The 138,962-nt window shown below is 55.1% G+C and overlaps 4 protein-coding genes and 1 long non-coding RNA gene across 6 annotated transcripts in view; 3 read left to right on the plus strand and 2 right to left on the minus strand.

The window, feature by feature from the left end:
• The first annotated feature begins 15,225 nt into the window (after nt 1-15,225).
• ARSI (arylsulfatase family member I) lies at nt 15,226-21,995 on the plus strand. Its single transcript, XM_023617435.2, has 2 exons — nt 15,226-16,606; nt 19,703-21,995. Exons 1-2 carry the CDS (start codon nt 16,290-16,292, stop codon nt 21,108-21,110), a joined length of 1,725 nt encoding a protein of 574 aa, XP_023473203.1. The 5' UTR covers nt 15,226-16,289; the 3' UTR covers nt 21,111-21,995.
• Nucleotides 21,996-28,103: 6,108 nt separating this feature from the next.
• Nucleotides 28,104-90,036, plus strand: CAMK2A (calcium/calmodulin dependent protein kinase II alpha). 2 transcript variants are annotated; one of them, XM_005599297.4, is made up of 19 exons: nt 28,104-28,642; nt 43,464-43,558; nt 50,152-50,211; nt 56,115-56,169; nt 56,994-57,059; nt 57,169-57,241; nt 60,141-60,243; nt 61,532-61,615; nt 61,748-61,842; nt 62,866-62,988; nt 63,356-63,439; nt 64,960-65,002; nt 67,532-67,572; nt 72,353-72,385; nt 73,364-73,412; nt 79,737-79,812; nt 82,443-82,537; nt 86,286-86,514; nt 86,815-90,036. In XM_005599297.4, exons 1-19 carry the CDS (start codon nt 28,581-28,583, stop codon nt 86,816-86,818), a joined length of 1,470 nt encoding a protein of 489 aa, XP_005599354.1. In that variant the 5' UTR covers nt 28,104-28,580; the 3' UTR covers nt 86,819-90,036. The 2 variants fall into 2 exon arrangements, with proteins under 2 accessions (XP_005599354.1, XP_005599356.1); XM_005599299.4 differs by lacking the exon at nt 72,353-72,385 and having other exon boundaries at nt 28,114-28,642.
• A 7,305-nt stretch (nt 90,037-97,341) lies between these two features.
• Nucleotides 97,342-117,861, minus strand: SLC6A7 (solute carrier family 6 member 7). The gene is made up of 14 exons (XM_001917708.6): nt 117,498-117,861; nt 112,563-112,746; nt 110,749-110,880; nt 110,423-110,657; nt 108,559-108,697; nt 107,005-107,139; nt 105,964-106,067; nt 105,711-105,835; nt 104,900-105,012; nt 104,509-104,640; nt 103,933-104,032; nt 103,638-103,738; nt 102,957-103,124; nt 97,342-99,136 (listed from the first exon to the last, which is right to left on the minus strand). The coding sequence occupies exons 1-14, from the start codon at nt 117,528-117,530 to the stop codon at nt 98,927-98,929; spliced, it is 1,911 nt and encodes a 636-aa protein (XP_001917743.5). The 5' UTR covers nt 117,531-117,861; the 3' UTR covers nt 97,342-98,926.
• Nucleotides 114,376-120,397, plus strand: LOC111767764 (uncharacterized). Its single transcript, XR_011425506.1, has 3 exons — nt 114,376-114,685; nt 119,279-119,440; nt 120,265-120,397. It is a non-coding gene; the product is annotated as an uncharacterized lncRNA (long non-coding RNA).
• Nucleotides 120,398-123,277: 2,880 nt separating this feature from the next.
• The window catches only part of CDX1 (caudal type homeobox 1), a 16,746-nt gene continuing 1,061 nt past the window's right edge, over nt 123,278-138,962 (minus strand). The window contains exons 2-3 of the mRNA XM_023617440.2: nt 124,851-124,996; nt 123,278-124,281 (exon numbers count right to left, since the gene is read on the minus strand). Of these exons, the coding sequence (XP_023473208.1) occupies nt 124,069-124,281; nt 124,851-124,996 (359 nt within the window). The 3' untranslated portion in view covers nt 123,278-124,068. The remainder of the gene's footprint in view (nt 124,282-124,850; nt 124,997-138,962) is intronic.

The following is a 138,962-nucleotide window of genomic DNA, read 5'->3' on the forward strand; positions in this document are numbered from 1 at the left end:
CACCGCCAAGGGTCCTGCTGTGCTGGAGGGGCTGAGGGTCGGCGGCCTGGACGGGCCACAGACTGCCCCCTTGGGAAAATGGTCAAGCTCTTCCCAGCTTAATTCTGATTCAGGCGTTCAGGGACCTTGCCCTGGAACCCCAGCGTTTAGAAAGAAATGACCATGTTTTAACATGGCTTGAGAGGTCTTGCCACTCCCTGTCCTCCTCCGTGGTGGCTCCTCTTGTCACTGCAGTCCCTGTGCTCGTGGCAGCCCATCCACCTCCTCGCCGTTCCTTCACAGTACACCTTCTCCTGGCACCCGGCTCGCCCCGCCCTTGCCCGGGCAGAAGCCCTCCTCCTCCCGCCTCTTCACAAGGCTGGCTCCTCACGTCTCAGCGGAAACATCGCCCCCTTAGGGGGGCCACCCTGACCGCTCCGCCTAAATAGTGCCCCCCCGTCACCCTCAGCCACATCTGCAATTTTCTTGCTTGTTATCCTGTTTATGGATCTCACTTTTCCCCATTATAATGTAAGTCCCATGATGGCAGAGACCGTGACTGTCAACATCCGTGTTTTCTCTGCTCAGCAAAGTCCTTAACTGTGAATGTCAGCAATCAGGTGACCTGCATTCCCTGGAAAGCCCTGTTCCGAGCTCTGTCCCCAACTGGTAAGCACTCAATAAATATTGGTTAAATGAATGAAGGAGTGATTGGGTGAATGAATAAAAGGAGAATGCCAGAAGAGACCCTGGATAACATTTACTCTGATCTTAGTAATAGGTACCGATTCTTGAGAGCTTTCTCTGTGCTAAATGTGTTAGGTACATTATCTCGTTCGGTCCTGCCATGGCCCCGTGAGGAGGAACAGGTTTTCTTCTTTTCAGAGGCCCAGAGAGGTTAGGTAACTTGCCAAGGTCACATGTGAGGAAGAGGCAGAGTTGGGACTCCAACCCCAACACACGTTTGTCTTGTGGCAAAGCCTGCGCTCTTACATGTGCTCTTAACATCCCTCCTGCACCCAGAGGTAGGGGGTGACTTGCCCAAAGAGAGGTGGAGGTGATGTCAGAGAACTGTCAACTGCCCCCACCGGTATTCTCCCAGCCAAGGCAATTGCTGGTGCTTTCCCCATGAGCTCCTTCACAGAGAGCATGTGGGGTGAGCGTCCAGCTTCCAGGCAGCACAGAGGCAGGGTTTCTCTGAGTCATCTGAATCCCTTAGGCCCCCACAGGTCAGCTCCCAGGCTGTCGGGCCATGACCCGAGGCCACTCATCCGGTTGATTCTGTTACGTCTAGCCTAGCTGAGGATGCGCCAGGCTCACCAAGGTACAGGGGAGGGCCTGTGGTTGCACTGCGGTGAACACTCTCAGCCCCGAAGAATGCTGCTGACTCATAGCGGCAGGCAGGCTGACGGTGACTCAGGGGTGGTGCAGGCCCAGCCCCCAGGAGAGGAGAAGGTCTTGGGGTGGTATGCGGGCCAGGCCCCAGCTTGAGGCCTGACGTGGGTGAGGGCTCTCTCCATGCAACTGATTATTTTCTAGCTCAGTGCCCGCAGGCAGCCCTTCCCTCCGTTCCTCGATTTCCCTGCCTGTGCATGAATCGGATGTAGAGCATGATCCACGATGGGCTGTCATCTGCAACTAAGATAATGGAAGTGGCTGAGAACCAGGTGACGTAGGGCCTCGAGTGCTCGTTTGAAGACTCCAGACTGGACTTTGTGGAGGCCAAAGCCCTGGACTGGAAGTTGGGAGTCCTAGATTCAAGTCTCACCCTTAACACCGACTCATTGCACGACCTTCGTAAAATTACCTCCCCTCTGTGGGAGCCAGTTCCCTCATCTATCAAAGGCCAGATCCAGTAGGCAGAGTGGATTGTCACTGACTTGACTTTTGTCCACACTGTCCCCACTGCTGAGAATGCCCTGGCCACTGTCTCTGCCTCCTGATCCTTCAAGGGTCTGTTCAAATGCCACTTCGTCAAAGGAGCCTTTCAGAACCTTCCATTCAAAATTCATCTCTCACAGATATTAAAACGATGGCATGAATCTACATTTGATGACATAATAAAATGTACAAAATATATTCAGCGAAAAAAGCAGGAGACAGAACAAAATGCATAACATGCATTTTTATTCATATATGTATGTCTAATTGGAACCGCATAGAAAAAAAAGACCTAGTAGGATATATATAAAAATGTTAACCATGACAGTCTGAGTCAGAAAAATTATGGTGATGCTGATTTTTTTCTTAATATTTTTCAAGGTTTTCTAAATTGCATGCAACCAGCGTGTTGCTTTTATAAGCAGAAAGACATTAGAGCTTTTTTCCAATTAAAAATCTCATCTCCACTTCTCCCACCTTTTGCCAGTCACCCTCTCTGTCTGTGGCGTGCTTTTCCTGGCATGATTGGGTCCTTGGCCCACCACAGGCTCTCAGCAATTTTTTCGAATGGAATTGAAGGGGCTGCCCTGTCATTCTTGTGGGCATGTTTCCTCTTCTGTGAAACCGAGAGCTCCCTGAATAGAGTTAGCACCCTATACACTATGTTAATACAGGCAAAGAATATCGAAGAAATAGGAGTCAAGAGGCCTGAGTGCTGGTTCTGCAGCGGCTCTAAGTTGTTGTGTGTGTTGTGTAAGCCCTTTCCTCTCTCTAGGCTTCGTTTTCCTCACCTATCAAATGAAGGGGTTGGATTCTACAATCTCTGAATTAGTGCTCTCCAGTAGAGAGCAATTTCTCCAATCTCTGCAATGATGGAAAAGTTCTGTATCTATGCTGTCCAATATGGTAGTCACTAGCTCTTGAAAGGAGCTAGTTCTATTTAGAAACTGAATTAATTTAAGTCTAAACATACGTACTTAACTAGTGGCCTCCAGATTGATGATGTGGTTCTAAATTCTCTTTTAGCTCTGATGTTTGGTGGTTCTTCTACTTATTAAACTAAAGTTTCCTTTTCTCGGAAGAGCACCCTGGCTCCCACCTCTTCAGGAAACGTAATTTCCCTTGACTGAGCCTCGGGACTCCAGTGGGAGCTGCCATCTCTTTGCAGATCCTTCCCTAGTCCCTGTTGACTGGCCAAGGTGGGCACCTGACCCAAGTGAGGCCAATCAGAGCTCTTCTCTGGGACTTTGAAATTTTGGTGGGTAAAATTCACACAATCTAAAATTAACCTTTTTAAAATGAGCCAACAATTCAATTCAATGCTGTGCAACCACCACCTCTATCTAATTCCAAAACCTTTTCATCACCTCCAAAGGAAACCTCACATCAATTAAGCAGTTGCTCTCCATTTCCCCTTTCCAGTTGCCCTGGCAACCACCAATCTGCATTCTGTCTCTATGGATTTATTTATTCTAGATATTTCACATAGATGGAATCACACAGGATGAAAACTTTTGTGTCTGGCTTCTTTTACTTAGCGTAATAGTTTTGAGGTTCATCCATACTGTGGCATGTATCCATTCCTCCTTTAGTGGAGCAAAATTCCATTGTAAGTATTTACTACACACACTTACGTAGTACGGATAAATGGGTAAATTTATCCATTTATCTGTTGAAGGACATTTGGGCTGTTTCTCCCGTTTGGCTATTGTGAAGAGTGCTGCTGTGAACATGCATGTACAAGTGTGTGTTTGAGCCTCTGTTTTCAATTCTGTTGGGTATACAGCGAGGAGTGGAATTGTGGGTCATATGGCAACTCTATGTTTAACGTTTTGTTTTCTGCAGTGGCCACATCATTTTACACCCCCATCAGCAGTCTATGAGTTCCCTGGGACTTTTTAACTTGGATCAAGAAAGACTGGGTTCTGAGTCTATGGGCACTACTCATCTAGAAGAATGGAAATGATACCCAAGTTCATCGGGGAAAATGTGAAAGAAGGAAAGAGTTGAAGTCATTACTGAAACTCTGCTCTATCCCATCTTCTTCTTCTTTTGGTGAGGAAGGTTAGCCCTGAGCTAACATCTGTGCCAGTCTTCCTCTATTTTGTATGTGGGTCACTGCCACAGCATGGCTGATGAGTGGTGTAGGTCTATGCCTGGGATCCCAACCCACAAACCAGGGCTGCTGAAGCAGAGTGCGCCCAACTTAATCACTACACCACTGAGCCGGCCTCTGTCCCATCTTCTTCCTTGCGGTTACACAAGTCAGAAAATTCCCCCTTCTTGCCTAAGCTGTGAGTTGGGTTTCTGTCACCCCAAGTGTCCTGACTGATACCATCTTCTCAGCGCTGAATTCAGAATCTTGATGGCTCAAATTGTGTTTGAGAGTGCTCCAGGTAGAACCCTCCACAGGTGAGCCACCACGTCCCAACCTGAACCATCTTTACTTCCTTCTGCTTCTCCCCAGGTCCTTAGCCAAGAGCCTCAGACAGACCCAAAGAAAAACTTGACTCCGGCTGGTCATCTGATGAGAGTCAGCTGAGGAGGCTGGTGGGAAGGGTAGGCGGGAGGTGGGTTGCATGGGAGAAGAGGGCTTGGGTTCCCCTGAGGACACTGTGGAGCAGGGGAAACTGAAGGGAGGCTGGAGGCCAGACCGGGGGAGGAGAGGAAAAGGTGGAAAGAAAAACCCAGCAGAATCGCCAATGTTTAGATGGCCTTTCACAGGGCGATTGAGACGGCTCGTCTGTGGCCAAGCATGAAGCAACGCTCCTTCAGGTTCTGAGAGGAAAAACCTCCAATTTTGTAAAGATTTTATTTTTCCTTTTTCTCCCTAAAGCCCCCAGTACATAGTTGTATATTCTTAGTTGTGGGTCCTTCTAGTTGTGGCATGTGGGACGCCGCCTCAGCATGGCCTGACAGGCAGTGCCATGTCCGCGCCCAGGATCCAAACCGAGGAAACCCTGGGCTGCCAAAGCAGAGGTTGTAAACTTAACCACTCAGCCACAGGGCCAGCCCCTCCAATTTTGTTTCCTTGGTGGAGGAAACGAATGGAAACTGATGGGGAGGGTGGTTTTGGAGATAAGGTCCAGACCACTCTGACCTCTTAATTCTCTAGGATCTCAAATCTGGCATCTGGGCCCACAGGAGCAGAGCCAGGCCAGTTGTTCTAAGTAGGATCTGGGGAGCACACATAGGCAGTGGGATGAGAGCCCTGGGGGTGGAGGTAAGGAGGGCCTAGTTGCGGACAATGGGAGAAAGTTCTGGATAGCAGGAGCAGTGCAGCCTTTGGAGGGTGAGGGCAGGCCACTGGTGTCATCTTACGTATACTCTTGGTAGGAAAATGATTTTGTAATAATTTTCTACAAAGAAAATAGAAAAATAATCCACTTTTCCCTCTTGCGGTGGTAATTCAATAGTTCATTGAACTTTTTTAAAATTTCTGATAGTTGGAATGCACAAAACACGGGACTTCATGCACGGATGTTTGTAGTATTGCTCCAAGTTTGCGGCCTGCATACACAGGTCTTCTGATCAATTCTCTTTCACGTATCTACGAGTTTACCAGGGCTGCCATAACCAATACCACAAACTGGGCGGCCTAAACAGTAGAGATGGATCGCCTCCCATTTCTAGAGGATACAAGTCTGAAATCGAGGTGTCGGCAGGGTTGGTTCCTTCTGGGGGCTGAGAGGGAGAATCTGTTCCAGGCCCCTCCCCCAGCTTCTGGTGCTTTGCTGACAACCTTTAGTGTTCCCTGGCTTGTGATTCATCACCCCAATCTCTGCCTTCATCTTTACGTGGGGTTTCCCCCGTATACGTGTCTCTGTGTCCAAACTTCCCCTTTTTATAAGGACACTAGTCGTATTGGATTAGATGACCTCATTTTAACGTGGTTACTTCCGTAAAGACCCTGTTCCGCAATAAGCTGTCAGTCTGAGCTACTCGGGGTTAGGGCTTCAACATATCTTTTTGGAATGATACGATTCCACCCATTAGCAACACGATACCCATCAAAAAGGAAAAAAAAAAGAAGGTTATGGTGCGTTTATAATTGTATCCATTGTATTATAGAGACTATTGCTGACAGGAAATAACTTCCATTTTGTCTAAGCATCTCTGAGCACCAAGTCCTCTCCTTACAATTGTACGGGTCTGATAATTGGGAGAATTTTCCACAACTTAGCCTCTGACTCCCTAGATTTCAAACTGTCTCTCCTTTCCAACACACACATACTTCTGTGGCCAGGTACTGTAGGACATGTTCATGTCACCATGCAAGCTCTGAGTCTGCACTTTTGTGTCATTATGCCAGGTGAGTCAGCTCAGCAGACAGAGGGTCCTGTGAGACCTTTCTATACCAAGACAGACGACCTACCTGTATGTGGAGCCTAGACAGCCACCAAATGCAAACTGATGTATCCCCAATTCAATTTCCCCTTAATAAGACTCCAAAAATGCCACAGCCATTCCAAAGCCATATGACAGCAAGAAGGTCAGAGTGGAAAGAGTCAGCGATCTCAACCGATTGCAGTTAGAACGACTTGTGTAAGAAGCACATGACCATGTGAACACACTGCTAGGGCCTCTCCCAGGACTTAGCGAGGGCCCCGTGCCAGGGAGGGGTTCTGAAGCTTAAACCGGACTAGCTTCATGGTCAATCTGCCTCACAATGGACACCTCTCCCATCTTCAAAAACCCCGCAAACGTTCATTCAAGAAAAACTTCTCCATCTTCACATGCCGGACCCTGTGCTGGGGACAGATGAGGCAGGAGCGAACAAAGCAAGCTGAGTGCAAATCTGACTTCTAGGCATCACAGCCTCCCCGAGGGGCCTGGCCCAGGAAGGCTGGGCTCTCCCGGGATGAGTCATCAGGTGAAGGAGGAAAACCAGCCTCAGCTTAGGCTGGAGAGTACGGCCTTCCTCTTGGAGGAGCGTAGTGAAACCTCCTGGGAGACGAAGCCTCCTCCCCGGGTTATTCTCCCAGGATGATCCTGATGCTGGAGAGCCTTTAACAATGGGAGTTTGAGCCCAGTGCACGGGAGTCAAATCCCCCACATCAGACCTTGGAGTCACGCTTCTCCCAGGAAACTTGCCCTGCCCGGAGTCCTGGACCTGGGGGACTAGAACCTCAGCCTCCACGTCCAATCTCCCGCCTTGGCTCACAATCTTCCTGCTTTTGCCTGGGATGAGCAGAAGCTCACAAATGCCTAAACCAGTCCTTCCTGCCAGGGACAAACCAGTCTCAGCTGCCGGCCTCAGCTCCGGCCCAGCCTCGTTCAGGACTATGGTGCTGTAAATTGTTTGAAGGACACATACCTCTGGGTGTTCCCCTCTCTGAGCCTCACTCTCTTCACATGTCAAGTGGGATGACAATGGACTACCAACTAACTCCAGGAGGGCTGTGCAGCATGTCTTGTCCGCCCCTGTAGTCTCAGCCCAGTTGAGTGGATGGCACACAGTAGGTGCTCAATAAGTGTTTGTTAAGTGAATGGATGGAATAAAGAGATCCCTGACTTCTGTGTGGAGGGGGAGTATACTTGCAATAGTTGGTACTTAATCAGTTGCAGGTGACAGACACCAACGCAAACTGGCATGAGAAGGAGAGACTGTATCGGTTCACACCACTGAAGTGCAGGGTAGTTCCAGCTTCAGGATTTATGGCTCCACTGACATTACCATGAATTGATCTGTCTCCACCTCTGCACTTGGCTTTCCTCTCTGTTGGAGTTAGCCTCAGGTAGGTCCAGGCGTATAGTCCAGCAGAAAGAGACAAGTTTGTTCTCAAAAATTCAAACAAAAGTCTCAGAATTTAGTCTCATTAGACTGACTTGGGTCCCTTGAACGTCCTTGAATCAATCACTGTGTCCAGGGACATTTGATGCTCCGATCGTCCAAGGCTGCCCCTGGAGGTGACCCAGCAGTGGGCAGGAGAGGTTTTGTAAAGGAAAATCTAGGTTCTGTCACCAGGAAAGGGCAGATGGCCCCAAGGCAGACAACAGGTGCCCACTGCCGCATTCGGCTAAAGTGTGAACAGTGGGGCAAACCTTCCCCTCTCTGAGTGTCAGTCTCTTCACGTGTCATTAATGACAGTGATGACACTGACAAAAGCCCTGCCTTTCTTCACATGCTAGAGTTTTTGTGAGGTCCAAATGATACTGTGAGTTATAATAGCTAACATTTATGGAGGCATCACCAGGCATCTGGCCCTGTGCTAAGTAAACCCTTTACACATTTATTTTTATGTTTACAACAATGCATTTTCCTGATGAGAAGTAGGTTGAGACCAGTTACAAGCCTTGTACACTGTCACACAGCTAGCAAGGGTGGAGCTGGGGTTTACAGCAGTGCCCTCAAGCATGAAGCTATATATAAACTGTAAATAATTTTACAGGCGTAAGGGATTATTAGTAATGGCCTGTACTGTTAATAATAGTAATTTTTTAAAACCCTGAAAGGGAAATTCAAATAAATTCAAACAAATGTTTGTTTTGCACCTACTATGGGCTGATCACTCACCAGGGGCTTGGAAGGAGACACATAAATAACTGTGAAACAGGCCGACTGTGATCTAACAGGGCCATAAATACGCCCCAGGGGAGTGTGGGAACAAGAGATTGACTCCACATGGGGAGAGGAGGAGAGGGGATCTGGAAACGTCTGTTAGAAGAGGTGGGGTTTGAGCTGAGCTTTAAAGATGAAAGGACCTCGACAAAGGGAGGAAAGAGAAAATCAACTTTATAAGGGACCTGAAGGATCTAAAGATCCAGAGCAGAGTTCCCGGATAAGAGTTAAGCACGTCTATGCAAAATAACTTTCACACCAGCAGGAGCTTCAAAAAGTGATTGACTAAGTGGAGCGCAGCAGTTGCCATGGGAACACAGGCAAGCCTCATCCCTGTGATTAGTGAGCATCCCTGACTTCGAGCTGTCTAGCCAAGGCCAGGAGGCAGTGGGGGCTGGGTTGTGCTGTCCCCTAGAAGAAAAGCCCGGCAAGATTACTGCCCCAGGAGACTGACTCTTGTTTCACAGGGAGGCAGAGCTGACAGGTGACATCTGGGTCTGAGAAGATAAACAGCCAGGGAAAGCCTCTGTCTGGAAGGGCTTTGGGACATCCCGAAGCCACTGAAGCATGCACTGGGGCCTCAAGGAGGGGGATTTGAAGGCAGGGAACAGGCTTGAGAGTAGGCATATAAGGTAGCTCACTTCCCAATCGATGCCCGACGGGTAGAGCAGTGCAGAAGGCAGCTCCACCCAGGATGTCACTGGGCAAGGGGACCACCAGGTATTGCAAGACAGTGGGAGAGCAGGCATGTAACCACTTGAGTGCAGACGGGAATCTGCAAGTGAAGGCCCCATCGACAGGCAGGGGTCTCTCACAGGGGAACAAACGGTGGGGTACTTAATATAGCAGGCATGAGATTCGAGACCCAGGTTCAAATCCCGGCTCTGACACTGCCTAGCTTTGTGACCTTGGGCAAACTCCTCATCCTTCCTTTGTTTCTCTGTTTGTCCATCTGTGAGATGCAAATGATGATGATAATGTTACACACGTCACAGGACTGCGTGAGAATTAAGTGAGATAATGGATATAAAAAGTTGTGCATGGTACCTGGCATACAGTAGACGTCTAATAAATGCAAGCTATTATATTGTTATTATTACTTCCAAATGTCAATTTGGTATTGGTTCAGGGTTCCTTTTTTTTTACCCTAGGGAGGGTTTCCTTACGGTTTGTGCTAAAAGCCAGTTTCTCCGAGTACAGTAGATGATGGCAATGGCAATCATAATACGTAGTAGAGATGGGACCCATTTACCCTCCATGTTTCCAGTGACTATTACGAAGGAGAAAGCAGAAGTTCTGTCCCTGAGTGGCAAGCCAAGGAGCTCTAAGTTTTTACTGCAGGCAGTTGGTAGCCATTGAAAATTTTGGAGGAGAGGAATGACTTGACCAAGGGAATGCAGCTTTTTGTCCCTAAGGCTATGCACTCGTAGGAATAGACTCTAAGTGTAATGACAATAGACGGTAAGTGTAGTAGCAATAATAACAATAGCTTTCACTTCATGAGAGCTTATTAGGCAGCAGGCCCTGTGCTGAGAGCTTCCCACGCCATCGCTGTAACCCTCAACACAGCCTTCTGAGCTGGGTACTATTATTATTCCTGTTTTACAAATAAGAAAACTTGGGCACGGAGAGGTTAACTCAGATAGCTCAGTCACACAGCTAGCAAACGGCAGAGCCGAGCTGGAACACAGGCAGGCTGGCTGCAGGGGTCTCGCATTTAACCAGGACACTCTCTTGCCTTCCCTGAAACTGGAAGGAACTTAGAGTCCTCAGGGGGAGCTGGCGGGAAGCCCACCATCCTCACTTTTAGGAGCCCCTCTGTTTATCTGGATCTCAGTGCCCCCCATGCTCTGTCTGATTCTCTGAGACTTCACCTCTTTGTTTGAAAGTCCTGTCTGGGGTGTGTGTTGGTGTGTGTGTGTGTGTCTGCACGTGTGTGTATATAAGAGAGAGAAACTTCAGCTGACCAGTGAGGACGGAAGCCTCTGGACATCAAAGTGGGCAGAGCCCCAGATGGACGGGCTGGAGGCAGGCCTGGGTCCCGTTAGTCTAATTCCCCCCGAGCCTGGCAGAGGCCAGGGCGGGAACTTCTGAGAAGGCGGAGAACAAGTCCTTTCATACGGCCTCCCTTTGAGCTGGCCTCGAGGTGGGGCCGGGGTCGGGTGGATGGAGGGTGGAGAGTGTGCGGAGAGGCGAGGCCGCAGTCAGCCTGGGCAAACAGATTGGGCAGCGGCCGAGAGCACAGAGCGCCCATTGTGTACCCAGAGCTCTGCTTTCAATAATCTACTCGGAAGAATGTTTCATTGAGCGCCAGAGAAAGGAGCCATTGAAATGCCCAGGGCTGGGGCCCCATGAAGGGTTAAAGGCAGGGGCCGCGGGTGCCCAGGCTCTTGCCACTCCTGGCTCAGATGTCTGACGTGGGGATCCCAACACTAAGACAAGGGTGCTCAGCAAGACCACCAAGAGGGCCGGAAGCAAGGGTCGGCAGGAGGGATGTGCATCTCTCCGGAAATGCTAAAGAGGGTGCCCCAGCATCAAGGAAGAAAACTCTTTTCTTCCCAGAACCATTTTGCCCAAATAATATCCAGCAAGAACTGGGCCCCAGATGCCCCTCAGCCTGCCCACTGCGGAGAACAGCTCATCTGGGCAGGTGGGTCTCCACCTGGACTTCTTACATGGACCCTGGACCGAGACCCTTGAAACACATTCTCCATAACGCAGCCGGCATGGCTTTCTTAAACACCTCCGTCCTCACCATTAGTCATTAATTAATTATAATTAATGATGCACTAGTTGAGAGCGTGGGAGTTAAAGGGAGAATCAGGGGCCACCAGACTAGGCGACCAAGGGAACCTGTGGAATTTTCTCTTGAAAGGGCTTTTTTTCAAAAGAGAAGCTGCTCATTAGGAGAATATGGCCTAACTGTTGAAAAGGGCACCAGAACTGGAATTCTGTGCTCCCACTCAGTGTGCTTCTGTCCCGAGTGCCACTTACGCTTTCAAGCTACAGACGCACATGGGGCTTGAAGTACAGGGAACTTAATGCCGGCATCCGTGGGCTGTGAAGAGGAGGCAGGAGGCAGACAAGTGGGGTCTGCCTCTGAGTTGCATGCTCACAGGTTGCTGAGTCTGACCTCCACATCCCAGCAGTGCAGCAGCCTCATCACCATGGGACCCACTGCCTCTTGAGCCTGCATCGCCAGGGAGGATGTTCTACAGCTGAAGCTTACACCACGAACTTGCTGTAGTAACCGCTTTGGATGAAAACCTTAAAAAATAGCCGATGCCTTCCCCAGCTTTCTTAAAGAGAGGATCTTGAACAGAATTGAAACTCAGGAAGGCGACTCATCATGCACTCCTCTCCTGGGCTGTGATTTGGTGATGCCCTCAGGTTTGTTCAGGTGGATATAGCTCTTTGCTCCTACATCAAATGTCCCCAAACTTCCAGGCTTTTGAAATTCATCAGTCTGATTTTTATGTTTATTCTTTTATTTCTCCTTAATGTTTTCACTGTGAACCTGTATTACTATAAAATGGGTAATTGCCTCAAACCACCTTCTTACATGTTCCCTCTGAGCTGCTTCCAATATTCTTGGGCTGGGAAACCAAATCCTTAGCCTGGCAAGAACTGTGTATGAAGTCAGAGTCGGTAGGTCTGGAGTGAGGAAGGCCTGAGGAGCTCTCCTCTGAGTTAAGGTATTGAACTCTGCGACATTTCGACTGTGCAGAGCCCTTCTATGTTTTCTTTTATGTCCTTGATTAGGTCCAGCCTAGAAAAATCGTCCTCTAGAGGATGACAGCATGCATAATCTGCACATCTTTGCCAAGGTCAATTAAGTCAGAAGGAAATAATATCTGTACTAAGATAATTTTAGTTCAAAGATGGCCAAACATACGTACACACCTGCACACACACATGCACACACACACCACACATAGCAATGAAAGACAAAGCCACAAAACAGACTTACCCAGTTTTCTACTTTTTTATCTCCACATCCTAAAAAGTTTTCTGGGGATATATAATTAGAATCATAACATTTTCAATTTGGAAGAACTTTCAAAGTCCTTTAGCTTTTCTCCCCATTTTAGTTCAAGAATATCTCCCATAGGAGGCCGACCCTGTGGCTGAGTGGCTAAGTTTGTGTGCTCCGTTAGGCGGCCTGGAGTTTGGCAGTTTAGATCCTGGGTGCAAACCTACACATTATCCATCAGACCATGCTGTGGCGGCATCCCACATAGAAGAATTAGAATGACTTACAACTAGGATATACAACTGTGTACTGGGACTTTGGGGAGGAAAAAAAAAGAATCTCTCCTATTCCCTCCTGGACGATGGGCACTTTATTATCTTCTTGCATAGTTCCAGTAATGAGGAGCTCAGTGCTTTTTGAAGTCTGATTTCATCAATGGAAATCTCCGACAGGAAGTAAAAACCCTACACCCCTGATCTGCACCTGATACACATCTGATGTGCATTCTGTGTGCAGGTGTTAGGTTTCCTGTAGTGTTTTAAAGAAGCTGTCCTTTGGGCATTATGGGGTAAGCATGCACCTATGTGAACGGGGTTGGGGGGGGGGGGGCCCGTACGCAGACCTTCCCTGTATGGGATGGATATTCCTGCTGTCAATCATCTCAGAAAGAGGTAGGTCCTGAGACAGACACTGCAAAGGCCAGCTTAGCTGGAGAGGGAACTTCTGTTTCTCTGAGTCTGACTTCTTGGGCCTGAACTTGAGACGTCTTGGAGTTCTTGAGAGTCTACCTGGGTAGGGGTAGGGCTGATGGACATTGTCCCAGGAAAGAAGGCAGGCGGGCATCCTGCAGAGAACACAAAGGGAGGATGAATGAGCCACATCTTGAAAGCGATATGACCTGGATTCACATTTTGTGTTTATTTCCCCCTTGACATCCCTGAGCCTTTGGAAATGTCTGGCTTAAATGTTCCAGCCTGGCCCAGTAATGGCATTAAAGGAAGAGCGGAGGATCAGTGTTTATTTCCCTAGAACATGAGAGGAGGAATGGTGCCCTCTGAGGCCACTGTGGGTTTTGGTGATTACTGAGGGACTCTTAAAAGAAATGTGAATATTGGGGAATAAGAGTTGGACCCAAGAGGTCCACCCACTCCTCTCCACATGGTGATTCACATGTCACTGCCATCCTTTTATTAAGTAAGCTGCCAGATTTCCCACACAGCTAATCCCTTCAAGTGGCCTGAAATCTGTCTTCCAGTAGCTTTCACCCACAGGACTTAGTCTTTTCTCTCAGAACCACAGAGAATAATCATCATCACCGTTCACATTCCCTGAGTGCTGAATACGTGCTGGGCACGTTCCTGAGACTGTACTGCATCTCATTTATGTTATTATCCCATTTCACAGATGAAGACATTAAGGGTGAGAGAGGCAAAATAGTTTGCCCAAGGCCTGACCCCAAACAAATGGCTGGATGTGAACTCAAGCAGTCTGACGTCAGAGTGCGTAGTGTCGAACGCTCAGAAATTCTGCTTGTCTTGTCCCTGTGACAGCCCCACAGAGATGTGCAGCCCGGGAGCTTGCCTCCCAGGACCTTTTTTCTTCCAGGCTGAATCCCCATCTCCAACCTCCTTGCCCTTTCTCCAGTTCCTCCTGACCGAGATCTGGGACAGCGCAAAGATTGCAAACTCCCAGTCCATCTGACCTCCTGTGACTTGCCCCACTCTGCCCCCCAGGACAGCCTCAGGCCAAAGCCTCTGGAAACACCGTTTTAGCAGCATTCCTCTCGGGAGGCTGTATTTTTCCTGTCTGTCCTCAACATTTCTTTTGCTAGAACAACAGGCTCAGTTTTCCCTTCTGATAAATCTGGTCACCCTAAATATGGGGCTTTGAGCAAACAGGAGCGGCGGCCCCACGCAGTCCTCATTTCAAAATGCAGATTCACTCGGGCTGCTATTTTGGAGGTCTGGTTTCTTTCCCAGCACACAGTGGTTTTAAGGAAGAGGGAAGGGATCAGGACAGAACACTGGCAGGGGAAGGATGCTAGCACAGAAGACTCACCTGGGCAGCCTTTGTTTCCCAAAGTTCACAAAACATCAGCTCTTTGAGAAGCTCTGAGAAAAAGAAGGTCCTTGGGCACATAAAATTGGGAAATACAGGTTTACCAACCTCCCTCCTGGAGATCAGCATACTAAACATTGGAAGGCCTGGTAGGAAAGGAGCCTAACTGGTTTTGTTGAACTCAGTTTTCCCATCTAAAAATGTAGGCTAGTAAAAATTTGAAAAACGATGCAGAGCAGAAATTGCAAACAGGCACCCAATGGCCTAAAATATTCTTCAGATAGATTTGATTTGGCCCCCACAGTACTTAAGTTTTTTTTTTTAAATAGTTGCTAGCACATAATAATGGAAATATTTCTCATAATAATCTGGATTTGGGTGTTCTTGGAAAGTCAGAATATCAGGAAACAACATCCACATTCTTGCACGACAGTGGTCAGCTGGACACAAGCCTGTGGTCTTTCGCTCAGCTCCCTGCAGCCCTCCTTCTTCTGGCAATACAGCTGTCCCCTGGCTTTGCTCATTTATGATACCTCCCTGGCCTGGGAGTCCCCCAGGTTCTCTGCTGTGGAGATTTCCTTGGGTGGGAGATGGTCTGGGTTCATCCATTCATTCGTTCAACAGATACTGACAGAGCTGCTGGACCCTGTGGATACAAGATGTATACCACAGTGTCTGTCGTCTGCATTCCAGCGCTGGCATTCTAAGATTCTAGCTGTGAATTGCAGAATGAGGAGGGGGAGGGGTTGGGAGAGGGAAGCTGGCAAGGCCAGAACCTAACTAAGTTTCCTGATTTCCAGCCCCGGTGCTGGCCAAAGTCGTCCCCATTCTCCACTGCCCACAGAGGGGAGCTGCCACCGAAACAGCCACAGTGAGCCCCAGGGAAGAAGGCACTAACTTGCTCTGTGACTCAGACCAGCTCCTGCCCATCTCAGGGCGGGAACTCGTCTGTTTCCCGCCTCAGTTTCTCCAACTGTAGAATGACCTGGTTGGAACAGAAAATTACGCGCGTCCTTTCCAGGTCTGGCACTCAGAGATGCTAAGACTCCAAGATAAAGGAATGTCTGATCAGGCCATTCCCGAGCTGTTCCATCGAATTCCAAGCAGCCCCGCTCCCTCCTTTCCCCCGTCCGGGCCAGGGCGGAGGCTGGAGCCAGAGGGCCGGGCCGGCCCGGCCGGGCTTCCCGCCCGGGGGCGGAGTCCGCTCGCCGTCCCGCCCCTCCACCTGGGGCTCAGCCCCGGCAGATGTTACAACTTTTTCTCATTCTCTCCCGCGGTGTCCCCCCACCAGGCCCGCCCAACCCGTGCCTCCCTCCCCTTCCCCACTGGGGTCCTGCCCACTTTCCTGCGGGGAGCCCGACTGTTCTCAGGGCTCCGGGTGGGGCGAGAGGCCGGGCCAGGGGCTGGAGGGTCGAGGGGAGGAGAAAAGGAAAGCAGAGGCGAGAGAAATTAGGAGGCGGGAGAAATCGAGGACTAGAAGGAAGAGGAGAGTCAGAGGATGGTGGAGAGCAGTTTTTGGAAGCCGCCACGCCGAGTCTCAGGCTGGCCCGGCTAAGCTGGGGGAGAGGGAGCGAGGGCGGCGCAGGGCGGGCGCTCAGGCGGCGGGAGGCCCCTCGGCTCCGGCCTGACCTCCCCAGAGCGCCCCGCTGCGGCCGCGCAGGACCGGCCTCGCTGTCGGGCCGCCAGTCTCGGACCAGCCTCTGGGCCATTCCCTGGGGCGCTGAGCCCTCTCGCAGAGTCCGGGCCAGCCGGCCGGCGTGCGTGCGGGCCGTGCGCCCTGGGCGCGCGAGGCGGTGAGGGCCTGGGAGCTCTGCGCGCCGGGACGCGCAGGCCGGCATGGCGATGCACGCTCTCACCGGCGTCTCTCTCATCAGCCTGCTCAGCTTGGGCTACCTGTCCTGGGACTGGGCCAAGCCGAGCCTGCTGGCTGACGGGCCCGGGGAGGCGAGCGAGCAGCCCTCGGCCGCTCCACCCCAGCCTCCCCACATCATCTTTATCCTCACCGACGACCAGGGCTACCACGACGTGGGCTACCATGGCTCAGATATCGAGACCCCTACGCTGGACCGGCTGGCGGCCGAGGGTGTCAAGTTGGAGAATTATTACATCCAGCCCATCTGCACGCCTTCGCGGAGCCAACTTCTTACCGGCAGGTAGGCATGGCCCAGGCCACTGGAGCTGGCCGTCCAAGCCCCCAATAAACCCAGTCGGGAGATTTCCCCTGCACTTACAATCCTCCATTGGGACCTGGTAAACCAGGGCTCGGGGCCAATTCTGTCACCAATTGGCTGTGTGATGATTAGTAAGTCCTTTGTCCTTTCTGGGCCTCAGTTTCCCTACCTGCACACTGAATCGTTTGGCTCATCTTTGAGATCTTCTCCCTCTGATGTTCTAGGACACTCACAGTGCACACCATGGGGTCACCCCTTTGTTAGAGGAACACGCAGCCTCTGACGCTTAGGTGTGAATGCTGCTCCTACTTACACACCCTGAGGCCCTGAGCAAATCACTTAACTTCTCTAAGCCTCAGTTTTCTTGTCCATAAAATGGGGTGAAAAACAGTTTTTGATCTTGAAACGGAAGTGGTGAGGGTGAAATGAGTTGCATGTGACCTGCTTGGCTGTCAATAAATGGCAGCCTCTATGTCATTGGAGGGATTAGGGTCACCAAACTGTTTGATGACTACATTGGGAAGATCCAAGGAATTGGTGGAGGAGAAAGGCGCACACAGGATGCTGTGACCTGTGTAGACTGAGGCTAGTTACTTCATTTCTCCAAGCCTCTGTTTTTTCATCTTCCAAACTCCTGCCAAGTTGGCTGGCAGCCCGAGGGAGACATGCTTCTTTCTCCGTAAGTTGTCCACAGGCAAGGCGGCAGGATTACAGGATTAAAAGGGCAAGGAAACAGGAGGTGGGGGTGTGGAAGGCAAACTCTGGCCACTTAGGAGAAAATCCTTTGGCAAGACTGAAGCTAATCCTTCTTGGATGGGGTCCAAGGCATGCTTTCTCCCAGGTTCCACCCAAAAGCTCCTAGCGTGACCTCAGGAACCAGAGCCTTAGTCTCCCTGTTTCCTGTATCAGAGAAACTGAGGCATGGAGTCAGGAAGGGTCCAAATCATCCTGGACCCAATTCAGGGTCTGTAGGAGAGGGAGCTGGGAGGCCGGTGCTTGGCAGGGGTCCTGGAGCTGGGAGTCAAATAGGTGCCTTTTCTTCCTCCAATCTCGTGCTCAGTGTTTAGATCCAGGAACAGAGAGAGAACAGGAGAGAGAGGAAGAGGGGCCCGATATGTGTTGTGGGCGGGGGGCAGTGGTAGTGTGGTACAGACCGGGGTTGACTAACCTCCAGAAGAGGGAGGAGGAATCTGCATTCCTGAGGGTTGTGCACGAGTTAGCATTTCTCTCCCGAGAGGTGACTTTTGGTTTAAGCAGGGCAATGAGCAGCCAGCAGGGCAGCCTTCCAGCCCCCTGATCCGCAGAGTTAGCTGAGCGTGGCTGGGCAGCGTCTGCCCTCCGCCCCCTGCAGCTGGCTGCATCTGACTGATGCTGACTGCTCTCATTAGTGTTTGTTAATGCATCCAGCCGTGTTTGGTGAAGCTGGAGAGGGCCAAAGTTTCTCATGTTACTCACTTGCAGACAGGCTTCGCTGACTCTTAGCTGGCCCACCCACTTTACAAACCAGCGTTCCATGGCGCCCAGCCCCTACGAAGAGAGGCTCTGCTGCAGCTCAGGGCCCTAGGGTACTTCTTGTATTGAATCTAATCCTTCATTAGCTCGACTGAGGTCTGCAGAGGCCACAAAAGGGAGATTCTGAGTTGCGTAGACCAGGGTTCAAAGCTCAGCTCTGCCAGCTGTCTGAACTTGGGCTAGTTGCTGCCCTTTTGGGAGCCTCAGTTTCATCATCTGTAGAATGGGGATAATAATAGCCTTTCCCGTAGATTTCTTATGAGGAGTAAATGAAATAATATGTGGCATACTGTATTACAAATGGCAGTAGTAGCTAATGGTAGCTAACAACCATACAGATTTATGATAAGGAATCCAAAGCAGAAAAACCCCATGCCTGGGTTAAAGGTGTCAGGTATTCAGGGCTTGGCTTCACTTGAAAGCCCGGGGTTGGGGGGGGGGCGGGGCGGGTGTGAGTAAAGATGCGGGGCTCTAATACACTTGTGAAGTTCCACACTTCCTGTTTACTCTGGGGCTTTTGAGACTCCAGTAAAGGCAAGACACCATAAGCAGATCACAGAGCGCCCTGACCACAGAGGGGAAGGGGATATGAGTGGGTAAGTGAGGAAGGCAGGACTCTGCTGACCATTTGCTTCGGCCTCGGGCGTTAGCCTGTGTGACTGACCCGGATCCAGTGGCCACATGAATTTATGGGCAGGCACATGAGAATCAGTCTCATAAAATTTGGGAACTGGAAGCTTTTTAGCGATCTCCCATCCCAACCAACTCACTGCTACACACCCACAAACTGAGCCCACAACCCCTCGCCCCGCCGCCTGACCTGGGAAGAGAAGTGGAGCCTAGTTTGCCAGAAAAGGGTCTGTGCTTGGAATCGTGTTCGAGTCCTGGCCCTGCCCCTCAGCCCTGAGTGACCCTGGGCAAGTGACCCTTCCCCTTCTCTGGACACTAGTTTCTTTTTAGGATGAGGTGAATAAACTAGGTGTTGACTTGGGTCTCCTCCAGCTCTAAAATCCTTGGAGTGTCATTCTTTATTCATTCATTCCATAAGGGATTGAGTGTCCTTTAAACATCACCTGAGTGCTGGGAATACAGGGTTGAGTAAGGGACGGTCCCATTACATATCAATGGGCCCAAGAGCATGTACAACTGAGTCGAATCCCATGGCTAAGTGGGACAGTGATGGTGTGTCCTAAATGCTGGTGGTACCCAGAAACGAAAGTGACTCACTCTTTGAGAGAGTAATGAGAGACTTTACAGTGGGGGTAACATTTGGGCTGGGCTTTGAAGAGTGAGTAGGAGTTTGCCCGGAAGAGCAGGACTTGCTCCAGGCACCATAGCAAGTTAGTTGCTTAGAGCTGAGGGACTTTGAAGTCTGGAGCCCGACTGCCTGGGATACAAATCCCAACTCTAGTCACTAATTGCATGACTCCCTAGGCAAGTGATTTAATTTACTGAGCCTCAGTTTCCTTACTGGGAAAGTGGGAATGATAATTGTATGCACCCCCTAGGTTTGAGGAGGTAAGGATTTAGTGAGATAATTCAGATGTCCTCCCCTCCTCCCACCAGGTACCAGATCCACACAGGCCTCCAGCACTCCATCATCCGCCCACGGCAGCCCAACTGCCTGCCCCTGGACCAGGTGACACTGCCCCAAAAACTGCAGGAAGCAGGTTACTCCACCCACATGGTGGGCAAGTGGCACCTGGGCTTCTACCGGAAGGAGTGCCTGCCCACCCGTCGGGGCTTTGACACCTTCCTGGGCTCGCTCACGGGCAATGTGGACTACTACACCTATGACAACTGTGATGGCCCAGGGGTGTGTGGCTTCGACCTGCATGAGGGTGAGAGTGTGGCCTGGGGGCTCAGCGGCCAGTACTCCACTATGCTCTATGCCCAGCGTGTCAGCCACATCCTGGCCAGCCACAGCCCCCGGCAGCCCCTCTTCCTCTACGTGGCCTTCCAGGCGGTCCACACACCCCTGCAGTCCCCTCGTGAGTACCTGTACCGCTACCGCACCATGGGCAACGTGGCCCGCCGGAAGTACGCAGCCATGGTGACCTGCATGGATGAGGCTGTGCGCAACATCACCTGGGCCCTCAAGCGCTATGGTTTCTACAACAACAGTGTCATCATCTTTTCCAGTGACAACGGCGGCCAGACCTTCTCCGGGGGCAGCAACTGGCCACTTCGAGGACGCAAGGGCACTTATTGGGAAGGTGGTGTGCGGGGCCTGGGCTTCGTCCATAGCCCCCTGCTCAAGCGGAAGCGACGGACAAGTCGGGCGCTGGTGCACATCACGGACTGGTACCCGACCCTGGTAGGTCTGGCAGGTGGCACTGCCTCGGCCACCGATGGGCTAGATGGCTATGACGTGTGGCCAGCCATTAGTGAGGGCCGGGCCTCACCACGCACTGAGATCCTGCACAACATTGACCCACTCTATAACCATGCCCGCCATGGCTCCCTGGAGGGTGGCTTCGGCATCTGGAACACCGCTGTGCAGGCTGCCATCCGCGTGGGCGAGTGGAAGCTGCTGACCGGAGACCCCGGCTATGGCGATTGGATCCCACCGCAGACGCTGGCGGCCTTCCCTGGAAGCTGGTGGAACCTGGAGCGGATGGCCAGTGCCCGCCAGGCCGTGTGGCTCTTTAACATCAGTGCTGACCCCTATGAACGGGAGGACCTGGCTGGCCAGCGGCCCGACGTGGTCCGTGCCCTGCTGGCCCGCCTGGTGGACTATAACCGCACAGCCATCCCTGTGCGCTACCCAGCTGAGAATCCTCGGGCCCATCCCGACTTTAACGGAGGTGCTTGGGGGCCCTGGGCCAGTGATGAGGAAGAAGAGGAAGAGGAAGAAGAGGAGGGCAGGGCTCGCAGCTTCTCCCGGGGGCGCCGCAAGAAAAAATGCAAGATTTGCAAGCTGCGATCATTTTTCCGTAAACTCAACAGCAGGCTGATGTCCCACCGGATCTGATGGGGGGAGGTGAGGATCTCTGACCCTTAGATGTGTTTCCTCCCTCTAGCCTGGCCCTGCTCCTTCCCAGGCAGGAGCCTGAGGTCAAGTCCAGATCTGCAGGGAAATGGAGGGCGTGGAGCCCCTCATTTGAGGCAAGGGGAGCTTGGCTTGGGGGTTGCTGGGAGTAAACTAGACTGAGATGCTTGGGTCCCGGTCCTGCCTCTCCATTGACTTGCTCTGTGACCTCGGGTAACTTGCATGAGCTCTCTGGGCCTCAGTTTCCTCATCTGTAAAATGAGCTCCAATGAGTTTGTGGCTCTGTGGTGTGGACCTGGTGCCTAGGGCAGTGATGGAGTTCCCGGCTGACCTTGCCAGCTCCCAGATCATTTAAGGCCTTGCCCTTGAACCCTGGACCTCTGTGGTACTGCTTGGATGAGGGGCCACACAGAAGCAGCTCCAGCCTGGACCCTGGCCGAGGCCTGGTGATCTGGCTGCTCTCTGAAGGGATCCCCTAAGTGCTGAGGGTGGAGGTGCAGGGGTCAGGAGGTGACCTTCCTGGGTCCTCACATGGCCTGGGCCAATCCTGGGGCCGGACTGGTGGTGGGGGCATTGGGGCAGAGCTCTCCTTCCTGCCCCAGCACCGAGAGGAAATGGCCTGGCTGTTAGCTGCTGCAGGATCAAGGGTGGTGGAAACAGCTGTGAAAAGAACCTCTGAACCAACAGTCAGGACACCTGGGTTGTGCTTTGACCTTGGACCCAGTCCTTCCCCTCTGGGCTTCGACTTCTCCATCTGCAAAGGGGGATGCTAGCCCTGGCTCTGCCTACCTCACAGGGCTGTGGAGGACTAGCCGAGATAACGGTTGTGGAGGAGCGCTTGAACTTGATTAAAATGCACTGACCGAAGGGAGGGCTGCAGTGCTGTCCATGAGCACATGTGGGTGTGTGCGTGTGCGTCCTGGGGGCAGACATGAGCTGATCATCAGCTGAGTGAATGGGAGAGGAGGTGGGCAGCCTGGCCAGGAGGCAGAACCTGTGGGTTCTGGTCCAGTCCTGCTGCAGATCCACCGTGTGGCCTCAGGCAAATCCCAGACTCTGGGCCTCAGTGTTCCCCTGTGTGCACTGGATGATCTAAGAGCCCTCCCGACTCGGGCATTCGGGGCACTGCTGCGTGCGTGTGTTGCAGGGCATGGGCTGAGTGGTGGGGAGGAAGGGCGTGGGGGTTTCAAGCTTGCCTGCTGCATAGCGTGCCTCCATCCGCACACTGCGTTCTGCATATCTCCCTTCAGGTTCCAGCCGGCGCAGCGTGTGTAGGCGAAAGCCCTGCTGTGAATTTTGAAAATAGTTATTTTTGTCGCTGGCAAAGGAGGCCTGTTAGGACTCGTCAGCTTGTGGATGAGCGGGACGGGTGGGGTGGGGTGGGGTGGGGTGGGCTGGGTGCGGTGCAGTGGAGGGGGGTTCAAGTACTGGCTACAGAACCGCATCCCCACTGCAGAGGTGGCTCAGCCCAGGAGTGAGGGTCTGACCTGGGGCACAGGACGGAGGTGACCATCCGTGTCTTAGGGCCCTTCCTCCCAGCACTGCTCTCTTATCTCTTATGGCTTCCCCCAGCTGGAACCTTCCTCTTACTCTAGGATGGTGGGGCAGGGGCCAGGACTGGCTGAGGGCTCTGGACTCCAGCCACCCTCTAGCCCTTCTGCCTGCTCAGGAGGGAGACCAAGGAAGTCATCCATTGGGACAGCGTCTCAGGCCTCGCGTACCCCAGGGATGGGTTGTGGTCTGCCCATTATCCAGGATACTCCAGGTCTGCCAGGTGCTTGTCCCAGCTGGGTGGGCTGGGTCCCTCCAGAGTGGCTTGGAGCCAGAGCTCCCGTACAGCTCTAGGCTTGTACCAGTTGAGTAGAGGCCTCTCTCCTGCCTGCTGAGTTGGCTCTGCCCAAGATGGCCCAGCCTCCAGCTCCAGCCCTGCTTCTCTTCCTGGACCCCTGCCCTTTGGGGCCACAAGTACAGGATCATAAAAAGCCCTCTCTGTTCTCCTCTAGGCACCAAGGCCCACCCTTTGTGGCCAACCCTGCCCCAAACCTAGAGGGTCCAGTGGGGGCTAGCTCCTTCTCCTGATGCCCTGAGAAGAAGGTTCGGTTTAATCTCAGACCTGGCCTAGAGCTCACCTGGCTCAGGGTGCTACCTAACCCAGAACCCAGAAAATAGCCCAGGAGCCCCACTCAAGCTCCAGCATGCGACCTGGTCCACAGCCTAGCAGTCCCCAAGCCTGCCTAACCAGGGTACTGGCAGCTGGCCCAGGCCTGAGACGGGTGGAGTGTCTCTGGATGAGGAGTGAGCAGGACTCAGGGCATTGTGATGAGGGGCTCATCCTGCTTGCTGTGGCTTCTGCTGTGTGCAGCCATTGGCATGGCTCCCACCTACCTCCTGTGGCCCCTGCATCCCCCGCAGCCAGGGCACCTGGGTCTGGACTTTGTGTCTGACCCATGACTAGCAGTGCCAGGCAGATGCTTTGACCACCTGTGGTGGGGAAGGGTGAGAGGGAGGGCGAACATGGGTCTTAGATTTTGGGGAGTAGAGCCCAGAGATGCCAGTCAGGCCCCCTCTTTCACCATTGGCTGGACCAGATGGCAGCAGATCTGGCAGCCAGATGGGTTAGAGCCTGCCTGTGGAGTCCTGGGCAGGGAGGAGCAGTCCCCCAGGAGCCAGGAGAGTGCCCCAGACCTGGCTGGAGGGGCAGGGCTCGAGCCCCACCCTGGGCCTCGGCACCCTTTCCTCCTCTCAGTTGGTGCCTACTGGCTACCTTGGGACTTAGGCAAGTGGCCTTGCAGTGCCAGAACGAGGGAGGGCAGCGCCGGGTAAGGGAAAGAGCACTGTTCTGGGAGTCAGGAGTTCCAGACCATCATCCTGACTCTGCCCCTGACTTGTGCGGCTGCGGGAGGGCAGCTTCCTCTCTCTGGGCCTCAGTACCCCGTCTGTAAGGGGCATGGGCTCCCTTGAAGTCCAACAGACCCTGGATGGGTAAGTCACATCACGTCTCTGCAAAACAGGCACCGGGTGTCCCTGTCCACGCACATTTGTCGTGAGGTATAAATAGCGCTTAGCACAGGGCCTGGCTCTAAAGTGGAAATAACTATTTCTCGTGTCCTTGGAGTCAGTGAAGGAACATCTTGTCCCCATATTTCTCAGGAGGAAGTGGAGGACCCAATGGGGAGAAGACCTGCCATAAGCACTCACAGCCAATGGCAGGACTTGAACTGGGGTCCTCTCACTACAGGTCGTGCTGTGCAGACGCTGGCCTGGGAGCCATTGTCCTCTGTCCCTTGGCTCTCTGCTTCCCTCTCCCCTGCAAGGAGTGCCTCCCGTGTGAGTGCTTCCTGACCCCTGACTTCTCTCCCTTCTGGTTGCAAGCCTGGCATGACTTACTGCTGTCAGTTAACCGAGTCACCCTCCACCTAGCCCCTCCGCAGGATCAGTTCTCTCTTGGCCCACTTTCCACCGATTCTGCTCCCCACGCTCACTGCCCTTAGTGGGACAGGCCTGTGGGGACCCTTTAGATGGCACGTTTTCTGTGGCACCTGCCTGCGACCTGCAGGACCCTGAGGCCCTCAGGCACGGGCACGTGAGCACGTGTGTGGGCTGTGGAAGGGGGGATTGAAGTCGGCTGTCACAATGCTCCTGGGGCTCCAATCACCCACCCATCCCCTGCCATGGCCCAGGAACTTGGCCCTGGTCCCGTCTGTCCCTCCCCATCTACAGGGGTACAGCGTGTGTTCACGGTCGTGCTCCTCATCCCAGCGTGTCAAAGCCATGCTCAGCCACCTCCAGGGCTCCCACCCCTGGCCACCAGCCCATGGCATGCGGGCCTACTCTTGAATACCACATGCGTGTTGCAGATGGGGGCACACGTGCTGGCTCGCATGCCTGCCATGGCCCTAGGGAGCGAGGAGTCTGGCAGGAACAGTCCCCCTGATGCAATCATCGGCTCATTCTCTCAGCACCACGGAGGCAGGGCTGGCTCCTCGCTGCCCCCCACCACCGGGCACAGCTGCCAGCCTCAGCCTCGAGGACACAGGGGAGGCAGTGAATTAGTGGTCGTGCCTCTTACTCAGGGTGGCACTTATGCTCAGGATGGGGGGCCTGTCCGAGGCAGTGCCCACACCCCTGCGCTGGGCTCTCAAATGTTCGGAGATGTGTGTGTGTGTGTGTGTGTGTGTGTGTATGTGTGCGCACAGGTTAGAGTTGCCAAGGAGACCTTTTCCTCTTCTCCCACCCCTTCCTCCCTCTCCCTGCTCTCCGGCCATCTCTCCATCAGCAGGATCCTGCAGCCTGGGCCCTGCCCATCCCCCCGAAGGGAGGGAAGGAAGAAAATGGAAAAATGAGAAAGTGAAAAGAAAGAGGAGAAAGGAGAGCTGAAAAGATAGAAGGATGTCAGAGAAGAGACAGATGGGGTGACGGATGGATGGGGCTGGGTTGGCTTTGCCCCCTGAAGCCACATAGGCCACCTCTGTGGTCCCCATCAGAGACAGGGAGAGAGCTGGCCATCTACACCTCCGTCCCTTCAAGTCCTCCTCTGAGTCACCGCTGGCTCTTCCTGTGACCTGGTGGCCGGACCTCCCCCCATGCACTCTACGCTCTTCTGAACGTGCTCCATGTCATCAATGAGGTGGTCAGCCAGCTCCAAGCCAAGCAGGACTACCACCTCCTTTGCAGAGAACATTAGATTCCCATTAATACAGCCTCCAGGCACATTTGCCCTTTATTTTACTTGTTGATTTCTAAAGCAGAGTTATCTTGGCACCTGATGAGCTGGACGCCTTGTGACCCCTCCCCCTCTAGCCCCAGTCCTTTGTTCCACAGGCATTGCTGCAAACCAGGCCTGGGCAAGGTGATGTTCAAACCACAAGCTCAACTCCAGTGGGGACTCCGAGAATGGCACCCCAGAGTGCTGAAACCTGAAGATGGTGGTGTGTGCTTCCAAAATTCAGAGAGTGATGGGGAGGAGGAAGGACTTTGAGTCCCTTAATAATAATAATTGAGCATTTACAGTGTGTCAGCTACTGTGCTCATTTCATTTAATCCTTGGGACAGCCCTGGAGGTAGGGAATACTATTAAGTCTATTTTGCAGATGAAGAAACCGAGGCACAGAGATGTTAGGATACTCATCCAAAATCACACAGCCTGTAGGTCGTGGGGGCACTCTAACCACTGCGCAACACTGCCTCTTCTCTCCCCCGGGGCAGAGACTGAGGTGGCCTCAATGGTCACTAAGCTCTCACATGTGGAAGCCGTCCCCTCCTGGGGACAGGCTAGAGGGTCTGGAGCAGGGAGGTGGCGGGGCAGCCCTTCCTCCACTTCCCAGCATACGCTTCTAGCCTCTAGCGGTGTTCTTTGCCCTGCCGGCTGCCCACTAGCTGTGCAGCCCCCGAGGACGGGCCTCTCTTCTCTGCCTCTGAATTGCAACGTTGGCGGCAGAAGCGGGAAGCATATTGTGCACAGAAACAAAACTGAGTGGTTTTTCCTTTTTCTGAAGGTGGTAATGGTGCAATTAGTGGCTAAGCCATTACCCCCTCCCTTGCTCGCCTCCCCCCCTTTCCCTCTGCCTCCCTCCCATTTCTCTCCTGGGAAGAAGTGGCTGCATCGGAGATCCAACCCGTCATCCTTTCCCACCCCCGACTCCCAGGCAGAGGGGCAGAGTTGCAAGGGGGACCCAGATGTCACACCGGTCCTGAACCTGGGGTAGTAAGGCAGGGACCTGCTGGGGTTGGGAATTACCAACAAGCAGACAAGGTATCCAGAAATGAGGCGACCAGTAAGGCAATTGGGAGGTTCAGAAGGGGTGGGCTAGAATCCCGAGGGTTTGCATCCTAGATCCTTTGATCTGATCTGTGCCTGTTGTGGGCTACTGCTGGCGTGAGGCCTCAGCCTGGTGGGCTGTGAGACGAGCTTGAGCGGATGGGTGGATGTGAAGGGTCTGAGATTCTAAGTCCAAGCTGGAGTGATAGGGGTGGTCATGGTCCTGCTTTACACCTTCCTTTTTATCTTCTAGAAATGAAAAAGAGGCCTCGTGTTTACATACTTCCCAAAGGCCTCCACAGCCCTTAGCCCACTCCATCTTCGCAGCCTTCCTCTGCAGTGGTAGCTTTGTTCTGTTTGGTAGAAAAGGAGCTGGAGGCTCAGAGAAGGACAGTGACTTTCCTAGGGTCACACAGCTAATAAATGTCAGAGCTGGAATCGAACTCAGATCCTTAAACTCCAGTCCTTTTCCATCTTAACCCCCCAGCCTTGGGGTGAGATCTTGGGGCTGTAGATATGGCTGCTGCCCTGAAGAGTTGAAGTTGGCAGGAAAAGTGTCCACAAAATTTTGGAATGAGGATTTCAGGGCAGGTCCATGGCCACTCCCCTTCATGCCAGGCCACACTTCCCTCCCCACAGCCTCCTCCGCCTCTTTCACTTTGACTCGAAGCACAAGCAGAAACTGGGACATGAGCCCCAGGAGACCAGATTTCCATGGTCCCTCTGGAGGCCTGGGGTGGGGGAGAGGTTGCAAAGAGGCTTCAGGAGCAGACCAACTGTCATGGCCATGAGGGGTAGGGGTGAGCAGGCAGCCAGGGCTGTTCCCTCCAGAATCCTGGTGTCTTCTCTGCACTTCTCGCCCAAGCTGGAGTGCCAGTGTGATGGACAAGGTGGCAAAAAGCAGAGAGGGCAAGAGCAAAATAAGACAGACAGAGGCAGAGGCAAAAGAAAAAAATATATAGAGGGGAGCAGAGAGACAGGTACAGTGATCTACTCAGAGAGAGGGATCTCCATGAATTAGCTATCAACCGATAGCTGTAAACCTTAGAACCCAGCTGTTGCCAGGGCAACGGGGCAATACCTGTCTCCCCAGAGGAGATGAAGTTGCCAGGGTAACTGCATCCTGTCTTTCCTGGGGACCATCCTGGAATGTGGCACCCACTGACTGTTACCATGGCAACTGCCTTTTTGCCCCACTTAATCCCATCCTGTCTGCTACAAGGGCCCCACAGTTGGAGATGGGGGAGGTGGGAAGAGAGAAGATCACTTGTGGACTAAGTTTGTTCTCTTCGCCTCCTCCAGCCCCGCCCTTGGGTCATCACCTCCGGGGAGCTGGGGCCACCCACCCCCGGACCCACAGAGGCCTGCAGTATTGTGTGCAGTAGGGCCAGGGCGTCCCGGAGCAGGTTTCACAGTGGAAGGCAGGCAGGTGTTGGGGAGGCAGTTACCGGGGCAACGGGAACAGGGCGTTTCGGAGGTGGTTGCCATGGGGACCTGGATGCTGACGAAGGCTCGCGAGGCTGTGAGCAGCCACAGTGCCCTGCTCAGAAGCCCTGGGCTCGTCAGTCAAGCCGGTTCTCAGTTCGCACTCGGCAGCAGGGGTAGGCGAGTGGCCCCTAGTTCCGGGAGCAGAGCAGCAGCGCCCCAGTCCTGGTCCTCCAGCCCCGAGCCTCGCCTGCCCTCCCAGCGCCAGGATGGCCACCATCACCTGCACACGCTTCACGGAAGAGTACCAGCTCTTTGAGGAACTGGGAAAGTGAGTTGCACCTCAGAGAGTCCTGGAGGGTGCAGGGGGTCAGCGTCATGGGCGGAGGGTGTGCACCTGCCGTGCTTCCTGTGCACACACAGGGAGGAAGGCTGCGTGTGCTTGGGGGCACTTGCATGTGCAGGGTGCCCAGAGCCGGGCATGGGCATGTTTGCGGGTGCACCAATGTGCCAAGGCCAGCCAGGCATGTGTGTCTAGGGGTGAAGTGTTGACAGTGCATGTCAGTGCGCGCGCGCACACACACAAATGCACATCACCTGGGCACACACAGATTCTTAGAAACTCAGGGTTAAAAAGGGATCTTCCCAATCAACTGAGTCGAAGGCTGGACTCCCCTGTCGAGTTTCTCTTGAGGTGGCCATCTGGCCTCAACTTGGATATCTCTGATGACAGAGAGTTCCCTACCTCCCAGGTAGTCCTTCCTGACTCCAGACACCTGCAGTCGCTGTGCAGAGTGGCAGACTTCTCCCTGTAAACACATCCCTCCCCTCCTTCCTCCTCCCAGCTCCTCTGGAAGTGAGGGCATCAGTACAGCAGGGGTTAATAACTGAGCGACCAACCGAGGAGGCTTCCTGGGCGTTTGGAGGAGGGGAGGGGCAATCGGGCTAGTTGGAGGGGACACTGCTGTTGCAGAGGCTAGTGGCGTGAGGGTGCCCCAGCTCTGGTCCCTGGGCCAAGTTGTCCAGCCCCAGAGCTCATTTTCTACCTCCGATGACTAGTGTGGAGAGAAGAGTGGGAGGATGGGGGTAGAGGGGAGCCCCTTGGGGTAGCCCAGTAGGCTGTGGCGTGTCAGGGAAGCGTTCCTGGATGTCCCCAGCTAGGTTGGCGGAGGATCTGGGATGGGTCCAGGGTAGGGTGCAGTTTGGGGCAGAGTTTGCCCTGTGGGCAGAGCAGCTCCAATGCCCTGGGTGGTCCCTGCTGTAGCAGCAGGAGTGCGGGGGAGACGGGCCCTGTAAGCAGGGACGTGCTGGTGTGAGGTCTGGCTGTGCACACACAAGTGTGCATTTTAATGTGTATTGTTGTATAAGGACTGACTCGGGTACACTGTGTGCACTGAAAGGGTATGCGAGTGTTCATGTGTGTGCGCCAGGAGGAGATGCTGGAGTGTGTTTCATGTGTCAGTCCTGAAAATGCGAGTGTGCCCTGCAAGGGTGCCTGTGTGTGAGTGGCATAAGGGGCGCTGTTGGCTGATTTGCATGGGAGTGAAGGTGTGAACATGCATCACTGTGTGTGCACATGTGTGGCAGTTCAGAGCTGTGTGCACATCAGCAGGCAAATGTGTGTGAGGTCTGGGCGTGTGCAAATATATGTCTGTGTAAGGATGCAAATATATGTGCGTGGGACTTCGGCACAGTGGTGTCCCTGTGAGGTCTGGATGTGCACATCCTTGTGAGGACTAGGGGGCGTGCACACAGGAAGGTTTACGTGTGTGCATGTGGGGCCTGGGCCCACAGGCTCGGGTGGGAGTGTGGGTGTTGTAGGCATGTGGAGCTCATGCTGGTGTCTGCCTATGCGTGGGAGGTGGGCCTGTGGCCGTGTACAAGTAGGCTGCCTGCACACACACATACACGCACACACGCTTACACACCAGGCTATCCTGACACCTACAGGCACATGCCAGCTCCCTTGTACAGACACACATCCATGTGCAGACATGTGGTCACTCTTGTCTGCAGACTTCCTGTCTTTCTGAGTGTGTTTTTGTGCTGGGGGCAGGGGGGGTAGCAGGAACAAAATGTTTAGGGCTGCTCTGGAGGATGGGCTGTCTGCTAAACTTGTGCAGAGCCCCCGTCTCAGCTGGTTTCCAGTGCCCCCTGGAATCCAAGGATGCCCTGATTAGCTGGGAGCTGCCTTTCGGGATGTGACCCAGGCTGGGTTCTGGGAAGACTGCATCACAGAGTGTGTGCCGAGGAGTTGAGATGTGACTCAGGCCCTCAAAGTGAAAATAAAAGTGATATTTTGCCCCAAGAAGAGATGGATATCATGAGGACGGGTGCTGTGGGGGCGACTTGGCAGAGAAAGCCTTCATGAGCCGTCTCAGTCACAGTGCCTGCCAGGGCGCCTGGAGGGACCGGGGCAGGGGCAGAATTCAGGGGATAGGGAGCCCTGTTGTGGCCACGGCAGGAACACCAGGGGTGGCAGGCATGGCCAGTCCTTGTCTAATCAGTTCTGGCCCTCTTCCCTCCAGAACCACTGGTGCTCTTAACCTTTTTTAGGTCACATATTCCTCCAGGAATCTGATGAAAGGCTAAGTCTGCATTGCCCAGAGAAATGCACAAACCTACGAAATGTTGCCTGTAACGTCAGGAGCTTGCAGGGCATGGGAAGGCTATGGATGGGCCTTAGGTTAAGGATGCTTGGACTGGAAAAAAGGGGATGAGGCTCCACACCTCTGAGTGGCCAGGGTACCACTGAGGACGGGGAGCACAGCATGGCAGCTACAGTCCAAGCGCCCAGTGGAACAGGTAGGGGCAGCACCCAGCAGAGGGCGCAGGTTCTGGACCTCATCACCCATAGCTTTGTGATACTGGGCAGCTATGGCGCCTCTTCCGCCACCTATAATCTGGAGATAAAAAGGCCTGTGAGGGTGAAATGAGATGGTATGCGTGAACACATGGTGACAAGCTTGGCACACAGTGGGTCTTCAACAAGAGATGGCTGCGGGATCATTGTTGCCCCCAAAGGCTGGGCAGACTGGAGCTGGGGCTGGGTGCTGCCACAGATTTACCTTTTGCCTGGAGTTTGCCTGGCTGCAGGAAGGAGCTGACCAAGCCTTGCCCCTCCTGGGCTGTCAGGGATTCAACAGCTCCTCTTCTGTCAGGAGAGTCAACCAAGATGCCTGAGGGCCCATCCTTCCATTGGTGACCCGCCATGCCTGCTGGCTAGGACGCCACAGTCACCACCGAGAAGCTGAGCTCCCTTCAGATCACTGGCAGAAGCAGCTGAGTTGGCCCTGCAAGGGGACATAGGAGCCTTTGGACCTCCTGCAGGCCCTGGGCGACCTGCCCAGTGAGCCTGGCTCGTGACTGCAGGCCTTCGAGGAGCCTGGGGTAGAGCTAGCTAGGGATGCAAGAGGTGCCGCCCCTCTCCCGCCTAGTGGGCAGCCGGCTGGATGGCCAGGGCTTTGGGGGCCTCTTGATGCTGCTGGACAAAGGAGCCACTGCAGCATATGCTCCAGATAAGCCAGGAACTTGATTCCAGGTCCCCTAGAGGGTTGAGGTGGGGCTGCCTCTGGGGACCCAGAGACTAGCTCACTCCCTCCTCTCTTGACCCGAATCCTCCTTCCTCCCAGGGGACCGGGGGACGGGAGAAATGAAAGCCCAGACCTCAGAGGCAGAGCAGCTTGTTCGGAGGTGGGATGCAGCAACGCCAGCCCCAGGGTCAGGGTGGGCCTGGGCAGTGGGGCCAGAGCTCCTGGCAGACCAGGGTCAGGGGAAGGGGTCAGGTTCCACGAGGTGGAGAAGGAGGACACCTCCTCCAGCCTTGGACACTCTCAGAGCTTTGAGTCCTGCTCCCAGGAAAGGTTAGAGAGGCAGAGGGTTGCCCTGAAGCCTGTGTAATCACTGGGCTGTGCAGAAAAGGAGTTTTACTGGAGAGAGGAAGAGGGAGGGAGCGAGAGAGACTGGAGAGAGTGCAACCCACTCTTTCTCTCTAGAAACAGGCATCTGAAATTGACTCTAGGGCAGTGTTGGGGCTAGGGGAGGGTTCCAGGGGCCAGCAAGGTTGGCAGAGACAGGGGAAAGAGCTGGCCCAGGAGCCCCCCACCCTCTCTTACCTCCATGTATTTGTATCATGGCCTGGGCTTGAGCTGGACTGATTAGTGGGGGACACTGGGGCCCAGAGGTAGCTCCCTGCAGTAGGGGGGTCCAGGGTCCCCGGTGCTTAGGTTCCTTCTTGGATGCAAGCTCTAACATCTGCAAAATGTGTTTAGCAATCCCGCCCTTCCCTGGCAGAGCTGTTAGGGGGATCAGTGGTGTAAGACTGGAGAGAGAGATGTTGGACATTGATGCACCACCCAGAGCCGACGGCTGTGCTTTTACTTTGCTTCTCATAACCTCTCACATTCACAGCACTTTGGGGCCAGCAGGCGCTTCTCCATCCATTAACTCATCTCTGAGGGAGGCAGAGGGCTTATTCCTCCATCTTACAGATGAGCAGACTGAGGCTTGAGGAGGTGGAATGACTGGCTCAGGGGGCTGGTGACAGCCTTTGCACCTGTGTGGTCTCCAGCACCCTGCATATGGGTGGAAGTTGGAGGAGGGGGACCACGCCTGGTGCTGTGTCTAGGGGACCCTGCTAGGGAAGAGGGGCAGTGGCCTTGTGGACGAGGGAACTCTGAGCTGTCGTTTACTTTCCAATCATGATTCTGCCTCTAATTTTCTGGGCCACCCTGGGTGAATCTATTGTCTCTTGTATACCTCAACTTTGCATCTGTAAAATGGGGATCAGAATACCTCTGCAGGGGCTCGAATGACCCATTAGAGTTGCTTCCCTCTTTAGCCTCCCTCTGTGGAAGGCACACATGGGAAATTTCAGACTCTCACAACATCAGGACTGGAAGGACCGTCGACCCTGTCTACTCATAGCATAGACAGTGAGCCACCAGCCAGGGAGAAATGGTTTGGCCAAGGCCACAGGGAGAGGCCATGGCAAAGCCAGGGTAGGGGACCACATGGTGTGCAGGGGCCAGAGGGCAAGGATGGGAAGTTGGGGTGCAGGTCCTCAAGGAGGGGTGGCACGGACAGGGGAGGGGACAGCCTTTCCTCCCTCCCCCTCTAAGCCATCAGAGCCGCAGGCAAGCACATGTTCTGGTGCATGCCGCAGTCCTCCGCCCCCACGCAGCCGCCCCCACACAGGCTGAGCCACACTGACACTGTGCCGAGCCTTCCTCCCGCCTGCCTGCTTCCCTACACAAACATACAGTGACACTGCTGCCGGCACCCCTGCAGTCTGGGGCCCCGGCCTCTCTGTGGAGTGAGGGCAGAGCCTCGGGATGCGACGCCTGCGTTCTGTCGCTACTGCACACACACAGGTGCATATGGATGTACACACACACTGGCTCCAACAGAGCATTGAGCACAAGTCTACCTCCCAGTGCAGCGAGAGCAAGATGGTGCTGGCTGGGCCTCTGGGCTCTGCTGTCTGTCTGTCTCTGTCTCCATCTCTCTCTGTCTCGGCCTTCCCTCTCTTCCTTTCTCTATTTCTCCCTGGTCTCTGGCTCTGTTTCCCTCGCTCCCCTTCCCTCTCTTCGTGCAGGTCCTTTGCCATAGGCCACCCTCTCCTGCATGCATGTTGCCCGTGTCGCATTCTCTTCTGAGCTTCTCCCTGGCACAGCAGGAAGCCTGCACCCCAGGCCAGCCTGGCGCAGCCCCCAGAGCATGTCACAACCTGCTGAGGCCAAGCCCAGGCACTCGAGGTCCTCGTGGGGCATGGCTGCCCACTCAGGCATCAGGTGGGGCTATAAGGCCAGTGGGATTTTCTGTGCTGGAGAAGAGTGCGGGCCTTGGTGTCTTGGGGCCATGTAAAAGGAGGAACTTGTCTGTGACCCTTGCATCCACTCAACAAGTATTTCCTGAGCATGTACTCTGTTCCTGGCCCTGGGCTGAGCCCAGCAGGTGCCACATGCAAGACTTATGCAGTCTCCACCCTCTTGGGGCTCACGGTCTACTGGGAAGCGGACATTAATTAAATCACTTCAGAAATTATTTAAATGCAACTTTAGGGGCCACGAACACAAACAAGGAGCTATGAGCTGCAAAGAGACCTCAATTAGTTGGGGTGAGGGAGGGATCAGGGAAGGCTCCCCTGAGGAGGTGACATTGGGAAGCTGGAGGCCAAATAAGAGTTAATCAGAGGGAAGAGGGTGGAAGAGTGTTCCTCAAAGGGGGAACAGCACAGGCAGAGGCTCTGAGGTGTGTATTTTGGTGGAGCATGTCAGCCCTGGGGGGATTGAGGGGGGTCCCACTTTTCTTAGGCCTGCTCAGCCTGCCCCCAGTTTTTAGATGCCTGGGACCTTGAAGGATTATTAAAAACCTGTAGATTGTCTAGAGAAGGGGGGCCAGGCAGGGTGGTGAAGTTCTGGAAGCCATACCAAGTGAGAGAGGGCCGAAGAGCTGGGGGACTTCAGCAGGAAGAAGAGACCCTCGGGGGCGTGCCCTCCCCTCTCATCTCCGCAGGGATGTCCTGGTGCCCCAGAGCAGAGAGCGCACAGCCCTGCGTGGCCCTGGAGGGCAGAGCAGGGCCAGGTCTGCAGAGTGACAGGGAGGTAGATTCCAGCTCAACATCAGAAGACCTTTCTAGCGGTCAGAACTGCTCCTCCAGGTGGACGCGGCCTCAGGAGACAGTGAGCGCCCTGGTAGCAGAGAAACGTGCATTCATTTCCAGCCCTCGTCTCACCCCTGTGCCTCCATCTCCCTCCTGCCCCACATCCCTGTCTTCGCCCAGTGAGATGCTTTGCTGCAAGCATGAAGTGGAAGATGGTTTAGGGGCCAGAATATCTTCAGTCTCACTAGAGTATCAGAGTGATATTCCGCTTATTCTCCCTTGTCTTATGGATGGAGAACTAAGGCCCAGAGAGGGCCAGTGTCTTACCTAAGATCACACAGCCAGTGACACATGCGAATTGGGCACTCCAGCCTCTTTCTAGTCCAGTGCTTGGCTCTCTTACCCCTTCGAGCCCCTCTCCGAACCTCTCAAACCCTTTAGAGTGTGCATGTGGACAAAGGCAGGCCAGGAGGCCATCTGAGGCTGGGGACAAAGCAGCCACTTGGCATTTCCTCTGCTTTGCCTGCTCTGGTCCTGCCTCTGAGCTCTGTGAATATTTTTCTATTTTCCTTTTTGTAACCCATGCAAACCAAAACCGTGCAAGAAAACCCATGCACAGCCAAAACAAGGAACATGTTGGAACTTCTGTTGGTTCAATGTTCCCTGAAGCAAACAGAATCTTCTGGTTCCCAGGCCTTCTGTGTCCCCCGTGAGACTTCTGCTGGGTTGGCGTAATGCAGGCCTGTGGGGTGCAGGACGGCTCGAAGATGCCGTGTCCCTGCAGCATCTTTTGGAGTCTGGGCCTGGGCAGCTGCAGCTGGGGGTGGGAGGAGGCGAGATGTGTGGCTTCAGTAAGAGGTCCTAGGATTTTCTGGCTGTAAAATGCTGTCGTTTGTGAAGTTCTGGGCAGAGCTGCTGTGGTGAGCCGGGGAAAAGAGAGAGGAAGCCAAGCAAAGGAGGTCCTGAGTCCCCAGCCCCTATCTTCTCTGATCCCTTTGCCGTTTGGGGACCTGCACAGCTGTGTTTTGTTTGTCTGTTCTTAAGAAAAGGCACTGCTGCTTACAAAGAAATAAATAAAGAGAAAGAGAGGGCTTAAAAGAGACTGATCAACAGGTGATTTCAGAGATGGGTAAACTGAGGCCCCAAAAGGGAAAGAGAGCTGCTTGAAGTACATAGAAGTGGGTGTTGTGGAAACGGGATATTCCTTTTGTTTCTGAACAAATCTGACCTCAGATTTTTAACTGTTTTGCGAATCTAGAGGCCCTCAGAGAATCTCATATGAGCCACAGCCACTCTCCCCACAAAAATGCATCCTCACTCCAATGCACAGAATGTTGTGTGTTATTTCCCAAAGATCCCTCTGCACTGAAGCCCATCTGTGGACCTCAAGTTAGGGCCCCTCTGATCCGAGAGTGTGGGGTATTGGAAAGAGCAATGGACAATGAGTCAGGAGTCCTGGGTTCAGGGTCTTGGCCTCAGTTTCTTCATCTGTGGAATGGGGAGAGGGTAGGCCTCAATGTAAGATCTCACTGCGTGTTCCAGCTTCCGATGCAAACACACATGCCCCACATGTCGCTGGCCCCTCTGGTGGAGCTACTCCAGTGGCCGACCCCAGCTCTGTCCCATCCCCCAGACATCCTAACCCCACCTCCTCTGGGTTCCATCTACGCCCCCAGGCCTTGCTCTGTGCTGATGATCTGATCAGCTAAGCTGGGCTGTGAGCTACTGACCACCAAGAGGTGCTGGATGCTAATCCTCTCACAGATAACAGCTCTGCATTTGAGCCAGAACTTTCTGAATCACCCCAGCTCATCTCAGAGAGAGAGAATGCTTCGCGATCTTAATGGAGAGTGGGGTGACTTTAGAGGGGACCCTGGACTTTGATTATAGGGTGCCTGTCACATAGCATCTGTGCAAGATGGTGAATAGCTGAAAATTTGGGACTAGAATCCTGAAGAGAAGACGGTCTATGTAGAAGCAGATTTCAATCTTGGGTGACGGTCAGTGGCTTTCACCATTCGTTGTCACAGAATCCTTTGTGAAGCTGATGAGAAATATTTCTCCTCTGCCCAGAGCAATGCACAGACACAGAGTAATTTTATTAAAATTTTAGGTGTGTTGGTGAACACTCAGGACTTCCCCAGAGATTCCAGCTAATGGCCCGGTAGGGAGGATGTACGGGAAAGTGGTAAGAGAATGGGTGGAGAGAGAGCAGGGAGCTGCTAGTTGTTGGGGGGAAGATAAGGAAGTGAAAGCAGTGTCAGCGCGAGGGGAACACCAGGGAGAGTGCACCCACCCAGAAACGAAGGGAGGATGGGCCTCCATCTGGGTGTCAGTGGGGCCAAGTGCCACCTGGTGTGGGGCTGGGCAGGCGATCAGGCCCAATGAGGGCTGCAGGGACTGGGGAGCATTGGGTGGGCAGGCCTGGCACAGCTTTTCTTCTAGGGAGCCCGGGGGTGGGAGCCAGATTGTGGTGGGTTCAAGGAGTGTGGGAGGTGGGAAGAGGAGGCGGTGGATGTCGGACACTTGTTCTGGAAGTTTGGCAGCAAAGGAGGGAGGAAGGAAGTGGCCCAGGCTGCTGGGTCGAGAGAAAGGTTCTTGGTTTTTAATTTTTAAAAATGTTTTGGGCAGGATGGTTGTTTATTTTTCCAGAACGAGGGAGACCTGGGTGTGTTTGAGGAAACACCCAATGAAGGGAAGACCCTAAAGATTATCAGGCCCCCCGACAATGAGACCACCAAGGTGTCTAGGTGGAGGGAGGGTTCAGCGACTGTGCTGTCTCCGGAAGGCCCCGTAAACAGTGTGTCTGTCTGCTGAGACCCACAGGCCTGCCTGGGCTCTGGGCGGCTCCGGGTGAAGGTGGAGGTTTCCTCTAGAGGAAGTTGGCAGTAACCAGTTTAGGGTAGCAGGAACCCCTCCCCATCCCAGGAGGAAGTGGGGCTGGGGCTCCTCATCTCCATCTTTCAAATGGGGAAACTGAGGCCCAGAGGGATAAGCAAGTGGGCAGCCAAGCTGGGTGAGTCCCCAGGTTTTTCAATCCCCATGTGACACTCTCAGTGCTGCACCTGGCTGCCATGGCAGCATTTTGGGGTGTCTCAGGCCAGAGAGGGTGGTAAGCCCCCTGTGGGCTGGCAGCCAGCAACTCCCAGGACACCTCGCCTGCCAGGCAGCCAGGAAGCAATTTCCCATCATGGATCTTGCTTTTCACGGCCCATTAGCACGTTCTCACATTCTCGGCCACGCTGACCCGCTCTCACAGTGCCCTCTCCATCTGTCTGTTGGGACGCTGGGCACAGCCTCGCCGTGGACTCACGCTCATGCCTGCACACACCCAGGGCAGCTGCTCTGCCCTGAGGAGCAGCCCCCTGCCCTCCTCGCCACGGGCCCCACACCTCTCCTGGCTTGCTTCCTCCCCAGGCTTGCCAGACAAGGTCCATTTTGTTTCTGATGATGCCAGCTGTTCTCATCAGTTTATAGATGATGATGCCTATAAAAGGCGTTGTTTCTTGAGCATTTACTATACTCCAGGGACTGTGCTAAACCCTTTGCATACCTCATTAACTTGAATCTAACACTGAAGGCTTGAAACAAGTGCACAGGGTGGGTACTGTTCTCATCTGCCTTTTACAGGTGAAGAAACAGGCTGCCTGAGGTTAACCTGCTAGTAAGGGACTGCACCACGGTTTGAACTCTGGTTGGTCTGGTTCAGGAGCTGCTGTTCTTATTCACGTGAAACTTCACTGTCCCATATGGTGATCACTAGCCACAGATAGCTATTTAAATGAAAGGAAATAAGAAATCCCGTTCTTCAGTCACACCAGCCACGTTTCAAGCGTTCCTTAGCCATCTGGGGCTAGTGGCTGCCACATTGGACAACACAGAATATTTCCACCATCACGGAAAGTTCTGTTGGACAGCGCCGGTGTAGAATATTAAAGGTGGGAGGGCCTTTGTGCTATTTATCCTCATCCCTGCCCCAACCTCCCTGTTGCGGATAAAGAAACTGCCCACGTTGGGGCAGACCCCTGCTCAAGAACTTCCAGCAGGGCTGAGGGCTGAGAGTCCGTCCCTTCAGTGTCTGTCTGTCTCACACACGCTCCTCCCTGCCCGCCTTCTGTGACCTTCTCACTCACATGAGCACACTCTGCATCCAGGGTGACATAGTATGCTTTGTGGCAGCCAGAGCCTCATGGCATCACGTACACTAGGACAGTGACGGGGCTGCCGACACACACTTCTGGGCAGACGTGCCCCCTCGACCCCTTTGCACCCAGGAACACTTTCACAGGCACCCTCAGGACCCGCCTGGGGACATCCCCCGTCACACAGGGCCCTCACATGCAGGCCTCCTCCCTTCCCCTTGGGACCCCTGGTCACACCCTCCCACCTACCCTCCCCACCTTGGCCTCCTCCCCTCTCCCACCCTGTCCTGTTCCAAGTTCCTGCCCACCCACCTGCCGGCCACCTGCTCTGCTCCGGGCCGTGGGAGGAGTGGGCTGGCTCTTCTGTTTGCCAAGGCTCTGGGCTGTGGCCACTCGCTCATGCAGGAAGAGAGTGCAGAAATATGCTTTTTTAAACAAAGGATAAAAAGAGGAAGTTAGGGCTGCAGGCTCGCTGCCCCTACTCTTATTTTTGCTGCAGCGTCTCCTCTGCCCCTCATCTCCCTGATCCCAGCACCATGGCAGGCAGGGGTGAGCCCTCCCGCGTGTGGATGGAGACCTGAGGCTGCATAGGTGGAAAGAGGGGTTCCCTGGCCCCGGCCCTGCCCTCGCCCCATTTGATGCTCTATGTGCCTGGCACTGTGCCCAGTGTTTGCACGTGTCAGCTCGCTGAATCTCCCCAACACCCAGAAGGTAGATGTTATTATTGCCGCCATTTTATAGGAGGAAACAGAGAGGTGAAGTGCCAAGTTCAATATCACACAGTGAGTTGGGGGCGAGTCATGATCGGACCACAGGGCTTTGTGAGCCCAGAGCCCCTGCTCTTGAGGGTCACACTCTCCTGCCTTTGAAGGAGTCAGAAGAACAAGTGCAGGTGACCTGGATTTCTTCACGGCCTCACCAGGAATATGCCTGCTCACTTGAGGCCTCAGTTTCCTGGTCTGTTCAGTGGGGGCTCATAATGCCCACTTCACAGAGTTGCAATGAGGGTCAAGAAGAAGCTTAATGGGGAATGTGCTTTTAAAGGGAGGACGTCTTCTGGGTATGTGAGAGGCTGGTGGCCTCTGGATCAGCAGCTCTAAACTGGTTTGTACAAACTCCTCTCTCTGAGCATCTGCTAAAAGCTATGCATCCTTGCCCCAGAAAAAAATGCACATACCCACACTCAGAGGCACAGGATGTCCTTGGGGAGCACAGGACCCCTACGGCTGCACCCCCCACATCCTGGCCCCCTACTTAGACCCTGGTATTTACACAAAAGCTTGGCGCTTTGTTCTGAGGAGGAAGTTCAGCGAGTGTGCCTTCTCTTGTTTACAGGCGTGGCTCTTAGGTCCTCGGGTCCTGGGCAGAGCCCGGGCTCACGGGGCCTGTGGAGCCTGATGCACAGAGCCCCGTGGGACGGCCTCATCAGTGCTGACTTCCAGGAGGCCGGACTCTACAGGACTTCCCTGGAACACGGGCAGGGCAGTGCTGAGCAGGCTGGGACCGTGTGTTAAATGAAAATACGGATTTCCTTGGCCCATACCCAGAGGTTCTGGCTTGGTAGGTCGGGCGGGGCCTTGGAATATGTATTTTTAAATGATCCCCAAGGATCTTGAGGATTCTAAGGCAGCCAATTTGATGACCATTGATTTAAGGTCTTTACCCAGAATGGAATTTTGTTTCTCTAGTGGAGAAATTGCATCCCTCCCTCCCGCCATCCACCTCTGATTAATTGAGCTCCAGCTCAGGACCAAGCAGGGGCTAGCTGCTGGTAAGTGAGACAAGACGCAGCCCCTGCATTCAGGACCTGCGTGCCCCTCCTCTCCCCGGGAGTTGTTGGAACCTTTCCCAGAAGCGGCCACTTCAAACATTCTCTCCCCTGGGGCCTTTGAGGATCGAGGCCTCCCTCAGGGCAGGGACATGAAGGTCTTGGGGTCCATCCCCTGCCAGGGTAGGGTGGGAGTGCTTCAAGAGACCATCACGCCCCCTTCCTCAGATGCCTCTTCCTGTTCCTAACACCCCTCCCTGAACATCCTCTCCCCTGTCTCATTCCAGTCCCTCTCACTGTTGCTGGCATCACCTCCTGTTCCTGCAGGTGACATCTATGGAGGCCCGCAGGGGAGCAGGCATTGGGTACCTGGCATGGGGGTGTGGGGACAGAAATAAAGTCCTGGCCCTCAGGAACTCATTGCTGGGTGGGCAAGACAAACGGCCAAGCAACTACAGCCTGGGCTCGATGGGGAGGGACTGCAGGGTGCTCTGGGGGCACAAACAAAGGACCCCCTGGCGGCAAGGCTCCTTAGGGAAGGTGGCCAGGCTCCCGCTGCTTTCCTCCAGGGAAGGACAGGCAGGGGCTGCACAGCCCAGGGAGGGTCCGTTGCTTTGCGAGACCATCCATTTGTCATGAATTCTGGCCTTCTCTGGCTTTCCTAAGAGGTCATATTTCCTGGTCTCTAGCCCCCCTCCCAGATCCTTCTTCCTCATCCTTCCACACAGTTCCCTACCCCTCTCTTCATATTGCCCAGACACGGAGCCCGTGACAATGTCCAGGGGCATGTGCATTGCGGGCAGCTGTGCCCGTCTGCAGGCTTCCTCACTGCCTGCCAGGTCCTTCCCTGCTCCCATCAGCCTCATCTTTGTGGCCTGGACCTGCCCATGCACTTAGGAGGGGACATCAGAGTTTGGAGGGTGTGATGGGGTGAGGCCACGTCAGGAACCCGGACGTGCAGGCCAGGAGGTGGCAGATTCACTTGGTCGGGGAGAAGCCAGAAATCTGGGAGTGAAATATTTGAGTTCTAGCCTCAGCAATGCCTGGAACTAGCCACGTGACCTTGAGCAGTCTACACTGAGCTACGCCAACGCTCCAAGTCTGGAGCCCCACTCTAGCCTTAAGGAATCAGAATCTGCGTCTTAACAAGACACCAGAGTGATTCGCATGGATCTCAAAATTAGGGAAGCCTACCCCGCAGACTTGCTTCTTGCCATTAGCCTATGGTTAGGGCAGTACTGGTAGTGACCGTGGTCAGCATCCAGCCCCTTAGGGGCCTCCTCTGTGATAGGAAGGGGTTGGACCAGATGACCTTTGTGGTAGAAGGTACAACATGGCACCCAGATACCACATCTGGTTCTCAAAATAGTTTTGTTGGGCCCGATACTCTGTTTACTTTTTTTGGAATAAGTGCCAGTATTTAAAAGTTGGGAAATTTCGCATAAATATCCAGATATTCGGCTTTTCTTGAAAAATCAAATAATCCGGGAAATGGGCCACATTCCACATGGCAACAATCAATGTCCCTTGCAAACAGTGATACTCACAGCCCTCACTCCCACTTCTCTTCCAATCATGAATACTTTGAGGGTAAAGTCCCAGGAACCTCTTAAAACATGTGAAAAGATGCTCAGTCTCCCTCTCAGTGTGAGAAACACAACTCAAATCTATCCCGAGTTGCCATGTTCCACCTATCTCAGTAGCAAAGATAAGAAAGTTTGGTAACACATCGTGTTGACAATGGCAGAGGAAATGGTCCCCTCGCATGCTGTTGGGAAAGTAAGTTGGTACCATCTCTAAGATGGAAAATCCCTTATCATCTATCAAAATTAGCAAACAACATCCACCCTATGACCAAATACACCAGCTCTAGGCGTTTATCCACAGACACTTGCACGCATGGGAAACGTAATTCTCATGCACACGTAGATGGTTAGTCCGTGCAGCACTGTTTGTAATTGCTGTAGATTGGAACTAACCTGATTGCCCACTGATAGGGGACTGGCTAGGTAAGTTATCGGACCACAGCTGTATGATCAAATGCCATAAAATGAGCAGCTCTTTGTGTTATAACATGGAAAGAGGATCTCCAAAATATTTGCCAAAAAAAGGAGGATGCAGAACAGCTCACAAAGTCCAGCACCATTTGTGTGGGGATACTGCCTGTGGAAAGATGCTCTGGTGACACTGGCTGTCTTTAGGGAGGGGACCTCGGAGATAGGGGTACAGGGATGGGAGGGGGGTCTTTTTGCTATCCACACTTTTGTATCTTTTGAACTTTGAACCATGTCAATGTGTTATCTACTCAAAGAATAAACAACTAAAAACTTTCAGGGACCTCAATTCTGCAATTCTAACACTACATGATTCTAATGTTTTTCAATTTGGTGAGCTAACTTATTACAACTCTGGAAATCTCATCTCTTGTGTGGCCAAGCTCCTAATAATCCAGTACCTGTGGTCCTCTGGGTCTTGGGCCCTGCTCTTCTCTGGCTCGGGTCACAGCAGCCCCTATGAGCTCAAGCAGCCCTGGAGGAGGGCTCCCAGCTAGCATGGTGCAGCTGCATGGACGCCAGCGTCTCCTGGGGATGCAGCCCTTGGCCCCTCCTCACCTCCTTTGCCTTCTCTGTCCTCCTAGGGGAGCCTTCTCAGTGGTGCGCAGGTGTGTGAAGGTGCTGGCTGGCCAGGAGTATGCTGCCAAGATCATCAACACCAAGAAGCTTTCAGCCAGAGGTAGGTGGTGGATCCACGCTTGGCCCACCCTCTGGGGCTCTCCCTGCCTTCACTCCACCCTCTACCCCTTGGGTTAGAACCAAGGCCTGGGTCTGTCCCCTTGGTCAATGTCACATCCTTTGAGGGGCTTCCCTGACCCCCAAATTTGAGGCAGTCTCCCAGATTTTATCTCTCTCATTACTGTTTACTTTCTTTGTGGCTTTTCCCCAACCTAGACTTATCCCATTTACTGACTAGACTCCTTGTTTATCATCCATTTTCTCTCTTCACTAAAAGCTCCAAGAGGGTGGGGATGGGTCCCATGCCCTGCGTGTGCCCAGCACCTAGGACAGCGCCCAACATCCGCGGGGCTCGGCCAGTGCCCAGTGAGCTCCAGGGCACTCTGCTTCAACCACTCCAGGACAGTGCCTCCCAAACCTGTCCTCACACTGGAATCCCCTGGAGAGTTTCAAACACTCCTGACGCCTGGGTCCCGACCCCAGAAGTTATGATTTAGTTTGTCTGGGGCATGACTTGGGTTTTAGAAAAGATCCCAGGTTAATTCTAATTTGAAAGTGGTCCTAGAACAACAGCATCAGCATCACCAGAAGGTTGTTAGAAATGCAAATTCTTGATTCCAGACTTAAGGAATCAGAATCTGTATTTTAACAAGACGCCCGGGTGGTTCATGTGGACATTAAAACTTGGGAAGCCTGCCCAGGAGCTTGCTTCTTGCCCTTAGCCTGTGGTTAGGGCAGTAATGGTGGTGACCATGGCAAGAGTGTTGGGGAGAATTATCTTCAAAGATTCAATCGCCGCTCTGAACCATGTCTAAGCTGTGTTGGGGACCCCCTGGGGTGGAGGGAATTCCACTGGGTGAGGCAGGTGTCCGTGCGGGTTGTGCAGCCCATGGCTTGTGCAGCCTGGGAGATGTGGTGTGAGGGGCTGGTATGGTGCACAGGTGTTGACCTGGCAGAAGCCTCAGCTGTGTCTGGGCCGGGGCCTGGCAGGTATGGGGTTCACCGAGGCTGGTACAGGATGTTCTTGCTGTCCCCCACAGGCCTCCCCATGGGTCCCTTGTTGGACCGCATGTTACTGCCTTTCATCTCTCTGGCTCAGTGTGGCTTGAAGCCTAGCACTTTCTCCTAGTTACTGGACTCCCTGTAGTCAGGCCAGTGTCCCGCAGGGAGAGAGGCCGGGGATGGGGGGCTTTCCTGAAGGCCCAGAGCCCGTGATGGCACACAGTCAACATGAAAGCTGGGGTGGACAGGCAAAGCCTGTGGAAGGTCCAGAGCCAGAGCCAGGGGTGGGGAGCCAGGGCAGGTAGGATTGCTGCCTCATGTCCAGATGCCAGACTGGCCTTGCCATAGCTGTGTGGCTAGTGGCAGTTTGGTGCCCTCTCTGTGCTTTATGTCTCTAGTGATCAAGGAAGATATCCCAATCCCTGAGATACAGTGGGGGCAGGACTAGAACTACGACTTGGGGTGATAGGTGGGATAGCCCCCAAACGAGAGAGGGTCAGGAATCAGGTCCTCCCTGGATGCCGGAAATCTTGAGCTGGTTCACCACACTCTCAGAGCCACATCTACACACACGCGCGTGCACACACACACACACACACACACTGACAGAAAGAGACAGATGTGGATGGGAGAGAATGGAAGGGGTGTTGCCTCTTTTCTGGAAGATGAGTAAGCATTCCTGGGCAGTGTAGACTCTGGGCTGTGCCAGGCAGTAACTGCCAAGCCCACTCTCTTTGGCGATTTGTTGAGCCTTTGACCTCCTGGGAGGAAGGTGGCCCAGGCCAAGGCGAGTATGCAGGGTGGCCAGGAGGTCCTCAGGGGAACCTTCTCAAAGAAGCCCGCCAACCGCCCACGCTCTCCCCGCAGTGGGGGAGGAGGAGCACAGCTTCGTTTAGGGTTTCTTTGCCGCTCATGGCGCCTGGGGTGGGGAGTGGTGTGAGGCTGAATATTTGGCAACACGCTCTAAACTTCTCCTGCTGGCACTCCTCGTGACTTCAGCAGTTCCCGGCGGGGGGGCCGTGCCCACCCGGGGTGTCCGTCCAGCCCCCCAGGGAGCTGTGACTTCCCCTTCCCCACCCAGGCCAGCCTCTTCTGTCGAGTGGTTCCCAAACCCAGCAGATATTTTTTGTATGTATTGTTAAACTAGTCTTTTCAATAATATGCTTATAGAATAAGCAGTTCTAAAAAGCCATAAAGACATGAAATGAAATGTAAACATTTCGCCCATCCCAATTCCTGCCAAATCCTCTAGGGACCCTTAGAAAAATGCAGCTCAGTGCCACCCCTGAGGGTGGGATTCAGCAGGTGAGGCCCAAGCTCCTGCATTTAAACACTCCTGTCAGCAGGGAGCATGGCAGTATGGCTCAATGCTAAGTCCCCACTGGCTCTGCTTGCTTCCCAGCCTAGCCTCCCAGAGCCCACAGAAAGAATCCATTACGGGCCGGCCCAGTGGTACAGGGGTTAAGTTCCCACGCTCCGCTTTGGCAGCCCGGGGTTCGCTGGTTCGGATCCCAGGTGTGGACCTACGCTTATCATGCCATGCTGTGGCAGGCGTCCCATGTATAAAGTAGAGGAAGATGGGCGTGGATGTTAGCTCAGGGCCAATCTTCCTCAAAAAAAAAAAAAAAAAGAGAGAGAGAATTCATTAGCATTGTAGGGCATGCTGGGCACTGGGCCTGTGGATGAGGCTGGTGCAGCCAGAGGGGCTTGGCTCATTTACGGCCCCCCTCCACAGGCCCTACTGTCCACCCCAGCGCCAGGGGGTCACTTCCTCCGCTCTCTGGCGACCAGTCCCCATGGTGTGGGCTCATTCAGGCTGCCCCTGAGCTTCTGGTCCACATGAGGGAGCCTGTGAGGAGGCAATGAGGCACCTCTTCCCCGTCTTTCTCATCTTCCTCCCCACCCCGCCCGGCACTCTTGGTCCTCGAGATTATTTCTCCACCTCCCAGGAGCCTGATCGAGGCCCTGTAGAGGGAGGGGGCATTTCCTGTTCCAGGACAGAGATCTCTTTTCTCCCCTGGTTCCAGTGTCTCCAGCCAGCATCCCGCTGCCCGCCTGCCTGCTGGAGCCCACCCTCTCTGCAAGCAGAGCCCCCCAGGCTGCCTGGTTTCACTCTCCCGTGCTCTGCTCTGTCCCTCTGCACCATGCTGGCACTGTCTGGCCCCAGGAACCTCACCCCCGGTCTGCTGAGCTCTGGGCAGGGCTGGCTCCCTTAATCCCAAGACCCTGGAGCCTGCCCCCAGGACTGGAAAAGGTTGACAGGATATCACAGCGGGCACTGGGGCAGTCTTCCAGGTACCCGGGGAAGAAGGCTGAAGACTAGCTTCCCTCCGACCTCTTACTGTTGTGGGACTCTACTGAGATGGAAGGATTGATTTATCAATCAACTAATTATCAGAAGGGAGGCACATAGTGTAGTAATTATGAACATGGGTTGAAATCCCAGCTCTGTCACTTCTTAGCTACGGGAACTTAGGGAAGCTGCTCGAGTGACTCTAGGCCCAAGGAACATGTAAGTGACCAACAGACAAGGTCTTGCTCTCACTGCACCTCTTTTCTAGGGAGGGAAATTGAAAAGAACAGTAAACACACAAATAAGCTGGGTAAGTTCAGGTAGCAATGACTGTTATAAAGAAAATAAGACAAGGTAATGGGGAAGTGATGGGGCAAGAGGGACCCTCAGTAAAGGCAGCCAGGGAAGCTCTCTGAGGAGGTGACATTGTGCTGGCATCTGCTTGAGGAGAAGGAGGCAGCCATGAGAAGACCCAGGAGAAGTGTGTTTGAGGCAGAGGGTGCAGCAAGTGCAAAGGCCCTGAGGTGAGAAGGGGCTTGATGCACCTGAGGCCAGAAAGGGGGCCAATGCTGCTGGAGCTTCAAGGCCAAGAAGAAGCAGGACCCAGCAGGGTCTTGCTCCCCGTGGCAAGGAGTTTGGATTGTATCTTAGTACGGTGGGAAGCTGTGGGAGAGTTGGAAGCCAGGGAGCGGGCAGAGCTAAATTATATTTTAATAAGAGGTCCTTGGCTGCCGAGCATTGTTGGTCAGGGCAGGGGTCAGGGGGAGCATCCGGGGTGGTTCCTCAGGGCCCTGAGTTCTAGGAAGACTTGACCACCTGATGAGCAATTTTGATAAAGGGACTGCTCCCTTCTCCCTGGGCCTGTTTCCCCATCTACATAACGGAGCAAGGCCTCAGAAGTCAAGAGCAATGTGGTCCCCACATTTCTTGAGGTTCCCTGTATATTAGAAAATGGAAACATTTCAAAGAGAGTTACAAAAATTATCGTATAAAACGTCTATGTTTACACTGAACGCTTTTAGCACTGAAATTTGCAATGCCATGTATTGTCCTTCACACAAGACGATTGCGAGATTTACAGAAACGATTAATTCCTCACCTTTCCAGCAATGAGGTCTGGCAACCAGGTGTAGATCCGAACTTGGGTGACCAGTGCTTCCTTCTTTCAATGCTGTCCATGCAACTCTGCTCCTAGGTGACCTCACGTGGGGAAAACACCAGAATTCTAGGTTAGGTCCCTCTGCATGAATGTGTAGCCTGGGCCAGAAGGCTCCCAGCCCCCTCTGACAGGCCCCACATTGACCTGCCTGATTTCTGGCTCTGCTGGGGATGGGTGGGGTTGGGGACAGGGCATGGAGCCTGGGGAGGGTCCCGCCTTCCTCAGCCCACTGAGGGCCTCCGCCAGCCCTTGGGGGGGTTCCCCCTCCTTTGCCTGGGAGTCAGCCTTCCCCTACCCTGGAGGATATAGAAGGAGGCAGGGAGGGAGGGAGACCCAGGAGGATGCCCCCCAACCCTGAGCCGGGCTCCCTTCCCCTAACCTGCAGCTGCCTTCAGCTGGGGAGTTGAGGGTACACCCCACGGAAACAGGATTGGCCTTAATTGCTTTGCTGATGGAAAAGCCACATTTCAGTATCGATCTTGGCTTGCGCAGCCATTGAGGATGACCGGCGATTGCTGTCATGGAGGGGGCCGGGGGAAGGCGAGCTGGCTGCCTGGGGACAGGGGCTGGGACTTTCTACATCCTCCTCGCCCTCCCTGGTGCCTGCCTGCTCTGGAGGGGCCATTCAGAGACCGGGGTTCTAGTGAGTTCTCTCCTGTGGGCCTTGATTTTCCCACTCAGGAATTGGGGGCAGGTGGAGGTGGTGGTGGTGACTCAGGGCGTGGAGAACACTGTAACCCCTGGAGTCTGGCCGCCTGGGGACAAAGCGGGGCTCCACTGCCCACCACTGGCACGACTTTGGGCCAGCTGCTTAACCTCTCTGAAACTCTGTCTCCTCCTCTGTAAAGCCAGAACAGTGATAGCACCTCCCTCAAAGGCTTGTCATGAGGCCTTGAAATGTATGAAAGCGCTCTGCACACCACCTGAAACATAGTGAATATTCTACGTTTCATACTGGCTGCTTTTTTTTTTTTTTTTTACTGTTTTGTTTTTAAAATTAGGCATTAAGCACCGAATTGTGAGAAAAGCACCAAAAAGGGAATTAAGAAATGCATAAAATAGGGACAGTGGTGGCCATAGCCCAGGGTTGCGGGAAGACTGAATGGGGTCACAGCTATGGTTGCTCCCAGCCGCCTCAGATGCAGAGGCCACAGGTGGCAGGTCCTGAGCAAGGCTTCTCTCCCAAGTGGGTGGGGGATCCAGGGGATTTGGACGAAAGTCCTGGAAAGCAGGGATGAGAGCTCTGGGGAAGCCCCGAGGCTGCCACATACGAGTTCTACCCTGCAGATTCTTTGGGGCTCTCTGTGTCCTCGTCCCGGAGTCCTCTGCAAGGGAGGTGGCTCTGTGAATTAATGCAGCTCTTCTTCTGCAGGGAATTCCACTCCCTTAGACAGATTCGTTCATTCGATCATTTGTTCTTTCATTCAGTTATTTCTTGAGCACCCACTCTGTGCCAGGCATTTGGGTAGATGGCAGGGTGCAACAGAGACTGAGTCCTTGCCCTCAAGGCTAGAGATACCCATGAGGCAGTGCGCAACGTGCTGACCAGGGGCCCTGAGATGGCAGAGGAGGGGCCCCTACCAGGCTGGCAGTCAGGGCAGGCTGCCAGGAGAGGGCAACATCTAAGGATGGGTGGGAGTGAATGATGGCCAGGAGATGGATGGGAGGTTGAAGGGGAGTGTTCCAAGCTGAGAGAACCATGTGTGCGAAGGCCTGAAGTGGAAGGGCTGAGCAGGATGTGCCAGGAGAAGAGAAATTCAGTAGTTAGTGTGGCTGGAGTGCCGCGTGAGGGCAGGGCTGTAGGAAGGGCAGCAAAGGCCAGCCTGGGGGCGGCTCCAGGCTGCATGGCCCCTGGGGCTTATTACAGGAAGGGGCTCATGGATGCTCCTTGTCTGAGAGCCCTGGAAACCGAGGCCCAGAGAGGGGAGGGGACTTCTGAGTACTGCACCCAGGCCTCTCCCTCTGCAGCTGCATCCCGCTGCCTTCCTGGAAGACCAGGAGGCCCTGCCCGAAAGGCAAGCTTTTCCAGGATGCAGGGGCTGCCCCGGGAGGTGAGATCCTGAGGGCTGTGAGGAGGGAGCGACGGAGTGGGTGCAGGTTTCTGCCTCACCTGGGACTCACCTGGGCATCTGTGTTTCAGACCATCAGAAGCTGGAGCGCGAAGCCCGCATCTGCCGCCTGCTGAAGCACCCCAACATTGGTGAGCCGCGGGGGACGAGTGAGGGTGCGGGGTGGGGCCAGGCCGGCTCCCCCTCCCTGCATGGTGGGTGTTGGGGGGGTGGTGCAACTGCTCTCTTCTCCAGGGATGGTGGAAATAGAACTGGGAAAGGGGGTGTCTTTAGTGGTTTCCACATTCCTCAGAGACCAGCTTGGTTGGGGGGAAGGTGAGGAAGGGGCCCTTCCTCCCAGCCCACGCTGCCAGCAGCCTCCTTCAGAAAAGCTGTTTCAGGAAAACTCCAAAGCTCTGAGAGAGACGAAAATAGGCCAAGCTTGGCCTTGACCGGCGCAGTCCACTCCCCAAACCCACCCCTATGCTGAGTCAGCCTGGCACCGTGGCCCTGCCCACCTGCCTAGAACAGTGACCCTCAAGCTGGGAAGTGACCTCTGCCCCAGGAGTAGAATGAGCACAGACTGCATGGAGAGGCTGGGCCCAGAGCAGGTGGGGATGGGCATGAAATAATATGCCACTGCCTGACCTCCCCTTCCCCACCCCTGCACAAATGGCGGGTTGTGTCCCTGCCTGTCAGGGTTCTGAGTCATGGGAGGAGGAAGCACAGATTCTAGATATAGTTCTGTCGGGAAATGGCTGTGTGACCTTGGGTAGGAGCGCTACCCTCTCTGAGCCACTTTCCCCCATCTTCATAAGGAGAGGGTTGTCTGGACTACCTGGGCATCTTGCTAACAGGTAGATTCTGGCTCAGTGGGTCTGGGTGGGGCCTGAGACTTTGCATATCTAATATGCTCTGAGGCGATGCCAAGGCTGCTGCTTCACAGACCACACTTTGAGGAGCAAGGTCTAGGTGGTCTCGAAGGAATATTCCAACTCTGACCGCCACTGCGCCTTCTCCCTGGGGAGAGAAGCATCTCTCTGTGCCCAGGGCCCCAAGGGTTAACTCTCCTGCTAGAGAGAAGCATCTCCATCTGCTATTTATACCCAGAAGGCACCTCCCCTTCCCTGTGCCTGGGAAGGGAACAGAGCTGCACAAACAGCAGCCCAAGGCTCCAGGGCCAGAATCAGAGAAGGGACAGCAAGGGGGCTGGTGGGGAACAACCCTGATTGGACCCTGGTCCTCGACTGTGTGGCCTTGGGCTGTTCCTGCCCCCTCCAGGCCTCCAACTCCCCAGCTGTACGATGGAGAAGACTGTGAGTGATCGGTGACTGTAGAGCCCCATGGTTCTTAGAAAGGCTGTCAGCTCTGGAGGAAGGAGACAGGGAGTGTGTGCGTGTGTGTGTTGCTACACAATTGCAGCTGTCTCAGGTCAAGGCTGCCTCCTCCCCTCTGTGCCCGCTTCTCCCTCCCATTCCTAGCTATAATGGGGAGCAGTAAGTTACAGGCTCTGGAGCTAATAGGCTGCAGCTCAAATCCTGGGTTTGCTGCTTAATTGCTATGTGGCCCTGGACATGTCACTTAACCAGGCTGAAGCTCAGATTTCTCCTCTGGAAAATGGAAATGATACCTACCTCATAATAGGACTGTAATGAATAAATAAAGCATAGCACAGTGACAGTCCCGAGGGAAGTGCTTTATTGTCGTTAAGCTGCCCTCCTTTTCCCCAGTCTACATCTTCCCACAGAACAACCTTGCCTGAAGACTTTCTGAAACTCCATACAATCCTTTCTGAATAACATCCTTTCTGAAACTCCATACAATTCTCATTCCTCTGAGCCATCGAGAGTTTTGGCCAGCAGTTTGGGGCGCTATATAGAACATCGTGGCTCAGAGAATGGAGTTTGCAGTCAGACACATCTGGGTTGAAATCCCAGCTCTGCCGTAGACTAGGTGTTTGCGCTTGGGCTGGCTATGGACCTCTCTGAGCCTTGGTAGCCCCCTCTGTAAAATGGGGATGATCATGGCACCCACCTTCTAGAACTGTTGGAAGGGTTAATTAAGATATTCCAAGTAAAGCGCTTAGCACAAGCCTGACCCGTGGTAGAACCTCAGAAATGACAGCTGTCATCTTCGTCATCATCATCAATGTTGAATCATTTATGCCTTCATTCCTCCATTTACCTGATGTCAAGTGCATCTGAAGCCCCACCATGTGCCAGGGCCCTGAGGATGTACGGACGAAATGAGGGTGACGGATGGGGGCTGGGGCGTGGGTGGCTGATACCCAAGGAAGCGGAGAGCAGAGCTGAGATCCAGAACAGGCAGACCCTCAGAAGAACCTGGCGCTGTTGTCAAGGATGGAAGTGTCGTGGGAGCCTGCCCCTTCCTAATCCTTCAAGCTTCTCACTTCAAAGTAGATTGTAATCGGCCCAAAGATGTACAGACAGGTACAGATGTGGATGCAGAAGCTGAGAGGCGAGTCTGTGCCTGGAGAAACTAGACTGAGTCCTATTCAGCCTGCTTGGTGAATCCAGCCAAGGTTACTTCCTGGCTGCTGCCTATGTGTGGCTGCTGCCCAGCCCCAAGGGGACCAGGTCAGGGAGGTCCCTGGCTCAGCACAGGTGGGTCCAACTGTGCCATGTGCAGAGCGCTTACCTCCAAGATCCTGCTTGGGGGAGGACAGTACCCTGCTCTCTGTACCATTACCACCTGCTTATGGGGCGACCCCTGAAGGCCACCCCAGGATGTATGCAGCAGACAACCTGAGAGTTTAGCATATGATTTGGGGTGGAGAAGGGAAGTGAGGCTGGTCCATGATGATGACAATGTCTTCATTTATTGAGTTCTTCCTAATGCCAGGCACTGTGTTGAGTGCTTTACGAGCATCGTCTCATTAATCCCCCACAGCAGTCCAGTAGTATTAGCACTGCTGCTGGGAATGGAGGCTCAGAGAGGGTAAATAGTTTGCCCAAAGTTACACAGCTTGTAAGAAGTGGAGCTGGGAGGTGAAGCCAGCAAGCCCAACTCCAGAGCCCACGTTCTCAGTCATTCTGTTTAGCTTCCCAAGTGGACGTCAGGAGTGTGTTGTCAGGGGCACACATGCAGAGGGGAACAAGTACTACCCTTCAGCTTCCAAGAAAAAAATAACCATTAGGAATATGACAGGAATGTCAGAAATTCATGCGTTCAGCTGCATGAATGAAGACTAGGTTACAGACTTGTTTGTTCTATGACAATATTTTAAAAAGTCAAAAAGTCACAGCATCACTCCATGAGCACAGACTCACCAGTCTCTCCCTGGGGAGGTGGGACCAGTGGGTAGCTGTGGCCCTTGAATCCTGCCTTTCCTCTTGGGCTCCGGGCTGTGATTCAGCCACCTCTCAGGGGCAGAAGCCGACTCCAGTACCTCCCGTGGGAGGGGGCTGGTCCAGCCCGTGTCCCCCTCGCCTGGCTGCTCAGAGGGGCAGCCTTTTACAGTCAGCACAAAGGCACCATCTGAGCTAGGGTCAGCTCTGAGACACCCCCCCCCCCCCACACACACACACACACGCCAATTCCGTCCATTTCCCCGAGCCCTAGGACCTTCTCTAAGGGTCCCCAGCCTGCTTGGAGCTCCTCCTGAATGGCTGTTGACTGGTCCTAAAAGCCCTTCCTGTGATGCTTCTGGCCACCGCTTAGCTTCTTAGAGCTTCTCACACTCAGGAAAGGGGAGTTAAAAACTCACCTAGAGAAGAATAGCCAGGAAGGAGGCCACTCCCCAAGAGTACACTTGGAGGAAGGCAGGGAGCGGAAACGCCCTTTTTCAAAACTTGATCTTGATACACTAATCATGCAAGCTTATTGTAGATAAATGAGAAGACAAATAATTTTCAAAGTATCTCCCATAACCTCAGCATCTAGAGCTAAGACTGTATGATATAAGCTGTCACATGATATTTGATGTGTGTACCTACTCAAGTACACCTGTCCATGTTATCTCAGGCCAGGTTTCCTAGAAGCAGAGCTTGAGGCAGGGGTTCAGGTGCTTGTGGTTTATTGAGGGTATGCTCCCAGCGGAGACCTGTAAGTGACGGGGTGAGTCAGTATGGAGAAGGGGAAGGACCTGAGCAGGGATGTGGCATCAAGTCACGTCTAACTTTGATCGGATCCCAGGTGGAGGGTGCAGGGGGGGCGCCTCTGGAGCATAAATCCTGTCTTGGATTTGTTCCTCCTTAAGGCAAAGAGACTGGACGTTTGCACCAACCCTGCCTCCCATACATTCAGTTATTGGCTGAAGGCTGCAGGTAACCTCATAGGCAAGGTGGCTCCATCAGCAGTGGGCAACTCTCCAGAAAAGGGGGGCAACTGTGAGCTGTTAGCAGCCAACCTCCCAGCAGCCATACGATGGCTGCACCATCTTACTAAAGGGGGGCTGGGCAGGGCACCAGTGGAAAGCTGCCAGATTCTACACACAAAAAAACACAGGGGCTCCATACACATATACATTAAAAAAATTAGGCCTGTGTTTGCTTTGAAATGCATTAAAAAATTAAAATAGATTAATGGATGGAAGAATGGATAGAAATGTAATAAAGCAAGTATAAGGAAACATTAATGATAGAATCCAGGTGGTGCATGCATGAGTGTTCACATGATTATCTTTGAAATTTTTTATAAGAAAATGATGGTAAAAAATTAAAGCAGGATTATATTATATATACTCTTAGGTGACCTGCTTTTCAGTTTTACTTTAAAATATATTTAAAAGATCTGTCACTCATTATTTATAAGTATCAATCATTTAAGAATTTTGAAAAATTTTTATTTAAATTTGTGTGCCTTTCCTCCTCCATCTCTGGTCCCCATCTCCCCTCCCCAGTAGGCACCGATTCTGGGGTATTCTATTCGATGCCTGCTTCTCCAAACTTTGTGTGCAGACTTGAGAGCCATAAGTGATTTAAGGGACTCAGTGCTGAATCAGAAATACATGTAAATGGCAAAAATTCAGGTGTCACTAGAGTTGACAGTGAAAACTAAGTCTTACAGATTCATGACCGCTGCTCCCTCAATTCCCCTCCCCTAAGGCACCCCCAATGCCCACATCTCTGTATCCTTCCAGAAAGACTTAGGACACATACAGGCTTAAATACATCCTTTTTCAAAAGCACCATGTACACTGTTTTGCACTTGCTTCTTCAGCAAACAACGTAATTGAGAGAGGGTTGCAAACCAGAGGATACATAATGGCGGCATTATTTTAACAGCTGTGTAATTTTCCATTGTGCGATGTGTCACAATTCTCTGGGCCAGCACCCGCTCTGTGGACATTTTTAGTTTGTGGCGCAGAGGAGGACGTGAGCCTGTCCTCGGAGAACTTGCCCTTGGCTGGCAGCGTGCGGGCCCCCAGAGTCAGCCCCAGGCCTCAGGCCCTTCCTTTCAGCAGCTCAGGGGCGATTTGGGGAGCTCTGGGCTCCTGGGAGCCTTGCCTCTGTTCTTGGTAAATGAGGTATGAAGAGAGAACAGTTTCTCAGCACGTCAGAACTCAGGGACCGCTGTCACTGCCGCCTTCACGGGCTCTATTATCTCCTCAGACCTAGAAGCAGAGCGGGGATGTTAGCTCAGGGCCAGCATCGAGTGAGCACCCACTGTGTGCCTCATGGAATTCTCACAATAAGCCTTCAAGTCCAGGAGTCTTAGTCTCATTGTGCAAGCAAGGAAAGAGAGGCTCAGAAAGGCGTAGCAGCTTGCCCAAAGTCACACAGCTAATGAGTGGCAGAGATTTGAGCCACAGGCTCGTTCCGTGACTGCCTAGCAAGGAAACTGAGAGTTGGAAAGGAGAGAGAGCCAAACTTTGACCAAAACAGGGGTCCGTAATATTTAAGCCCAGGCCTCTTTTGGCGATGCTTAAGGTCAGTGAGCCCTGTTCACCTGCGTTTGTCAAAGCACCTGGTACCTAGCTTGTGCTCAGTGACTGTCTGAGAAATTGCAGTGTTGGCTGTCTGAGGGCTGGGAGGGTGGGTGCGGGTGGGGAGCAGTGTGCCCGGCATAACTGGCTGCCTGGTCCTTCCCACAGTCCGGCTCCACGACAGCATCTCTGAGGAGGGCCACCATTACCTGATCTTCGACCTGTGAGTTTGGCACCCACCCCGCCCCACCCCGCCCCGGGATGTCCTGTGGGTATCTGGGCAGCCTGAGCACAGGTGCCCTCTCTGGATCTCTTGGCCTGAGGGGTCCCAGCTGCCCCCAGGCTGGGCTGAATCCCCTCTTTTGATACAGTTTCCCAAATCACAGTCAGCCTGCCACCCGAGCAGCACACATCTGTTTTCCTGAAACACCAACACACACTTTTAACTTTCGCCATCATATATTTAGTTTTGTTTCTATTTGTGGCCAGTGATGCTCGTGTTCCATTTCTAGCAGGGGTATAAAGTTTCCTTTTGGAAGAGTTTTAAAGTTTTTTAAAGCCGGTCGATTGAATGAGGAACAATAATGGAATGATAGGCCTCAGTGGGCAGAGAAGCTCAGCAAGGACACTGGTCTCCTCTGGGCTCTTAGGATGTTGATAATGGGAGAGCGAGGGGATCTATGGGAAGTCTCTGTACCTTCTGCTCAATTTCGCTGTGACCCTAAAGCTACTCTAAAGATAAAGTCTGCTGAAAAACAGAACAGCCCAGCCCTTGGGCTCCAGGAGCCTACTGAATCCTAGTGATGGGTTCCTGGTATCCCACCTCCAGTCCCAACTTCAGCCTGGGCCTGGTGGGGACAAGGGCCGGGATGGAGGGGACGAAAGTCAGTGAAGGATGGGCTGGAAGCCAGGAAGGGGTTGTAGCAGGGGGCACCCCCATGACCCCTGGGGTCCCTCGTTTGGGGGCTGAGGTTCTGAGGTCCCTGGGCCTCGCCCTTAGCTGCCTGGGGCCTCTGTGAGAGGGTGACTCCATGCCTGTCTCCCCAGGGTCACTGGCGGGGAGCTGTTTGAGGACATCGTGGCCCGGGAGTATTACAGCGAGGCGGATGCCAGGTGAGTGCCGGGTGTGACCTGGCAGTGGCGTCCCAGGACAGGGCATCTCGCCTGGCTTCCCGGGGGGGGGGGCCCCCTCACACGATGACCCCTTCCTTTTTCTCCCCAGTCACTGTATCCAGCAGATCCTGGAGGCCGTGTTGCATTGCCACCAGATGGGGGTGGTGCACCGGGACCTGAAGGTGAGCAACTCGCCTGAGGGTGCGGCTCACCAGGGAGCTGGCCCCTCTGCCCCTGCCCTTCCCTCCGCCTGCAGTATTCCCAGAATCCCTTCAATTTCCCTGAGTTGGGCTAGATGGGGACTATTTCCCCCACTGTTCCAATGCGGAAACTGGGCTCAGGGAGGTCGAGCATCTGGGCTCAGGACGCAGGTCTCCCGACTCCCAGCCGCACATGCTTTGTGCCTGGCCAGGTGAGACGCAGTTAGACTGCCAGGATTGGCTATGGTATGGTCCAGATCCCTGCTAGGCCGCTTTCTAGCTGCACGGCCTCAGCTTCTTTACAGTGAGGGTTGCCATAGCAACGTCGGCACAGGGTTGGTGAGGATGTCAGAGGAGACACCAGTGCCTGGTACACAGATGCGATGTTACTCTTGTTTCCAGGTCTCTGGCAGGTGGAGGAGAGGAAAGACAGGGCTTGAGGCCCTTGGCGTCCTTCCTCCTCTCCCTGGAGAAGGAGATGGTCAGGACTAAGGAGATGGGCAGGCTGGGGCCGGCACCAGCCGCATGGCTTTGCCCAGTCAGCACAGACTTCTCGGCTCTCCTCTGCTGGGCCTCGTGGCATCAGCCGCTGGTAGCTCATAACATCGTCCCCACTTTGCAGAGCAGGAAACTAAGGCCTAAAGAGTCCAAGGGATTTGCCTGAGAGTATGCAGTTCAGCCGTGCTTGAGCTCAGACTGGAGCCATGAACTTCTGACCCCACATCCCATGCCCTGGGTGTCCTAGGGCTAAAAAGCCACTCAGTCCAGCTCCTGCTTCTACAGTAGCCCCTTCTAGGTGACCCTATTGGGTGTCCATCAAACCTCTTCTTTTTGGCCTTCGGTGACTGTGAACTCACTTCTGATGAGGTGGCCCCTTGCACCACTGGGAAATGCTTCTTCCATCTGTCCTGCTGTGGGATTTTTCCTGTGAACCCCAGTTCTACCCTTTGGGGCCGCGCAGATCAAGTATCCACCTCAGAGCAGCCCTGGGGCCTCTTGTCGTAGCCCCTGAGTCTTCTGCAGGCTGTTCTCCATCCCCACCCAGGACGGCATGTCCAGGCCCTCCTCACCCTGGGCACCCCCCTGGGCATCCTCATTTTCCAGGTCCCTTTCTGGGGTGCAATGCGCTGACCAGAACCCCTCCCCACCTCTGACTGTCACAGCCATCTGTGGCTCCTCACTTGAGCCCAGGTGAGCCCCCAGTGGGTCAGTCCAGACCCCCAGGCGAGCGTGTGCTGGAAGAGTGTCTCTGGCCAGACCGCAGGGCGGCTCTCCCCGAGGGCCTGTCCCATTATAGCTGCGGCCGCTGCACGGGAGGGGGAAGGAGGAGAGGCAGCACCAATTCAGGCCACTTCAGATAGATTCATTAGTGGCACATTCATCAAATCAGGGCAGGACGGCGACCGAGACCCGGGACACGCTGGGAACACAGTCCCCAGAGGACAAAAGAGGCCTTGACGAGGGGCAGACAGAGCTATATTTGTCTGCGTCCTGCCTAACTTTGGGCAGTGAAAGGTCAGGTGCGGGACCCCTTGAAAGTCCCGGTGGGGGAGGGGGTCAGAGGAAACCAGCTGTCTTCAGAGACTGGGAGCCCCGCCACTGAGCAGAAAATATGAGTACGGACGCGTCTCAAGCGCTTGCCGTAGGCCACCACAAAGTGCTTTACGTGGATTATCCCAGTTAACCCGGATGACACCCCATGAGGTAGGCATTATCCCCATTTTTCTGAGAGGAAACTAAAGCTCAGGGAAGGGAAATAATTTGCTCAAGTTCCACAGCACAGAAGTAGCTTGTGCTATCTAGCTGGAGAGTCTACACTCAAGGAGGGGGATTTCCTCTCCTCTGGACCCAGCAGAAGACAGCAGCCTTGATGCACCAGAGGTCACGTGGCATGTACGAGGCCCCCCCATCTCTCAGCTTAGAGTGCTTGAGACCACTGTTCTGGAGCCAGACTTTGCCTCGATTCTGGCTCTATCACTTATCAGCTGTGTGATCTTGGTCGAATCACTTAACCTCTCTGAGCCTCAGTTTCCTCATCTTTACAGATATAGCAAATACCTATTAAGTGCTTGCTACGTGCTGCCCACTGTGTTAGGTGCTGGTGATACAGTGGTGGACAGGACAGATAAGAAACTCACATTTTGCAGAGGTGACAGATAATGACCAAGCACACAGACAAGTGGGGAAAAACATCACAAATTGTGATGAGATCTATGAAGGTAACAAAGAGCTAAGACAGAGGATACCTGGGGGCCCCTCCTTTAGAAAGAGTAGTCATAGAGGGCTTCTTGGAGGCGGTGACATGAAGGTGAGAGCCAGATGAAGAGAAGGGGCCAGCCCTGTGAAGTTCAGAGGGAGAGCAAGTCAGGCAGGGGGAATGGGAAGTGCAAAGGCCCTGAGGTGGGAACAAGGATGACTGTTTCAGGGGCTGTAAGAAGGCCACTGTGGAGAATGGGGATAATAGTGCCTGCCCCAAAGGGCTGATGAGATGATGTATGCAAACCTCTTAGCCAAGTGGCTGGCACATAGTAGGTCCACAGTAAATGTTGTTTCTCTTTCCTTATTGTGTTGGTGGCTGTCCCCGCACCCCCGCCCTCACCTCAACCCTAGCCCAGACCTGAGGGGAAGGGAAGGAGGGGATGGCTGGTGGAGGAAAGGTCTTCCTGTTGCAGAAGGCGGAGGACTTGCAGTGGGGTGGTCCCCTCTCTGGGGCCTGAGGCTCAGGGTCCTGTGGTTGGGACTGCAGGTGGGGGAGGGCACCTCTGGATGGTGTGGCTGTTCCTCCTGGAAGCCCCAGCCGCTGGACGTGAGGTTCTGAACCTGCTCACTGTCCTCTGGCCCTCTCCCGCCCCTCTTCCCTCTTCTCTCTGGTCCCGGGAAGCCGGAGAATCTGTTGCTGGCCTCCAAGCTCAAGGGCGCCGCAGTGAAGCTGGCGGACTTTGGCCTGGCCATTGAGGTGGAGGGGGAGCAGCAGGCGTGGTTCGGTGAGTGGGGCACCGGTGGCAGGGGATGGGGGGCCGGTCTGGTGTGGAAATGTCAGTCTCTAGGAACCCTCTGCCCAAGGTGGGGCTGGCTGGAGACAGCTGTCGCACCAGCCAGGGCTCAGGGAACAGAAGTCCCACCCCACCCAGCCTCTGGGTCCGTGGGTATTGCCCATCCTATCTCCCAGGGGCCAGGCACAGGGACATGGTTATCATTCAAACAGCCCACAGCTTCTTCACAGGCACACATGCCCTCGCTGTGGGCCAGGGGCTCCCTTGGGTTCCCCTAACAGCCTGGGCAAAGGAGATTATTACCCTGATTTTACAGACGAGGAACAGAGGCCAAAAAACTTGGAAAAGATCTGGGGAGATTAAAAGGGGAAGAGCCAGGACCGAAGCTCAGATGACCCAGTGTGCGCTGAGATTTTGGCATCATTGACTCCTTTCCACCACGTGGGGACACTCTAGTGGACACTACTGATCAGTGGTTAAGAACCAGAGCTCTGGGTTCACATCCCGACTCTGCTGCTTACGAGCTGTGTGACTTTGGGAAAGGCATTTCGCCTCTCTGAGCCTTCATTTCCACCTCGGAAAAAAGGAGACAATGAAAGAATGCTCTTCAGGGCTGCGTGAGGATTAAATGAGGTCGGGCATAGAAAGTGCGCAGCCCTGCTTAGCACTCACACTCTGTACATAGGAACTATTCTTACGATTACCTGTTCAAGCACTTTGAGTATCTGTTGTTTCAGTTGATTCTCACAACAACACTGGGAGGTATGTAAGATAGGAATCCCTACCCTTGATAGATGAGGAAACTGAGGCGTAGAAGGAAAAGAGGCCTCCCCAAGGGACTTAGGGCGAAGCCAGAGTCAGGGACAGAGCTGCCACCCCAGGACCAGCTCCTACAAGGAGCGTGGAGTGGGCAAGGGTTCAGCTCAGCCTGGAATGACACGGCGAGGACGTTTCATCGAGTCCACCAGCAATTGCTTGGTAGTGGCTGCTGGGAGGGTTGTGCTAAGAGTTTGTGATGCTGAGCTGGGACTCGGTGGGAAGAGCTCTGGGACTGATCAGTGGCTTCTGCTGATGGTTCTGGAGTGGGGGTGGTGACAGGTGTACTAGGTGCTTGTCCACCCTGGTCTAGCGCTGTTACTGGCTTACCAGGCCCGCTCTGGGCGACGGGGCGTTTCCCCATCTCCAGGGCAACCCATATCCCTCTTCCAGCAGGTTCTTGCTCCAGGTTACTTACCACCCTCTGTGTGTGTGTCTTCCTGTCTGTGTGTCTGGGGAGCAGGGTTCGCAGGGACACCTGGATACCTCTCCCCAGAAGTGCTGCGGAAGGACCCTTACGGGAAGCCAGTGGATCTGTGGGCCTGTGGTGAGTCCATCCCAAGGCCCCTTCATCCCCCCGGCCGCCTGCAGCTCTGGTGTCCTCTCTCTCCTTTCCCATCACTCCCGCCCATTGCTCCTCCTCGCAGCAGGCTAAAGGATGTCCTGGTCCTCTCCCCAGGGGTCATCCTGTACATCTTGCTGGTTGGGTACCCCCCGTTCTGGGATGAAGACCAGCACCGTCTGTACCAACAGATCAAAGCCGGAGCCTATGATGTGAGTGTCTCTCCTGTCTCCAGCCTCCCTGTCATCCCCAGGCCCCTTCCCATGAAAGCCAATGCCCAGTGAGGTCAGAGACCCGGTGATGCTTCCCGCCTGCCCCCCCAGCCCACTTAGGCCTCCCTGCCACTCTCTAGTTGTGGGGTGATTGACGGGGGAGCTTGAGGACTGACTGGGGCCAGGCGAGGAGCTGGCCATGCCTAACGGGTGGGGCCTCTTAGTGATGGGATTGAGCCCGTGGGGCCCCAGAGGGCAGAAGTGGCACCAAAGTGGGGGAGAGCTGGGGGCACAGGCTCCAGGAGCCAGGTTCTCTCTCTCTCTTTCTTCCCTTCTATATTTACACAGATATATTTAATATCTACAAGTAGTAATAATAGCTGACACTTATATAGCACTCTTCTAAATGCTTTCTATGTATTATTACAGTTAATCCTCACACCAATCTATGACGCAGGTACTGTTGTTATCCCTGATTTACAGACGGGGAAGCTGAGGCACAGAGAGGTTGCATGACTGCCAGGATCACACAGCTGAGAAATGGTGGAGCTAGGATTTGAACCCAGGCAGTCTGATTCCACTGTCCCTGCTTCTAACTGCCAAGCTATACTGCTTTTCTATACACTGTCAAGCTGTGTGCCACGTGGTTAATATCGCATTTAATCTTCTTCGCTAGGGACAGCTCGAGGGGTCACGTGGCTTGCCCAAGGTCACATGGCTCAGGAGGCAGAGCCAGGACTCGAACTCAGCCTTCTGATTCTGAAGTCTGGGCTGTACCTACTGGCCCCTCTGCCCTCCAGATAGGGCACAGCTTCAGAATAGCAGAGGGAGGCCTCCTTTCCCTCCAGCTGGTGTTCTGGTTTGTCCTGGGATCAGGGGACCTGCCCCAACTCCTCCTGGTTGTGGATGCCCGAGTGGATGGGCAGTAGGACCCCTGCCTGCTCCCCTGCCAGTCAGGGGCTGGGGGATCGCAGGGGTGGCCTGGCGTAGGCTGGGCAAACCTGGCCCCTCTGCCCCTTCCAGTTCCCATCACCAGAATGGGATACCGTCACTCCAGAAGCCAAGGATCTGATCAATAAGATGCTGACTATCAACCCGTCCAAACGTATCACGGCCGCCGAGGCGCTCAAGCACCCATGGATCTCGGTGAGCTGGCCTCAGCCAGGCCCTTCCCAGAGCCCTCCAGACCTAAGGGTTAAGGCCGGCACGGAATCCTGTTCCTGACCCCCGTGGGGCCAAGGGGGCTTAATCCGAGATATATTGACCCTGCTGTTGCTCTGAGGGGACAGTGGAAATGGGAGGTGTTCTGGGTCGGCATCATGACTAGGGGTGCTACTGGCATTGAATGTCTGGTGCCAGGAATGCTGATCACCTGCAATGTTGACGACATCCCCTGGAACAATGAGGGGGAATTGTTCCCCCCAAGATGCCAATCACATTCACGAGACGCCCTGTGAGGGGTCCTTGGGTAGGCCTGCCGTCGGCTCACTGGCCGCTCCCCCTCTTCCTCCAGCACCGGTCCACCGTGGCCTCCTGCATGCACAGACAGGAGACCGTGGACTGCCTGAAGAAGTTCAACGCCAGGAGAAAACTGAAGGTAACAGGTCCTCGCCCTCCACGCCCCCGGGACGCGGGAGTAGCTTGGCCTGCGTCTCCACAGCGGCCAAGAGCCCTGCTTACTAGCTCTTTCCTTCACTGAGTCAACAAGCGTTTGTTGCCCCCCTACTGTCTGGGCTGGGCAGCGAGCAGTGGAGAGGACAGACAATAACCAGGACATTACGGGGCAGTGGTGAGTGTTTGTGACCGCACGCCTGGAGGCTGTGGGAGCACATGGCAGGGCTGTGAACCAGGTCTGGAAGGACCAGGGAGGGATCTCGGAAGCCTTCGTGGGCAAATGGCATTTAAGCCGAAACCCTGAAGGAGAAGCAGGTATTTGCAGTGTAGGGTCAGCGGGCAGATGTTCCAGATGGAGAAAAGCCTGTGCAGAAGTCTGCAAGCGTGAGCCTGACCCTGCAGGGGACTGCAAGTGTTTTGGCGTGGCTGGGCAGAGGGTTCAGGGGGTGATGTGTGACTGGGCAGGACACCATGGTGGGGTGGAGGCCCCAGCTGCTGAGCCCTGGAGAGGAATGACCAAGAGACCCGGATGGGGTCACGGCCCTGAGGAAGCCACAGTGGGACCCAGGTGGGCCCTGAGCTGCTGGCCTCTCAGCAGGTCCTATGTGTTCTCGGGGCCCTAACAGCTCCTGACCTAGGCCTTGCCAGGGACCCCGTGAGCAGGTAGAAAGAGCAGCCAAGCAGCTCCAGCCGGTCAGAACAGAGAAGCCATCAGCATGCTGAGTGACGGATGCTGAGGCCCTGGCTCGTTCAGTAACTCCTCATCCACTGCTCCTGGGCCTGGCGTGGTGGCTCAGGATGGAGACATGGGCCAAGGGGACGGTGGCCAGCCTGTTGCCAAGAGAACTGAGTCCCAACTCTACCCCTCAGTGGGAGCTGTCATGGAGGAAGTCTCAAAATGTTGGAATCAGGGATTCTAAAAAATAATGGACCGTCAGATTCAGAGAGCATCCAAATTAGACAGCCTCAGCACCAGAAGGGCATGTCCCCTAGCCCCTTGTTGACAGAAGAGAGTTTTTCCATGTTAATCCTCCAGGATCCTGAGCCCAGGAACCACGGAGGGATGAACTAGTGTTGGAGCTGGGGGCCTGGGGCAGAGGGCAGAGAGGGGGAGGGGCCGCGGGGGCGCAGGGTCTACTGTCCTTGCCCAGGCAGGAAACTTCCTTGGCCTTTAGGAGCCCCCGCTGACAGGTGTCCCCAAGCCCTTCCACCAGCTCTGGCCAGACCAGTGGAACCTATTAATATCTGTTCATAGGATGGCCCTGTCCCCGGAGCTGTGCCAGCTAAGACCTATCTCACCCCCACTTCTCCAGGGAGGCAGGGGTGGTCCCTGGGCTGTGGGTTGAGGGACAAATGGAGGAGCGGGCACAGAAGGCCTTGGCTTTGTGTCTGACTGGAGCCCCTGCCTCTCCTTGCCCACTCCCCTCCCATTTCTCTGTCTCTCCTCTCCCCGGTCACCTCCGGCCTCCTCTCCCCCACCCTCCCTCCGCTTCTCTGTTGCAGGGGGCCATCCTCACCACTATGCTGGCCACCAGGAACTTCTCTGGTAGGTGGTGGGATCTCAAAGTCCCAAAAGCATCCTGCAGGAGGTGGGGACATTGCTGTGTCAGATATCTGGGTACCCTCAGACCAGGAGCCTGGGGAGAATGGGGGCCGCAGAAGATCCCGTCACTGAGGGCTTATCTCTCCTGACACAAACCTGCACCCAGAAGTGGCGAAAGGTGAAAGATCAGCAAGCCAAGGGCCCACCAGGAAGGGTTAGAGGTTTGGTCTGTCTCCCCCACTTCACAGCCCTGCTGGGGTTCTCCGGCTGGGCCGGCTGGAGGGGAAGGCCTCCCGAATGCTGGGGTACAGGTCCGGAGGGACTGAGCCAGGCCCAGGGAGTAGCAATAGGCCCATTTCCCACCGTTACTGGAGCCCTGTGCTGAGTGGTTCCCGTGCTTTTGCTCAGGTGGCCTTCGTGACAAGGCGGTGGGGGCTCTGGCCATGCCCATTTTCTGGATGAGGGAACGGAAGCTCAGGGCAGGGACTGACTGGCCCCAGGCCGCACTGCCGGAGGGCGGCGGAGCCTGTGCTCTCAGCTGGGTTTGAGCAACCCCAGAGCAAGCGCCCTTAACCAGCTGGGTCACCGGGGAGGCCAGGGCAGGAGCCGTTGGCCTCGGCCAAAGCCAGGCTGGTCAAGGCAAGGAGGGCCCGGCGACTTGCAGCATGTAGTCCTGAAGAGAGGATGGGAAGGGATTGGTGTCAGAGCTCAGGGAGAAGCTCCCCTTGGCAGGATGGAGCATGCTGGGGTCAGCCCCACTAGAGGCTCGGCTCTGGGCCGCCCAGGGTGGCTGACAGGCAGCCCAGCAGATACAGCAAAACTCACCTGAGGGGCCTCCTGACCGGGGCTGGGGCCAGCCAGAGAGGGCTGCTGTGGACACGTGGCCGGCCCCACAGCTAGGGGTCGGCTCTGGGGAGCTACAGCCCTGGCTTCTCTCAGAGGGTCCACCAGCCCGTTTAACCAGCTGGACTAATGAGACCCAGAGGTGGGAAAACCCTAGAACTTCAGATTTGGGCATTCTCCACGGCCTTGAACTGCCTTCGCACTCTCTCCCCAGACAAGGATCCCGCAGTTCTTCAAACTGAAAGATGAGCCACCCAGACAGTCAGAGTCTTTTTTTAACAACTGAAGCACCCCTAGAGAACTCTAGCCCAGAGCTCATAAAATGGTGCGCAGGGGTCAGTTCCCGTCTCCCGATGTACTTGCGGAGCCAGTGGTATTTTAAAAAATATTTCTGGAAAGACTTTCCAGCACTTAAAAACCAGGAGATTTCATAGACAAGCCAAGATTTCTGTCTTCTCCTGAAAATCAGAATATGTGGCCTCAAGAGACCCACAGTCCTGCTGTAGGGGGCTGGCGCTGAGAGGGGCCCCTTCGAGGCACGAGGGGCAAGCATGCCCCTGTCCTGCTGTGCACCCTAGTCCAGCCACAAAGCCCTTGGCGAATGGACAGCCATTCCTCTGGGCTTTGGGATCCAGAGGTACCCACCCCCCCACGCTCACTTTGCAAGAAGAAAACTTTGGACGAAAGCCTGGATGGGGTCATAGGTGGAAATGTGAGCGTGACCGGGAAGCTGAAGCAGCCACAAGCCCCATCCCTCTGAGCCTCTGGGGCATCGATGTCCTGTACTGCCCCTCCTCCACACTCACCCTCTCCAGGCCACCAGGAGAAGGACTTACAGTGGCCACCATTTCCTGAGCATCTACGTCGTAGAGGGCAAGTGTGGTGCTAAGCACTTTATAGAGACTCTGTCTCATTTAACTTAAGGCATTTGCTTGAGGTCTGGAGCCGCTGGATGCCAGGCTGGGCAGGGCTGGGTATTCATGCCATTTCCTGGCTGATGCCCTCTCTAAGGGCTCTGGCCAGGAGGTGAGGAGGGAGGGAAAGGGGAATGACAGAAGTGGGGTCTCTCTGAGAGCTGTTGCTCTGCTTTTCCTGGCCACCAGGGACACAGCCAGCCCCAGCATGGGGCTCCAGAGTTTGAGGGTGGGGAGGCCTCTGCAGGGGATGGGTGTTCTGGCAAAGATGGGCCCCAGAGGGGGGCATCTGCTTCTTGTCACCGGCAAAACGCAGCTCGCAGCTGTCCAGAGTGAGTAGGCAGGGCTGACACATGACCTCTGCAGCAGCGTGGGGCTAAAATTAGAATGGGCTGGGGTGGGGAGGGAGCGTCCAGCCCCGGGCCAGGCAGCTGGGCCTCTGGGTTGGCTACCACCAGCACGGGTGGTGACTGGGTTCCAGAGGGAATCCCCAGGCTGAAACAGCAACCCCATGGTTCTGGGACGCGTTGGGCACCTCCCTCAACCCATGGGGCCAGAGGGTCACATTTGAGATTGCTGAGAACTGGGGGAGCCCAGGCCCACCTAGTGGGCACCGGCTTGCTGTGGAGGAAGGAGGAGCAGGAGGAGGAGGGCTCCCCCGATCGCTGAGCCGGCTCCGTGCCCTTCGGCTGCCCGTGGATGCTGCTCTTCCTCGCCCTGTGGGCCCTGGTGCCCTGCCTGGTATTGGTAACCCTCTACTTTCTCTCCTCCGCAGGAGGGAAGAGTGGAGGAAACAAGAAGAACGATGGTGTGAAGGTAAGCCCCCTGGGAGCCCAGCAGGGCCTGCCTCTGGCTGTGTTTCCGCCAGCAGGGCCCGGCTTTCAGGGCTGGGGCACGATGCAGGCCTTGCTGGTGGTGATCTGGGCAGATGTGGTCACCCGTGCAGCCGGGCGATCCCCAGACAGAGAGACCTGGCTTCGGTGCCCACCCACTCACCAGGATTGGTGGGGGCAGGTTGGGGAGGGGGAGGCTTGAAAGAGGGTGGGAGAGGCAGGTGGCCTGGGGTTGGGGTGGGCACAAAGAAAGGGGCAGGTCCGAAGGCGGTTTCTGTGGTTCTCCGGGACTGGAGGACTTGTGAGCGAGAGGATGCAAGGAAGGGACAGACATAATCGTGAGGGGTGACCTCCTCCTTCCCGAGTGTGGCCTGGCTGGAGTGGACCCCTGACCCAATGTGCACCCCAGTCCAACCCACAAAGTCTGCGGAGGATGGACAGCCATTCCTCTCGGCTTTGGGATCCAGAGGTACCCCGCCCCCAAACCGAGGCCTGCTGGTTCAGTGCCAAGAATCCCCTCCTCCCCAGGCCTGCCCTCTGACCCCACCTCTGATGCCCGAGCTACTTCCCTCCACACCCCCCTGACCCCTCCTTCCCTCCTCTCTCTTCTCCCTCTGCTCTCTGGGGCCTGGTCCCCTGCTCTCTGCAGCTCCCTTCTCCCCTGCCACTGGCTCGCCTTGTGGGTTCTCCTCTCTTGAGACCCTGCCTTTTTCAGGGCCCCAGGGCTGGGCTGTGCCCAGCACACTGGAAGGTGTGGGACGCTGTCCAAACACAGCCAGCTAGGTGGGCTGGTGGCTTCATGGCTTCGTTTGTAGTGGCATTTACAGTCTCAGGCCGCTGGCTTTGGTCTGCCAGGGTCTGCGTGGGTGGGAATCTGGGCTGGCTATCCGAGGCCAGGAGTTGGGCCTCCTCTCTGTTCTTAGCCCTCTGGGGGCTTGAGTTTCCCCATAGGTACAATGGGTGAGGCGGGAGGGGTGTGGACTCCATGATTTCTAAGATTTCAGCTTTAAAAACAGACAAGCAAAAAAAAAAAAAAGCAACAAACCCTCTCTAATCATTTCTCTCCTCATCTTGGGTCCGTGAGCAATAGAGAATTATTCGGTTATCAGCCCAAGTCAGCGGTTTTCAAACTGAACTCCTTGGACCCCAAAGGTTCTGGGGAGGCACCCGTGGTGGCAGATAGGGTGCAATTAGAAAGGGGGAGTATGAGCAGAGGAGGCTGTGGGCTTCTTGTGCCCACTTCCACCAGGGCAGCTTGATGTAACCGCCGTGGCAGTGGTTCCGCGAGCTGGGGCGGGCTGAGCAGCTGGAGACCTCGGCTGGCTATGTGACTGCCCTGAGCCTGTGCTTCCTCATTCAAGCAATGGGAGCAAAAGAGGTTCCCCTCTTCCAGGGCTGTTTGTGAGCGTGACCTGAGACCAAGTGTGCTGAGTGCATAGCGCTGTGCTGGCGTGCGGGCCATGCTCAGGAGGTGCTCGTCAGTCTTATTATCTTTTCTGTTTCATATACTGGACTTTTGGGTGAGATGTCTCTTGAAAACAAAGTTTGAGCAGGAAGATATTTGGAAACCACAGGTTTAAAGCCAACCCGATTTATAAAGTTAACACGTGCCCATCCCAAATCCTGTCATGGAATCTAGAATTGAGTTTTGGCTCACCTGCTGTTTTGGGGTGCCCATAAGTCAAACCTCCTCTTCCCCAGTTTGAAAGGGTAATGGGGGGATATGCAGTGTGGGGCGGCCTGTTTTGGGGCACCTGGGCCCTTCTCTGGCCCTAGGGTGTAGACACTGGGGGTGCGGGGTTCCTGGGGAAAATCATATTTGGGGGATAGGGCAGAGGCACAAGCGCTGGTGGGCTGTGGCCCAGGTCACCGGAGGAGGAGGGGGCGGAGGGAGGGCTGCCCCAGTCTGCTTGACTCTCGGGTGTGGTCCTGGTAAAGGCGAAGAGCCACGGGGTGTGAGGTCAGGGCCTCCCTCAGGCCGGGTCTTGGGACGAAGCTCTAGTCTGGCTCCTCTCCGGGTCAGGCCAGGAGGTAGAGGCTGTCCGAGGGCAAGGACATCTCATGGCACGGTGGGCTCTGGCTGGTCTCTGCAGGGCTTTCCCATGGGCGCAGCTGAAGAAAGTGTGGCTGCTTCCTGCAGCACAGGACAGACCCTGAGTGATGTCCCAGGGTGGCCTGGGTGTGGATGAAGAGAAGCTCAAAGGCTATTCCTGGCCAGACTGACTCTCTGGGGCTCAGCCTCCTTCATTTCCTTGGGGTGAAGAAGCAGGAAGTGTGGCTGGAGGACAAGAGTAACCCAGGGGGCCGTGCCCAGGATCTGTGGAACCCAGCCTGCACCATGTTGCTCTGGGGGGCCTGTGATGTTTTTACTAGGAGTAAACTGGACCTCAAGTCACGAAGCCGTGGGTTTGCATCCGGGCCCCACGGTTCCCTCCCTTGGGGACCTAGGTCACCATTTCTGTCATCTGTGCTAGGGGACAATGATGGTTGTTTGTGGGGCTGGTGAGAGGCTCACACCAGAGGGGGCCTGAGGGAGGCGCATCACGTGTTCCTTTAACCAACACACTTCCAGTCAAAGCAGGGAAATTCGTGTTCTTCCTACAACCTGGTCCTGAGAGACAAACCACCAATTTGCTTTGGGGCTTCGCTGAAGAAGCAGTGATTGGTTCCAAGGCTGGAGGAAAAACTGGCCGGCCGCAGTTAGAGCTGTGACACGATACTGTACTTTATGGGCTTTTAAGGGCTTTTCAAGGCTGATTTTGACCACACTCCATTTCCACCATCCTCTAACCTTAGAACCGTGCTTCTACACGTGGTTCTAAGAGATGCGACTCTGCCCTTCCTGAGAGCCCTTGTGAATTACGGTCAGAGCAGGGTCATCATCAGCATCAACATCATTCGTGATTCAGGGAAACTGAGTCCTTCTATTACCAAGAAGCTTCCATTACCAAGAAGTGCTTCTATTACCAAGAACCCCTCCCAGCCACCCCTAGGCCCCAACTTCTCTGAGGAGGGGCCGATCGCTCCCACCCCTCAACCTCACTCACTGCTCCCTGTTGGTGTCCCATCCGTGCCGTCGTGACCTCTCTCTCCTATGTCCCATCCTGTCACTGTACGTCCGAATCTGATGCAGTCTCTGCTCTGTGTTCCCTCCTCGTGTCCCACCTGGAACCTCCTGGACCCACACTGCTCCTCAGGTTTCTGCTGACAGCCGAGCTGTGTGGGTCTGTCCCCTCCCACACATACTGTGCCTGGCCCAGCTCCAGCCAGGAGTGAGGCTGACACTAGGAGGAGAGGGGAAGAGAGGAGGAGAGGGAAGGAGGGGCTGACTGCAGGCTGCTGGCTGTGGAAGTCACACTGTTTGACCCAGCTGGGGCAGACGCAGGGGCTGTGGGCATTTACACTGGACATGCCCAGTGAGCCACTCTGCCATGTCTGTGGAGGCTCTGGATGGAGGGCACAGGATCTTAGGCCCCTGACATTCAGAGGCTCCTGGATCCTGGAGTCAGAATGCCCAGAATTAGACCCAAGGACCCTCAGAGGATATCCAGTGCCTCCCCCTGGCAAAGGCCTACCCTGTGGGCATCTCAAGTCCCTCCTGTGCTCCCCCCACAGTGCAGTGAGGAGAGAGGCCTCCTGGCCTCTGGGCCGTGAGCGCGTCCAGGAAGGACGAGCCTTTGAGGAGCGGTCAGGCTGCGGGTGCCTGGAGACCCGGACAGCGGAGAGAGCCTGTACTTAGGGGTTCCAGCCTCCGCTCAGCTATTGGCTACCTGAGAGACCTTGGGGGGGTCACTGCCCATCTCTGGGCCCCAGGTTCTCATCTGTGCAATGCAAGTGTCAGCCTTGACCTGCAACCTTCTACGAATGTGAGTCTGTAAGACTCCTGGCTTAGAGCCAAGAGAAGACGATCTACGTTTGTCCTCTCTTTCCTTCTCCTGGTTCCACGGCCAGTGATACAGGGGAAGCTACAAATCCCCCAAAAGCTAGAATAGGCTGAATGGCAGAGCCCTGAGGCTCAAATTCTGGGCTCACCTGTCTGTCTGGCTGTGCCTCAGTTTCTCTAGCAGCATAAAGGAGCTAAACAGACCAGTCACTGAAGCTGTGAACACAAGCAGGATTTCAAAGGCCACTTAGAGGACTGGTTCCCACCCCCAGGCCTGCTGTGGAATCACCTAGGAGATTGTTTAGAATGGAGATGCCCAGGGCCCGCCCCAGACCCAGTTACCAAACTGCTTGGAGGGGGCCTGGTTACTTGTATTTTTAACAAATTTCCCAAGTGACTATGATACCCAACCAAACCAGGAGTGGGGTCCTTGCAGCAGAGATGCAGGGCGAGTCTAGGAGGAGACACTGGGCCTCATCTCTAGACCTAGCGCCCTTTTATCCTTCAAGAGCTTTGGATTCTGGAGGCCTTAGGCAACCGGCATCCAAGACCCAGGGATTGCTCCCCCCATCAGAGCCTGGCGTAGAGGGAGCCCTGGTCCATGGGAGGCTTGGCCTGGAGCTTGGTGGTTGAATTGGCGAGACCCAGGCAGCTGTGCATGAGGCCCCAGGACTTCAGGCTGAGAGAGGACTGGCCCGGCCAGGCCAGCTGTTGCTGGTCGCCCTGACTCCTTGCCCCGAAGCGATGCAGGCAAGGGACCACAGAGGATGACCCTGAGGCCCATCCTCCTTCCAAACCTCCCCTGTTGTTCGTTCCTCTGCTCCCTGCCGTTTTCACGCTGTGTCTTTTCCTGTCCCATCTCTTCTCCTTGTTTTTCCAGAAAAGAAAGTCCAGTTCCAGCGTTCAGTTAATGGTGAGTGTCTGCCGTCTCCCAGACGCCGGTAAATGCTGGGCCTCGAACCCTCGCTCCTGCCTCCCTCCTGCAGGCTGCACTGGGAACCCGGGGCGGGGAGAGGGTGCTCAGGGCGTGCTTGGTACGTGTGCCTCGTGTGACAATGTGTGTGTTGTGTGTGTGTGTTGTTTGCGTGTTTCTGTTGACACCTCAACTTCATGGCCCAGACCAGCAGCCTGACGGTAGCCCTTAGACCTCCCTCCAGTGCGGAGGGCGATCTGAATCCCGTCCCATGTCCAGTCCTTGGCTTCTCGCTTCTCCCCACCCTCTGCTCTGGAACTCATCTCAGGGCTTGGTTTGTACCAGTTGCGGCGAGGGGGGGCGTGATTTGGCCAAAGCAGTGGGCACCGCGGAGGCCCCTCTTGAGCTTCTGCAAGGCTACCCAGGGCCCGCCGGTGGCAGAGGAGCCTGCAGCCCCTGCCTCTGTCTAGGGGTTCCAGTGGTGGCATGGTGGCCCACGTCCCTCTTCTTCTGATTCCACTGCTGTCTCCTCAGTTGTGTGGTTTTTCTGCCCCTGAAAAGCCCACCCTCTCTCACACTGGCCCTCCCTCTCTCTCTCTCTTCCTCTCCTGCCAGTGTGTGTATTCCTTCCCCATTCTGTGGCCGCCGTAGGCCTCTCTGCTCCCCCGCACCCCCTCTTCGCTCCCTCGAGCAGTCAGGGCCCAGGAGCCCCTCCCAGCCCCTCCAGAAAGGCCAGGGTTCTCCTCGCATCCACCCCTTCCTCCACAGCCCCGCCATCAGCCACCTGCTTAGCTGGGCCCTTCCCTTCCTTAGGCTTGGAAGTCTGACAGGGTTTTCAGTGCAGCATCTGGATGGCAGAGCCGGTGAGGCTGACAGAAACCGAGCCACAGCATCGGGCCACTGGGGCAGCCCCCGGCTGGCCGCGCCTTGTCTCGCCCGCCTGGCAGGCCTCACCGCCTCCCCTGTTCTCTTTGGCAGGAATCTTCAGAGAGCACCAACACCACCATTGAAGATGAAGACACCAAAGGTAGGGGGCGCCTTGCCTTCAGTGTCTGGGCCCCCTGGGCCTCCTGGCAGGCCCCGTTCACTGACAGCTCCCAGCCTAGAAGGGCCCTGGTGCCAACCTTCTGTCCCACTCTTCTACACAGAGCCTCGCTGTGGCTTCTTACAGACTGGGTGCGCTGCGGGCGCTGTTTCTCGGGTGGGGTACTCAGCCCCCTAGAGGTATACAGGTGGACGTTTTGTATTTTAGAGGTTATGTATTTACTTCAATACATATCAGAAAAAATTGATTTAACATACTCAAGTCATATATGTACAGTTAGTGGTATAGATTTTCCTTTTGAAGTGTTTTTGAATTTTTTTAAGTGAGTTGATTTTTGAAACAGGAAGTAGTAATGGTAAAGGAAGAGAAAGCAAAAATTCAGGAAGTTCAATTGACTAGAGTATGGGGAACGCGGCCTAAGAGCACCCCAAAATGCAGGGGCCACAGTAGGCAGTGGCAAGCAGTCCTCAAAAACTCTCGGGTGGACGAGGGGGCAAACCCCCAGGTAACTGTGATCAGACAGGAACAGAGGAAATAACAAGGACAGTAATAGGAATCCCAGCTGCCTTTTATGGAATGCTTGCTATGTGCTAGACTGTTCCAAGGGCTTTATATTCCCCTGAGCTTCACAACAACCCTCTGAGGTGGGTGCAGAGGTTAACCCCATTCTCCAGCCTAGGAAACAGAAGCGCAAACTGGCCCCAGGTCGCATAACCTGTAAGCGTAGTTAGAATTTGAACCAAGGCAGCGTGGCTCCAGGGCCTGGCCCGGAACCACCACCCCGGAGGCCTCGGTGAGTGGAAAACATGTGTGGAGCTTGGAGGAGGCAGGACGCAGCGCTGACGTCTGCTGAGGGGACACTAAGTCCTTGGATGAGTTGGCGACGTTCTGCTGTTCTGCCTGCACCCAGGACAGGGAGACCGGAGAGCGCAGGGGTTCCCACACTCAGGCGTGTGTCCGAGACGCCTGGGAGCCTACAAAGACCCTGTCGACCTGGAGAGAGCTCAGCTGTACCAGTTTAGATATTTCTCAGAAGCTTGGGTAATTTGCCTCTAAAAGAATACAAAGATGGGAAAAGAGCATTTTATTATGTAGTAAATATTTCCACGAGATTGCCATCCAGGCTCTAAGGCCGTTTTGACACACTGAGCACCCTGGCTGCCTCCTGACTCTGCCAGGATGCCCTGGACGATGGGCCCCACCCTGTGTGTGTCTCTCTCTGGTCCTTCCCGGCTTGGGGGGGGTTGGTGGTCACTATCACCATAGCCTGGCACTAGGGCCTTGTCTCTCTTCTGCGATGGCACGAGTGACAAGCTTTAAAATACATTGTCTTGAAGAAGAATTCCCTGTTAGCATCAGGTCAACATTCTAAGTCCCTCAAGTATGATTTTCTAACCACATTCCTGGCCCTGGCTCTGTGGATTTCGATTCCATGGGTCTGTGGTGAACTGAGACCTGGCATTTCTAAGATAGTCCCCATATCAGAGGCTCGCTGTCCCAATGGTAAGACTGGGATTTGAGGAGACTTGTTGTGGCCTCATACTCCTGGTCTCAGAGCAGACAGGGACCGTGGAGGTGAGCTGGCTCTGTGCTTCTTCACTAGAAGCCATTTTGCTGGGTGACCTTGGACAACTTACTCAACCTCTCTCAGCCTCAGCTTCCTTAACAATAAAGAGGCAATGATAACAGTACCGACTTCAGACGATTGCTGTGTAGATGAAATGAGAAGCTGCGTGTTAAGTGCTTACACAGTGTTTGCACATGGTAACTCTTTAATAAATCTTATTTTCTTCTTTTTAAATTGGAGCTTGGGGTTGAATGACAGGAAGCCACATGACATTTTCTTGGAGCATCAATTTTACTCAAAGATTATTTTAAGGCAAATATTTATATGTTAAGCAGACAGGGAAATATTTGGAATAGAATGCAAAATTTGTATGCACTATTAATGTAAAATGGGAGCCGTCAAAGACATTTTCCACCTGGGTGATGGCTCTGGGCCCCACATTTACAATCTTTACCCTCTAGAGAGATCTCGAGGGATGGGAAAACTTGTGAAGTTTTGGATTTTAGTTCACCTATGCTCCTTTTACAGAGGAAAATCTGAGGCCCAGAGAGGAGAAAGGGCACATCCGCTTTATTAACGGCAGAACGGGGACCGTGTTCCCTGCCTCAGTTTCCCCCCATGTAAAAGGTCATGTCTGATGGAAGATGTGCTGACTCAGCCAGGAGCTTCTCCCATATGTGGCAGGAGAGAAGAGCCCCGTGCCTCCCCCAGCTTCTCCAGGGCTCAGACAAAGTTTCCAGAGAACCATTTTCTGGTGTTAATTTGTTAAGTCTTCTTACTAAGTGAGAATAGCAGCTGGTGGGGTGGATTCTGACCTAACGTTAAAGTTAATTAGACATGTCATCCTCCTGGGAACATTTTCCCCTGAGCAAAGAAAGGGTCATTAATATTTCAGAGCACCCCGGGCTTAATGCACAGGGCTCTCGCCCTCCAAGCTTCACTGGACTCTGCCAGGCTTCCTCCCCGCCCCCCTGCCTCCTCCCGGTCAGCTACATGAAAAATTAATTTCCTCTCCAGCCCAAGGAGCTGCCTCAGAATCTCGGCAGAGGCATTCTGGAAATATCAGTCAGGAATGCTGCCCCCACGTCAGCCTTGTCCTGCTGTGTGACCTTGAGAGAGTACCTGAACCTCTCTGGGGCCTCAGCTTTCCCATCTGTAGAGGAGCACCCCTAGATTGTCTGGGTGAGCACCTGGCAGATGGGAAATGCCAGAGGTTGCTACTGAGCAGCCACTGGATGAACCCCTCGCACAGCAATGGGGCTGCTGTGGGCCTGCGAGGGGCCCAGAACCAGAGTGAATTTCTCAGACTGAAGGAGCACCAACTCTCAGATCTTCCATCCCAGCGAATGTAGCTGGGGAGAGTCCTGCCCACTAGGCTTTGACTGTTGGCAAACTCAGTGTCCTGAGTGGCACAGACAAGTTAGGCAGTGTCTCAGGCTGCGTTAATGGAGGTGTGTGGGATTGTGTGCTCACACTCTGGGAGGCATCCAGGCAGCTCAAGGACCCTTGGAGAGTGATGGTCAGCTTGAGTCAGATCCTGCAAACCACACCCTGGAGGCCTTCAGCCTGAGAAGAGAAGAGTGAGGGGTGGGGGGGCATGCAGACAGGGAAACATTTGGAATAGAATGCAAAATTTGTATGCACTATTAATGTAAAATGGGAGCCGTCAAAGACATTTGCAGAGCAGAGCTCTCATTGCTGGGCCCAGATGGCAGAAAGGGAACCAGAATCATAACTAGGAGCGTTCAGGCAGACAGATTTCAACTTGAAAGGAGGCAGGGGCAAATGGTGAGAGCTGTCCGACCGTGCAGTCGGTTGCCCAGCAGGCTGCAGGCCCCAAAGTTCCAACCCGGACCGAACAGTCACATCTTCAGCTGCTGGGAGCATCCCTGCCTGAGCTGGAGGTCAGAGGCTGTTCTCAGGAGGAACTTCCCGTTCAGAGATTTGCCGATGATAATAATCACAGCCCTTATTTAGGGAGCACTCGGAACTGCTCTAAATGCTTTACATAATGCATCATTATTTACATAAACGAGTTGCTATAAAGAGCTTGGAACGGGCTGGTTCTTACTGAGGACCATATATGTCTTAGCTATTTCTATTGATATATTCTTAACTCACTTAATCCTCAGAACCACCCTATGAGGTAAATACTATTAGTAGCTCCATTATACATATGGGGAAACCGAGTCATGGGGCAGTACCTTGCCCAAGGTCACACAGTTATTAAATAGCAGAGCCAGGAGCCAATCTCAGGCAGCCTGGCTAGAGAATCTAGGCCCTTGTCGCTTTGCTAGCCTCTCTGAGATGCAGTGAGAAGCAGCCCACAGGAGACAGACTCCTGGAATTTCAAGCTGGAAGGGTTCTTAAAGGCCATGCAGAGAAGGCCAGGGAGGTAGCACAGGTCCCAAGGCCCGCCATGAGCAGGTGGACTCGCTCTGGGCCGTCATGCTGATCCCAGGTGGGAGCACTGGAATGAGGTGTCCCCTGGCAGGGGTGGGTTCCTCCCATCCTCGGTCTCCAGCTTCCAGAGGGCAGAGTTGAGCAGGATGCTGGGTTCTCTTATTTTCTTTTTTTCTTAGAGACAGAGGCCACCAGGCCACTTGGGCAATTCCAAGGAACAGGGCAAAGACAGAGCTCCAGTCCCTGGTTGGTGCCATATAATCATTCATTCGTTCATGCTGCCTCTGCCCCAGTCCTAGGCAAGACCCCAGAGAGAGAGGGGTGACAACCCCTGAGTGGCCCGGCAGAGCTCGTGGTCTAGGATGGGCTCATTCCCAGCCCTGGTGATTCTTAGTGGAGCCAGGAGAGAAAGAATTGGTCGTTCAATGTGGTGACTGACATTGTAGAGGATAATTGCCATGTCTGCTGAGCACCCACCATGTGCCAAGAGCTGTACGGGGCATGGGTCCCACCCTGCACGGTGTGTGGTGGGGGAGAGTGGTGGGCTTCGGGGCTGCAAACACTGGTTGGGGCGGTTTCTCGGCCAGGGCAGACTATTCAACCCTTCACCTTCCGTTTGCTCATCTCTGACGCGAAAGTGATGATCACCTGCTGTTGTGCTGTGAGGCTCCAAGATTCTGCAGGTTACACACACAGCACAAGGCCCGGCCCACTCACTCATTCAGTCCTGAGTGCCTGGGTGCCAGGCCTGTTCTGGGCTCCAGGGGTCCAGCCAGCCAAGGTCAGCCACGGCCCTGCCAACAGGGAGCTCATCTCTGAGCTGGGGAAGAGACAAGCACACGGGCCCAGCACGTCTGGGAGCATGTTGGTTGCAGGGATCCTGTGGAAAAGGCCCTGGGCTGGGAGCCAAACTCTGTACCCCATATGTTCTGTGTCCTCGGGCGAGTCACAACCCCCTACTGGGCCTCAGTTTCCCCAGTAATTTGATAAGGAGGCTGAGTCCCGGTCTCCAAGGGTTCTTCCATCCTGGATGTTCTGTGATTCTGTGTCCTCTGGGCCTGCAGTCAGCACCCTGGCATGAGACCGGGTGGGGTGGCACAGGGAGTGGTGAGTAAAGGGGCCAGGATAGGGCCTCAGCCAGGCGTGGTCTGTCTCCCCCACCCTAGACTAGGAAATGGGCAACGTGTCCATTGACATCATCTGAGGCTGCTCCCTAGCCAATGAGCCAACCAGGTTTGAAGCTAAGCTTGAGCCTGGGGGTGGAGGGGAAGAGGGTCTGACTCAGACTCAAATTCCTTTATCATTTAGGATGTGTCAGACGGGGGAAACTGGCCCTGCTTACCTCCCAGGGTGTCTGTCCGGAGCGCAGGGGGCAACTGTGTGGGAGGATGCAGGAGATGGCACTTACAATGTGTACCCACCATGTGCCAGGCTTTGGTCCAAGGGCTTTGTGCACAGCATCTCGTGCCCTGAGAGATCTCCATCTGACAGCCCAGGAAACACCTTGTGGTCCATGGCTGCACAGCTTGGAAGGACCTGGGCTGGAATTTAGGTGATGTCTGTCTGGTACCGAAGTCTGGGTTCTTTCCATGACATGTTCAGCACTGAATGAATGAGAGGTGATAATGTCATCATTACAGAGAGGAAAACTGGGGCTCAGGACATCACGCGTCTAATAAGAAAACTGATATCTCACTCTCTACGGGAAAGACCGGCTGTTCATGGTGTTTCAGTGGCGGACAGGGGAGGACGAGCCTCCATAACTAGGATTCATTGCCCCTAGAAAGTTCTGGAACAGCTCAGTGCCTGATTTCTACACATACCCAAATGGAGCAGAAAGCTCACCCAGACCTAAGGGATGAGTGAGCCCTAAGACCTTCCTTGGTGGCCCCAGTTTGGGCCACGGGGGAGCCCCTGGCTCATGGCTGCTAGTGACAACCGCCACAGTTGATCCTATTTTGGTTCGGGTGGCAAAGCAAGGTGATAGGGAAGCATATTTTGGAATCAAGACTTGGGTTCAAATCAGGCCTAGAGTCAGAGTATCCACTAGGCATGTTTTTTGGAGGAAAGGCTGCCGACTGAGACACTAGCTCTGCCCCTTGTAGTTAAGGGAGTTCACACACCTTTCCCATCCCTCTGGGCCTCAGTTTCTTCTTCTGAAATGGGAGTAAAGATACCACCTCCCGGGGACAATGTGAGGACAAATGAGACGATACAGATGAGGCCCTCGGGTCCCGCACAGGGTCCGGCACGTGATGAGGACTCAGGAAACGGTAGCTGGTTCTCCATCACTGTTACTATTCCTGTTATTTCTCTGTGTCCCCTCCTGCCTACAGTGCGGAAACAGGAAATTATAAAAGTGACAGAGCAGCTGATTGAAGCCATAAGCAATGGAGATTTTGAGTCCTACACGTGAGTCGCCGGGCCCCTTCTGCATGTCCCGCCTAGGTGGTTGTCCAGTGGGGCTGAAGGCTAACCTCGGCAGTCCACGTCTCTGACCCTCATTCACTCGCTCTGCATGTGCTGTGAATCAGACTGCACTCGTGCTTCTGCTCTGCATCCGGACTCTGCTTTGATTAAGCTCTCTGTTGACAGCACCTCTGTCTATCTCGGTCCTGCTCCATCCTCCTCACGTGCTGTTCCCCAGGAGGAACGGCAACAAACTCCTATGCTTCCCCCAGAAAGAGGGGGTGGGCTCCACCACAGGATGGGGCTCCTAGGAGATGAGCTGGGAAGAAGGGAGGGAAGCAGGCCCTCAGCCCTGCCGTGTGGGCCTGGGTCCTCACGCTGGACCTCCCTTGGACCTCTGACCTCCGACGGGTGGTGGGGGACAGGAATCCTTAGGGTGTGTACCTCCAGTGAGCGGGGTTGAACAAAAGAACCTCAAGGCGGAAATTCGACTCCTCTGGGGAATAAGGCAGCTGCACAAAAGAACATAAAATGAAACAGCGGTGTGAGCCGTCCCCACATCCCTGGACCAGCCGTTGGGGGCGACTGGGTGTGCGCAGGCTGAGCTGGAGCGCCCCCTGGTGGCCACCCATCCCTTCGCGGTCTGGCCGGGAAGCAGGCCCTCAGCCCACCCTCAGTTGGCCCCAGGGAGAGTGCCAATTCTGGGCTGAGGCCTCAACGTCTTGGCCAGGGCTGACAAGGCTGGGCCTCGAGACCCCACAATGCCTTTTGGTGGACAAAAGCTGCCGACTAAGGCTGAATGAGCCTTGCCTGTTGGGTTTAGGTGAGGTGGGAACAACCTGGCCGGAGTTTGCCCCTTGGGCAGCCTGTTCCCGGTTTCCGCTGTGCCCAGGAGCTGCAGGGTGTCTCCTAGGACTTGGCAGGCCAGGTGCATTCTACTTGTGGGAGGGTTTCTGCAGGGGTGGCAATGCTCCAGCAATCTACTGGTGTCTCTGGAGGAACAAGGACCTTGGGAGGTGCAAGTGTGAGACCGAGGCTGCATGCATATGCATGTGTGCATACACTTGTCCACGCGTGCACATTTGTGACTGTGTGCACAAGGGGTGTGCCCAGGTGTGTGTGCATATGTGCACCTGGGTGTTGCATAAAAGCATGGGAATGCGCTATTGAACAGGTCTTGCAGCTGGTCCTAGAAGGAGTCACGTCAGCCATGGGAGAGCCCGAGACTGGCTTTGGAAGGACACAGGGAGGGAGAGAAAGGGAGGTGGCTCCTGTGGACTCCACACCCCACAGTGCCCTTCCTGGGGACCCCCTCCCACCTCTGGGATGTTACCTCCTCTAGCATCTGCAGCCTGCTATATGTTCTGACTCCTTGCCATGACCTCTGGGGCCCGTGGTGCCCTGAGTCTGACCCTCCCCTGGATAAGCCCCTTTGTCTCACTGAGCCTCGGTTTCCCCACATGTACAATGGCGTTGGAACAGATGGTTTCTGAGTCCCTTCGTAGGCAGGGACACCCAGAGACCTCCTGGAGAGGGGCTTCTCCAGTGGGGGTGCTCCCTCTCCTGGACACTCAGAGCTCAGACCCCCAGCCTTGAGGGATTCTGGGGCTAGAAGGGTCCTGAGCATCCTGTATGGTCTGAGCACAGCCCCCCAGACTCTGCCTAGTCCATCTGGAGAATCTGAGGTCCTGAATGGAGAAGTGAGTCGTCTGGGGTCACACAGACAGGAAGTCAGGGCAGAGCAGGGGTGGAGCGCCCAGCACATCCCATGGTATCCGGCTTGGATGATGCTGGGCCTGATGCCCGGTGTCTCCAGTTCTTCCTCAGGTTGGGATCTTTGCTTGTCCTGGGGCATCTCCTGTCCCTGGCTTCATTGTCATTGTCCACAGGGGTCCATGCTGTGCCACAGAAGATCCCAGAGACCTGGGGATGGGGGCGACAATTTTTTCCTTCTCCCACCTGGCTGTCAGGGTCTCAGAAGACTGAGACCTGGAAGGGAGCACGGAGCTGAAAAGATACAGCTGAGGGCCTCCTCGACACGCTCTGTGTCCCTTCCTCCCAGGCATTACTTCAAGGAATTTCGTCTTACAGAAGAAGAAACTGAGGCTCACCGTGAGGGTTGCTGCTGACCATAGGGCACCTTTGTTTAAAGTAGCAAAATGCTCCCCTCCAGGGACATAGCTGCTTGGCAAGCAGAAGTCACCCCCACAAGAAGACAAATTAGGAAAAGCCCCTCTGGATCTGCTGTGCTGGGCAGGGGGTGTGATTTGGAGAGTAGCGTCCAGGCTGGATTATTCCCTCTGGCGCCTTAGCGCAGTGCACAGCTCTGCACCACTGTTCATGGTGCTCTTGCTTAGGGAGGTTAAGCCCCTTGCTGCGGTCTCATAACCAGTAGGTGGCAGAGTCAGACTCCCACTCAGGTTTCCCAGTTCTCAGTGGCACCAACCCATCAGCAATGCCCCATACTGTTCAGCTGCAAGCCCTTCCCATCCGCCAACCTCACTGATCCCGTGAGGTGGGTGCAATTGCTCCGATTTCACAGGCTCCCCCTCCCGGGGCCCAGGCCCCCGGAATTAGAGAGTAGTCCCGAGAGGCCACCCCAGCCCCTCTTTCCTCTGACTTCCTCCCCCTAGGAAGATGTGTGACCCTGGGATGACGGCCTTTGAACCCGAGGCTCTGGGGAACCTGGTCGAGGGCCTGGACTTCCATCGATTCTATTTTGAAAACCGTGAGCAATCCCTTCTCTCTGGGGTGCCTGTTGTCTGCTCTGGTTCCATGTCCTGCCAGATGGCACAGCAGGGTGACGGGCAGGGCCCCCGGGGTGGCTCAGGAGCCAGAGAAGAGGAAGATCCCATGTGGACAGGGGTGGGTACCATCTTAGTTCCCTCTCCTAACCCTGGCCCCTCCGACTGCCAGCTGTCTCCTGTCACTGGGCATGGGGACCTGGGATGAATGTGACAAGTCCTCCCAGCCCTCTCCTGCCCATGACCGTGGGAGGGCCTTTATTACCATTTTACAAATAAGAGGGCCTTCCTACGGGGCCACACACCCAAGTCACAGTCATCTTAATGCCTGGGGCCACCCCAGTTGCCCAGCTGGTCACAAGCTGGCTCGTGAGTCGTTATGCAAGTGCCCCCTGCGGGCGGGCAGTCTGGGGAAGAGGAGAGGACCCGAGCTCACACTGCTGTGCCCCTGTCTGTTTGTCTAGGTCCTGTCTGTGTGTCTGTCCTTTGGGTCTCTCCTCTGCAGGAGAGACCCTGGCAGCTTTGCAAGCAGGGGCTGTCAGGGGGCCGAGGCTGGGCCTGACCTGGGGTGCTTTCGGCCTGTGTCTGTGTCTCATCTTGGCCGGGGGTCAAACAGGGACCAACCAAAGCACACACGGGTTAGAATCATGCAGCTCAGGACCCGGAGGAAGGCCCCGAGGGGTGGCATGTCCAGGGTCCCCCAAAGGGAAGGCATGTGCCACTGAGGCTGCACAAGATGATTTCTGGTGCTTGTGGGCACCACTTGAAACAGCGTTGGTTCACACAGGGAGCAAGTTGGTCCCTTTCTGAATTCTCTTTCACTAGGTCTGGCTCCGTCAAAGGGAAGGCTCAGTTGGGTGCTAGCCTGTCCTTAACACCTCTTGAGCACTTTCGAAGTCCCCTCTTGGTCAGAGAATGGGCAGTCTCAGGCTCAGACCCCTCGCAGACAAGAGCATGGAGCTAGGATTACGTAGCTTTATTTCAGTTTCACTGGACTCATTATTAAAACTGTATTCTGTGACACTGGTTGTTCATTAATCATGGTGCTAGAAAGTTTTCTTTTAAAATAAATTTGGATAAATTAATAAACTGCATCAATTTAAGGGAATATTTTAATGAAGTAGGTACAGGTGGCACTTGTAGATGGTAAAAATAAAGGCGGTTTTTAAGTGACTGAAGTGGGATCTAGTCAAAGTCTTCATTACACAGAAGGGGAAACTGAGGCCCAGAGAGGGGAAGTGACTTGTTCAAAGGAACCCAGGAAGTCGGTGGCAGAGCCTGGTCCTGACTCACTCCAGCGCCCCTTCCCTTCCCTGTGCCGCTCCCCATCTGCACATTCGTGGCCCCCAGCTGGGTACTCCTCTCCTGCCTGCACCCAATCTGACCGAATCTTAGAGAGCACAGGGGCTCAAGAGCAGCCCAAAAAGCTGTGAAGAAGGAAGTTGCTTTTTCCATTGACAAATCAAACTCTGATTCTCCATGGCTAGCAATGGAGGTTGAATTCTCATGTGAAGAGAGATGGATGGACCCAAGGGTCCCCATCCCCCTGGAGCTCCCTGGCTGATCGCTGCGGCCCCCTCTAAACTGGTCTGTCCTCTGGGGGCACTGGTTCCCCAGAGTGGACCCCTCAGTCCCCACAGAGCAGAGCAGAGACCAGGAGGGCTGGCTCTAAAGGCTCGGGGATGGCAAAAGGGAGACAGAGAGAAAAGCCAAGCCAGCCCTTGGCCTGCGTCCAGGCAGTGGCCCCATCATGACACCGGCCCCCTGGACTCTGAGCTTGAACATCTGGTCACATCAAAGGACCCACGAGAACAAGACCCAGGGTAACTGCCTAGTCTGGCCAAGTCCCACCCTCCTGCCTGCTTTCTCCTGCTGGAGGACCCGGCCATTTCTCCCAAGCAATCCACGAGGGTGGATGTTGGAAACATAGAGTCCACTCAAGAGACCCCACATTAGGGTGGTCATTTCTTTACAAATGCCCCTCAGGACTCCAGCCCTCCCCAACAGCAGCAAGGCCCAGGGCCCTAACAATGCCAAGCTCTGTTTGTCCCTTCCAGGATTGTTCTAGATTGTCCTAATTCAGTCCCCCCTGGAGACTGACTTCATTTGGGTTCTACTGTGTTTCTTTCAGAAACTAGCTCAGCTTGGGACAAGTCAGATTGCTTCTCTGGGCCTCAGTTTCCAGATCTGCTAAATGGATGCATTGAACTAGACGGTCTTGAGTGCCTCAGACTCTGGATGCTGCTGAGGATGCTCGCGGTGGCCTCCTTGCATTTTGTAGGAGGGCCATTGGATGATCTCTGACCCCTGAGGTCACTCCCAAGCCTATGACACAAAAAGGTCTACATTCTCTCTGTCTGAGAGCCCAGAGTGTAGAAGTCTTAGTCTACATAAATCAGACTCAGAGATTTTGGCCCTTTACCCAAAGCCTGGGTCTAATGTGATTATATTAAGGCATGGGTACTACTGGATGCTTTCTGCAGTCCTGAAAAAAAGGCATTTTACATTTTTCAGGAAATCCGTGGCTCACAAACCTGGCTGGGCATCAGAATCAGAGGGCAGGGTGGGGAAAGGGGGCTTATTAATATTACAAATTCCTGAACTGGCCTCTCCAAGGGTGGGGATGGGCAGTCTGTATTTTAAGTCAGCTCGCTACGGGATTCAGACCTGCATTTGGTCTACTCTAAGGGGAGCCGTGAGGATTCCTCTGAAGCCCAAGATCCTAGTGACCCCTGTCCAGCCCCTCCCTGGGTCATTGTCTTTCTGTGCTTTTGTTTTCTATCTTGCTGAAAAAATGAGAGTTCCTAGAACCAAAATAATTAATGATAATAATATTAATAATAATGGTGGCTCACATTTCACATAGGGAGAGCTGGTTTCAGGTACTTCTGTCAGTTCTGTCATGATTACAAGACTATGCATTTCACCCTAACTCTGGAATATTCCATGACCTCAATACCATCCTTACAATTCCAAGGTTCTAAGATTCAACAATTTTAAGATTCCCCCAGTTTCTGTAATTCTATGTGTTAAGAGTACAAGTGGCAAATATGAGGCCATATCTGGACTTCACATGTTTCATGCGGCCTGCATGATGTTTTACATTTGAATTAGATGCCAATAATTAAAAATGAGGCATTTTCACATAAAAATGCAGATTTCTAGATTCTCTTGAAAAATCAGAAGGTGTGGCAACGAGTCCCACTTACTCATACAGCAACCACCAGGAAAGCTGTGTTTAGGGAGCCCTCTGTAGATGGGACAAGGTATGCTATTACCACAGTCTCCACCACTCCCTATTGTCTCCCTGACCCAGAAGCAAGGGTCATTTAGCATCTATACCCAGCTCAGCCTCCTCGTTTATGTACTTGTCTGGCCTCTGTAGGGATCTGAGTTTGAGACTCTGGTCTAAGCTCATTTGATTCTATAATCATCTTAGCCCTATATTTCTGTGTCTGAGATACTATGATTCTCAAATTCCATTCCTCTGCATTTGAAGAATTAGGCATGCCTAAAATCCATTGTGTCCAAGCTGTGATACCATCTAGTCATCTGGAAATTCTGCCTTGACTCCCAGGTAGCTGAGCCCTGTCACAGAGACCCCTCCTCTGGAAATGAGGCAGGCAGAGATGCCTCTTCCGAGAGGGTCGCTGGGAGTTGGGGAAGTAAAGGAAGTGAGGCAGGAAGTCCCCCAGGTGCATCTCCTCTGCTCCCTCCCGTCCCCACCTCCAGTGTGGTCCCGGAACAGCAAGCCTGTGCACACCACCATCCTGAATCCCCACATCCACCTGATGGGCGACGAGTCAGCCTGCATCGCCTACATCCGCATCACGCAGTACCTGGACGCGGGCGGCATCCCCCGCACGGCCCAGTCAGAGGAGACCCGCGTCTGGCACCGCAGGGACGGCAAATGGCAGATCGTCCACTTCCACAGATCTGGGGCACCCTCCGTCTTGCCCCAGTAAGCGCCCCTCCTTCCTGCCGTCCTCTGTTCAGGACAATCTAAAGGAATGGCGTGGTGTCGGTCTGGAGAGGGTGCATGTTTGGGAACCTGGATGCTGGAAGGGAGTGGGGTTGGGGGCAGGACCGTAGGGAGGGGACCTGGCCTGCAGGTCGCAGGGGAATAGCTGGGCAGGACCCGCAGGAGGCAGCTTGAATCCGGCTAAGGAGGTGGGGCAGGTGATTGTGGGGCGGGGGCGGGGGGCACTATGGCACCCTCGGAAGCACCCGTGTTACCCACTGCATGTACTGTGTCTTACAGTTGAAGGAGCAGGCTAGAGAGATCCACTCTTCATCCATGGAATGTGGCTGCTGGTTCTCTCACTTGGATTTTGCTGGAATTCCCCCCATCACGTCACCCCGTCATTGTCACCTTCTTTCATACCTACGTCGAGAAAACCTGTCTGTTGGCAAAAGCCATCACGACTTCAGAGCAAACGGCCGCCTCTCCCTGCCCCCACGTGCCACTCTGGCTCTCTGTCCCCTGCCAGGGCGGGGCTTCCTCAGGCCTGGGTGCCCTGGGTGCTGGCCCCGAGGACACCCCCACCCGGCTATCATTGGCCTGGTCCTGCCTTGGCCGTAAGCCAGAATGCCCAGCAGTGCGTTCACCCAGGGGCTGGGGAGAAGGAGGGGCAGAGTCAGGAGGAATGTGGCATCGCCTGTCCCTCTCGCTCCTCTTCGGGGGCCCCCTGGGGAAGGGCAAGTGGATCCCCAATCCCCTGAGCCAGCCTCCCCTGCAGGAGAGGGTGAGAGAGGAGCAGATGCGAGGAGCCCCCTGCCTCGAACTGCCTCCCTGACTCTTCTCCCGGGCCCGTCCTGCCCTCCTGGTCCCTGACTCCCCCTTCTCCCTCGGCGTGGGGAGCGGGGTCCTCTCAGGGTGCCCCCACTTCCTTCCTTCTGCCTTCTGCTGATGTTTACCTCCAACATTAACCGCCCATTCCGCCCTTCCATCAGGCCCGGAGAATTCCAGCTTCGTCAGATCTAAGGGAGAGAATCTGATTGCTTTTTGGGGGCAAAAGAAAGCAACATTTAGGTATCACTTCTACTTGGACCGCATGCCTTTTTATAGCCAAACTTCTGTGTGTTTCGTAAATGGATTTCGCATTAATGGATATTTCTGTAATAACTCCACCTCTCCAATTATTGTGAGGAGGATTGGGTTGGACTGGGAAGAGAGGTGGGAAGAGGGATGAAGGGTAGTTTTTTTCTGTTCTAGGTCTTTTTTTTTTCTTCTTTTTTTCATGTCATCTCTGAGATGGACTTTGTCACCTGTGGTTATCTGGGGCCGAGGTGGACTCAGCCCCGGGGGAAGGGCCTCTCTGACATTTTGGTCCCAAGGATCCTTTCAGGACTGTAGACGCATCAGATGTTAGTGCTGATAAGAAACAGCAAATCAGGGCAGAGAGAGTGGGGAGGTTGTTGGGATGGAAATATGTGGACTTCTCTTTGCTTGCCTCCCAAACTGGGGTCCTTACGACCATGCTTCCCAGGATTTCATCTGACCCCATCTGTGTGCCACCGCAGTGTCCCCCACCCATCTCTGGGGGGTTCACAGCGTTTGTCTTCATTGCCTCGCCCCTCGGCATCTGCTGGTCCAAGCAGAGCACTGGAATTCCTGCTCTCCACACCTCGTCCTGCATCCTGGGTTCGCATCTCTCTCTCTCTTTCTTTTCCTTTCTCTGTCCCTCTTCTCCTGGGATTGACTCAGATGTGGAATGCCTCAGCACATCCACCAGGACCTACTGTCTGCACTGTTTTCTTTGCATGACTTTATATGCAGTAAGTATGTTGAAAAAAAAAAAAGAAAAGAAGAAAAAACACTCAGCAAAACCAATCTACATGTTTTGGACAAAAAAAAAACCAATAGAGGTTGTATTCTCAGTGTCCGACTCGGAATTATGTTGCTGCCTCTCTGTGCTTTTGGCCTCTGTGTGGCCGTGTTTTGCCAGCATGAGATACTGTCCCCTCTGGAGGATTTTAGGGGAGGAAAAGCCACATCCCCAGGGATTTGGAGGAGCCTCTGGTTCCCCCGAACCTCTGCGAGTCCTGGGTGTTGGGTGGAGCAGGGCTGATGGGGATGTTTGATCCAGGACTTTCTGAGTTTTCCCTGATCATGAGCTGTCTGCTGGGCCCTTTTCTCAGCTGCTGCTGCCCCCGGAACAGGTGAGGCAGGCCGGGCGGGGGCTGCAGGCCAGGAACGAGGCTGCCCAGGCCTCCTGGTCTCCAAACTGGTCGATCACTGGCCTCTATCCTTGGCAGAGACCCTGCTGCCGAGGCCCTGGGCGGGGACACTTGGTCTGGCCCAGGCCCAGAGGGCTTCCCAGTAAGGCCCAGTGATCCCAGCATCCCAGCAGCAAAACCACCTGCCTCCCTTGTGAGCTGCCAGGTCCCCTAACCACCCCTGAGCCAAAGGTGAAAGTGTGTCCTTCACCAGGGGATGCTGCAAATACCAAGGCAAAGTCCGTCCCATCTTTAGCCTCAGTTTCCCCATCAGTTAAAGGGGTTAAACTTTCCTGCCCAGCCTATGTTGCAGGACCGATGGGGAATCAAGCAGGATGTTGAGGTGAAGCCATATGCACCTGTGAGAACTGACAGAGTTAGTCACCGGCTGGACTCCTGTTCCATTCTGGGCCTGGCCAGTCCCCACCCCCACCCCGGCCCCGCCTGCCCCTTATTCCTCTCTTTGGTGCCTGTCAACTGCTTATCAGCAGTGGGCTGCAGGGGAAAGAGCCTGGTTTGGGGGTTATTAGGATTGCATTCCCAGCTCTAACCAGACTTGCTGTGTGACCTCGGGGAAGTCTCTTCCCCACTCTGGCCCTTGGTTTCTCCGCCAGAGGAAACTGAGGTGAGGGACACCAAGGTCCTGCTTTTCATGGGCTGACACACCTCCCGTCCACTGTGTCCCTCTCTAAGTGCCAGAGAAGGGGAGGTAGGTCCCTACCCCAAGCTGAGATGGCCCCACTGTGAAGGCCACGCTTGTGGGTGGGCAGCCAGCTGGTGTGGACCCCAGGGCACCGGCGTGATTCTGAGACAGCAGGCCGGGGAGACTGGCAGAAACCACCACCCAGAGCCCGCCCCACCAGACAGCCAGACTCTGTGCTCCTCCAAAACATCCCGTAGATGCAAAAAATCCCCACCTAAGACAAGACCTCAGCTCCAGCATGCAAATGCGTTTACAGGAAAGTCTGCTCCCGGAGTTGTGCCCACCGTGGCACTAGTCCTCACCCACGGCCTCCTGTCTTCCGTCAAGGGGAGACCCTTTGGGGGGATGTGTTTGCCAGACTCCCCGTGCTGGTTTCTTTGTTACTAACTGTTTGGGGGTTTGTTTCAGTTCTTTTTTTTTTTTTTTTTTTTAACATATGGCTGTGAACTTGAATGACCACTGCTCAAATTTTCTGCTATGGGGCGGGGAGGGAGGGAAGAAGGGGTGTCTGTTTTATTCTTGGTGTTTTCAGTGCAATAAATAGCTACAAACTTCTGTGCACTCGCTGTGTGCCTGTCTCGGTCAAGTGCGCACGCTGGGAGGTTAGGCTGGTTTCTTTCCTGTTCCAGAGCTCCCCACAGTGCAACAGAAAAGCCCAGGTCTTCACTCGGATTGGACCAAGTTGGTCACATGCTCAAGGCTGAGCCAGTCACTGTGGGATTAGGCCTGGACCATGTGCCCCAGCTGTGGAGCCAGGGATGGGGCTGGCTTCCTCTCAGGCATATGGGTGCCCTTAACAAGAGCGAGGGGTGGACATGGGTTGCCACAAATAGCCAACAGCAAAGTCTCGGTCAGGGGCCTGGGGCAAAGCTCTTCTCCAGGTTTCCTTGTATAATGAGGAGGCTGTTCCAGAAGAAGTCCCTCCCCACCCATTCTCTTCTCTACACCCAACCTCACAGACGAGCCCCCAGGCCTCAGAGCCCCAGGAATCTGGTTTGGAGAACGGGGCAAGGGGAGGCAGGGTCTCTTCACCCCCAGACTATCTGTGGACCTAGTGCCTGGGGCGGTGGCCTTGGGGCTATACAGAGGGATGGCAGGAGAGGCTCCACTGGCCCAAGGGAGGCCTCCAGGGCATTAGAGGCCAGTTTGGTTCTCTGAGCCCAAGCTGCTCAGGCTGAGCCAGGGTGGTGAGGTAGAGGCTTTGGTCTTCCTTGGGCCACAACACAGTGCCCAACTGTCTGCCAGCATAGGTCTTTCATTGCTAGACCCAGGACAGGCCTGGGCAAACCAGACAAGTCGGTAACTCTAAGCCACGCCCCCACGTAAGCAGCCTGGATTCCACAAGGCCAAGGGGCTGTGCCTTCTGGGGCCCACAGTCTCCTCTAGACCATGCTCAGGGCGTCCAGGACTCCAGAATTCCTGCACCAGCCACTCCCTGAGTCTATGCTCGCTGTTGGTGTGCATGGTGACCAGGAGGGATGCACCCCTTGCACACACATGAGGACCATCACGGTGAGAGCAGAGGCCAAGGCTGAAAAGAGCCAGGAGGTGGGTTGCAGAGGGACCTGGGGACTTCCATTTGCGCTCTTGCCCTGGAGCCTGCCGACGTGAGCACCACGACTTCTCCCAGCTCCGCATTCACGCGGCGCCCTGGGATCTCCCACCTGAGGAGTTGGAGGATTTGCGGGTTTGGGTTGCCATTTCAGACACTCGCCAGCAGGTGGCAGCACAGGAGCAGGTTACAGGAGGTCCTGGGCCGTGAGCAGCAACTAGGCTCCGGCAGCTCCCTGTTGACCTCAAGCGGTATCCTTTAACTCTCGGAAAATACCAACTCCACCCAAAACACTATTATGTCCCAAGAGCAGGACCCTTTATAGTTCGCCAAGTGCTTTCACAACACCACTTGTCCCAGTTACAGCAGCCCTATTTTGAAGATGAAGGCGATGAGACTCAGAGGCAAAGAGGCTTCTTGCAAGCCCGAGCCAGGACTGCAGAGCTCTGCTCCTTCCGGGGCCTCATGTGCCCTGGTCTGTGTCTCCCCATCTCTGACAGCCAGCAAAGAGTGACTGGGATTCTCAGGAACACCCCCTTTCTTTGACCCTCTGTCCCTTCCAGCTACTGCCCCAGTTGTCTACACCTGCAGTCTCCACCTCCTAACTGCCCATTTAACCCAAAACCTGCGGCAGAGGGCTGGCTCCCCCTCATTCTCTTGCTCAGCACATAGCAATGCCTTCTCACCCTTCAAGACGCAGCTCCGGTATCTCCTCCTTCGAGAAGCCTCCCCTCTCTCCCAGCACACACTGGGGTGGGTCCTCTAGGAGTCTCTACAACCCCCTCCACCCACCTCGCCATAGCTCTCTGGGTTGAAGTCACCCAAGCAAGCGTCTGCAAAACTGTGCCCTCCTGGAAGGGGGACCAGCGTCTCGCTACGCTCACCGTGCACACAGCAAGAATCACCATTCTTGCAGAGAGTAGACCCCGGCCAATGTGCTGCTGGAACGCAGGAGGAGTGGACGCTGCAGGGGCTTGAGCATTCCACCCCCTCTGCAATAACCACGGCTAACACTAGACACCAAGTGCCAGGCACTCCGACCTCCCTTACACATGCTCTCTGATCCTCAGTTCCCCTGTCTACTGGGCACTGCTCCTCCCTTCCTTCCCCGAACAAGGAGACTGCAGTGCGGAAGAGTGAAGGAACCTGCCCAAGATGGCCTGGGGCGGGCGGGAGGGAGGTGAGATTCAGAATTTTAGCCGCTCCGAACATCGGCTGGGGCGAGCTGCGGCAGGCTGGGCTCTGAGGAGGGTCCAGAGATGAGCCAGACTTGTCTCCCGTCCCCAGGAATGCCCTATGCCACCCCAGAGAGTGAGAGGCATGCAGAGAACTGGAACTCAGGACAGTCTGGGACGGGGGCTGGACCTGGAGGTACAGACTGGTGGGAGCCAGAGAACGAGCAGGAGCGTGGCAGTGGCTGGGGCCTCTGCGGAGGCCCCAGCAGGTGCTCACAGGCTGAGATGCGGGGAAAGAGTGCAGGCATGAGCAGAGGCTGGGGGCCTAGAACAGTGGGTCAGGTAGGGGTTGGGGAGAAGGGTCTAGGGAGGGGGCTGTGGGGGACCAGAAGTGTCAGAGGGCCGACTGTGCCTCGAATCTACCATGCTGTGGGTGTGCCTTCCAGGACATGGGCGGGCCCCCAGCAATGGAATGGCCTTCCCCAGACTAGGGTTGTAGTAAATCTTTTAGGAAACATCCTCCAGCAGGTGCTAGGAGTATTTGCACAGGGCAAGGCAGGGCAGATCCAGTCCTGTGGGAATGGCCCCCTTTCCTGTCCTTCCTCCCGAGGTGAGCCCCACCCTTCCTTCTCCACCTGGGCCTGCCAAGGTCTCAGAAGCCACTTCCCTCTGGGAAGCCTGGCTCTGCCATCCCTTCCTGGGCGCCAGGCCACACCTGGGGGTGGATGGAGCTAGCTAGCAGTGAACTATCCCTTCTCCCGAGAAAAAGGTAGGGGTTATCATCACTGCCTCTCAGTGTGACCTTGGATGAGTTGCTTTCCCTCTATGGACCTCAGTTTCCTATTACAGCGATGGGGTTGAACCTGTGGTCCCCAAATATGAGAACAGGGCTGGCTGCTGCAGAATCACCCAGGGAGTCTGCTAAAAATACAGATGTTTCAAGCCCCACCCGCAGAGGACAGGATATGTTAGGCCTCCTGGGCAGGGCTCCAGGCAGCTGTAGTTTTAGTAAGCACCCAGTCTGGGAATCCTGCACCCCCTTCTCCAGTTCTCACAGTCACACTGGGAGCTGGAAGATCCAGTTATTGGCAAGCCCCACCCCAGGCTTCCCGCTTCCCCATCCCGCTCCCCTGACTCAGCTAGATCAATATTTACCATCGGCCCCTCCCCTGCCTCTGACTCCTGCCACCCCAAGCCCCGAAGCTCTCTGAGACCCTGACCCTGAGGCAGCAGAGTCAAGGTCAAAGCAAGGCTCCTAATCATTGTCTCCATCCTGCAAGAGGGGCCAATCCCTGAATCCAGCTCCAAAGGAGATGCTGCTCCCCCCTGTAGCTCTCCTCGGCATGGTCCCTAGCAAATGGTTGAACTGGGCTGGTGGGGGCACAGAGCCCCGCTCTGCCCACAGCTCTCCCCTGAAGCACCTCTGTGGGGTGCACTGTTCCTGTCCAACCTATTCATTTTACAGACAGGGACACTGAGGCCCCAGCCTCCACGGCACCTTGCCATGGAACAGGAAGGTGCCGGCAAGCCCTGGGCCTCCGTCTTAGCTGGTCTTTGGCTCCAAGCACACTGACCCCACCCTCCTTCTCCCTGGGCTGGTTGGAGGCAGGAGCTGGGCCTCAGTTTCTTTATCTGTACAAGGGACAGCAGGCTCATGAGAACCATCCCACCTCCAGAGTTTCTACCTGCTACGTTTTGCACTAAGCACTCGGGTCATTTTTTTTTAAATGTGCATGGAGCATCTATATTATCTCATTTAATCCCCTTCCAGGGGAAAACTGTTCTCCCCATTTTACATCTGAGGACACTGGGGTTCAGAGAGCTGAAGTAGGAGATTCAGCCGGGTTGCACAACCAGTGAAGGGTGGGGCCGGGACTGGGCTCTGACCAGTGGAGGTCCAAGTCTGCCTTGGCTCCTACCAGCTACAATTCTCGAAAGGACGCGGCTCACAGATGCTGTGGACTTTAGCAGGAAAAGGCTTTCTTTCCCCAAAACAAAAAGTGATCCTGGATGAGGGTGCTGGGAGGGGGCCTCCGTGTGGCGGGGGGAGGGGGGATTGAGGGAAGCTTGCAGTGGGGCAGGCTGCTGCTCTGTCCTGAGGGAGAAGGTCAGGCAGCAGGAAGTCAGGCTGAGACGGAGCCGGGGGGTGTGGGCCAAGGATCTGTGGGGCGGGCAGGCGGCCCTGGACGCCCTTCCAGGGCAGGACCAGCGTCAGCGATGCCTCAGGCCCCAGAGGGAGTGGCCTAGTGCTCAAGGAGCCAAACTTTCCATGAGCCACCAGCAAAAAATGAGTCTGGAGGAGAGGGTCCACCACAGACCCCAGAGACTCAGCAACCCAGGGTCACATGGAATTCGGAGGGGCCGCGACTGTCTTAACTCTTCCATGTCTGTCCCCAGAGCCACAGACAAACAGCTTTCAGTTTGATGCTGCATCGTATAAAGCTGTGAACTGACACTGTGGGTCGTCACGGCCCCACAGCCAGGGAGGGGCAGAGCTGGGAGTGAACCGGGGTCTGCGTGGCTGAGCATGCCCCGCCTCCCTCATTATGCCTGCTGCCTTGCCGCCCCAAGTGCTCTGGTGTCCAGGGAGCATGATAGAAGCAACTCAACAGCACAGAAATGAAATGGATTGTCTCAGAAGACCGTGAGCGCCCCGTGCAGGCTGTGCTGGGCTGTCGGGGCTCGCCAGACGTGGGGCTGAACCAGGCTCCCTGAAGACTCTGGGAGTCCGCACCTGGTGGGCAGGGGGCAAGGCTTGTGGAGGACAGAACTTAAAGGACAGACAGGATTCCCATGGGCGGATGGGGAAGATGCAGGATCAGGTTGCCTGGGCCTGCTCAGGGTACCACGCAGGGATGAACTCAGCTGTGGCAGTGCAGGGGAACACAGGAGGTAGGGCCTACTGAGGACCAACATCAGGGGAACCGGTGTGGCCCCTGGGGTTGTCTGTTGACCCTCACTTGACCTGGCGGCTGGCCCCAACAGTGTATGAGGAGCCCCTCCCCCTTCTGCTCCTCCTCCCCAACTCCCTATCCGCCCTCACCCCCACTCCCGCTCCCCCCGCCCCCCAGGTTTGCTCTCACAGATCCCAGGCTGGAAGTGACTGCAGATGGTCCAGTGCCCCATCTCAGGGCTTCACAGCACTGCTCAAGAGAACACTGAGTGCCAGAACAGGAATGAAGGGCCCCAGGGCACCCTCCATCACACCCCAGCCAGGCATATATGCTGTCCCCCAGGGCCCCCCACCAGCCTCTGGAGTCAGGGGTCATGGACACAAGATCAGCTGAGGCAGGGAGCAGAGCACTGAGTGGGGCTGGGGAGCCCTGGGCCTGGCCTCAGCTCTAGCGCACGCTCACGTGGGCCTGGGGCAAGCCCTGCCCCTCTGGCTGCAGCCCCCCAAGTCCGCAGCTATGACCCTGCATGGAGAGGCCCATGGGAGGCCCTAAGTGAGCCATGCTGTTTTATGTCTTTTTGAATCAATTGCTCATATTTAAAAATGGGAAACTTCTCATAAAAATCCGGATTTCTAACTTCTCTTACAAAGCTGGGCTACCTGGCTACCCGGGCCCACACTTCTAGGGGTAGTCTCCCTCTGAAGACAGGCCTGCTTTCTTTCTGCTTCGTCGCAGCCTCCCTTCTGTCTTGTCCCTCCAACACTGACCAAGAGGCAGCTGCCATGTATTCTCCCGCTCATTCCTACAGCTCTGTCACTGGGTCCCCTGCCTGGCCTTGGAGGCTCTTGGGTTTGGCATCTGCTAGGACAGTCTAGGATTCCAGGCTGGGGTCCCACTCCAGGCAGGGCACATGCTTCTCCTCAGGTGCCTGTTCTGCTGTCATCGGGGTCCCTGGTCCCCGGTCAGTTCCTACTGCAGTAGGGGCCCGGCTGGGGTTGTTCTGAGCCAGGGAGTCCTGAAGTCAGTAGAAGGATCAGGATGGGAGGAGCTGGGAGATGGCGCGGGCAGCAGAGGGAGGAGAGGGTGGTGTGGCAGGAGAGCGCGTCTGGGAGCAGTGGGAACGGGAAAAGCAGGACAGCGTGGAGGACCGGGCTACGGAGGGCTAGTGCAGAAACCACAGGCCCAGCCGCAGGGGAAGGGAAGGAAGGAGGAAGCAAGGCAGGGGAGGTGAGGCTGGTGGGGTCCATAGACTCCCAGAATCCTCCAGTCACAGTCTCGGAATCTAGGGAGAAACCTAAATTCCACATGTGACTCCCAGGAGGCCAGGCTGCAGCCAAGAGGCTGGGTGAGGAGTACTCTCAAGTCCATAGCCCGGGCCTGGGGTCTGTCCCAGAGCAGCGGGGAGAGCGGGCAGCGCCTCCTCCCGGACAGAGGCCCGGGGACAGGGCCACTCTGCAAGGGCTGGCGCCAGAGGCTCTGTTAGCAAGGCTGGAGCCTGCCCCCGGGGTGTGGGAAGAAGCACCCTGAATTGTGAAGGCCATTCTTGCATCCTCTGCAAATTAGCAAACCCATTTCTCTTCCCCCACCTAGAGCCCCAAACAAAGAGGGGCGGGAGGGGGCCCGGCCCTTTGTTAGGGGAAATTTATTAATATCCGAAATATGCAGTGGCCCTTCCTCTCCACCCCCAGTCAAAGCCTTTGCAAACACCTGGCCTCGCATTTGAAAGGCCCTGGGGCTCTTTTATATGGCAAGGCCCTGCCAGGAGGGGGTGGGCAGAACCAGGAAGTTCTTCCAGCCTGGGAAACCCTTGGCTCCTCCCAGCCCTGGTCTTCCAGCTCCGGCTTCTCCTGCAGGTGAGGCTGGGGAACCGCTGGAGAGGGAAAGCAGGCGGCAGCGGGTCGGCAGCGGGCCGAGAACGGAGAACGCTGGTGGCCGCGCTTTGTCCTGGCTCTGCCTGCCTCAGCTGGGCAAACTGGAGCAAGTTTCTTCCCCTTCAAAGGCCTTGGTTTGTCCAGGTGTCTAATGGGGGACTAAGTGGTTTTTAAGGGCCTTCCTCATCTTCATCACCCTTCCTCAGCCCTACCCACCCACCACTGGCCACAGAGAAATGGCAGAGCAAGTGTCAGAAGCCACGGGGGCCAGGAAAGGAGGCAGCTGAACCTCAGTTTCCTCGTCTGTCCAGGGGGAGCCGGAAAGCCCCGTGCTGCCCACCTCACAGCTCTCAGCAGTAAGGAGACAGCGTAAGGAAGATGACCTCATTGGCGTTTATTAACAATAAACCAATAGAACACGGATGGCTTGGGGAGACACCAGGAGAGAGACAGGGCACAGAGGCTGTCACAGTTGCACAGGGGTGCCCTGCCCCATTGGAGAACGCCGTGTGCAGGAGACCTGCTCGGGCATTTTCACACCCTGCCCTCATCTCTCAGGGAAGGAGGGACCCCAGGGCCCCTCTTGTGCCTGGGGATTGAAGGTGCCAAGGCCTCTAGCCACAGGCCTGGGGTGTCGGCTGCCCACTGTCTCTGCCTTCACCCTCATGTCTGGGCAGAGTGGGCAGCATCAGGACCAGACAGATATGTGTCTCTTAGTTGCCCTGGTCTTCCACAGCCACGGCCAATCTCCCAGCAACTCCTGGAGCTGGAGGAGACAGTGAGGGCGGCCAGGACAAGGGAGAAGGGAAGAGACAGGCCCTGGGTCCTGACTATGACCCCTCGTTCCCACCTCTGCAGCGCGTACAGCTCAGGCCTCCCTCCCCTCTGTCCTAATCAGGCCCAGGGCTCCCTATGCTGGAGGGTACGGGGCCCAGCAAGGAAAGTTGTGGGGCATTCTTGGAAGTATGGGGTCTTCCTTTCTCTCCTCACCCCCAAAACCCTAGCTCAGGCCACCAGACCCTCTTGACCATCCTCCACAAGCCACCCACCTCCACCCTGTTCCCTCCAATCCAGCCTGCACCCAGAAGAATGTTCTATCGACCAGATCATGCAAACCCCTGCCCACCCCACATCCCTGGCTCCCCGCTCCCCAGCATTCTCCATTCCCACCTGAACCCTGTTGTCACCTGCTAACACCTGCTTCTCCCACCACCCTCCCTGTTCCTGAGCCCTTGGTCTCTGCCCCCGGCCTCCTCCTCGCCCCACGGGAGGAGGAGGGGCCTCCCTTCTGGCCTTCGCACCTTGGCTGGGCCAGCTCCTCCCCACTCTGACCTCTTCTTCTCTTTCTCCAAACTTGCCCATCCTCCAGGCCCTCAGGTCCCACCTCCTTCAGAGAACACGGCCTGTGCACATGAAGCCACAGGGATCTCACTCCCACCTGACCTGCTAACTCTTGACGCCCAGGGCCACACGGGCCTCAGGGTGCCGAGTCTCCCGCCGCCCAGCTTAAGATTCCGGCTGACTTGTGTGGCTCAGGCTCCCTGGGGAAAGGGAGGGCTCTGGGCCCTGAACAGAATTGAGAGGGTGGTGCTAGCTGCCACATGAGAAAGGGAGCTGGCTGGTCAGGAGGCCTGGGGTCCAGTCCCCTCTGCCAAGTGACCTTGGGTAAGTCCCTCCTCCCTGGCTTCAGTTTGTCCATCTGCAAAGTGAGGGCTGAGCAGAATCATTCTCAGCTTCAAATGGGTCTGTGTGTGTGTGTGTGTGTGTGTGTGTGTGTGTGTGTGTGTGTAGGGGGTAGACAGAGGTTTCCAGAGAGGCAGAGGCCACAAGGAGGGACTTGTACGGGGGACCAGCATCACCATGGCAACCTCCAGCAACCTCGGGCCTCTCAGACCCCCAGAGGGCGGGCTGCCCACGGCGGCCCAGGCAGGGCTCCCAGCCGTCCGCCTGCTTCCTCCTTCACATCATAGACTCCTCCTCCTCGGCGATCTCCCGGTCCACCTCCATGGCGGTGTTCTCGAAGCTGGTGATGCCCCCGTACTTGCGCATGTGCACCATCAGCGGCTTGGGCGACTGGCTCCCGGCCAGTGTGGCCACATACATGCCCGTCCGATTCTCCTCCAGCGACGGGCCCCAGTCCATGGCCGGCCGGCTGGCCTGCTGGAGCCGCTGCGGCAGAGCAAGGACAGCGGTAAACAGCTGGCGCTCATGGAGATTGCCAGAGGCAGGCACCCGGCAAAGACCTCACCACATCACCTGGATTGACCCACGCAACAACCCCGGGACGGGGGCACTAACTCCCCAGAGGGAGTCGGTCACATGCCCGGATGAGAACCCTGCTCTGCCGCTTGGAAGGTGGCATGGAATCAGCTCTCTGTGGCCTGCTTCCTCCCCTGTAACCTGGGGATCATGAGGCCTCCTGGGATGTGAGCGCCCTGAGATGAAGCACCTAGCAGGGCGCCTGGAACAGGGGAGGGCCCGTGAACGGTGGCTGCTGTTCTGATTACTCAGCAGGCCAGTCCAGGGGCCCATTCTGGGTCCCTCCCCCTAAATGCTGAGGCCTAAGGAGCTGGGAGTTTCTGGGAAGAGCCATGACGGGAGAATTGAGGCGGGGATTGTCGCTGACCTTCCAAGTGCCTGACACTGCCTCGTTCTGACTCAGTGGCAGCCTTGATCCTCCCCTCTCGGGGCACCAGCTTCCATGGAAGGTGGGAGCTGACTAAGATGATGACTAAGCCTGTACATCCTGGGTTCCTTCTTCCTCAGACCTCATTCCCCAAGCCCTCTGCCTGCCCCCACCAGGGAGAAAAGCCCCTGACCCTTCAAAGAGGCAAGACAACAAGCATGAGGTGGGGCCCACTGGAGGCCCTTAGCCCAGGGCCTAGCACGGCTCCGTGCTCAAAGCACAGTGATGCTTTTTTTTTTTTTTTTTTGAGGAAGATTAGCCCTGAGCTAACTACTGCCAGTCCTCCTCTTTTTTTTCCCTGAGGAAGCCCGGCCCTGAGCTAACATCCGTGCCCATCTTCCTCTACTTTATATGTCGGATGCCTACCACAGCATGGTGTACCAAACAGTGCCATGTCTGCACCCGGGATCCGAACCGGCGAACCCCGGGCCGCCAAGAAGTGGAATGTGCGAACTTAACCACTGCACCACCGGGCTGGGCCCCACAGTGACGCTTACTGAACTGTAGTAAGAGCAGTTACCTCACTGTTCAGAAACCTGCCAACACTTATCATCTCAGTGGAGAGAAATCCCAGTGCTCACAACGGCCTCCATGGCCTGGCCTCTGGTTTACCTTTCTGACCTCAGTTCCTGCCACTCTCTTCCAAACACTCGGATCCAGCCCTGCTGTTCTCAAACATGTCAACCCCCCTGCCTCAGGGCCTTTGCACTGATTCTCCTCCTGCCCAGAATGCTCTCCCCTTAGCTATCTAAATGGATCACCTCGTCCCTTTGGTCAGGCTTCTGTCACCTCATCAGAGAGGCCTTCCCCGGCCACGCTGGCTGAAACACCATCCTCCATCGTGCTCTATGCTGTTATCTGATTCTGGTTTTGATTTTGTTCTTGTTACGTACACCAAGTACCGCTGTCTATGTTTATTTGTTTATTGTCTGTCTCCCACATTAGAACACAAGCTCCCTGAGAGCAAGGACTTAGATTTGTCTCCGGCTGAACACTGGTGCCTGGACCAGGCTTCTCAGCCCGAGCACGTTGACACTGTGGTCTGGAGAATTCCGGGTGTGGGAGCTGTTCTGCACCCCGAAGGGGGCTTAGCAGCATCCCACCCTCTACCCACTGGATGCCAGGAGCACGCCCCCTGCACCCTGTCCTCCCAGGGCAATCACAGCTGTCTCCAGGCATGGCCAGATGTCCTCGGAGGGCAGAAGCACCCCTGAGAGAACTGCTGGCCTGGAATGGAGCACTCGCCGCCTGCCAGCTCTGTGCTAAGTGCGGCTGATTTAATCCTCACAGTAGCCCTGCAAGGGGACCTTATTGTTTCTAGCCTCCACCCCTACAGATCTTCTCTGAAAGTAAAGTTCAGTGTGGTTAGTTAAGTTGGCCAAGGTCACACAGGTGGGAAGTGGGGTTTGAACCCAGGCCGTCTGACTCCATCCTAAACTTTTAAAATACTCTGCTTCTCTGCCTCTCATAGTACCAACTGTGCGGACAGTCACAGCAACCCTATGGGTAGGTATCACTGTCCTCATTTTAAGGACAGACAAAGCAAGGTTCAGAGAGGTGCATTAACTTGCTCAGGGTCACGCAGCTGGTAAATGGCAGACTCAGGATTCCAATCCTAGTGCATCAGTGCTGGAAGCCCTGGTCTCTGAAGGTGGCACTCCTGAACTCGGCAGTGACTCCTTGGAGTGTCCCCCCACGTGTCCCCTCCACCCAGCTGGGGGCAGTTGCAGCAGCAGGGCAGCAGGGAGGCAGAGCAAGGCTTGGGGACCATGAGCTTCTGGGGGGCTGTAACCCCCGACCCTGAGCAACCCCCCACCTCCTACACTTTGCAGACACCCTGGCTTTCAAGCAAGGAGACAAGTTTCCTTTTGTAGCACAGGTGGGGCTCCTGAGGTTCAGAGAAGGCAAAGGGTTTGCCCCGGTCACACAGCAGTTGGAGGCAGAGCAGTGACTGGACTCTAGGACTCCCCCGTGGTCTGGGCGGTGTGGCCACAACCCACTTCTGCCAGGGAAGGGCTCTGAGCCTCTCTCCAGGTGGAGACAGGGAGGCAGGGTGAGGGACAGCTGAGGGACTGTATGGGAAGTGGGGGCAGTAGTGTGCTGGTGAGCAGGCTGGGGATGGGGGTGGAGGGCGCATCTGTAGCCACTTCAGTGGTATAGATATCCCCACCATGGGGCCGGCCCCGTGGCCGAGTGGTTAAGTTCGTGCACTCCGCTGCGGCAGCCCAGGGTTTCGCTGTTTCAGATCCTGAGCGCAGACATGGTACCACTCGTCAGGCCACGTTGAGGTGGCATTCCACATGCCACAACTAGAAGGACCCACAACTAAAATATACAACTATGTACTGGGGGGGGTGGGGGGGTTGGGGAGAAAAAGCAGAAAAAAAATAAAAGCAAATAATTGAAAAAAAAAATCCCTACCAATGTCCATTTCAAGCTATCGATGGTTTAACAGCTGGCTCACAACATTCGGCTGTCACGAAGCAGTACTAGCTGGTTCCAGCACACCTCTGATGGGTGTGGGGGTGTGGGGGTTTGGGGGTGTGTCAGGGGTGGATCCCCAGGCTTTCTCAGGCCCTAACAGACTTACTGAGCTCCGCTCACTATGACAGCCCCTTGCCACCAGAGGACTCCACACCCACGGACTCAAAAGTGGATGGCTCAGTGTACAGAGGGCGCCCTGAGGCTCAGAGAGGGGCAGGACCTCAGAGTGGTCACACAGCATGTCCACTGGCCCACAAGGGGTCACTACTCATATCTTCCAAGGCCTGTAGATTCCCGTGCCAAACAGCTCTATGCTTTCTGGGTCTCTCCACACAGCCCTGGCCAGGGCCAGGGCTCACACCATCATCCCATTCCCAGGTCACCTGTGGGCCACAGGAGGAGGGTGACAAGCCCACTCTCTGGGGTCCCTCCGTGTTGCCTTCGGACCCTGAGTTCCATAGGGAAGCTCTGGGCTGGTGACCTGCATTCAAGTCCTGACCTTGCCTGACTCACTGTGGGACCTTGGTAAGTCCCTTGTCCTCCCCTCGAGACATGTGAGCACTGGCCGACACTGGTGATCTTTGGACTGTGCCCCCCGCAGAGGCCTTATGTGGTGTGAGGGGCCACAGGGCAGGCCTCAGCCCCCAAGCCTGCTTCCCAGCTCAGGCTACTGGTTAGAAAAACTGCTCTTGGGGCTAACAGAGATCTGCACAGCCCTGGAGAAGGTGAGGGTGCAGAAGGTTTCTTTGCCAGCAGGTGGGCCCAGGGCAGGGCCACAGGGCGGGAGGGTGGGGGGCAGGCAGGGTGGGGCGGACTTACCTCCCAGAGTGAGCCCTCCTCTCGCAGCACGGCCACCAGCATGCCGGCGGGGATCATGAGGCAGGACAGCAGGCCCATCAGGATGCCGAGCAGCTCCGCCCAGGCTGGGAAGCGGTAGCTGCCATACTCCGATGGCTGGTACTTGACGATGCTATACACCAGCAGGGCCTGCGGGCGGGGGATCCAAGCATCACAGTGGGCCTCAGCCAGGTCCCAGGGCTTGGGGTAGCCCAGGTCTGAACTACCTCAAGGCCTGAGACAGCCCAACCCAGAGCCACTCAGTGTCTGAGACAGCCCAGTCCTAATCTGTACGAGAACCTGAGATGGTCCGTCTCTGGAGCCTTGGCAAGTCCTGAGACAGCCCAGCTCTGAAGCACCCTAATTCCTGAGATGGCCTATCCCTGAGCTGCTCCAACCTCAAGGCCCCAGCCCTAAGGCCCAGAAGCCTGAGATAGTCCCCCTCATTGTGTCGACCAATTCTAGGACTAGGCCCAGCACAGCTACAAAAGTGGGGGCATCCAGGGGGATGGGGGTAGACCAGAATCCTCACGCCCGGCCCACCCCTCAGCCCTGACAGAGGTCTACCCTGGACCAGGGCAGCCCTACCAGACTGGACACCCAGAGGGGCCCTGCCCTCAGTCCCGGGCCCCATCCAGCAGCCCTGCCTCCCATCAGGGTTACCAGGAGCGTGGCTGGGGACAGGAACAGCCAGCAGGCCCTGAAGTAGAGACCCGGTTTGAAGCCCAGCATCATGTGGATGTCCCGGCAGAACCTCTGGATGCCTGCACAGGGGAGGGGCGGGAGGAGGATGGCCCACCTGCAGGCCCACAGTGCCAGCGGCCCCTCCTCCACCCCAGCTGCCCCCACCGCAAACCCCAGCCTCGGGACCAGGGACCCAGCTGCAGGGGGCTCCAGGGTAGACTCCCACCCTCCCACTGTGGGGAGCCTCGACCCCACCTCCCAAGCCCCCTCTCACCATACACCCGGGTGACGGCGAGGCACGTGGTGATCACCACCACCATTAGCCCGAAGCTGGCGCTGTAGTCATCCAGAAGGACCAGCCAGTACATGCCCCCCTGCAATACAAGTCACAGCTCTGGGAGCCCCTCACCCCGGCCTCGCTCCCTGCTACAGCCCCTCTCCAGGCAGGCAGCGAGCAGGAAGCAGCCAGGCCAGTGGGGAGGGCAGGACGATGACAGTGTGACTGCTGTCTCCCTGCCAAGCCCTTTATATACATCATCTTATCGTAGGCTCACAACAGCCCTAGATGAAGACCCCCATTTTATTGATGGGAAAGCAGGCTCAGGGAGGGGAAGCCACTTGTCCTGGTGTCATAAAGCAACTGCAGGAAACCCAGGTCTTTCAGACTCCAAAGCCAGGACTCGGGGTCATAGGCAAAGCTGCCTGTTGGGGGAGAGGGCACTGGGCGGGCTAGGTTCCTCCCAAAGAGGAAGAAGCGGGTGGCTCAGGGAGTGCTCAGCCTGGCCACAGACACTGCTGCAGGTGCCTCCCCAGCCTCGCCACCAGCCACCCACCCTGCAAAGCCACTCACGTCGGTGGTGAGGACCAGCCCCATCAGGTACATGGCCACGCAGATGAGCCCCGAGAACACGGCCTTCTTGGGCCGCAGGTAGTATGGGAACTCGTCCGTCACAGCTGTCACAATGGTCTCCAGAAAGGCAAACTTGGGGGGAGGAAGGGGGGCGTCAGCATTCTACCCCCACGACACACATACACACAGATACACACACTCACAGAGATACACATACACACACATCACACACACGCAGATACACACTCACACAGGCACACACAGATACACTCACATATCACACAGAAATACACACATCACATACATAGACACACACAGCTACAAAGTCACATATCTCACACGCACATGCATACACACACACCACATACCCGCTGGCACGGACCAGGCTCACCTGGCTGTCCAGGCCGAGAGTCAGCAGCATGAAGAAGAAAAGGAAGGACCAGAAGGGCGACAGAGGCAGCATGGTCATGGCCTGTGGGTAGACAACAAAGGCCAGGCCGGGGCCTGGGCCCAGGGCACACGGGGTCAGCAGCCTGGGGCATGCGGTGGGCCCCACATACAGACTCTGACACACACGGGCGCTTATACCCACTCGGCAAACCCAGAGGCGTACATTAACTGCACACTTCCAACACTTTCTCACGCCTAGGGCACAGGCCGCACACTGTCAGCACTCAGTGAGCACAGGCTGATAAAACAGATGGATTAATGAGCACACGAATAAACACAAGACCCAAACATAACACCTCCTTCCAATACCCTTATGTACACAACCTTTTGCACAAACAATCCCACTAAGGCACATACTTAGACACATCCATTAGCACAAGACACTGATGCACAAGACCGTTTGTACCCTCCATTCACCTGAACACAGACATCACGACACAGGACATGACTCATCTGGACAAGTAAGGAGAGTTACTAAGATGTGATAAAACATAAGACAATCTCAGACAGAAATCTGTCTCTCTCTAAACACAGGTTAACACACACTAATTTGCACACCCATCCCCCTTTGCACAGGGACACCCAGAGACCAGCTAAGACATGTTAATTTGTGTGTTCATGCACTCACGTGTACACACACACACTTGACATACACATCCACAACCTTGCTGGTCCACACATGTGCTCACTTGCCCGGGCCCAGCTGTGCCCGACACACACCCTCACCCCTCAGCGCCGGGCAGCCTGCCCACCTGCTTTGGCTACTTGGTCCACAGGCACACCCAGCTCTTGAGACATGTAGCCCAGCACGGAGAAGATGGCGAAGCCAGCCAGGATGCTGGTGACGGCGTTGCCCAGAGTGACGATGAAGGTGTCTCTACCGGGAGACGTCCAGGCACAGGCTGGATGAGCTGGCTCCACCCTCACCCCACGAGGCCCTCCTCGGCCAGCCACCCTCCCCCCCAACTCCAGCCCCCAGGGTGTGGGAGGCTGCAGGACACTGACCTATAGATGTTCTGGTGAAACGTGTTGTAGGAGGCAAAGGTGAGGAGACCCCCGAAGCCCACACCCAGGGAGTAGAAGATCTGAAGAGCAGCTTCGATCCACACCTGTGGCAGGGAAGGAGGAAGATGGAGCGCAAAGAGAAGGGGCTGCCCACGATGGTGTCCGGAGGGCCAAGGAAAGAGGAGGAAGGAGGGGGGGCGAGAGGCGGGCGGCAGCTCCAGGGGTGGCTTGGTGAAGCGTCTGGCTCACAGGTGACGTGGGCCAGGAGCAAACTTGGCTGCAACACTTACACTGGAACTCGGGCAAGTCCCTTCCCCTTTCTGGGCCTCAGTTTCCCCAACCAGGATCTAGAAGATGATCTCTAAGACTGGTCCAGTTCTGAAGGAAGTAGTGCCTCGCGTAAATTTTTAGGAGGCTCAGCCTGGCGATAAGCCCCTGTAACCCCTTTACTCGCTCCCTGGAGCCGGGGAGACCCGGATTTGGATCCCAGCTCCACTGCTTTCTAGCTGTGTAGCCTGGGCAAGCCACATCACCTCTCTGAGCCTCGGTCCCTCACCTGTGACGAGGGGATAAGAATAATGCCTCCCTCGCGGGGTGGTGTAAGGATTAAGTGACTACATATACATGAAGTGCTAGGGCAGGTCAGGCACAGTCATCCGTCAGTAAGCAAGGCATGTTGGCTGTTGGTACCGTGGTTGTTACTGTTATTATTACTAATGCTCTGCCTGGGGTTTAGAGTCAGACAGATCTGGGTTGGAATCCCAGCTCTGCCACTCCCTAGCCGTGTGACCTTCAGCTGATCACCACCTCATTTGGGCCTCAGTTTTTTCATCCGTAAAGTGGGAGAATAACGTCTACTTCATAGGGTTGTGAAGAAAAACAAATGAAAAGGACACACAGTGCCGAACACAGTACCTGATACTGGGGGCTCACCACATGAGAGTCCCAGTCCTGGCCTCCCTTTTTCCCCAAGGGGCCCTCTTTCAACTCCCCGGCTCAGGCCAGACCCCTCCCTCCACATCCCAGCCCCAAGGGCCTCACCTTAGAAGACAACAGGTGGTGGAACTGGGGGGTGAGATAGAACTGGACGCCCTTCCAGGCCCCCGGCAAGGTGACTCCGCGGACCAGCAGCATGAGCAGGATGAGGTAGGGGAACGTGGCCGTGAAATACACCACCTGGGCGATGACAAGTGGAGATGAAAGGCACGCATGGCCCTCCTTCCACCCTGCCCCTCCGCCAGAAGTCCCCATCTTACTAACTCGCCTCCCCACCCTATGGACAGCCCCGGTTGGGAACAGCTGTCATCCCTGATGCTTCTCTTTCCCTCGCTCCCTCCCTCCACACACGGATCCCATCAGCAAAGTCCTGCCACTGCTCCCCATGGCCGTCCCACATCCAGCCACTCTCTCCAGCTCTGCCGTGCCTGGGTCCGGGCCACCACCGCCCCTTGCCTGGAGGTTATAACACTCTCCTCCCCGCCATGTCCACTCCCCCAGCCCTGCACACCCACCCTGCACGGTCACCAGACAGTGCACACTCCAAAAATCCCCTCTGCCCCGTCTCCACCGTGCCCAAACCTCTAGCCAGTCCCTCAGCAAACCCCTCCAGCTCTCGAGCTCCACGCCGACGACTCTCCTCTCCTGCTGCATGGTTTCTACCCTGTCTTTCTAGCCTTTCTTTGAATGATTCTGTTCCTCGTGGACAACACTTCTCAGCACTTTGCAGAGGCACAAGTTCTAATCTATAAGTGGTTGAGTAAACCATGCAGAAGGTTTCCAAGCCCTTCTGAAACAGCTTTACGACCCTCCTCGCCCTTCCTAACCTAAAGTGGGCATCTGTGGTTTTGTCTTCCCAGCATCTCGCCGGCCTTCTTCAGATAACAGTCCCCTGACTTTCCCTAGCTGGGGCTGATTCCATTCTCAGCTCCAGGGGTGGGCAAGTGACCCAGGCCCAGCCAAGCAGAGCACTCTGGCCCTCCTGGCCACAGTGACTGGTTCAGGGATGGAAACAGGATCCAGCTTATCTGGTAAGACTCAACTCTAGGATTTTTGAAAACTGGGAGAACCCTTCACTAAGTGGGTAAGATGTAAGCCTGGAGCTGCTGGTGGCAAGCTCCTGGAGAATGAAGCTTGAGAAGGAAGCCAGTCTGGAGGAAAGCATTGCCGAGAGATGGGGAGAACTACATTCCTATAACATCTATCGAAACCCTAGATCCAGCCGTGCCTGAAGCACACCCTTTGGACTTTCCAATTGAGTGTGGCACTTGCATCTCAAGGAGCCCTGACTCATATACCCACCCTCCAAGTATTCAACAAACGTTTGCTGAGCTCTTCAAAGTGCCAAGCACTAGGTGAGGATACAAACTTGAATAACAGATAGGTCCTGCCCTCGGCAAGTTTCTAGTCTAATGAACCAGCCGAGCTGCTGTCCATCTTTACCTCTACCTCTTTCTTCAAATGCCTCCATGCCCTCTCCCTTCCTATCTTCCCAGTTGAAGTCTATTTATCCTCTCAAGCTTAGTTCATGCCCTGCCTCCTCCGGGAAGCCTTCACCCTACCCAGCCCCTCAGGCCTCCAGGGCCTCCCAGGGTTCACCTTGCCGGAGGACTTCACACCCTTGAGGATACAGAGAAACACGATGACCCAGGCGAGCAGCAGGCAGAGGCAGAGGTTCCAGCGGATCCCCCCGGGGCTGCCGATGCCCCGGCTCCCTTGGATGTGGAGAACGTAGCGGCTGTGGGAGGTGAAGGTCTGAGTCACCCTGCCACACTCCACAGACATGGAGTGAAGCTGCGGCCAGTCTACTAGGCGATCCTGGCTATTCTCCATCTGATTCCTCCCCATCCTTCTCTGACCAGCTCTGCACCCAGGAGGCTGTCCTCTCCAGACCCCACCACCCAAGCTGCCTTCCTCCTCGTTTCCATTTGGGTTTGGCTAGTGGGAGGCAACGGCAGGAGACTGGAGGGTGGGAGGAGTGAGGGGTTGGGGTGCTTGCACACACACGTGTACACATGCATGCATGCGTGCACACGTGAATCACACATGCCATCAGAGGGTCTGGCTATGACTGCCTTCTGCCGCACAGCTCTCGTTATGCAGCCCCTCCATCCAGGCCACAAATCGCCCTGGTTCCAGTAACACCGGTCCCTCTCGCCTCCTTGGCTCAGGGATGGTACGGCTGTCCCTCTTGCTAGTCCCTGGTGCCTCCCCTTTCCTTGTGGATTCCCCGACCTCTGTAAAGTCCCTTCACCAAACTCCCTTCAGTGAAGCCCTCAGAGAGGGCTGCGTGCTTCCCGCCTGCACCCCAACCCATGAGGCGGCATGGTGTTTCCACGGACACCCCTGGAAGCTGCCAGTGACCACCTCACGTTCTTCAGCTTCAAGCTGCAGGCCCAAGCCCGCCCTTTCCCACTGGTCTGACATACTTCTCAGCAGGTGCAGACACACGGATGGACTTTAAATAGACAAATGAATGAACCAGGTAATAAATGCAGGTTGGAGACCAAAACATTTCAAGACAGGGGATCCATCTGGGGAACAATTCCTAAGAGCAGCCCTTTGAAGGTGAAGGGATGGGGATATCTGGTCTGTGTCCTCTTGTCAACCAGTGGTCCCTACCTAGGGACCAGGCTACTCTGGAATGTTCCAGAAGAGGACCAGGAATCAGGAGTCCTTGGTTCCAGTACTGCCTCTGCCACCAACTATGGAGCAAGCCTCTGCGCCTTGTTTTCTCAGCTATAAAGTAGGGCTTCGGGACAGGCTGATGAGCGGCGCTATCCTGACACCCACCAATCCTGGGGCGCTCAATGCCTGGCGCTGTGATAAAGGTTTTACGTGCATTACCTGGTCTAATTCCCACAACAGCCCCTTACTCTACTCTAGTCTTCTCTCTCCCATTAGACGAATCTGAGACAGTCCCTCCTATGGATGGTGCTGGCCCACACTCAGCACTTCACCTACTGACGCAGGAGGGGCTCAATAAATACCTATTGAAAGAAGGAGGGAGTGACTGACTGGATAACATCCTAGGAAGCAGGGACTGGTACCACCCCCTAGTACAGAGGAGGAAGCTGAGGCTCTAAAAGGTTACTCTTACCATCATCACCAGCATCACTATTATCAGTTAGCATTTATGGAGCACGTACTACCCACCAGGCTGTTTGGCACAATTTATACGTCTTCTCTCCTTTAACCCTCACAGCAGCCCTCTGAAATACTCTTATCATAGCCCCTTCAAAGAGAAAGCATCAGAAGCCACATAAATTTTTCAACATCACCCAGCTGCTCAGGTGAAGAGCTGGGATCAGAACCCAGAGTCCACCTAACGCTAGCACCTGAACTCGGCCTTCGAGGTGCACGCTGAGCCCCTTGGGGACGCCGGCACACCCCTGCCCCCGGGCCCCCTGCAGTGGCAATGGGGGCCCTCCCAGATGGCTGCCGGCTCAGACAGCCACCTGACCTCCAGTACTCCTCGCTGGGGCTGACGGTGCTGGTGAGGTTGAGGGGCAGGGCCCCGTTGCCGTTCTTGGAGCCTCTGTGCTCGAGGCAGAGGTCCGTGTTCCACCAGTTGCCACAGTGCTCCCAGGGCAGGGTGCTGGTGAGGGAGGCGAAGAGGTAGAAGAGGACGTAGGCGATGATCATGTTGTAGTAGATGGCCACCAGGCCCACGATGAGCAGCATGGCCGCGCCGGCACCTGGGCGTGGGCGCAGGGAGGTCAGGGGATGGGGGGCAGCCTCCCTGCCTTCCCCAAGCCCAGGCCACCCCGGGGACCACGGAGGCCTCACCTTTGAAGAGGGGGCTGATCTTCCAGACGGCCAGGGGCCCCAGGCTGGAGAACTGGCCGAGAGAGAGCTCGAGGAAGAAGAGGGGGATGCCGCAGATGGCTAGCATGAGGAAATAGGGCACGAGGAAGGCGCCTGTGGGCAGGAGGGAGGGTGGGGGGGTCCGGCTGGGTCAGCTCCCCCTGGAGCCCAGCTCCAGCCCCGCCCCTCCCCGACACGACCTGTGACCCCACGGAGCACTTCTCACGTGGTGGAGTGGGACTGTCTGCTTTTACACCAGGAGACCACTGAGGACCAAGGGGCGGGGTGAGGGGGATTAACTCACCTCTGAGGCCCCAGTGCCCAGACCAGGGCAGGGCTCAGAGCAGACAGTGAGCAAGCGAATGAATAAATGAGTCAATGAATGAGTGAATTCCTGCTGAAGAAAGTGCAAACTCCCCAGTAGGAAAATCAACACCCTTCAGCACCCGGCTTCCATCCTCCTGCCTCTCTCCCTCCCCCGTCGCCTCAGATGCTGGTGGCTGCCACCCGCGGTCTCGTGTGTCCAACATCTCGTCCCCTTTTCTTCTCATAAAGGCAGCCAGATCCTTTAGAGAACAGCCCACCGCCATATGGCTCTGCAAGGGCTGCCAGCCCCCGGCCCGCCCCTGGCCCACACCCGCCCCGGCGTGGGCAGGTATCTCAAGCAGGCCCATGATAGACCTTCCCTGCAATTCCGTACAGATGCATTCAGAGAGGGCAGCTCTGAGGATGAGGTCATCCCGAGCTGTCTCTGGCCACACCCCACCCCTACTGCCAGGAGGAAGCCTGTCCCAGGAGAAAGTGAGGTCAGCATACAAAGGGAAAAAGAGTCGGGGACGAGGGAGATGGAGTTCCTGGAGGTTCAGAGGCCAGCTCCAGTCCCACACTTCCCAGTCCTATCAATCCATCTTGTCCTGGCTTCATCTAGTTTTGTTTGGCTTTCTGTCTTCTGTCGATAGGCGCTTCTCTAACGAGTTCGGCAGAGATGGGAGGAGATATACAGTGCTTGCTGGTGGGAACGCGTCGGCTCTGGAGAAAGATAGTCCTGGGTGGAAGGCTGGCTTGGCCATCACGTGAGCTTGGGCAGGGAAGCTGGCCTCTCCAAGCCCTGGCTGCCCCGTCAGGACCTCGGTGCCCACCCAGGAAGGTCGTCTTCAGGGCTAAATGAGACAGGCATGGGGAGCACCAAGCCTGGGGCCTGGCAGATGGTGAGTGCTCCACCCCACTATAGATAATGAGGCTTAGAACAGTCACTTGATGGAGAAGCAGGGACAACAGAGAATTTGTTTAAGATGGGAGAGACTTTTGTTTGCAGTCTGAATGGAAGGAACCAGGGGAGGAGGATGGCTTGGAGATTCAAGAGCAGGAATGAGTGATGGAGTGAGGTTCTGGAGGAAGGGGTGAGGTGGGGGGCAAAGGGGGAACTATTAAGAGCACAGTGATTGGTCACTGACAGGCAGATACAGCCCTTTATCACGAAGCAGAGGCAGCCCCCTCTGCCCATCACTCAGGGCCCAGGAGGTGCCAAAGCTTAGAGAGAGAAGCAAGTGGGTACCCATGCTGGGGATGAGAGAGAGTGGGGAGGGGCCTGGGTGATGAAAAGGGACAAAAGGGGCAAGGTGAGCTCCCTCCTTCCAGCCCCAAGTCACTACAAACCACTTTCAATGAATTCTGCCCAAGGTCACATAGGAGACAGTGGCCGAGGCCACTTAAAACCTCACTCCAACCCGAGCCTTGGCCCATCGCTCTTGGCCCATCCCCCTGGATGCCCCTCAAGCAGCACCTCAGGCCCATACCTCCTCCGTTGGTGTAAGCTCGATAGGGGAAGCGCCAGACGTTGCCCAGGCCCACACAGTAGCCAATGCAGGACAGCAGGAAGTCCAGCTTGCCTGTCCAGTTCCCCCGGTCTGCAGCAAAGTCCACGTCCAGGTCCACATCTCCCTGGTCACTGGGGGTCATCAGCAGGTCTGGGGTGACAGGCTACCAGTAAGAGAGAACCAAGGGGTGAGAGAAAAAAGTGAGGCCAGGTTGAAACTCTGACCCTGACACAAGAATACGGACTTGATAGGACTCCATGCAAAGACACTCTACTGCTTCAGATACTCAACCGCGCGCTTCTGGGCATCCGTGGTCATACGCAGGAGCTCCTCCGGGTCTTAGGTGACTAGAAACTTATGAGATCTGCAGGGTGGCTCAGGCATTAAGTAAGCCACCTTGATCTTGGCTAACGCAGAGGTTGAATCAAAGGAGGGCCCTATTTCAGTGATGATGACAACAATGATGATCTTAGTAACAGTGACCATGCGCTGAGCCTTCTGTGTGCTCACGGCACTGAACATTTCACTCACATTACCTGATTTCATTCTCAAAACAACCCTGTGAGCTAAGCATTCGTCCAAGCTCCATCGTAATTATGGGGGAAACTGAGGCTCCAAGAGGCATCATGGCATACCCAAGGTTTTTACAGCACTGGCTAGAGGGAGAACCAGGTCTCGAGCCCAGAGATTCCTGATGCTGAAGTGCACGTCTTCAACCACCAGGGCTGCAGTTTGGCTACTCCATCCAGGACATCGTATTTTAAGAAAGACACAGACAGTTTGGAGCACGTCCAAAGGGCAGGTGGCCAGACTGGAGGGTGTTCAGGAAAAGCGGTTACAGGAGGACAAGAAGAAGTCGCTTAAGCCCTGACTTGTCTCAGAACGTAATCTTCCTGTCACCGGAGGAGAGATGCATGCACAGGGAACTGAGGGCAGCTCTCCCTGAGGGTCCATCTCGCAGCAACCCCCACAAGCCCGTAATTCCAGGAGTGTGGGGAAGTCTACTGGGCATTGTCCCTTCAAGCTGGGGCTGAGAGATGGAGGCCCTCCTCCAGGTGCTTGGAATCTGGTCCCGAGGGATGTGAGTTAGCATGTCTGTGAGCTACCTGGGTTTAGGGCCTGGAAGAGGATGACTACCTAAAATTCAGAGAGTAGGGCCTGGCCCGATGGTGCAGTAGTTAAGTTTGCACGTTCTGCTTTGGCGGCCCAAAGCAGGTTCAGATCCCAGCTGTGGACCTACGCACGACTTGTCAAGCCATGCTGTGGCAGGCGTCCCATATATAAAGTAGAGGAAGATGGGCACAGATGTTAACTCAGCACCAGTCTTCCTCAGCAAAAAAGAGGAGGATTGGAGACAGATGTTAGCTCAGAGCTAATCTTCCTCAAAAAAGAAAATTCAGAGAGTAGTTCCCAGAAGTGACCCCAGGAATGGGTCAGGAGAAGGGGGCAGCCACATCTTTCCTGCTTGCCTCTGAAAGTCACACCCTACAGTAGGGAAGAATGGAACTGCAAAGAAGGCCAATTATCAAAAAACGTCCGTGGTTTTCAGAGAGGAGAAAGGGTCCTGCTGAGAAACGGTGGTGGGAATGCAGTGACTGGGAGTCAGGAGACCATAATTCTAGTCCCAGGTCTGGGCCAATTCACTGTGCAACTTTAGGAAAGAGTCTTCTGAGCCTCAGTTTCCCCATCTGGACACCAAGGGGATTGGATAGATCAGTGTTTCCAAAAACACATCCCTTGGGATGTTCATAGGTGTTCGGTGGAACAAAGGATTCTTGAATCAAAGAAGTTTGGGGAAAGCTGGGTTAACACAAGGTAAAACAGGCTCCTTTGCTGCAGGACTTGTCAGATCCTTTAATGGACCAATATGCACCGTGACTCTCCAAATAGCGACTAGAACAGATGGTATTCTCCAGTTCTATTTAAGAAAAGGGTTTCAAGGAGCTAGCATGCTGGGATATACTAGGGGAAATGCAAGTCTAGAGGATCTCTATCTAATAGTCTTCTGGCTCTGATGCTCTGAGGCCAGCTTCCCCAAAGAGCCTTCCCTGGAGACACTTGCAGTGCTTGAGGACCAGAGAAGACCCACGCACAGGGACTCAGTAAGTAGCAACTGACCAGATTTGGGTTTCTCCCCTAAAATTGCCCTTCCTGGCACCAGCCCGGGTAGGTGTCTTCACACAAATCAGGTGGTGACAGAGGAGGCTTTGCTGGGGATTTGTCATATGAGCACTGCTGGGGTGAAGTACGAGTGTCACAGGACTGGAGGTGTCCGGCTGCAGGGCCAGGATGGGGGCAATAGGTGCAGGTGGCAGAAATGGGTAACAGCGCTGGGTTGACTTTCAACGGTAGCAGCAACCATGGGTGTGACCCCGCCAGACGCTGGCTATGGGCCAGAGGGGCCGTGGTGACGGGGACAGCATGGCATGATTATGGGTGATGGTGACAAAGATGAAGAGCAAAAACAAGCTGCTTTTCAATAACCTGGCTCCAAGGGTGGAAACAAACACGTGCCTGGCGGTTCCTGAGCTGCGGTCTCAGACAAGCTGGGGTGCAGGGAGCAGAGCCCCCAGACCTCTCTGACACCCACCCTTCCCTCTGATGCCCTTTTCCCCAAGGCTTCCTCTCTAGCTGGTGAGCACCAGCCCTCTGGAACCGCGCTCTCCCAGGTGAGCTCCAAAAGGGACATGATAGCAGCCAGTGGACACTGGCCCCTGGTATTGGGTGGCGAGGAGGGCCTGTCACCCTATGCCCCAGCTGGCAGGAGGGCCTGGTAATGAGGCTCCTCTGATGCCTCCTGAGAAGCTGCTGCCCTTTCTATGTTCACAGAGCGGTCCTGGCTCTCTGTTTCCATGGTGATAAGAGTTCCAAGAGCAGGATGCTGCCAGCTCTTCCGTCCCCCCCTCCCCCAATCAGAGGAAAGCCCGCTTCTGCTCCACGGGCAGGGGATGGGGTCCTCCAGAGCTGAGCCAATCCGAAGCCCACCTGGAGCCCCCACTCCCACCATGGGGTGAATCCCAGGAGGCTGGCACAGAGAGGATGGAACTGGTTGGAAGAGAGAGGAAAGCAGCCAAATCAATGGGGCAGGCTTGGAAGCTGAATGAATGGCTTTGCCAGACCTGCATGCCCTCTTTTAGGAACCAGCAGATGTAGGTCACCAGCAGCGGCAGGGGCTGGGAGAGGTCGGACTGCCCAAGCCAAGGCTCTCACACCTTCCTCAGGATGAGAGACAATAGGAATCTGGAGTCCAACCTCGTCATTGTGCAGCTGAGGAAATTGGGATTCAGGGAGAAGGGATGAGCCCAAGGTCAAACAGCAAGTTAAGGACAGAGCAAGACCAGGACCCAGCCCCCTGACTCACAGCCCAGCGCTCTTCTCTGAACAACGGTGCTTCTTTGCTGACACCTGGCATTTCCTCACTCCCTGCCCCCTTCTCCCTGAGACCAAGGGAGGGGGACCCTGAGGCCAGGCGGCCCCACCCTCGCCCTGTTGGTCCTAGGTTACTCAGCCCACCTTCAGGAAAGCAGTAACTGCACCCCTCTGTGCCTCGTATTCCTGGTCTATAAAGTGGGGCTAACAAGACCTAGCCCCCAGAACTGTTGGAAGATTACATGAGACAAAGCTTCACACAATGTGGCTACTACCATGATGTGTGGCCTTGTGACAGTGAGGGGCGGGGACTCTTGTGGGGAGGGAGAGGAAAGGGGAGAGAGTAAGAGGGTGCAAAAGAACAGGGGGAGGAATCAAGAAGACCCAAGAGACCCACAAATGGCCCAAAGAAGTCACTCATGTCAGCAAATCAAAAGAACCCACGTATCACAGTGGTTCCATGCCCAGCTGCCCAAGGGCAGAGAGCTTGAATGAGTGTGTGTGTGTGGGGTGGGGGGGTTGGGGGAGGGAAGTGGTCAATAACAGCAGCCCTGTGAGCAGTTCTCTCACATCTACCAGCCCCTGTGAGTTCACAGCATCCCCTACCCCAGGACTGTGGGCCTGCTTTTGGTGCCTGGACAGTGGGGATGGACCAGTGATGGTCCAGGTTAGAGAACGGACTTGCCCAAAGTCACAGGGGAAGTGGCATCTGCAGAAATAGGGTCCAGGAGTTCTGACTCCTTGGCTAGTCCTGGTACTTTTAAGCCAAAAGCCAGAAAACTTCCTCCAATACTCTCCCTCCCCATGCACACAGGCACCTTGGCTGGGAGGTCCAACCCCACATGACAAGGTGGGGAGGGGCAGAGGTCTGGGCCCAGGGCCCCAGGAACGTATAGATTTGGGCCCCCTCTCTCATGCCAGCTTCCACTCCACTCCCAGATCCCTTTCCCATTTCCTCCCTTGTGCCTTTGCTTCCCTTCAGCCCTGCTGAGGGGCACCCTGGGGTCCTAGCAGGGAAGCTAAAGCTGCCGGTAGAAGGATGGGGAAGCAGGTGGTGGGCCCAGCAGGGCAGGAGCGCGGCAGGAAAGAGGAGGTCCCCCTGCTAGCTCTCGGAGTCTGCTTCAGTGTAGAGCGCATGGATGAGGGCCAGGTCGACGCCCCCATCCCTCACCCCCGAAAGCTCAAGGCTGGCGCTCAGCTGTTCTAGTCCCCAGCCCCCAGTCAGCTCCTGGGGGAAATGGGCGGGGGCCTGACCCCAGCCACCCCTACCCCGCGCCTCCTGGGGCTGCAGACACCTGTTCGCAGGACCTGGCCCAGTGAACCCGGGCCCCCATCACACTACATCCAGACCCCCAAGCAGTTGGAGGAACACCTTCCCCCTCTCATCGCCAGACCGTGACCTCGGCTCTCCCCGCAGTCCAGCTCAGCCTGGCCTCCCCAAGAGCCCTGAGTCGGGTCCAGGTGCCCTCTCCACCCTCCCGGGGCCTCGATGGGGGCGGGCCTCCGCACCCCTCCCTCAGGTGCGCCCCCGCCCTCGCGCCCTACCTTGCGGAGGTGAGCTCCCTGGAGCTTCTTCATCTTGGAGGGCGGGTTACTGGGGCTTCTGGGCTTGGCTTCCCCTGAGCGCAGAGCGCGAGCGAGCGAGCGAGTAAGAGATGCGCCGCCGGCCGGCCGCCGCGCCTTTGCCCCGGCGGCTCCCGCGCACCGGCTGGGGGGGCGCGGACGCAGGCGCTGCCGTCTGCCGGCTGCGGGCGTGGGGCGAGGGCCGGCCGCTGCGAACGCCCTGCCTCTCGCTGCGCAGCGCCCGAGGCTGGGGACCAGTACACGGCTGCGCCCGCGTAGACACCCAGACAGACGGTCTGACGGATGGACGGCGGGGGGATGCGCGCGCCCCCGCACGCAGAGCTGCGGATTGGAGGGGCCCGAGCGCGTGAAAGGGTGGGGTAGGGGGGGGATCCGCGACGGAAACTCTCGGAGGTGTGGAGGCCTCGGCCACCGTCTTCTGCGTGACCTTGGGCAAATAACCTGCCCTCTCTGGGCCTCCCGGTCTCCAGCTGGGCAGTGAGGGAGGCAGGCCATGCGCACGGGCATCAGCCGCTCCTCCTCTTCTTTGCTGTGTGACCTTGCCCCCATCACTTAAGCTCCCTGCGCTGCCGCTTCTTCATCTGGAAAATGGGCATAAGAATCTTGCTTTCTTTATCAGGTTGTGAGGAATTCGGGAGAGTGTGCTTAGAAAACATTTAGCACAGGGCCTGGCACGTGGTAGGGGCTCAGTTAGCATTTGTTGACTGATCGTGGATTGCCCACTCCTGGCAACAAAAGAACAACAGCCGTTAGTCAGATGTTTGTCCAATTATCCAATCCACCAATATTTATTGAGCACCTAAAGGGTGCCAGGTCCCAGTCGAGGTCTTATTTTCTCAACACAGTGACCTGGAAAGGCAAATGGTAATATCCCTATTTTACAGACAAGGAAACTGAAGCACAGAGAGGTTAAGTTGCTCACCCAAGGTCACAGAGCTAGTGAGTGACACCAGTGACAAAGTCAGGCCTTGGGGACCTTCTGAGCTAGCGGTGGTCCTGAACACTCCTCCTTTCCTAGGGATGAAAGCCCAACAGGGAGGTTTGGGAGAGGAGAAGTGGCAGGGCAAAGGCCACTGTGTTGCTATGATGGTTTGTGACTCAGATCATGAGCACCTGGGTTCCTGTCTGCCAGCAGTGTGACCTTAGGAATGTGACAGTCTCACATCTGTAAAATGGGCCATCGGCCAGCACCTTCTTAGCTGACCTCTCAGAGTGTGGCTGGGATCCAGTGAGCCCGTGGCTAGGATGGGAAGTTAGCCGGAGTGATCATAGGCATTGGTTTGTGGGAGGGCGCCAGTGCGTGCGTGCGTGCTAGTGGACACGACATATACATTACAAACCGTGCCCCTTTCACGCTCAACAGTGCCCCAGTTCAGACACTAAATCACAGGACTGCCCGACCATCAGCCAACATGGGGAGGCCTTTGGGGAAAGCGAGGATGATGTGGATAATGTGCTGCCTCTCACACCCCAGGAGCCTGGAAGAAGGTGGGAAGAGTTTAAGTCAAAGCACAGGCTGGGATGAAGGGCCTGGCTGCGTCCCACCCACCACTTCCTTCCAGGGCCCACCCAGCTGCTCCTTGCTTTAAGCCTGGCCTCACAGGGCGTGCCAGGGGCTCTCCAGAGCCAGGAGGAAGGAGCTCCTTGGCCATGAATGTGGAAGGAAGGAGCGTTCATTGAGCTCAACTGTGGGCATTAGATGAGCTCATATCCAATATCTAATTTTTAATTCTTCCCAACAGTCTGGGAAGACAGGTTTGTGCGTCCCCATTTTGCACCTGAGGACACTGTCTAAGAGGAGTGAAGCTGCGTGCCCAAGGTCACACAGAGCACTGAATCTCTGGACTCTGCAGACAAAGCCAGGAGGGCAACAGCCAGCGGATCCTGAACCCAAGGAGGCCCAGGTAGGACCCCGTCCCCGGCCCCAGGGCCTGCCACCACATCTCTTACAGGACAGGCAGCACAGCTTTGCTGAGCCACCCCTTCCTGTTGGCACATGGGTTCGCAGACACTATGGAAGGCACAGAGAACCACAGGAACGGGGAGTCGGGGTGGGCATTGGCCCAGGAGCCCTGGAAGACTGGCCTCTTGATGGCCCCTTCCCAGCAGCACCTGCTCCCCCAGATCCAGCCCTGGGGGGAGCCAGCCCTGGGGTAGGGGAGGGAACAGGGCTGAGACTTTATCTTTCCTCAAGCAAACGCCTCAGGGCATGACCACTGAACAGCAGCGGCAGTCACTGGGGCTGTCAGTACAAATGGGTTCTAGGCCCACGCCTTCCAGATGGGGAAACTGAGGCTCAGGAGAGGCAGGTCTTGCAAAATCACCCTGTGCAGCCGAGGTAGGGTCAGTCCCGGAATCCAGGAGTCTGACCCCACCCGGGCCCTGCCCTCCAGATCACAGCTGTCTGCCACCCTCTCCCATCACCACGGCCCTTGTCGGAATAGTCTGTACTTCATAGACCAAACCAAACCCCAACCTCTTCTAGAAGACATTGTCCACATTAGTCGATCTACCCACTGAAGCCCTAGTTTTATGATTATACAACTGGCCATGAGTTCAGCTATCAAACATCTTTGACAATTGCTGCCACCACTGTCCCCTAACGCCCTCCCAGAGGAAGTTGGGTACAACTTAGCAAGATAACTACTTAGGCATCCATGTCAGTCAATCTGTCTCCCTTTCCACCTTCCCCTCCTCTCTCAGCCTCTCTCTCTGTCTGTTTCTCCAGGTCTCACATCAAACCAGACGTGAGATGTGTGCTGATTTAAGGAAAGTGTTAGATGAAAATGTACTTCCTTTTGTTATATGGAGATATTTTTAAATGCATATAAATAAACATTTTTAATTCGCTTGAACGTTCAGACTTGATCGCTGCAGAACATGTGTTTTGTTTCACCGGCGAGTGGCGACTGTGAAAAATGAGGGTCCAGACCACTAGTCCATCTGGTGTGATTCAGAGACAGTGATTCCAGAGCAGCCGTGCTGGGGCAGGACTGCCCTGCAGGCCACCCTCTCCTCGCCTGCTGTGCTGCCTGCTTCTGCCTCCCACTGGCTGGGCATCTCATCCCCGCAGAGCCAGGCTGGTTTCCGGAGCGCCACAATCCTCCGGTCCCCGCAGCATAACCTATTACACACACACACACACACACACCCCGGGCTGCTGGAGACCTCCTCCATGAGAACACTCCACTGCCAGCCCTGCGCCTGAGCCCTTCCCCGGAGCTGAGCTGTGTGCTCTCTGCTTGGCCCGCCCAATCTCTCAGCAGTCATGATGGGACCGGTGCCTCCACAAGACAGGCTCTCAACACGGCGTTAGGGGTTTATTGGGGAAATTGTACGCCAAACATAATGCTGATGTGCATGTTTCTGATTGGCTAGAGGCCATGACCAGGCCATGGGCCTTTGGGGGCCGGGCCAGTCCAGTCTGACTTTTGTCTGGAGCCCCGGTCTCCAGCATCAGCGCAGGGCCTGCCACCACGCAGAGGAGGAACATAAAATTGCTGGATGCAAAGCAGAAGCAGCATCGCCATTCCCAGTGGGAAAGCTGGAACACCTCCTAGCATTGGGGAGGGTGCAGGGATCCCTTTCCTGAGCCATTACAACACCCCAGTCTCTGGTGGAACTCTCCGGGTGACAGGGAACTCACTCCTTCACAAGGCAGCCCGTGGCACTGTTTGGAAGTTGTCTTAGATAAAAAGTTCCTATTTCATGGAGCTCAAACGCCAACTGACAGGTGATCGCCAACGCAACCTGTGGGCCCCACCCAACCCCCTGACCGCCCGTGTGGACAGCAGCTGCAGCTCACCCAGCCCGCCAGGCCTGGCCACTGACCTCCTGCCAGGCAGAGGTCTTCCTGTGGCTGGGGACAGGCTTGTCCTGCCTCAGATCCTCCCAGTCTCCGTCTGTCCTCAGGATTGGGGGTGGGGTGGTTAAAACATCAGTCAGGTCTGCCAGCACCTCACACTAGGATGCAAGAGCTCCATGAGCAGGTGACTGAAACACAGTACTTACCATGTGCCAGGCCCTCTGCTAAACGCAATTCTAAGATAGGTTAGAGTACTTTATTTCCACTTGACAAATGAGGAGGAGAGGCTCAGAGAAGCTAAGTAACTTGCCCGAAGTCTCACAGCTTGGAAGTCGTCAGGCTGGAGCTCAGGGCATCTGACAACAAGATCTGCTGCCGAACTTGTGTCACAGCTGAAGCGTGGCCCTCCAGCCCACAGCATCCCCACACTCCAGACTGTGCGGTGTTCAGTGGGGCGCTGGTAAGTGCTGGCAGGGGGCGCCTGGGTAGCAAAGCATGGGGAATGCTGGATTAAAGGAAACTCAAGGGGTTTCTTTGCTGTGACACTTGTCAGAGGCTTTGATGTGCTAACGCACCACTGTGACTCCCTGAAGGGGAGTCTGCAGGATTTCCCAAACTTACTTGCCCAGAGCAGTTTCTTTTTGGTAAATGAACTGCCCAGTTTTACAGATGGGAAAACGAGGCTCAGAGAGGGGATGCAGTTACCCCAGGGTCACACAGCAAATGTCTTTGAAGATCAGAATATTCACTCTCTGCTGGCCACCCTTCCACCAACCCACTTCCTCTGCTCCTGGAAGCTTAGTCCTTTCCCCTGGTACCATCTGGTTCCCATGCCTTAGATGTCCAGTGTCCTCGGTGAAGCCAGGGTGCCTCCCAGGCCACCAGTAGGAGGAGAGAGAGAGGTGCCCTCAGGGGCTTGTGTGGGGACCGGATCCACCTCGGGCATTGCTGTCATGTGCCCCAGGAGCAAAGGGCAGACAGGCGGGCTGTGCACACTTTTTATGGCTGGGCCACCTCCCAGAACAGTAAACAGAGGGGCAGGCAGCTGGCACCGGAGTCCTCTAGGGAGAGAAGGCCCCAGGTAGCAGATGCCTGCCCACCTCTGGAAGGCAGTTGAGAACAGCAACTTTTCTCAGGAGTTTAAAAAAATCCTACTTTAAGTTCCTATTGTTCATCTTCTTTTTTACCATTCCTCCCTTATTGGCATGACAGCACCTACTAGTTCTTTAGGCCTCAGTTCAAACATCACCTCCTCCAGGAAGCCTTCGGGACCCTCCGAGATCAGCTGGGAGCCCGCTCTGGACTCCTGGGATGCTGTCTTTCCCCGATGCCCAGAGCACAGCTCAGACTGAGAACTTTTGGGGGACAAGGACTGTGCATTCCCTAGGCCCGGCCATGCCTAGCGCATGGGGGTGCCCAACGAATGTCACCTGTTAAAAGAAAAACTTGAGGGGTCAGCCCGGTGGCGCAGCGCTTAAGTGCGTGCGTTCTGCTTTGGCGGCCCGGGGTTCACCGGTTTGGATCCCGGGTGCGGACATGGCACCGCTTGGCAAGCCATGCTGAGGCAGGCGTCCCACATATAAAGTAGAGGAAGACGGGCACAGATGTTAGCTCAGGGCCAGTCTTCCTCAATAAATAAATAAAGAAATAAATAAGTAAGTAAATAAAATGGAAAAAAAAGAAAAACTTGAGCTGAAAGTGTTCAAAAAATTCAAAAGCCTGATATATTGAGTCTGATGATTCTGCTTACAAAATGGATTTGCGATTTTGCAGCCTCATAGACTCACTCTAACGATGTCCTGTTTTGATCTTTCAAATGCATTTTAAAGGTGACCTCGTTGCAGGCCTACAGAGATGGATGGGACCATGAGCGAGGGACAGGTGAGCTGATTTATGCTTCAACGTTTTTCACTAATGCTACATACAATCATTTTTATACATTTTTAAAAAGAGAAAAAAAATTTATTCTCAAAGCTGCATCCAACAGATCCCACTTTATGTACAACACTGGCCCGCTGTGAGCTCTGCTTGGTCCTGAGAAAGTCCTCCGGGGCTCCCCGGGCCCTGAGGGACACCTGCTGGGGTGGCAGAAATTCAGCAGGGTGGACGCCACCCCTCGCTCCCCCTCCCGGGACCTCCCCCCAATCTGGAAGCCCCGCTGAGAAGACAGTGAGGGGAGATGGCTGCAGCCCAGAGGGGCCAGTCGTCAGAGCCCCTCCCTCAGGCCCATCGGGTGGGCTTTGTGCTCTGCGTCCAGCCTGGAGAGGGTCCAGGGCGTGCTGTGATGGGGCAGCGAGAGGCGAGCCTTCAGGAAGAGGCAGGTGGAAGCTGACCGCTTTCCTCCCCCTCAGGTCACGGTCTGCAGGCATTCCATCTTCGCTCAGCTCCGTCTCCTTTCTCCAGGGTCAGTCTGGTCCCTACAGTGGGCTCCCACCCTTGAACCCACAGAGGAGGAGGTGGGGCCCCCTCACCCAGCCCTCTGAGGACTGCAACCTCCCCTCTGGGCTCCCTCATCCCCCTGAGGCCCAGAACACAGGAGCTGGCAAAGGTCCTTATCCAACAGGCTCGCTGCTTAGATGGGCCACGGGGATGCAGGGGCTGGGTGCGTGACTGGGCCGAGGTGACCCAGAAGGTCAGTGGCAGGGCCGGGAATCAGCGCAGGCCTCCTGGGCCCCCACAGGAGCCACATTCCCAGCACCTGAGTCCCTGCCCAGGGGTAGGCTGGGGCTACGGCAGGTACTCCTCCTTCACGGGCATCGGGGAGGAGGCGCCCAGGAGGCCGGCAGAGCTGGGGCACAGGGTCCCCAGGGGCGGCCCAGCTGGGGCAGGGGTGACTTCGGGGGCTGGCGGTGGGGGCGGTGGGGGCTGCTGCTCCTGCTGCTGCTTCTTCTTGTTCACTTTGCGCTCCTTTGCCCGCCGGTTTTGGAACCAGATCTTCACCTGTGGGATCGGAGAACGGAGATGAGGAGACCACATGACACAGAGCGAGATGAAGGGAGGGAGGACAGTGGAGCCCGTTTCTCGATATGGCGTTTGTGGCCTCCCTCCTGCTCCGGCCACCGAGACCAGTCACGGGCCCTGGATACATTCCCCTGCTCTGGAACTTGCGCCCCTACCCTCACGACAATTTTCTCTACAACCTTCTTCTCCATCTTCCGAGGCCAGGCTCTAACACCCTTCCTCCAGGAAGCCTTCCCTATTCTCCCTCCTCTGGAGATTGCTCCCTTCTCTGGATTAAATAGCACTCAGACCTCTCACAGCACTGACCGTGCCCTACTGTAGCCCATAGCCAATCAAATCTCCCTATCCCCCAGTGAGGGTCAGGGATAATGGGTTTTGTTGTGGGGGGAGATTTGGCAGCAGCTCAGTTTCTGCTGTGCTGTGTGACCAAGGCCAGGAGACTCAACCTCTCTGTTCTACTCCCTCAACTGAGCTCTGTAATCTGCCTGGCAGCCTAGAGGCCAGGATCCCAGCACTGCTCCTGTGGCTGAGGTCAGGGGCCCACACACCTGCCGTTCAGTGAGCCCCAGATTGGCCGCCAGCTCTGATTTCCGCCGGATGGTGATGTAGCGGCTGTAGTGAAACTCCTTCTCCAGCTCCAGGCGCTGGTGGTCAGTGTAGACCACGCGGTACTTGTCCTTGGTCCGGGTCTTACCTGAGAAGTAGAGGGGCCAAGAGGGGAGATGAATGGGGACGGGGACCTTGCAAAAGGCCCAGGAGGGGCCCCGGGGAGGAAGAGCAATCCAGGCCCCTGAAGGAGGACCCTGAGTTGGGAGGGACGTACACTCCAGCCCCAGGGTGACAATCATTCCCCCAGGCTCAGGCTCGGAGACTCCCAGCTTAGGAGGCAAATAATGCTCTCATGCTCATTTGGGGAGGTGCTGGGGCTCAGAGAGGGGAAGCAACTTGCTCAGGGTTACACAGCAAACTGCTGATGGAGTTGGGAGTTTCAATCCAGAAGTTCTGACCTACTCTGATCGCCAGCTCCAGCAACTCTAACCCAGCAGCTCCAGGACGTGGCTGCACAACAGACACTTGGGGAGCTTGTGAAAAACACAGCTTCTAGGGCATCCCTGACAGTGTGAATCAGAAAGCGTGGGGGTGGAATCTGCTTTTTTTTTTTTTTTTTTGGTGAGGAAGATTTGCCCTGAGCAAACATCCCTTGGCAAGCCTCCTCTTTTTTTGCTTGAGGAAGATTAGCCCTGAGCAAACATCTGTGACCATATTCCTCTAATTTGTATATGGGTCACTGCCACAGCATGGCTCTCGATAGGACCAGGCCCAAGAGTCGAACCTACGAACCCGGGCTGCCAAAGCGGACCATGCATAACTTTAACCACTTGGCCATGGGCCGGCCCCTAGAATCTGCATTTTCAGCTAGCTCCCAGATGGTTCTAATTCAGGGATCCTCAGACCACAGGGATGAACAGCAGAGAGAGGGAGGGAACCTGGCGGGCAAGGGTAGCTTGAGAGGCATGAGGCATGAGAAGAGAGCAGGAAGAGCCACCACAGGCAGAGGCGGACGCAGGGAGCTCAATTCTTGTCGAATGTCTGGCAGCTGCCGGCCCCAAAGTCAGACAAAAAGCACCAAGACCACGGGCGGCCCCCTAGAACCTGCCAGTACGCACAAGGCCCTGGCCCTGGACACCAAGCCCTGAGCTGGGGCTGCGCCAGGGGCTGGGGCTGGGCTGCCCGGAGTCGCCCACACTCTCGCCTGAACCGAGGCACAGAGCCGCAGCGACTGGGCTGGGCCACAGATGTTTCCTCTGCCCCTGCCGTGAGCCAAGCGCTAGGGCACAGCAGTGAGCCAAACAAAAACTCCGTGTCCTCGTGAGGCTTGGGTTCTAGTGGAGGGAGATAGGCGAAAATAAAGTAAATATGGAAAGTATTTGATATGTTAATTGATGATAAGTATTTCAGAGAAAAGAAGGCAGGGAAGGAGGATGGGGAATTTAGGGAGGAGAGGGGCTGCGATTTTAAATAGAGTGGTCTATGAAGGCCTTACTGAGAAGGGGAATTTAAACAAAGATCTAAAGGAGGTGAGGGGAGAGCCATGCAGATATCTGGGGAGGGGGCTCCAGAGAAGAGGAACAGCATGTGCAAAGGCCCTGAGGCAGGAGCATGCCTGAGGTCTGATGTGGGTGAGGAGCAGTGAGGAGGCTGGGACAGCTAGGGCCCAGTGAGCCAGGGGAGGGGGCAGGTTGTACAGGGCCTTACAAGCCATGGAAAGGACTGTGGGTTCACAGTCCGGGATGGGAGCCTGAGCAGAGGAGACAGGAGGTCTGACGTAGGTTTTAATATTACTCTGGCTGCTGCATGGAGAACAGATTGGCGGGAGGACGGGGGAAGCGCAGAGACCTGCAGTAACCCAGGAGAGAGAAGGCAGGGGCTTGGCTTCTGCACAGGGCTCAGCCTGGGGCCAGGAACTGGACGAGAGGATCTTCTGGGGTTAATGTCAGCGCTCTTTTGGGGACCAGGATCACAGGGCTGTCTGGAGAGAGTATTAAGAGTCATGCTTGGCCTGGGCTAGTGTGGGGGCCTGACTAAACAGCAGTTTCCTTTCGTAAGAAGCTGAGCACGAAGCTATAAATAGGAGGCACACGCAAGCACTTTGGGACCCACACACGCATCCCATGGGGGCACGGCGGGTCTCCGAGTGACCATCGGCCCCTCCCACTTCACCCGAGTGTCCCCCTCGATCGCTGGCCTTCACCTCCCTGGGCTGCAGCTCGGGCCCTGCGCTACCCACCCCCCTATCCTGTTCCAGCCCCGCTCCCTCCACCAAGCCCACGCAGCTTGGCAGGACAGCCACCCGGCTCCCCAGGAGCCAAATGGCTGTGTGGAGAACAGGAGACAACAGACGTTCCTGGGCTCCTTTCCTCGGGTTTCCTGCCAGAGCGGCAGAACCGCACTGGACGCTTCCACAGCCGCTGACCTCAGCCTGCTGCCCCACGCAGCACGGGACAACCTCAGTCCTCAGCCAGGCCTGGCCCAGGAAAGGGACAAGGGAGTGGTTGCTGAGGCCTTGGCTCCAGATGGCGTCCCTCCTTGGCCTAGAAAATTCAAAAACACTACCAGAGCCAGCAGAGCTCTGAATCCACAGCCCTACTGGGTTTGCTGGGCTTAAGCCAGAAGGAGTCAAGGAAGTTTAGTCTCTTCCCATTTTATAGATGAAGAGACTGAGGTTCAGAGTGGTTACACAGCTGCTGGAGGTCCAGACAAGAGAGGCCTTGCGAGTCTTTCTGGTCCAGACTCCCTGTATTGTCAGGGTTACTGAAGCACCAGGCAAGATGGACTTGCCCAAGGCCCTGTCACCTGCTCTAGAGCTCTCGCTCCCTGCTCTCGTGCACAGCTCCTCACCCCGTCAGGTTTGGGGTCCATGGAGCCCACCATGGAGCCCCCTAAGTGTTGGCAGCAGAAGCGCAAACAGGAGACCACCCATCTACTTGTACTTCTGGGAAGGGAGGGGCCAGACCATGGTGAGGGCAGACCCCTGAGAGCTCCGTAGGCTCGGGGCCCTTGAAAATGCCCAGAAGGGCCCGGCCCGGTGGCTGAGTGGTTAAGTTCGTGCACTCTGCTTCATCAGCACAGGGTTGTGCTGGTTTGGATCCTGGGTGCAGACATGGCACCGCTCGTCAGGCCATGCTGAGGCAGCATCCCACATGCCACAACCAGAGGCACTGACAACTAAAATATACAACTATGAACTTGGGGGCTTTGGAGAGAAAAAAAAAAAGAGGAAGACTGGCAACAGATGTTAGCTCAGGGCCAACTTTAAAAAAAAGAAAGAAAGAAAGAAAATGCCCAGAAGACTCATAGCCTGAGGTCAGGGCCTGAGGCTCGCTGCCTGCCTCCGCCTCAGTCTACGATATTACAAGCAGTGATTGGAAGACCCCCTTCCCCTCAGGCAGCCGGGTCTCACTCCCATCCTTTCTGGTGAGCAGGCGGGGATCCATCAGGCCCGTTTCATAATGGGGAAGTGGAGGCTCAGGAAGGGCCCTTGCTGAGGGCCATCCTGCTTAGTAGTGGTGTGAACCTGGCCTCGGGTGTCTCCACCTGCAGCCTGGCTGTTCCCAGGGGCTGGGGGGTGGGAGGCGGAGGGAGAGACTAGATGGGAGATAGCGCTGTGGCTGCATATTAGCAAGGCTGTAATGAAGACCCAGCCCACAGGCCCTGTCACCCCCTCTCCGGGTGGGTGGAACCCACAGGCCAACTTCTATCTGTGGAGCTACTCAAAGCACACAATTTCACTGCTAAGAAAATGTCTCTGCCGAGGAACAAGGCGTGTGAGATCACGCCGTGCGGTCCAGGAACCAGGGAATCCCATCTGCTGTCCGGGGAGTGATAACTGGCACATCCTCCTTGCAGCCAAACTTGGTGACATCTAGACGCACTTCACATGCACATCCCCTTGGACCAGTTAATCCCACTTCCAGGAACTGATCTCAGAGATAAATGCCAAAGCTGTAGCTGTTTCACACAACACAAGACTGAAAACAAGGTACATGCCTACAGGTGGGGACCTGGTTAAATAAGAGATGGTAATCCATGTAGGAAGCATTACACCGTCATTAAAAAGAAGCCATAGGGGCTGGCCCGGTGGCGCAGTGGTCAAGTTTGCTTCTTGGCGGCCCGGGGTTCACCGGTTCGAATCCCAGGTGCAGACATGGCAGCGCTTGGCAAGCCATGCTGTGGTAGGTGTTCCACATATAAAGCAGAGGAAGATGGGCACGGATGTTAGCTCAGGGCCAGGCTTCCCCAGCAAAAAAGAGGAGGACTGGCAGTAGTTAGCTCAGGGCTAATCTTCCTCAAAAAAAAAGAAAAAGAAACTGTAAAGCTTCACATGCACCAATACGGAGCAATTTTTAAGATACATTGTTAAGTAAAAAAACAAGCAAGACATAGACTGCTGTGAATAGAATGTATGTTGCTATTTTTGTATATAAACGGGGGGGCGGATATAAACACACTCACACTCATACATGTTTGTGCACCATAGAGTTCTTTCTGAAAGAATATACAAGGAGCCGATAACAGGGGCTGCCTCTGGACAGGGAACTGGAGGCTGAGGGGCAGCGGGTAGGAGTCTCCAGGAAGTTTAAATTTTTACCACGTGCAGATGTGAATGTGTATTTTTAATGACAGTCGGGAGCCCTGGGCTCCCGTCCCAGCTCTGGGCCAGAACTCCCGACGCCCCGACTGCCCTCCCTTCCCCCTCCTGTGAGCACCTGTGCCAACGGGAGCCCAGGAGGGAGGGGGCAGGGCGTGTGTGAGAGCGGTGGGGCGGGGAGGGCCCGGGGTGAATGATTTACAGGCCCCCGGGACGCTGGGGCGAAGGGGGAAGTCCGGGCTCCTGCAACAGGTGTCTGATGGGGTCCGGCCGCTCCCAGCCACCTAATGAATAACCCTCTGGGCCAGACGCCAGTGCGAGAGGGTGGGGAGTCCCCAGGCTCTTCAGGGGTGAGCACGGCAGGGGACAGCCTTGGATAACTCATCCAGATGAGAGGCTTTCCCTCTGCTCTGGCTTTGGGACGTGAGGACCAGCTCATCCATGTGCACGAGGCTGCCATGGAGGTAGCAAATTCCCCATCCCTGAAAGTGGGCTCAGTGGAGGCCCTGGGAAACTACAGGCCAATGGTTCCAAACGCCCGGCCAACAGCCTCAGAGCTGCCTGGGGAGCTTTATAAAAGCACAGACTCTAGCCCAGAAATCTGGATTCAGTGGGGCTGAAATGGGGCTCAGGGATTTGATACTCGAATAGCTTTCCAGGTGCCCCTGACATATGGTGGTTTGGGCCAGCAGACCTCCGGGGCTGTGTCATGCGTATTCTCACTGGCTGGGTGATGTAGGACAGTCACCTCACCTCTCTGAGCCTCATTCTCTGTCTCTATAAAAGGGAGATAATTATTATTCTAACAATGGCCAACCTGTCCATGTGTCAGGCACTTTGCATGCATCTCTCAACAACCTATGAAGTTGTGCAACCTGTTTTCCCTATTTTACAGAGGGGAAAACTGAGGCTCAGAGGGATGCACACATTCGGCAGGTGGGATTCAAACCCAGGACCGTCCAGCCTCAGTAACAGCACTAGAACCTATCGCACAGTGTGAGGTCTCCCATGATTATCTCCAAACCTTGGGTATACAGGGGAGCCCTTGAGAGGGATGGCCTACCACAGTACGTAGCACGTAGTAGGTGTGTGGGGAAGGGTAGATCTTATTCATTTCCAATCGTGAGGGGATAGCCATATGGCAGGCAGGCTGGGAAGTGGATCTGGGCACTGCTGGTGTGTTGGACGAGACTGTTTATTTATAAGGTCCCTTCCAACGTGGAGACATGACGCTCCCAGTGTTTGTTGATTCTCTGATTGTGTTTGTTATTGTTGCTGAAAGAATTCTAAGAGCGATTTCTGTCTGAGCGTCCCCTGTCCAGCTGGAAGAAAGGAACAGGAACCATGGCGGCCTGCAGTGGGGCCTCCCCATCCAGCCTGGGCCAGGCAAGGACAGAGTTCAGCCTCTGCCCCCAGGGTGGGGTGGGTGGCTCCGGGAAAATCAAGCGGCCTCTGGGTCAGCACTTCCTTTGCCCTCTTCCTGCTGGGTTTGTGGCCCTGGGGGATGACATGGCCAGCTCTGGCCCTCAGTGCCTGGAACACAAATCCAGCCCCGAACTCTCCATGACCCCTCCCTGTGTGGTCCAGCCCCAACTGGCTGTGCATTAAAATCCCCTCCCCAATATACACACACATATGTGCGTGTGCACACACGTATGCACACGTGCGTGCACCGAAGCTTGTTAAAAATACATATTCCCAAGCTCTAGCGTAGATTTCCTGCATCCTGACCTTCAAGCCATCTTTCACAAGCCCACTGGGAGATTCTGAACCATCAGCTAGAGTCAGTAAGTCCTGGTCGCAGCTCTGTGCCAACTGTGCAGTCTTGAATAAGTCCCTTGTCCTCTCTGGATCTCAGTTTCTCTTGTGTATTAGAAAGGGTTAGGGCGTCAGCTCCAAGGGCCCCGTAGAGTCTGAAGTTCTGTGCAGCTCTGAGCCCCTTAAGGACCCGGGCCCAGGTCTGACCATCTTTAGCTGAAGGACTTGAAGTGACTGAGCTTCTTTGGGCTTTGGAGGTGAAAGCAGTTTGTAAAGGGCAAAGGGCTATGGAGATGTCAAGGAGAATGGAGTTATCTGCAGAAGCAGATGTTGGAGGGATCCCGTGGGAGAGGGAGGAATGCCACCTGACGGGGAGCCGCAAGGCAAAGAACACACTGGCCCGGGTGTGAGGAGACGTGGCCAGGCCACCAGATGGACATGTGATGTTCAGTTTGGGCCTGTTTCCCCATCTGTGCCTCTGGGAGGTGGGACCTCTGCTGCGGCAGCCCTGACCTCGCCAGTTGGATGACAGGTGGATGTCCCTCCTGGGCCATGAGGCTTTCTGTTGGACCACGATTGGATCCCTGTGCTGGGTGATTTGCCAGTCCCAGGCTGCTCTGTCACGGGTCCTCACTCAAGCCCTGGAGCAGGGGTGAAGCTGACCTGGGGTGGGGGTCTGGGGAGGACAGCCTGGGCAGCCACAGGCAGGAGCCCTGCAACCTTAGGCAAGCTTCTCTTGCCCACCGTCACCTCCCTCCAAGTCTCAGCCTTCAGTCATCACTGCACTCCCAGGCCTCCTTTGCATCACCTCCTGCCCTGCCCCCTTCCTGAAGGTCCACAACTGACTTGGTCACGGGAGGCAGTGAAGAGGAAAGAAACTTCAGTGTCAGACAGACCCCATGGCTCTAACCCAGCCTGGCCATGTGCCAGCCGTGTGAACCCGAGCAAGTCACTGAAGCTCTTCGAATGCCAGTAGACTCATCCGTAAAATGAGGACGTGAACGCCTCCTTTATATACGGCAGCTGTGCAGATCAGATGTGCTCATCTATCTAACAAGGTAATTATTAATCAAAGCTAGCTGCGATGATGATGATGATGCTAGAGAAGAAGGTAAAGATGAAGATGACAGCCAAGACAAAAGAGACAGGAGAGATTCATCGATAGGGAATATGGAGCCCATCCGAAAAGGATTATCATTCTAGGAACTCTTGAGAGGGATTTTCCTGTGCTGTCCCATAGCATAGCTACTGGCCACACGTGGCTATTTAAATTTAAATTAATTAAGTAGATTTAAAAACTCGGTTCTTTAGTCACACTAGCCATATTTCAGGTGCTTGATGGACACACGCAGTAGTGGCTAACACACTGGACAGCCAGACAGAGAGCATTTCCAACATCACAGAAACTTCTACTGGACAACCCTGCTGGACCAAACTCCCCTCAAGGACCAGATGCCCACCCCTGCAGAGCATACCTACCAGACTGTGCTTGTACTGTCTGCAAAGTGGCCTGTTCTTGTATCCACCACCCATTTATATTCTCCCTAGGTTTTTCCACAGGGGCACCAAAAATAATGGGGTCCAGATCAGCCCTCCTAAGACCTGCAAACAGCAACTGCGTCCCTTCAAGTCTTCTCCTGGGCTCGAGGCCTTGCTGAGCTGTTTCCTGGTGGAGTTCCCAGGCCTCTGCCCTACCCTGGCCAGCCTCCTCTAGTCTGGAAGTGAAGTCCCTGCCTGACCGTCTGCAGGCGTGGGTCCCAAAGTCTCACATTCCGGGTGGAGGCTCAGGGAGAGGCTCTGGACTCCAGCCCATTTCTAGCTCACTGTGGGACCTTGGCAAACCCCCCCCCCCCACACACACACACACAGAGCCTCGTTCCCGGTATGCCCCGCGATGGTAGGGACCATGCCATCTTGCTCACCCAGTCCTGTAACAGCACCTGACACACAGAGAGTTCTTGATGAATCCTTGTTGAAGGTGTGCCTCCTGGTCTTCCTCATCTCAGAAACGGCCCCCATCCTCCAGCCACTCAGATAAAAGCCGATGTGTACTTGCCCCGCTCCCCACATCCAATCCATCAGCTGCTCGGCTCAGCCTCCAAAGGACATCCTTCCGTCCAGCTCCACCGCTCCCACAGCCTGAGTCAAAGGCACTAGTCTAACAGAGAAATGTGCAGAAATACCTGCATCTGAAATCTGCCGAGCACACGCTGAGCAACCAGTAGATGCCAGTTCACATTGTTGTTACTGTGCTAGACGCTCAGTTAAACAGTTCATTCCCCTCTTCATGGGGTGGGGGGCAGACTAAAAACAAACGAATGAAATAATTGCAAACTGGGATTACTATGAAGGAAAGCAAGCACAGAGCTGAGCGCTAGATTAAGTGTCAGGGATGGGGTAGAGGGACCCGCTTTATTTGGCTTGGGGAGGTCTCCTGGAAGAGGTGACATTTAAACCAAGACCTGAAAGTTGAGAAGGAGGTTTCCTTGTCACCAATGAGGAAGAATATTCCAGGAAGGGAGAAGAGCATGTGCAAAGGCCCTAAGGCAGAGAGTAGCAGAGTAAGGGGCAGACAGACCCAGCTCCTTGAGGGTACCCTGTCTGCCTTGTTCTGGCCGGAATCCCCAGCACCTAGAAGAGACACTTAGAGACTATAACTGTGTGCCTGCTGCCTGAATGAATGAACAAGAAAGGCACACGACGAGGCTGGAGAGACTAGCAGAGCTCTGAGCCCTGGGTGAGGGGTTCGGATTTGATTTCAAGAGCAACAGGAAATCACTGGAGGGTGCTGAGCCTGGAGCATCAATCTTGGCTCTTACTAACGCCCGCTCCATCTCTCTGTTGCTGCAGAGGGATCTATGCGCCTCCTACAAGCTTGAAGGGTGAGTGTGGCTTGAGTTAACACCAGTTAACACGATGATGGACCTGACTCCAGACAAAAATGTTGTTTCCAGATCCCAGGAGCTCCAGGACAGAAGCCGGAGGGGCCAGCCCATCAAGATATCTTCCTACTGACAAGCCAGAGCCTGCCACTAACAAAGCTGTTTTCGACCTTCACGATTCCCCAAGCTCACAACAGCAGCATCCGGCAAAGCGGGGGAAAAGAACACCCAACCAAAAAAAGCCTTCTGCCACCTTCTAACTGGGTCATTCCCCTTCCCAGCTACATCTGAGAGACGAGGTGTCAAACGGAGCTTCTGCATGGAGAACCAGTTTTAAACAGCCCGGCCCCTGCTGTGCCCATCCCGCCTCCAGCCTCTTAGAGCTCTTCCCGGACTGGCCTCCTTTTTCCTCACCTGGACTGGGACGCACAGGGGGAGGGGGTCTCCCATGCCCAGGGTGTTGTTTTATTTGATAAATGCTCTTAGGCTGCAGAGTTTGTACTTGAACCCTGTGCTGCTGCATCCCAGCTGTGTGAGCTTGGGCAAGCCACCTGACCCTCTCGGAGCCTCATGAATTTTATCTGTGAAATGAGGCTAATAATAGATCCTCACACCTCTTAGAGTAGTTCTGAGGCTGAGGTGAGCTCACCCATGCAAAGCTCTTGGCACAGTGCCTGGCACAGGGTAAGGACTTAGCCAATGCCACAGTTAGCAGCTTTATTGTGAGCTCCTACTATGAGCCAGGCCTGAGAAGAATGGGACTGATTAGGACTGGTCTTTGAGGGGATAACATGGTAGACGGCAAGGATAAATAAGACAGTCAATGGTAAATGTTGTTAAAACAAGGGCCTGATACAGTGCTCGGAGGGAAGGGAACCGAAGAGGGCTTCCTAGAGGAGGTGGCCTTGGAAAGGAGCAGCATCTGAACTGGTGAAGATATATGAGAAGGAAGGGCGGGTAGTTCAGGCTGAGGGGCCCAGACTGGAGAGGCAGGGAGTGTGGGTGTGTGCTTCCACGCACCTGCTAAGGACTGGCAGAGATGGTCACAGGCACCCGTGCACTGAGCACCTACTGTGTGCACCTACTCTGTGCTAGGCTCAGGGCTGTGTTTTATAGGCGTTCCTGATTCAAAGGACAATCCTATTACTATCCTAACGCTCAGTGGAAGACGCTGAGGTAAACTTGCCTGATGCTAATGCAGCTTCTAACAGAAATTCAACCCCAGGCCTGAGGCTGTCAAACCCTGCTCTTCACTGTCCCCGGTCAGCATCTCTGTATCCAGGCAAACTAGTGGGAGAGTGGCTACAAAAGTGGGTTGAGGCCAGTTTTCAGGAGGGCTTCTCTGAAGGCCACAGAAACAGGGCCGGATTTTATAGCAACGAAACGGCATGAAATGAAACAGCAATTCCATGGCAGTGGGGAGCCATGGAAGGCTCTTGAGCAGGGGATATGCCTTGAGAAGGTACATTTGGTAATGGTTTAGATGACAGCTGGGGCATCAGAGAGAGGCTGGAGTTGAGGGGCCAGGTTGGCGGCTGTGGCACTGGGCCAAGGGACAGAGTCTGAAATGTGGTGGGGAGAGGAGGGTTCATCCCCTCCATGGGCCTCAGTTTCTCCATCTGAAAGCTGAAGTGGTTGGACCAAGATCTAAATCCTGCTGCAGGAGCCTCAGCATCTGAGTGAACATCTCTCTACTCGTGTGGGCCATTACCCTCTGAAGGACTGTTTATTCACGAGGAATTGGAGGCTGAGCCTTCCACAGAAGGATCATTTATAACTCTTCCAATGAAAATGCCGATATTTATAGAGGCAAAGTGGGAAGACAAAAAAATAGAACCCCTCGTAGTCAGTTCCTATCATGGCATCAGGCCAGCAACGGTAATCACTCAGAACTGGTTAATATTTTGTTTATGGACAACATAACAGCCTCTCTCTCATCTTCCCCATTTTCACTGCCCCCTCCTTAGGAAAAGGCTGGTGTCTTCGTCCCAGCCTCAGCTACACCGTCCCCCAGGGGAGGATGGAGGACACTCCCAGTGGGGAGACAGGGGCAACCAGGCTTCCACCATCGGCATGAACTGCTCTACTGGACAGTCGTGGGTTCCAACTCCAGGACTGGGACCTCAGGAACCTATGTCAAAGGTGAGATCTCGTCTCTCCCCTCTTCTCCCAGAGGGGTCTTACTACTCCTCACGCTTGCCCTGTTCATTCATTCCTCAAAGGTACTGAGTACCTACTAAACGCCATGCACTGGGCTGGGTGCCTGGAATTTAGTGGCGGGTCAAATAGACATGACTCTGGACCTCACGGGTGTAAGTTTGCTTTGGTGGGTGGGCGGTGGAATAGACAACATACAAACACACAAATAAGTGAGTAAATTGAAACCAAGGTTAGGGTTTTGAAAGAAACACGGCAACGATTATCAGTGGGTATAAGAGGAGCCTTCCTTGGGAAATCATGGAGGACTTCTCTCAGGAGGTGACCCTTAAGCTGAGACCTGAAGGGTGAGAAGAAGTTAGGCTTGCAAAGAGTCAGGGGAAAGAGGTTTCTGGGAAGAGAGAACAGCATACACACAGACCTGCAGTAGGACATGACACGTCTGAGAAACTAAACGAAGGCTGGAGTGGCTAGAGCTTGGTGGCCAAGGGGAGTAGTCTGGGGTGAGGTCAGGGAGGTAGGCAAGGGCCAGGGGCTGATGCTCTATGCTCTTGCAAACCTCAGGAAGGAATGTAGATTTTGCCCTAAATATGGTGGGAAACCATGGCAAAATTTTTAACTGACTCATCCAGCATCCATCCCAGCCCAGCCTCCACTTGTGTGAAACTAGAACATTTCTTACAGGCTCTGGGCTTCAGTTCCCTACTCGTATGTCTGGTCTCTAACTGTCCAGTTCAGATGTTCTAGAATGCTAGAGGCTCAGAGGGAGGACGAAGGGGCTGGCCAAGAAGGGTACCATAAGACCTGGTGGCCAGTGACATTTCTGGGGCATGGATGGCATGCACCGACCTTCCCTCTGCCATCCCAGGCAACAGCATTACACGAAAACACCCCTGCAGACCCTGGATCTTCATTGCCCAGAAGGAGAAACTGGGGCTAAAGCGGGGAGGGGCTTGGCCTCTCAGGGAGGGTCTGTACCATCCCAGAAGCACTGGTCAGAGTCAGAGGTCCCCAAGGCAGACAGGCAGCAGCTTCTGGCTCCAAGAAGGCCAAGGCTCCTGCATCCTGGCAGAATGGTCTAACCTGCCTCCTGGGGCAGTCACTCTCCTCCAGAGCCTGCAGACCCACCTTGGCCCTTCCTTTTACTTTCTGGGAGTAAAGGCGGAAAGGTTTTTTGCCTTTGGGCAGTTACTCCTAGTCCCCCTATCTGCCTGAGGACAATAGTTTCCGAATGATTCTTTAGACTAGAGGCTGAGCTGGGCTCGCAGCTCCTGCGCCCAGAGAGGAGAGGCATTTGCCTGACATCACACAGCCTGGAAGCTCCTCCAGCACTCCCACCAGTCCTCTGACCCCCCTGGACCACACTCTCCCCCTCACACAGTGATGGCCTCTCTGCCACTCCCCACCCCTGGGGAATCTCCCCCTCCATCTCCAAAATCCCCAACAAGCTGGAAGCAACAACACGTGGAACAGAGGAGCAGGAAAAGCCGACTTCCTTCTCCAGGGAACAGACACAGAGCCACAGGCCCCAGACATCTCCTCTCATACCATCTCAGGCAGGGTTTATGGATGAAGCTTCTGGGGGCCTCTAGAAACCTGAAAACGTCTGCCACATAGGCACCACTTTTTTCTAGGGAGAAGATTTGTTCTTTCCACCAGATTTTTCAAAGGGGTCCTTTTGTAACTCAAACAAAAGGCACAAGACCCTTCCCTCTCACGTCACAGATGGTAAAACTGAGACCCGGAAAAGACGCCTGATTTCAGGGAAGCTGTAGAGGGTTAGCGCACAGGCTTGGGGGTCAATGTCCCAGGGCTCCAGTTCCCGCCACACCTTTTACTGGTTATGTGGTCTTGCGCAAGTATTTCACCTCTATGCCATAGTTTCTGCATCTTAAACATGGGGGTGATAATAGTACCTACGCCAGTCTTATGAGAATTAAATGAGTTAATACATGCAAGACCTTAGGTCAGTGCCTGGTCCATTAGTAAGTGTTCCATAAATGTTAGCTGTTATCATTTAGCTAAGGTCACAGAAACAAGTGGCAGAGCGCGGGCATAAACCCCAGTCCTCTGAGGCCTCTGGAGGCAGAGAGGAGGTCCTGTGTTCCTGGGACTCACTCCCAAGACGGTGGTCCGGTTACAGCCAGACCTGTAACTACTGATCAACCCTCCCCAGCATCTGTCCCCAGGGTGAGCCGGGCATGTGTGGGGACATGGGGGTGAAGAGAGAGAGGAGGTGGGGGAAGTCTCAGGCTGGCTCCCAGCTGGGGGAAGGGGAGGAGGGGCCGGACATCAAAGGGTGGGCAGGCCACCTTCCCGCCCCCAAGGCCAGGTGGCCTTTGTCAGGACAGGCCCGACACAGTCGGAACCACGGGGTATCCTGTTCACTTTCCGGCCAACAGGAGTCACTAGCGAGCCAGGGCGCAGCCTGTTACATGACAAAGGGGGGCCTATAAAGGAGGTCAGGCCGCCCCTCATTAAAGCTGGGCTTTTGTCCTGCCCCCTCCCCTGCCTTTGAAGAGGGTGGATCAGAGAGGCCTGCCTGGGGGCAGGAGGTTCGCAGGCTCCGGAGCCAAACAGCAGCCACCTTCCCAACTGTTCCTGCTCTCCCCTCCCCCAGGGTCAAGAGTTCAGGAAGGGCCCTAGGACCGTAAGGTAGGGAACCCCCCCCCCCCCCACTCATCTAACCAAAGAGGACTCTTTTTCAGTCCACG

The sequence above is a fragment of the Equus caballus genome, chromosome 14 (genome assembly GCF_041296265.1).
Source record: "Equus caballus isolate H_3958 breed thoroughbred chromosome 14, TB-T2T, whole genome shotgun sequence".
Classification (NCBI taxonomy): domain Eukaryota; kingdom Metazoa; phylum Chordata; class Mammalia; order Perissodactyla; family Equidae; genus Equus; species Equus caballus.

Bases quoted from the DNA above. Each gene is read 5' to 3' on its own strand.
- ARSI (XM_023617435.2), top strand. From the start codon at position 16,290: ATGGCGATGCACGCTCTCACCGGCGTCTCTCTCATCAGCCTGCTCAGC. The intron at 16,607-19,702 runs GTAGGCATGGCC...TCCTCCCACCAG, and splicing joins AGCCAACTTCTTACCGGCAG to GTACCAGATCCACACAGGCC.
- CAMK2A (XM_005599297.4), top strand. From the start codon at position 28,581: ATGGCCACCATCACCTGCACACGCTTCACGGAAGAGTACCAGCTCTTT. The intron at 56,170-56,993 runs GTGAGTTTGGCA...CTGTCTCCCCAG, and splicing joins CATTACCTGATCTTCGACCT to GGTCACTGGCGGGGAGCTGT. The intron at 61,616-61,747 runs GTGAGTCCATCC...TCCTCTCCCCAG, and splicing joins AGTGGATCTGTGGGCCTGTG to GGGTCATCCTGTACATCTTG.
- SLC6A7 (XM_001917708.6), bottom strand. From the start codon at position 117,530: ATGAAGAAGCTCCAGGGAGCTCACCTCCGCAAG. The intron at 105,836-105,963 runs GTCAGTGTCCTG...GTCTCCCGGTAG, and splicing joins TTTCACCAGAACATCTATAG to AGACACCTTCATCGTCACTC. The intron at 99,137-102,956 runs GTAAGTCCGCCC...GCTCTGCCGCAG, and splicing joins AGGAGGGCTCACTCTGGGAG to CGGCTCCAGCAGGCCAGCCG.